Source organism: Clytia hemisphaerica, unplaced genomic scaffold (genome assembly GCF_902728285.1).
Source record: "Clytia hemisphaerica strain Z4C2 unplaced genomic scaffold, Clytia hemisphaerica genome assembly, whole genome shotgun sequence".
Lineage (NCBI taxonomy): Eukaryota > Metazoa > Cnidaria > Hydrozoa > Leptothecata > Clytiidae > Clytia > Clytia hemisphaerica.
The window spans coordinates 673,865-790,223 of NW_027104175.1; the positions used below are offsets into that span (position 1 = coordinate 673,865).

At 35.5% G+C, this 116,359-nt stretch overlaps 7 protein-coding genes and 1 long non-coding RNA gene across 15 annotated transcripts; 7 read left to right on the plus strand and 1 right to left on the minus strand.

The window, feature by feature from the left end:
• Window positions 1-12,418: 12,418 nt before the first annotated feature.
• On the minus strand, window positions 12,419-15,573 carry LOC136814375 (uncharacterized). Of its 2 annotated transcripts, XR_010847628.1 has the most exons (4): window positions 15,088-15,573; window positions 13,775-13,956; window positions 13,406-13,506; window positions 12,419-13,079 (listed from the first exon to the last, which is right to left on the minus strand). It is a non-coding gene; the product is annotated as an uncharacterized lncRNA (long non-coding RNA). The 2 variants fall into 2 exon arrangements; XR_010847629.1 differs by lacking the exon at window positions 15,088-15,573 and having other exon boundaries at window positions 13,775-14,424.
• Window positions 15,574-21,255: 5,682 nt separating this feature from the next.
• Window positions 21,256-34,319, plus strand: LOC136814376 (uncharacterized). Of its 2 annotated transcripts, none has more exons than XM_067070908.1 (17): window positions 21,256-21,450; window positions 25,194-25,297; window positions 26,404-26,496; window positions 26,627-26,669; window positions 27,292-27,427; window positions 28,494-28,656; window positions 28,866-28,937; window positions 29,125-29,366; window positions 29,754-29,787; window positions 30,045-30,598; window positions 30,824-30,874; window positions 31,188-31,278; window positions 31,595-31,790; window positions 32,306-32,423; window positions 32,641-32,836; window positions 33,247-33,384; window positions 33,828-34,319. In XM_067070908.1, the coding sequence occupies exons 1-17, from the start codon at window positions 21,402-21,404 to the stop codon at window positions 33,840-33,842; spliced, it is 2,295 nt and encodes a 764-aa protein (XP_066927009.1). In that variant the 5' UTR covers window positions 21,256-21,401; the 3' UTR covers window positions 33,843-34,319. The 2 variants fall into 2 exon arrangements, with proteins under 2 accessions (XP_066927009.1, XP_066927008.1); XM_067070907.1 differs by having other exon boundaries at window positions 21,284-21,450; window positions 33,247-33,377.
• A 4,892-nt stretch (window positions 34,320-39,211) lies between these two features.
• LOC136814378 (uncharacterized) lies at window positions 39,212-48,373 on the plus strand. The gene is made up of 4 exons (XM_067070910.1): window positions 39,212-39,353; window positions 39,463-39,539; window positions 45,103-45,322; window positions 45,501-48,373. The coding sequence occupies exons 2-4, from the start codon at window positions 39,537-39,539 to the stop codon at window positions 47,981-47,983; spliced, it is 2,706 nt and encodes a 901-aa protein (XP_066927011.1). The 5' UTR covers window positions 39,212-39,353; window positions 39,463-39,536; the 3' UTR covers window positions 47,984-48,373.
• A 377-nt stretch (window positions 48,374-48,750) lies between these two features.
• On the plus strand, window positions 48,751-53,525 carry LOC136814377 (uncharacterized). Its single transcript, XM_067070909.1, has 5 exons — window positions 48,751-48,833; window positions 49,065-49,227; window positions 49,860-49,949; window positions 50,465-50,684; window positions 50,864-53,525. Exons 2-5 carry the CDS (start codon window positions 49,096-49,098, stop codon window positions 53,380-53,382), a joined length of 2,961 nt encoding a protein of 986 aa, XP_066927010.1. The 5' UTR covers window positions 48,751-48,833; window positions 49,065-49,095; the 3' UTR covers window positions 53,383-53,525.
• Window positions 53,526-59,112: 5,587 nt separating this feature from the next.
• Window positions 59,113-63,936, plus strand: LOC136814379 (uncharacterized). Its single transcript, XM_067070911.1, has 3 exons — window positions 59,113-59,657; window positions 60,381-60,570; window positions 61,603-63,936. Exons 1-3 carry the CDS (start codon window positions 59,127-59,129, stop codon window positions 63,384-63,386), a joined length of 2,505 nt encoding a protein of 834 aa, XP_066927012.1. The 5' UTR covers window positions 59,113-59,126; the 3' UTR covers window positions 63,387-63,936.
• Window positions 63,937-70,121: 6,185 nt separating this feature from the next.
• Window positions 70,122-73,180, plus strand: LOC136814311 (uncharacterized). Its single transcript, XM_067070837.1, has 3 exons — window positions 70,122-70,180; window positions 70,643-70,707; window positions 72,119-73,180. Exons 1-3 carry the CDS (start codon window positions 70,125-70,127, stop codon window positions 72,640-72,642), a joined length of 645 nt encoding a protein of 214 aa, XP_066926938.1. The 5' UTR covers window positions 70,122-70,124; the 3' UTR covers window positions 72,643-73,180.
• A 3,487-nt stretch (window positions 73,181-76,667) lies between these two features.
• Window positions 76,668-85,971, plus strand: LOC136814381 (uncharacterized). Of its 5 annotated transcripts, none has more exons than XM_067070912.1 (8): window positions 76,668-76,736; window positions 78,337-78,387; window positions 79,721-79,884; window positions 80,194-80,293; window positions 80,410-81,085; window positions 81,290-81,519; window positions 82,130-82,308; window positions 82,650-85,971. In XM_067070912.1, the coding sequence occupies exons 4-8, from the start codon at window positions 80,264-80,266 to the stop codon at window positions 85,201-85,203; spliced, it is 3,669 nt and encodes a 1,222-aa protein (XP_066927013.1). In that variant the 5' UTR covers window positions 76,668-76,736; window positions 78,337-78,387; window positions 79,721-79,884; window positions 80,194-80,263; the 3' UTR covers window positions 85,204-85,971. The 5 variants fall into 5 exon arrangements, with proteins under 5 accessions (XP_066927013.1, XP_066927014.1, XP_066927015.1 ...); XM_067070913.1 differs by having other exon boundaries at window positions 79,721-79,801; XM_067070914.1 differs by lacking the exon at window positions 79,721-79,884.
• A 353-nt stretch (window positions 85,972-86,324) lies between these two features.
• LOC136814382 (uncharacterized) lies at window positions 86,325-95,498 on the plus strand. Of its 2 annotated transcripts, XM_067070918.1 has the most exons (8): window positions 86,325-86,943; window positions 87,091-87,308; window positions 87,523-87,597; window positions 88,189-88,332; window positions 88,757-89,594; window positions 90,105-90,346; window positions 91,691-91,890; window positions 92,456-95,498. In XM_067070918.1, exons 1-8 carry the CDS (start codon window positions 86,373-86,375, stop codon window positions 95,166-95,168), a joined length of 5,001 nt encoding a protein of 1,666 aa, XP_066927019.1. In that variant the 5' UTR covers window positions 86,325-86,372; the 3' UTR covers window positions 95,169-95,498. The 2 variants fall into 2 exon arrangements, with proteins under 2 accessions (XP_066927019.1, XP_066927020.1); XM_067070919.1 differs by lacking the exon at window positions 86,325-86,943 and having other exon boundaries at window positions 87,204-87,294.
• Window positions 95,499-116,359: the final 20,861 nt, after the last annotated feature.

Consider the following 116,359-nt stretch of genomic DNA (forward strand, 5'->3'; position numbering starts at 1 on the left):
TTTAGTGTGGGCAGTCGAGCGCTAAAGTATCGTACAAAAGCGAATAAAATCTAAATCAATCGAATGTAATCGAACATAATCGAATACAATCGAATGTAATTGAAGCAATCGAACGGCAAATCCTAGGTAATATTCGATTGCGGTTCAATTGCGTTAGACAATCGAATTGCAATTATTCGATTGTGTTCAATTGCGTTCAATTGATTCGGCTTTTGATTCGTTCGATTGACACCGTCTGGTCTAATCTCGACATCCGTCTTCTAATTTCGACACCCTTCTTTAGAGATAGGAATAATATGAAAGTTGGAATTGGTGATTGAAAAAAGATCTATCCTCCCTTACCACTAAGCAAAGAAAAATAATTTCAATCTTTTTTTTATTTTTCAGCTCTAAAAAAGGGTGTCGAATTAAGACGAGGGATGTCAACATTAGACCAAGTTACGGTAATTTTTTTCTTTTCCAGCGGTGGTCGGAAATTCTGATAATTCAATTGCCTTGGAAATTCATACATTTTCTGTCGATATTGTTACTAACATATTTTATCTTTTGTTCTTATAGAGTAGATTAAGAGAGAGGGCTTGGTCCCCAAAATATATATTATACGAAAGCTAAAAGTATATGTGTCAACTTCATCAATGGTAGCAGAATGGCTATGAAGATTAAGACACCAGAGTACAAAAGTGGTTACTATGAGAGATATCGGATTGAACTCGAAGCGTGGCGAGAAATTACCGACCTAGAAGCAGAGAAACAGGGCATAGCTATAGCCCTCACACTCCCAGAAGATGATGAAAGTGGAATTCGAGAGAAAGTTTTTGATGAGCTGTCTATAACTGACTTAAAAGGACAAGATGGTTTGGACAAATTACTGAGATTTATGGATAAAAAGTTAAAGAAGGACGATCTTGCTGACAGCTGGGAGAAATTCAGCACTTTTGAAGAATACGAGAAAAAGGAACAGTCTATTACTGAATACATTTCCAAATTCGATCAGAACTATAACAAAATGTCGAAAAAAGGAATGACCCTCCCTTCAGAAATACTTGCATTCAAGCTGTTGAAACAAGCCAATTTGGGCAATGAAGAGAGACTTCTAGTGTTAACTGGAATGGATTACAAAAACAAGAAAGAACTTTATGAACAAGCGAAACTTTCTTTGAAAAAGTTTAAAGGGGACCAAGTCTCTGAAATTTCCAATGGTGTGAAAGCAGCAAATCTTGAAACTGTTTGCTTAACGGAAGATGAAGTCTTGTATACAAATCACCGACAACAAAACAACAACGGAAGACGTGGCCGTGGCAGTTATCGTGGAGGTGCTCATCGTGGAGGTGCTAATCGAGGTGCTTATCGAGGAGGTGCTCGTTCCAGACCACAACAAAATTGGCAGCAGCAAGAATCTGATTCTACACGTCCTTCCAGAAAGATTAATCCAAAGAACTCTGAAGGGAAACTATTGACATGTGCAAGCTGTGGTTCATATAGACACTTACTTCCTGAATGTCCAGACAGCTGGGAAAATCTTGCTAAAACTAACAAAAACAATTCGCAAGAATTCTGTCTCTATACTGGAGCAGATACATCCAAACCAGATAATGCACTTCTTCGCTCAGAAGCTGCATTTTGTGCCGTGCTTGACTGTGCTTGTTCGAGCACAGTTTGTGGAACATCCTGGTTTCAGAACTATACTCAAATGCTCAATGAAGAGGAGAAGAAGAAAATCAAGCAGTTCACTGGAGGCAGACTGTTCAAGTTTGGCGGTGGTGAAGTTCTTTCCTCAATTGCCTGTTACGAAATCCCTGCGTATCTTGCTGGGAAAGAGATAACAATCGTTACTGACGTTGTCGATTCTGACATCCCTCTTCTGCTGTCCATCAAAGCAATGAAGAAAGCAGGTATCATCCTCGATCTGGTCAACGACTCAGCTGAGATCTTTGGCAAAGTTGTATCCTTAAATCATACATCATCAGGACACTACTGCGTCTCAATTGCCAAAGAATTTGATGTTTCTCAAGTGTTTGCAGTCAAAATTGCAGAACTGGAAGATAGTGACAGATACAAAGTTTTACTGAAGCTGCACAGACAATTTGCGCATCCATCGATGGTGAAGCTGATATCCCTTCTCAAAGATTCCAACAGTTGGTCAGACGAATTTAAACCCCTGCTTCTGGAAATCCACCAAAGATGTGAGCTGTGCAAGATGTATCCTACAACCCCTCCACGACCAGCCGTTGCGTTGCCATTAGCAGCCCAATTCAATGACAAAGTTGCCCTCGACTTAAAGAAGTGGGGAGATAAATGGATTCTCCACATGATAGACATGTGGTCTCGTCTCACAGTGTCAAAGTTCATCTCTCGTAAGAAGCCAACAGAAGTCATCGACAACATCATGCTGCACTGGTGTGGTGCAGGATATGGCATTATGTCAAGTATCGTTACAGACAATGGAGGTGAATTCAATGCTGATGAAATCAGAGAAGTGTCTAGCATCTTGAACATCCAAACAATTACAACAGCTGCAGAGAGTCCATTTCAAAATGGTTTGTGTGAAAGGAATCATGCAATTACTGACATCATGCTTCTCAAGTTGAAAGAACAATGTCCACGAACACCAATTGACGTTCTTCTAGCATGGGCAAACACATCACGAAACAGTTTGCAAATGTGGCATGGATTCAGCAGTTACCAGCTTGTCTTTGGCAAGAATCCCAACGTACCAAATGTTATGACAGACAACATTGCGGCTTTGCAAGGCACAACATCTGAAACCCTTGCTACTCACCTAAATGCTTTACATGCATCAAGAAAAGCATTTATTGAATCTGAATCCAGTGAGCGTATTCGACGTGCTCTCTACAGCAAGATCCGAGTATCTGAGCAGATCTTCAACAATGGCGATCGAGTGTTCTACATGCGTGAAGGTTCAAAGAAATGGCTTGGCCCAGCCAAAGTGGTGTTTCAAGATGGCAAAGTGATATTTATTCGTCACGGAGGAATAATGGTTCGTGTTTCTCCAAATCGTCTCATAAAAGCACCAGAGGATCCAACACTCACACCAATGGAAAACAATGCCAAATCGCGTGGAGAAGAATTTGAGCAGCCAATACAGACACCAATCAATCATAAACCCTTGGTTGAAGTTTTGTCAAAACATGATGGATCCAGATCAAAAACATTCACTGAGGAAGATGTTAGTATCAATAAAAGAACCGCCAGAGGTGATAACGATCCACCAAATCCAGACGAATCAAAAAGACCAGCAACACCAACAACAAGACAGGGACCGTCATTATCTGCGTCTCCAACAGTTAATGATGCAATCTCAGTTCAATCATCATTCCAGAAAGAAGCCACATCATCTCAACAATCGCCTATCATCTCTTCCAAAGCTTCACCTAAAGATTCTACATCCAAACGTTCATCGAGAAATTCATCAATAACAGCTCCATCACCAAAAGATTCAACACGTCAAACTGTGAAATTTAAAGACTCATCCTTAGAAACATCCACATCAAGAACAAAACAGACAGCAAAGAACCAGACGTTTCCAAAGAAGGGTGAAACCATCTCAATCAAGCAATCCTCAGAGTGGCAGTCTGCAAAGGTAATAAGTCGTGCTGGTAAAGCCAATGGGAAGTTCAAAAGCTGGTTCAACCTGGAAAGCTCAGAAGACCAATCTCCGATGGCTATTGATTTAGAAAAATGTGAGTGGAAGCAAATTCCTGATGCTCCTGAAGAAGTCAATATTGTTATCATACCAAAGAATCAACAACAAACACCTGACTGTGAACGAGCAAAGCTGGAGGAGATTGAGAAGCTCAAACAATTCAATACCTTTTCAGTAGTTAAAGACGAAGGTCAATTTCGTATATCAACAACATGGGTGTTATGGGAGAAGAATGGTGGTGTCCGAGCACGTCTTGTTGCAAGAGGCTATGAGGAATCATTCAAAGAAAGGACAGACTCACCCACAGTTTCAAAGAATGTCCTGCGAACATTTCTGGCAATTGCGCCAAACACGAATTGGGATGTCAAGACAACTGATATCAAATCTGCATTTTTGCAAGGAAAAACAATCTCAAGGGAAATACATGTGTCTCCTCCAAAAGAAACTGAGTTGAAAGGAAAACTTTGGAAACTACAGAAGTGTCTCTATGGGTTAAACGACGCAGCCCGACAATTCTACGCAAGTGTTGCAGATGAGTTAACAAAGCAAGGATGTATACAATCAATTTTGGATCCAGCAGTCTTCTACTACAAGTTAAACGATTCTCTCCAAGGATTCATTGTGTGCCATGTTGATGATTTTCTCCATGCTGGAAACAATCGATTTGAGACGGACATTATCAAACCACTTCACCAAAGATTTCATGCTGGAAGATGTGAAGAAGAAACATTCAACTATGTTGGTTTTCACCTGACTCAAACATCAGATGGCATCACTATCTCCCAAAATGATTATGTTCAAAGTTTACCAGATGTTGAAATATCACCAGAACGAATGTCTCAAAAATGTGAAAAGTTAACTCCTGAAGAAACAACAACATTCAGAGCTTTGGTTGGCAAACTTAATTGGGCTGTTCAAGGATCAAGACCAGACTTCGCCTTCCACGTTGTCTATTTCAGTACAAAATTTAATGATGCAACAGTCAACGATCTAATACAACTAAAGAAATGTATCAGAAAACTGAAAGAGAGTTCCTGTGAAGTGATGTTTCCAACCCTTGGTCACCCAGGATCCTGGGGTATCACAGTTTTTTCAGATGCTGCACATGCTAACCTCAATGGTGTGAACAGTACGTCTGGTCATATTGTCTTTCTCACTGGAGAAAACCGACGTTGTGCATCGCTCTCGTGGAGTTGCAACAAGATCAAACGTGTGGTACGTTCTTCCTTGGCAGCAGAAGCATTGAGCTTACAAGAAGGACTCGAGGATGGTTTATATCACCAATCTATGATACAGGAGCTATTTGGCAAAAATTGTGCAACCAACATCAAGGCTTACACCGACAGTAAAAGCCTCATTGAAGCCATAAACTCCACAAAGCTAGTTGATGACAAGAGATTACGTATTGATATTGGTGCCATCAAGGAATCTATTCAAAAGCATGAAGCCGACGTTCGCTGGTGTCCAGGATCAAAACAGCTGGCAAACTGCTTGACGAAAAAAGGTGCCCAATCGAATGACCTTCTCCGTGTTATCCAAACAGGTCGCCTGGATTGAATGATGAGACTTTATACACAAAATGTTGTTATTCTTATTGGTGATGATTTTTTAGTGACAGCGAATGTTCGAATTCTCGCTATTTTCTATTAACATTGTGACATTTTCTTTACAACGAATGTTGAAATTCTCGTTGTCCATTAACATTGTTGATCTTGTTGATCGTGATACAATAAAAGACCTTAACTCATGTTGATTAAACATGTCTCACGTAACAGTTGTTACATCACCATAGACATTGATCATTTTATTACATGGTCATGATTGATTTTGAACATTAAAAAAAAAAAAAGGAAGATCCTTCAATGGTTGGGATCATGCCTTTACTTTTATAGTTTTTGTTAGTTTTTATTTTTCACATTTTTATCCTACTGTTTACATTTCTTTTTATTTTCTAGTATTTTTTATATCAAACATTCAAGAAACTAGTATGAATGTCGATATTGTTACTAACATATTTTATCTTTTGTTCTTATAGAGTAGATTAAGAGAGAGGGCTTGGTCCCCAAAATATATATTATACGAAAGCTAAAAGTATATGTGTCAACTTCATCATTTTCGTCTCTCACCTTGGAAATTTCGAATTTTGGTGAAAACTTTTGCCCTCAGAGGACCCTGCCGATGCACCAGACTTAACGAACACCGGACACGTGAAAATCCGGTGTAAAATGAGAATTTTTTTTACCACCGGACAATTTCTACACCAAACTTAAGGAAGTCGGATGTCCGGTGTTGGAGAAGGATATTTTTTCCAACCGGACAATCAAAACACTAGACATGAAGACTAGTCCGGTGCGTCCGGTGTTTCTTAATTTTTTGTTTCATAAATGTCCGGCGTCCAAAATTCCCTGTATGCAACACCGGACTGACACCTGACTTATCAGTGTAGCTGGAACCTCTATATTCCAGGATTAGAAAAAGCTATACCTGTTATCTTTTTTCTTTAAAGAATCAAGCAACCATCAACATCGATAAATTACACACATTTACTCAGAAACTTTTAAAACTATCTGCCATTATGACTTTCTTGAAGCCGTTTCGAAATGAACCAATCGGGTTATGTATCGGAATTCCTATGGGAGTTCTTTTCCGAAATTTGTAAAATAGCTAAGTCGGCAAAAAAACTTTTCACGGGGGTTTGAGGAACAACAGAACTGCTATCATTTGTTTCTTATTTAACCAGATATTTAAATTCTGGCTCAAAAATACTTAAATAAATAAGTTAATAATATTAAATATACTATTTGTATCTCTCAGAAAATAAACACTTACAGAACGACATCGTTTTTCATTTGGAATACCCCCGTATTTGGACCATTCTATTGTTGGCGCAAAATAGGGCGGAAACTAAGCAGCACCCTCAGTGCAAGATTGCCGCCTCATCTTTATTCGCCCGCGCGAGAATGCGAGCTAATCATTTTTTTCTCGCGCACTCAAGGGGAAAAGGAAAGTGATCGATATTCTTTGAAGGAAAAACGCCAGAAACAAACCCAAAGACCAAATAATGTATTTTGTTGTTGAGAATCGATCCTGTGAAGATGAAAAAATTTCTGCTTTGCGTTTTTTTCGGAATGCTGAAAAACTCTAACTTCGATCTTCCTTTAACAGTTACATCAAAATGCCTCGAAAATGTCAATATGAAAATTGCGTAATCAGAGAACGTATGTCTCGCTCATTATAAAAAGGCCGAGACAAACTTTCAATAATTGGATTGTAACATCGAGTTAAGTCTCTTTTGTTAAGTCACCAGGGGGGTAAATAAAACAGACCTTGATATATTTATCGTTCGTTTCAACTTGACCATTTGTTTAAAACTCAGCCTACTAAATATTTGGGGTAGGTAAAATATGTACAAAGAAATTCATACTTTTTCAACCCGGCCAATCTTTAAAAAAGAAGCGAACAATAAAATGTAATTACCCTTTCCAAATAAACCTCTTCGGTGGCGAGCGTAGTCTACTCTGACGTAATTGTAAAATTTATGTAATGGGAGTTTGACATATAGTAATATAATGTTGTTTGGGGAATTATGAAGTTCTCTGGGATTTCGATTGCATTATTCAGGTTGATTTTTTATGACTTCTAATGGTACTTTTTCTAACGAGTTTGATTACTCTGTTCTCACACTTATGTCTTTTTTTTTCACGTCCTTTTCCGTGATTACTTTTATTTATATTTTTAAAGACAGGTAAGAAGGCATATTGATGTAACTGTTTAAGGTAAAGAGGTTGCGAGATTTGGGTTAGCAAGGCAAAAATTGCTAAAAAGCTGGTAAAATCGTAATCCTCAAAAATCTAAGTTCCAGCCTCACTGCTTATTGCGTCCGGTGTAGCTAAAGTAAAAGATACTTTTTGCCACCAGACAAGTACGGTGCGTCGGCAGGGTCCTGCCCTCGGCTCGGAAATCCTGTGTCGTCTGCCCCTCTCTTACTGGGTGCCGTGGTATATTGGTAGTCGACCTTGGCTTCTGTGCAGGAGGCCAGGGTTGGATTCCCACTCACGGCAGTTCACTTGGCAAGTGAACGTTCCTTCGCCCGGGTCAACCCATGCCATGTGAGGGGAATTGGGTAGCCAGTTCAAGGTGCTGACGGGCGTCTATAGTAGGGTGCGCACTCGTCGGGATTTTTTGCGCGGAACGAGGAAGAATTTACAAAAATGAACTTCGATGCATTAGTACTTACCTTTAAATCATCCAAATCTGTTCATTCTTTTTTTAAATCAATCAGGAATTATCAGGGAAACAAGTAAAAAAAACTGCATCCAGGTATCTATTTTCTTTCCAAAGATATTCATGTTTTTCGACGTCAAGGTGAAAACGCGATTTAGCGCTGACCACGGCACCGGAAAATTCTCGACCCAGATTGAAACAAATGGCTGTCGCTATTGAGCTGGTTCATCTTTTCAATCGCGGTTTTTTTAGTAAACCCAGGGTAAGATTAGGCTACAATCTATCACAAAGTGCTTTTATTTGAAAATATACAGGCCGTCTGGAATTTTGAAAAACAAGAAGAAATTGCGATTTTTTAACAAGATTGCGGATTTTTTCATTTAAGCACCATACACCATCTGAAAGCTGAGGATTTCAGCTTTCTAGTGGTGAAATTTGTTTTTAGCTATCATTTCCAGCTCATTAGCGATAAGCTAAAGTTTAACAGTCATCGGGCCGATTTTCAGACCGCGCCAGCAAAACTCCTCACGCCCCGCCACGCGGAAGGCTAGAATTCACCCGCCATCTTTAATGTTTTTCGGTGCTGTCCAAAGGTCATTTCTTGGTTGCGCGTAGTAGGGAGACGATTCCTTGAAAAGGTGGTTTTTTTGTGGTTTGAAAATGGAATAACTTTGGAACTACTTAACCAATTTTAACAAATGACCCCTCATTTTTCTCACAAAGGTAAGGACTTTCAAATAAAATTAGTTTGGTTTTCAAAATTTGAGGGGAAAATTTTGGCCTGACCACCCTATCTATAGTTGCGAGAATAGGCCTCTAAAGCCTCCTGCAACTCAACCAAATAGAAATAGAAATAGAAATACAGACAAATTCTGGAATGGCCAAGCCAAAGACGCTTCACAAATCGAAGTACTTCTGCTAACTGCAAGGTACTGCAAGTGTAGCGTCAGATTTTCATGTGATATTCTCTACACACAGGACAGGACAACCAGGGTTGCCCGCAGCCGGTGTGAGTGTACTCTTTAGGTTCCAAATAAACGGGGGGGGTTCGAATAAAGGGGGGGGTTGGAAAATTTTTTTAGATTTTAATAAACGGGGGGGACCTAATTGCCGGGGGGGTTGGAAATTGTACTTCTGAAACCCAAAAATAAGGTAAAAATAGGCTAAAATCAGGCTATTTAGAGCAAAATAAGGGGCCTTCTCTTTGACAGCTGAAGATATTCTTAGAGATTAATAAACGGGGGGGTCCTAATAAGGTCCGGGGGGGTTGGAAAATTTTCGAAAAATTAACAGGCACGTTTATTTGGAACCTAAGATAGCCTGGGAATCCAAGCGTTAAACTTTTTTCACAGTCTAGTTTATGATATTTTTTGCTGCTGGTTTAACGCTTGGTGCAGGTAACTCGCCTGCAGGGGCATTTTTCCCTGCAATGCAGGTTCGGCCTGATTGGCCAGCTTTCGGCGTATTACTTAGCAGTACTTTCGCGCGCATTTTGATAATTTCGATGCGCGCGCATAATTTATGGAAAAAGCTGACTTTGCAGAAAAAAGGAAAACAAATGAAAATGAAAACATAGATTCATTTAGAAACAAAATGGCTGTTGACTGGAAGTCTAAATACATGTGGCTGATGTTTTGATGTGGTTTTTAGTAGTTTTGAAAGTCTTTAGAGCCCAAGAAAGAGTTTTTATGGTAAGTTGATTATGTGTGTTTGCCTGGGTTTCCAAAGTTCAGAAACTCTGTCAACAAGGGTTCACACACAGACTGTTTATAACATTCTGTGTCAGACTAATCTACCTGCACCAAGCTCTATAATTTTAGAACTTTGTGAGGTGAGGTATTTTTTGTTTTTTCTAAAATTATGAGCTTGGATTCCCAGGCTAAACCTAAGACTGTAAGAGTAAATTGTAAATCGCCCTTTAATCAAAACAAATATTCTAAGCTGTTCACATTTAAGGGCCACTACTCTCAGACAGGGTTTTGGGTTATAAATCGAACGAAATATAGCATCAGATGGTATGTCAAATGTTAATCCAGTCAACTCATTGATTCTCCAGGCTGCCAGGATTTTTTTCACGATTTGGCAGCCAGATTTTTCACGTGGTTATGATCAAAACAAACTTCTCATCCGTAGATACTTTTCTCCGCTTCTAAAGGAGATTTGTTGATATTGTGAAACGGAGGAGAACAAATCAGAGTAGTCCATTACATGAACGATCGGGCGTACCGCCCTTAATGTTTCCCATTCTCGCCTAGACTAGAGTCTACTTCTGGCTGAACTTTGCTTTTTGATGATTTTTGATGACGCTGAGTCCAGTGAAGTAGACTAGGAGCATTTGACGAGGTCACCATTTTGAAAAAGAATGTTTAAAATCCAAATAACAAAAAAACTACTTGGAGTTGAAAGAAGTAATCAAAAATGAGAAACAAACATCAATAACAGATTTGCAATCCCTTATTTTCAAATAAAAACATTGCTTCGTACTGTTTTTACCTTTCAAAAACAATAAAAATCTGGCGGACTGTTTTACAGTCCGCCTAAGCAAAAGCATATTACCATATACTACCGGGCCACTTAATCGCGCCATCCAGTCTATCAAAAACACTGGGCGAAATAATGTCTTTCAAATCGTCGGAAAGATGTAGGAAGGTCACATTTCCACACCTTTCGACAGAGTTGAAAGTTGGTCTTTCAACAAAAATTGGAAAGATGTGCACCTTACCTTTCAACATCTTTCGACCAGATCATCTTCCCATCTTTCCAAAAAAGTTGAAAGACGGCCTTCTCAAACTTTCAAACAGGCTGGGAAAATGAAATTCCCAACTTCCTAATATGTTGAAATTTCATTTTCTGACATCTTTCGACAGGTTTTAAAGTTGGTCTTTCAACAAGGGTTGGGAAGTTGTGCACCTTACCTTCCAACATCTTTCGACCAGATCGTCTTCCCAACTTTCCAAAAAAGTTGAAAGACCACATTCTCAAACTTTCAAACAGGCTGGGAAAATGAAATTCCCAACTTCCTAATATGTTGAAATTTCATATTCCGAAACTTTCTAAATACTTTGGAAGATGATTGTTGCTTTTTTCGAAATCTTTCATTATCAAGTCAAAAGTAAACGAGAGATCTTTTAAATGTTTATGTGCGGATAAATTTTTTTTGTGTCATTAAAACGAACAATTCATACATTTACAAAGCATAGAAAACAGAATATGAAACAAAATAGTACGGTAGTGATGACTTTTTGCTAAAAAATTAAGTAGTCTAAATAAAATAATTCTGAATAACAAATTACACGTTTTGTATAAGAACAATTTTATTAGAACACGAGGCTGAAATTTGGCCAAAACCTAAAAACAATTAAGAACAATCTGAGCCTCAGCTTTCAGAAATTATTAAAACACTAATTTTAACAGATTTTAACTGATTCTTAAGTAAAGAAACTAAGCCACTAAGAACATCATAAGAACATTTAAGCCTGAAAAATTGCAAAAATTAGAGCAGCCCAGCCTGAGCAAGAATTCACTTGTTCTTATAAAAAATTCGTGTAATTTCTATAATTTAATTTCATTTTCAATAATAAAATAACTAATCTAAATTATAAGTTTTTAGAATCTTAGTCCCTATCAAGGAATAGATTGGCCATAAGGCTTCAAAGGACATTTAAAGGATACATTGAAATTTCTATTCCCGTAAGTGCGAAATCCTCGTTAAATACTTTGGGAATGCTTTCTACAGGAGATCAATTGTACTAAATTATAAACATTTTTATAAGCATACTGCTAACAAGCATATCCAGACTGATCTCTTTGAAAAATCGCCTATAAAGCATATGCTGAGCAAAGTTTCAAATAATTTAATCTCCTAAATCACAAAAAAAACAAGCATAATGTGTAAATTGCACTATTTAAAACACCCTTATACATAAGTATAAAAAATTGCGTGATCCCTTTGCGAGTTTGAGAGAAAGAGCAAACTTTCAATGTTTGGGAAACTGGAATTGATTACTCACATCGTCGTCAAAAAGGTTCAACTTATATACCGGGTGTTTCTAAACTATTTCTAATATTTTTCTCGAATCCGAGTGGTAAGTCAAAATTCCTAGAAAAAAAGTCAAAAAGTTTCTTGAACGGGCGGATGGTGAAACAAAATTATGGGCGATAGGGTTTTAGGGAAGATTTGGGCGCCTGAGGGTATTAGCCCGTATTATAAATATAAAAAGTAATGAAGTAAAAAATATGAAAAATATTTTTTATACTGTATAATAAATTAAAAAATTATGCAATTACTCTAAAAAGATGACAACTATGAATAATGAAAGCTATGCCAAATAAACTCTTTTGTGCTCAATTATAGGGAGGGTAAAAAACCATAAAGTACAAGTCATTATTAAAAACTGATATTAAGATGATTTTCCCAAAATGCCCTACTCTGAATAAACGTCCCACCTACTTAGTAATTCTTTTAAAAAAATTGTGGACTCGACATTTTGACAAAATTAATTTCAGAGGTAAACCAAAAGTCTCTCCATTTTCTCAAATTAACATATTCTGGGCTATTCTTGAATGCTTTTGAAGAATATTTTCAAACCTTAAACACATTATCCAACGAAAAATCTACACAGTAAAAGAAGCATAAATCTGAACCAGACCGAAAATTTTTTAAACTCCACCTTGTTATTCAGACCCCCACTTTTATTAGATTTTGCAATATTTTTTCATCATTTATTTATAATATACTTGGGACCTAGAGTAGTCGAAAATGAAGGTTTTTAAGCACTTTTTCAGAAAAAATTCATAAAATGGGAGGGGGTCTTATAAAATTATATTACGGTGATATTTTCCAAAAATATTGACCCACAATCTCACTCCAGTCCTCAGTTTAGTTTTTCACTTATTAGACATTGTGCTATACAACACGTGATGGTACAGTATGGTAATTCCTTGAAGATTTTACAGATTGACTCTTACAATTAAGCATTAAAGAGTACAAGAATACATTCTATCATTCAGCAACTAATTATTGCAATGAAAATATTACCAAGTTATTATTTTCGAAGTTGAAACGAACTACCACATGAAATGAAGCATATAAATATCTTGATTGCATGACAGCAACATACATTTTTGTTTTGCCGCATCGTTTTTCAAGTGCATTTCAAAATCAGCCAGTAACTGTCCTTAAGTCATGACCCTAATAAAAAATAGAAATTGAATCAATATTGAAATCCAGGCATACAAAACGGTGTATAACTAAAAGAGGTTTGTAAAATTGTTGATAAGTTATTTACAGCTTTCTGTAGACTATAGTAGAAAGACCTATAGTAAGACAAATTATTCAGATTGTTTCTATTTCTAAAGAGTTCTAAAAAAGGTTACAAAAACCTATTTTCAAAAATATTTTTGAACTTAGGTCAAGACTTTGTGTACTGTAACAAAGTTTTAGCTTCTTTTGATGCAAATGGAATTAGTATCATCAATAGTCTTGTATTACTGGATTATATTACAAAAAATACTTACCGTGTTCTATTTTGTTCCTTGTTCAATGGATAAAATTAATCTATTTTCAATGAAATCCCCAAAACTTCAATGGCTCAATGTCGACACACATTCAATGTATCCTATAAACATGAAAGTTTTATGAAAATTTGACACACTGTAAAGCTTGCCACCTCAGAGTTTAAAAAGTAATTTCCCTGTTCTACACATTTTTTATAAGCAATCAGGCTGCTAAGGCTCGAGGCCTCAAATTTGTCAATTTTTTTCCACTATCTCGAAAAGTAACAGTAACCATGGCAAACTATAGCCCATATATTCTCCCTATAGTCATCTTTTTCAGTTCCATAGCAAAAACAAAAACGTCAACATTTTGTTGTCTAAAAGGCCTACCTTCAGCTATGTTATTATTTGATATTCCACGTTGAGTTTAATTTAACATCATTTTTTACTTCAACCAGCTTCAACCATGTTTTGACAAAATCTTCATTAATTCTAACAGGGAAATCAGAATAAGAATTTTCCAAAATAAAATGATCCAACAGCTTGCATTCCAACCAACCAACTTTTATCTCCTGAAAATGGAAAGACAACTAGTTAAAACAAAAGTGACCAGCTTTGGTCCAGGGGGATCAAGCAGTTAGTACAAGACATCATACCAGTTGGTATGAATTTGATTTCCTTACAAAAATCTTAAAATCGGTTTGCGGGTTGTCAGAGAAATTTATTATCTAAAATATTTCTTAAATGTTGTAATCTCCTATTGAAAGATGAAAAAATTCAAAGGTTCTAAAGGGACCAGATATTATTTTATCTGATTATATTCTTTTTATCTGTGTCTGTAACGGTCGAAAACCTACTTTCAAGGGTAGTACTAAGTGTATATGTGTGATGATGTTACCAGCTTCTTACGAAAAGGCATTTAGATGACATGTCTTGTACTAGCTGCTTGACCCCCTATTTGGTTGGTTATCGAGAAGAATTCCTGTAGTAATAGAACAAAAATTGGTATTATAAACGTCCTTGGTGGAAAACTTTTGAAAAGGAGGCTTTCACCTAGGGAGTGGGGTACTGATCTAGACAGCCGACAGGGATGTGCCGTTGGAGTTTGAAAAGTGGACCCTGTCAGATATGAGTTTTCGGCAAAATTGGGACCCTGTCAGAAAAATTAATAAAAGTAGAAGAAAAATTAAAAGATTTTCTGATTTCCACTGCACTGTGAAGATTGTCCAAAATAATCAAAATCTAAATTTTTGGGAACCTGTCATATACCGTGAGATTGGGTAACTTGCATCAGTGGAGGCTAACATGCATAGCCCTCAAATGATTGACCTGGCTGGTTGGTCATTAAAATACAACATTAAATCAAAACAAAAATGGGAACGTAGTTCATTTGTTTTGAAATTTTGCTGATTTAATTGGTCAGCCATCTGATGGCTATGGAGCCTAAAAATGGGACCCTGACACCAGCAGCGACACATACCCAATTTTGCCTAAAAGTGCCTCCCCCTGGGCCTGGCTCTGGGAGGCTAATACCCTGAAGTTTTTCAAAAGTAAACTGCCCATAGCTTTGTTGAAAAAGCTGTGGTGTAGCTATGTGTAGTCATACAGACACATACAACAACACACTTTGATCATACTTTTTGTACACTAAAAGTATGATTGAAGTGTGGTTGATAATTAGAAATATATACAAAGGAGCTCACCTTAGCATCTTTTGATTCCCATTTCATATCTCTAGAATAAAGTTTCCATTTGCACTGCATTTTGGCTTTGCTTTGGTTTGCTGTCTTCCTCATCACACACACACACTGCCTTCCACTCCACACAGCTTCCAGTTTCAAAATTACAAAAAGAAATTTTGCCGGCAATCATAAATCATAACATTCGAAAATAATCTATGTTTTTTTCCGGGGGTTTCCAAAAGTACTTCCAATGATGTGGATATTATATTTACAGTATTTAACCATAAACTGTGTATGTAATACACTTAGAATTATTTCATTTTACAAGAAATTTAGATATTTTAGTATCTTCTTGTGTTTTAAACGTCAAAAATTATGCTTCAAATAGTCTTTTTGATCCCCGGTATTCATCAGTGCGGACTTTGGTTCGTAAACGTTTTGGCGCGTCCTTCTTTCAGCAACATGGAAAAACCAAGAGAAGTTCATCTTTCGAGAAGTTGAAAGACGTCGAAAAACGAGCTTCGAAATTCTTGCTTTTTTTATAAGAAGAACTAGTAAATTTTGGCTCAGGCTGGACTGTTCTTAATGCTTCGAGGTTTTTAGGCTCAAATTTTCTTACGATTAGTTTTTTCCTTAAAAACTATCTATTAAAACCCATTAAAAACAGCAAACTCGTGTTCTTTTAAAATTGTTCCTATAAAAAAGCGTGTATTTAAAAAATATTAAACATTAAACATTAAACGTAAATATGTAAAAGTTCGCCTTTCGAAAAGTTGGAAGACGTCGATATACGAGTTTTAGACATCTTTTTAAAAAATTGAAAGTTCAAATTTCGAAACTTTTGAAATGCAGAGAAGTTCATCTTTCGAAAAGTTGAAAGACGTCGATAAACGACTTTTCGACATCTTTTTGAAAAATTGAAAGTTCATATTTCAAAAATTTTGAAATACAGTTAAGTTCATCTTTCGAAAAGTTGAAAGACGTCGATAAACGACTTTTCGACATTTTTTTGAAAAATTGAAAGTTCATATTTCAAAAATTTTGAAATACAGAGAAGTTCGTCTTTCGAAAAATAGAAAGTTGTTGGAAGATGAATTTTCAACAAAATTCAACAAACTTGTAAGTTCGTCTTTCCAAATCTTGGAAAAATAGAGAAGTTCATCTTCCTAAAAGTCGAAAGACATCGAAAGATGAGCTTCCAATATCTTTCAACAAATTTGAAACTTCATCTTTCGAAAATTTTGGAAATTTGTTGAAAGTTGATCTTCTCAACATCTTTCGAAAATGGAAAGACAAGATTTCGCCCAGTGAAAGCTTTAAGTGGACCCCGGGCTAATTCTCGCCCTGGCTGTCAATCAGATCAAACTGATGGGGCCCGAATGGCCCAAATGGCCTTTGAGGACCATCGAGTTGAGCGTTGACGACGAGCGTTGAACTTTCAATATCCGAAATCACACCCCCATCACACCACAGCAGTTAGATTTCATATCTTTATTTTTCATAGAAAGCCACCTGAGAATCATCAAATAAATAAGTGTCTTCATTGTTTTTCCCGTCCCCGGCCCGCCCACATCCTGGGGTTTCAGATCATCAAGCCCATCGGGAATCTGATTTGAAATCAATGGGCATGGCGTCAGTCCGGGGTTACTTTAGGCAAAATGGGTGCCGGGAATGCACGAGCCATAAGAGTCCCTTTTATTTCAAACACTCTCAAAAGCCTGTAAGGGTTTCCAAAATTACGAAAAAATCAAAAATCAACTTCCTCAAAAGGGTCATAGATTCTTGAAATTTTGAAAATTTTGTCTCTAAAAGTGGCAAAACGTCACAAAAAATCCCTCTATTAAAGTCTAAAGCTAAAGGTCGAATTTCGATTTTCGAACATTGGCTTGAGCCTACCCGTCATCTTGCAAACCTAGGGTGCCAATCTCGTACCCACTTGTTTTATTTTACTATACTAGTAATAGACATGATTGATCCAATCCATCATTCGTGAGCGCTATCAGAATCATCAAAAAATTGAGGCAATTAGGAACTGGATGGGCATAGCACCAATATGACGAATGTCATTAGGCGTCTGCGATTCACTAACACTGGTGCGACAGTCTGAATCGCAGATATACTATCTATATAAGTCTACTTAATATCAGGGGGGTCAGGGTCAGAATTCGCCGGAAATTCGACCGTCGAAATAGTTCCTCGGCCGGCGAAATAATCGTCCGGCCGGCGGAAATGCTATCTGGCCGGCGGAAAATTGGCCGTCGGAAAAGTCATCCAGCTGGCGAAATAGTCGTCCGGCCGCCGAAATAGCTCGACCTCAATTTCCGCGCGGACCGAATAACTTTTCCGATGGCCAATTTTCCGCCGGCCGGATGACTTTTTCGGCGGCCGGATAACTGTTCCGACGGCCGGATGACTATTCCGACGGCTAATTTTCCGCCGGCCGGATAACATTTCCACCGGCTGGATGACTATTCCGCCGACCGAGGAACTATTTCGACGTCTGAATTTTCGGCGAATTCTGACCTGGATACTCCCTGATATTTGTTCTTTATTGTTTTGTCGTTGTCGTTGTGTAACTAGACACGAAATTTAATTATTTTATAGACCAGATTTCGTAACAAAATTTCAATCAGTCCGCCTGCTCGCTCCGCCTGTTCGCTCCGGCGGCCGGATGATCGGTTCGACGGCTGGATGATCGGTTTGACGGCCGGATGATCGGTTCGACGGCCGGATGACCATACCAGTTCGACGGCCGGATGCTCGGTTCGACGGCTGGAAGCTCTATTCGACGACTGGATGATCTATTTCGACGGCCGACTGCTCATTCCGGTTCAACGGCCGGATGCTTATTGCGACGGCCTGATGGTCATCCCGGATGCTTTATCAATTCGACGATTTTGAGCCCGACCCCCCCCCTGATAATTTAATAGTGTACAGCCTGTTTTTCCTCATTTCACCTTTTTGGCGAGAGAGCTAGATAGAAGGAACGAGTTAATAATGGGGTGAGTTGGAAGATAATCAAAACAGACGGACGACTTTTCTCTCAATTAAAATGTGTGTAATAAGTGCTAAAGAAAGCTGCAAAGATACGAAAAGAGGATCGCTATTACGATTAAATTGGTGAGCGATTGCAAGGGCCAAGGTTGGACTGTCACTTGTTTCCCCTTTGAAGTTTGAATCAGAAGTTTTGTTGGTCTTAGAGAAATTGGCCTACTTGGTTTTTTAAACTGTTGAGAACGCAAGTTGGTTCATTTGGACCTTAAAACATACTTTAAGGGCAGAAACTTTCGCGGGCAGAAACTTTCGCGTTTTTCGCGTTTTTGGCATTTTTTCGCGAAAGTTTCTACCAGGTAAGAAATTAAACAAGAAATTTGCGAAAGTCATTTTCGCGAAAAATGAAATTTTCCTAAAAATCGCGAAAGTTTTTTCCAAGTTTTAAAAGTCGAGGTGAGTCAATATTATCGATATTATTGCAGTGACTAGGATTCGGGAATGGGAGGAAGAAGTGCAAATAGTTTATTTTTCATTAATCAGCATATCACTCTTTCGTTTGAAGAAAAGAAATGAGATTTGAAATAGTTTTTTATTCACTTTCCCTAGCCACTCGCGAAAGTTATTGCTACTAAAATTGAACATTCACAAAAAACCGCGAAAATTCCATCCGTAAATTTTATTCAAAAAGTAAAAATCGTGAAGCTTAAATCCGCGAAATTTCGCGACTTTTCGGTCTCGCGAAACTTTCTGCCCGCGAAAGTTTCTGCCCTTAAAGTATTCGAAACATGTTTAAATTAAAGCCACTGCGCCTGTCGCAAGTCGGGGATTCCAGATTGCATTACATTTTTGTTGGGTTTTTGAGTGGTTTTTGGTGTTTGTGTTTATGTGATTGCTGTGTTTGTGTTTCTGCTTGGATTTTCAAACTTTATGTCTATTGGTTTGTTGGTTCTTTTTCGCATAAAATTCTCATTTCTTGACAGAATGTTTGATTGGTTATAGGGAGCACGTATCCATTAGTAGATACAAGTAGCCTAAGGTGCCCCCACCCGCCTCCATAGTCTGTCGGTGGCTAGGGGGTGAAACAGAAGACGCTGTGGACGTTACCGCCTGACGAATCCAACGACGCCAGTGTGGTATCTTGGAGACGGAGTGACTGGTACCTCAGCTCACAAGGTGAGTTTATTGTTTCTCTGAACGTTAAATTCTCACAAAATCAATAAATTAAATCAATGAAAAACCACAAGTGAATTTCTAGACAAAAGTGAACTGAGAGAAGTGAAGTGAACTACATTGTATTACAGGTTGCTGAATGGAGTATATCATCTTGAAACTTGAAACTGTACCCCATTCAGCAGCCCAACGACGAGGAGTCCCCTGCTAGAGGGTGACCGTAAGCGAGCGAGCGCGCTCGAACCTTCCGTGTCGCGGTTTATCTGATATTCCGATGGCGTATTGGCGGCCGCCCACGCTAAAGCTCTAAAGGAGCGGGCCAATATACATATAATTGAAAATTTTCCCGACCTTCAGAGCTTTAGCTAGACGATGCTATCGTCCGTATAATATGTTATTATGATATAACATAGTTTGTATATTATAAAACGTAATATGTTTCGCGGCGGATAGAGTCTGTGTTTACTCCCGTAAAAAATTCCCGTCTCACGTTTGTTCCTCTTAGATGAAACTCGTCTTAGACTATAGCATAGTCTAAGCTTTAGCGTGTCGGAAGAAAATTTCTACATCGGGTGCCAGATAATGTCGCGGTGCCCAAAGGAAGATAGTGAACGGTGTAAATGATCTAGACTAGCAAACTAGTCTGTTAATTAATCATGTCAGAGGGCGGGAACATAAAGATCTGATATTCCAATGGTGTATTGGCGGTCGCCCACGCTAAAGCTCTGAAGGAGCGGGCCAATACACAGATATCTAAGCCCGAAGGGCTAGATAGGCAACTTTAAGCTTTCTCCAGGAAAAAAAAGTGAAGCAAAAATTTGACTTTTTAAATTTCGTGCCGATGGATAGGGTCTAGCATTTTAATTGTTTTCGGAGCGCGAGATCAAAAAACGTAGGCGGAAAACGCTATTTCACATCTCTCAAACCGGTGAAATTGCATATTTTAGTCACGTGACTTTGGTAGGAAATCCTTCCAAACCTAGGCTTCACTTTTCGATAAAAGCCGCAAATCTAGCCCTTCGGGCTTTACAGATATCTGTGGGCCAATATCACCATCGGAGACCTATAGTAGTCATCGTTTGATGTACCGCATCACAGTCGTGTCTAGCTGTCCTTACACTTTTTGCTTGACTATCGGTTGCACCCGACTGAATTTAGCATGAAAATCTCTGCTGCCTGAGAAACCTTACAAAAAAATGAAAAATGGTAACCCAAAGGTTCCAGATGTTAAAATTTTCCCGACCTTCAGAGCTTTAGCGTGTCGGAAGAAAATTTCTACATCGAGTACCAGATAACTACAGACACGTACGGCTATCAAGCCAATACATTCCGACCCAAACCTAGTCTAGTCTAACCCAAACCCAAAGCCTGTCCCAAACCTGTGACCGAGCGACTCCACCCTTAGTGCCCTTAGTTTTAGCTAAAAACAAACAAAGTTAGACCATGAATCCTATTGAGAATAATTTAGCCATGTTTATATTTAACTAAACAAAAGTTTGGTTGAATGCTTTGTTTGTGGTTTCCAATGAAGTAAACAAACAACGGTTTGTTGTTCACTTTTCTTTTTTTCAATTTTCAATTCTTTCTCTTTCTTTTTCTTCTCCATATACACACATCAAACAATGCATTTATTTCCGGATATTCATACTTCACATTTAAAAAGATGTCGAAGATGTCCTCGAACCGAACCAATTTTTTTAGCCGTCTCTAATGGGGGCTCTAATCTGCAAATGAAATTTTCTCAGCCCATTTTGATTTTTGATAAGATAAAGTCTGATTATTTGAATCGAAGATACAAGACTCTTATTCACCCTTTATATATGGGGCACTCTCGGGCACTAGCAATATCCCATTATACACAACTCAATCTGTTTTCAATTTTTTTCGTCCAAATTTTTGTTATGTCTTCTCAGAATTTCCCCAAATATTTTCCGAATCGGGAAAAAAGATCAACTTTCACTACGCGAAAAATTAAGGAGATAAAAAATCCCAGGCTAAATTTTCTGACCCGCGGATTACCTCCCTAGTTTTCCGCCACTTTATGCTACTGCTCAACTTGGTCTAGTCCGTAAACTAGAAAGGGAAGGAGGAGTGGATGTACTGTAAACCATTCATTTGGGTAAACATACCTAAAAACTGGCAACCCTCTCTTGGACTGATTACAAAACAATATGAGGATCACAAGAGATGATGCTTTCAGAATTCTGGGTGTCAATGAAGGTAATTCAGTTAGATATAACTTCCCTGCTGATGACTAGAAATTTCATGTTTTGAATTTGATTTACAATTTATTTGTGATCATTGATCACCTGATTACTGGAACTAAAACCCACAAGACACTTTGGTTTTTTCTTATCCATATTTTCTAATCTTCAAGGTATCCAATACATTCAAGTTATGTGATTTATATAATACCAAAACCTTTTTAGATCCACAAGTCCAGTTACGCGCATATCTTTTTTTTAAATGAAAGTTTGCTTGATAGCTACCGTGAGAGTGGGTAACTTGCATCAGTGGAGGCTAACATGCATAGCCCTCAAATAAATGACCTAGCTGGTCATTAAAATAAACTATATTCGCTCCGCTCACAGCTCTACTCTACCATTTTTGTTTTGATTTAACTTTATGTATTTTACGGTAGTTGTATCTGGTTGTATAATTTTTGTACTAGTAAAACATGATTTGAGATAAAAAGCTCCGATTTTTATTGAAAACATAGACCTTTTTTAAAACAAAGAGGGCGTCCTGTTGAATAATTATGTAGTCCAGCCATAAAAACAATGATAGAGCCATGCATAATTACTGTATCATGCATATTGTAATAATTATGCATGGTTTTATCATTGTTTTTCTGCTGGACTACATAATTATTCAACAGGGTGGCCTCTTTGAAAAAGGTCTATTCAAAATAGCCCAAACATAGCGAGGATCATTTGAAATGTTTGAATCATTCAATGAACATCATTTTGGGAGTTCAAAAGTACCTCTTCCACTGCTGTTCCCCTCAGGCAAAATCGTCGATTCTGTAGAGGTCACGAAATTGCCGAGTACAGACGTCAAAAAAAAAAAATTCAAAATGGCTGCCGAGCGAGCACTGACAAAAACAAAAAATTAGGAGTATTCAATTGCCTACTACAGCAGAATAAGACAGAGAAATGCAGTAAAATAAAAAGTAAACAAACCTTGAACCTTTTGTTTGTCAAAATAAGGAAAATATTCTAGCTGCAGTAATGTTTACATTCAGAAATAAATCCATTTTCCACCAGACCTACAACAAGGTTTCAAACCACGCTGCGGCTTACTGGCAATGAATTCTGACTTAAAAAATGTTGGTCCAGTTCCCTAGAAAGGGTATGATTACACTTCCAAATGACTTTTTTTACAATAACATTTGTCTTCTCACAAATCCAAAATAAAGGTTATAAAACCAACACGGGGTCAACATTCTTTACAACAAACCGTCAGATCAAACTTTATAAAGATCAACCACGTAAATGTCACTTGTTTTCCTGATATCTGATAATATTAAAACCTTTCTGTATATATTTGGTCTTCAAAACCATTTCCCTTTCCCGCAGCAGGCTTTAAAGTTCATGTTGACCCCCGGTTTTATTTGCGCGGTAATCTAGAAAGGCCTTTAGTGCGGTATAAACAAATGATTTCATTGGTTTAAAAAAGTCAAAACATCAAGGTATATCACGTGATCAGAATCATGATCGGACTAAACGGAAGCCGTGGTCATATGTCATATGATATTTTCGCGCGTTTTGATTCGGCAAAGTTTAGTAAACTCGACCACGTATCAATGTTTTGATTTTTCAAGCGGGGATTTCTGTAGAATGATAAAATATGGCTTGGTTGGAATCGACACCATAACAGCAGTGTCATCAGATACGTGTCTGGGAACCATTTGGTGTAAGAGATACGTGTCTGGGAACCATTTGGTGTAAGAAAAACATTTCCTTTCCATTTGTTTGTCTGGAATAGAAAAAAGAATCCTTTCTGATTGGATGAAACCACATTTACCTTCATTTGATTGTATACAGTACTTCGTTTTTATACATCAATATTTTGATTGGACAAAATGAAACAATCGATATCACCGTGATTTGATTGGATAATAGAATATTTAGCGCTTTTAGGAGCGTTTGCGATTGAACAAAATAAAACAATCTAAACATTTTCCAAGGGGTGAATTCTTAGTTTTTCCTCTATTTCTTCATGCTCAGCAATTCAGGGAGTCCTCATATATACACCACAGGTAAACTCATGAAACCCGCCAACTTAATTTTAAATTTGGCCAATCCCAAAGATTGACAAACACTAATTTTTCCCACTTACAGCTTTTCTCTTTGATCTTTTATTGAGGCCCCCCAGCGGCACCCCTAATCACGCCATCACGCAAAAAAAAATTCTCCATCACAAATCACGCTAAAATTTGTCATCACGCAAAAAATAGCCATAAATAGCCCAAATCACGCATCACGCCTCAAATTATTGCCCTATCACGCATCACGCCAAAATCTTGATCACGCCATCACGCCAAAAAAAATCTCTAATCACGCCATCACGCAAGAAAAAAGTCCCAATCACGACATCACGTAAACCGCTGGGGGGGCTCTTTATTGGTTTCTTTTGTTGATTTCTTGCGCCATCGATGACTTGCGCATCATTTCTTGAAATAGAAACACTCGATATTTACTTAACTGTCAAACATTTGCCCTGTATTATCCGGCGCATCAGTAGGTGTCTGGCTTGCCTGGGGCAGCTTCTCAAAAATACCTGTTCAAATTGCTGGGCACGGAACAAGAAAACCTGGGACTGTCCTGAGAATCAACAGGGTTTAAATCCTAAATGCACCTGAGAAAAACTTTTTATTCATTGTTAAATATTGATAACCCTATTCTAACTGTTTTTATTATTTTTATTATCATTATATAGAATTTACAGTTATAGGCACACGGTGAGCCTCTAAACCGGTCTGCTTACAATATCACGATTTGTTCTATGCCTTGTTTAAAGATTTTTTGAAGTATAGCTTAGTACGAGTACTGCCTCTAACCTTCTATATGTAGTGTTTGTAATTTTCCATATTTGTTTTTTCCTTCACTTTTCGGTGCCATTCTTTGATGGTTTCACGTTCAAAAAATCTTCACACTCACTTAGTTTATGAACTGATGCCACGATGCTATTGTTTCTTCATTCTTCAAAATGATTTTTTTAATGGTCACCATATTTTCATTGTGAACATTTCATCTTTTCGTACACCTATTCGTTCTGCAGAGACAATGTTCACTTTTATAACTCTTTGTTTGCTTGTTTTGATCTTCTGTAGTAAAATTGGTGTTCCTGTAACACATTTGACACGTTCCGATCTCCTTGTTTTGTACTGGAGGCAAATCTGTATTTGGTAAGCAGGAAGCTTTGTGAATACATAATGGATGAATCATTGGCATTTCCTACACTGCAATACGTTGTTGTCCCATTATTTCATTTATGAAGCAATTTTCGTCTGTGCAGGGTTCATTTTTTTGTTGAATTTTGTTGCGTTAGCAGGAGCTCAACTTTACATTTTTAATCTGACATTTTTTATCTAATAAGTCTGCGGAGGACAAGACTGTAAAAGTATATCTAGGGGATAAAAATTTTAAAACTTCCAGGGGATAAAAAATGTTTTTAGTATGTCTATCCTCCTACTTAAGGTATGAAGAAGAGTGTTTGCAAGTGTATTTTGCAAATTCTGCCATTTCTAGGGGGCATCTACACATTTTCAAGAATAATTTTTTGCTTTTTTGAATGAAACCATTATGTCTATCAATAACTCCCTCAAATTTTCATTATTCAACCAAAAATAATTCATATTAGTGGGATTAATCACAAAAATTCCCGAAATATTTGGAACTAATCTTAACAGCTCTAAATTATCATTAAATGTCTCAAAAAGTTTTAACAATCTCTTTTAGACTCCAGTCCTGATGAAATACGAAGTTGTTACAAAAAGTTGGCATTGAAATGGCATCCCGATAAACATGGTGACAGTAATGTATCAAAAGATGAAGCCACCTTGGTAATTTTATGATCATGCTCAATTTTTGTCCTCTTTAATAAGATCAGTAATTATGATAACCTTTCAGATGGTTTACTGCTAACTGTGAATTAATTGAAAGTTTAGTAACTTGAGTAAAATTTTCTCTTTTCAAAAACATTTTTATAGTTTTACTGGCTTTTCCTATTTTTAACTTCAGTTAGAGCAAGATTCTGAGAATGTGTGCCAGTTGTCTTCAAATCTTTGGAAACTGTTAGTCAGGATTTTTTCCCTACCTTAAAGACATATGCACCACTCAAATTAACTAAAATGATAGCATACACTCATTTCGTTTTATAAGCATACGGTAAATTTCGGCTGAAGCTCACTACGCTTAAGTAAAGCTCAATTTTGAGTCTCGACTATGCTTAACCCTATGCTTGGTAAAAAAATTATGAAGGGGGGTAAAAAATTTCGCGCATTTTCCCCTATCTTTAATCTTGAGAGAAATAAAGACATTCTATTGTTTTCGAATGTTGTTGTTATTATAAGTTGTGTTATTTATAAGAGATTAAACAAAAATAAAATCACCAATTTTGTTTGTAATTCTCTTCTTCATTCTTCTGTTATTTTCTGAAGTTTTGGAAATTATGATTCTAAAAATTTCTTTGGCTGAGCCTCAAGGTATGCTTAGCATATGCTTAATTTTTCTGGAAATTTGAGCTTCAGTATGCTTATAAACGTTATGCTTATAAAACAAAATGAGTGTATTCATTCTTGAACAGAGGTGCTTTTGAGTCTATCCGTATTCTGAAAATTGGTTAAAATAAGTTGCTAGCAAAGGGAGGAAGAAAATTTTTAAGATTTTTGCCCAGTCCAATACTGCAAAACTAGGTGTTTAGAAAGATGGGTTCAAAGAACTTTGCTAACCCGTTACCCCTCCCCCCTTTTCTAGATGAACCTGCCCCATTTTGAAAACTTCCCATTTTCTTCAAGAAATTCTTTTCCCCCCCTTTCTGAGATTTTTTGAACATCCCTACCCCTTTATAAAGGGGATGCAAACTATGTTTAGCCTGTTGCAATGCTCATGTTGGATGACATTATAATATATATTTTAGTTTATATTTAACTCCAATTTTTCTTTCCAGAAATTTCAAGAGGTTTCAGCAGCATACAAACGTCTGACAACAAATATGAATGATGCGGATGACGAAATTGATGATAATGAGTTCATGAATATCGTGAGTCTGATGTCCATCTCAGCATTTTTTCTTCCATTTTTTATAGTTATACATTTTCATTCAAGTCTGAGGATTGTAAAACAAATGCTAATCTAATTTTTATTTCATTTCATTATTTTATCTTTTCTAGCGTGAAATGATGGAACTATTTGCTCATATATTTTTTCATAATGGTAAGTTTATTGCTTCATTTATCTTACATTTGTACCAGAGCTCAGAGATTAAAATTTTTACTGTAAAAATCATAACCCAACTTGTATTTTGAAGTATTTACTCCTACAACCTTTATAATCAAGTTTGAATTCACAAAACACTAAGGCTGGACTTAAAGAATTGTTGGTTTGCCGTCACCCGACCGACCCTACCTCGAAACCTACCGACCCAAAAAACTTTATTGCCATTTTAAAGAAGATTTTTTTTCCTTCAAAAACTTCAAACAATAAAAAATCGAAACTCTTATCTTGTTTGTCTCAAGCATAAGAATCGTAAATTCCCTGCTAGCACTTCTGTTATTTATTCAAAATTACCTAAATGTAAACAAACTGCTAACCCTTCCATGGACGAAAATTTCATAAATCGCCAAAATAAAAAAAAATTCCGACCGACCGACCCACCTCCAAAATCTAGGGTCGGGTGACGGCAAACCAACAATTTTTTAAGCCCAGCCTAATATATGCAATTGCGTTAGTCAGTTAGTTGGTTCTAGCTCTATTTTTGTGTCTTGTTGCAACAAACTAAATATTACAAAACAAAAGACAGGCTTGGATACTAAACTGAAATCGTTTTTTATTCTAGGTGTTCGTGGTTGTCCACATCATGGTATGGATTGTTGTGATTATGAAGATGATGAATATTTTTACAGTGATGATGAATATTACGACTACACAGATGAAGAAAGTGAAGATGAACTGCTTGATTCCATTGCACAAAGGTAGGTATTGTTTACTTTCATGTATGATAGGTTGAGCCAGATATTAATATTAATTTGTCACAATTACTTATCACTGTTGGTTTGAAAACCAAAGAAAAATTAATTTTTCCGTTCTTTTTTTATTACTGTTAGCTTAAAATTTTTAATGATAATATTTCAGTGCTGCAAATAAGGAAATTTCAGTTGGCCGGTAATTTTTCGAGTGTAACGAGCAGGGTGTCTGGTGGAACCATCTTAGAAAATTTTGTAGTATGTGATGACTTAGATTGGTTAAACACCTATTTTAGTTTGAAAACTGTTCCTCTTTTAATTAGAAGCGCTATATATTAAGTATTTATCTAAGCCTCTAATCTTCAAATTTTAACCGGACAAAATGAAAAACTGAGCCTCAGAATGACTGGGAGAAACTACAAAATGACCGGTAATTACCGGTCACCGGCCGTTATTTGCAGCACTGTATTTATACTTTGAATTTAATGAGTTATTCAGTTGAGCAGTTGAGCTCAAATTTCAAGATTTTGCCTGTTGGAGATTTCAAAATTGTAGACAAATTGTAGACAAGGCCACTCCTAAAATTGATATCAATACCACTTGATAACTGTAAAATACCTGTAAACATTTGAATCGATACCAATTTGGAAATTTCCAGCACAAAGACAAATTTACCTGTACTCCTCCTCAAAAAAACAAAAACAATAGCCTAAAATATCAAAATGCTTTTCACAGTACTTTCAGTAAGATAAAGATTGACATCACTTTAACCAAAATTTCTGAGAATTAATAAAGTTTATATAAACTTTTGAAGAAAATTTCATTAAAAGTCTGACTCAGTGTATGGGGTTTCTTGAATTTTAAAAAGAAAATATTTATCCATCATATCGATTACAAAATAATCAGAATGAAACTCTTGAAACAGACAGGAAATCGAAATTTGAGATACTTGGTTAAAACATTGGTTAAAACAGGTTAAAGATTTTCTGAAGATAAAATAGCATTTTGTTTGTTGGCTTATCATGTTGATTTGGTTTGAATGTTTTATCAGAAAATTGGAATCTTACGCTTACAGGTTACGGAACAAATATGAACAGAGGAAATATAAACCGAAGGACCGGATGCAAACACAACGGCATAATATAACGGAAGAAGAAGCTTTAAGGAATGCAAGAGAGCTTATAGAAGAAGAAGAACAAGAAAAAGAAAGGGAAGAGAAAAAGAAAGCCAAAAGAAAGGTTTGATTTCAGGGTTTATCACATAAAATGCACAACTTTATTCAAAATGTGCGATTTGAAAAACTCTACATCAAAGGATAATGACTGAAAACTTATAGCTCGCATGGCTGGTACACCGTTTTTATTGATTGGTATTAAGTATGGGACTAATATTTTGTTTTTTGTATAAAATAATGGAATGGTATTTACATTTAACCTTTTTTTTTCAGAAAAAGAAGGAAAAGAAGAAGCAAAAAGAAAAAGAAAAGAAAGAAACTGAAATAAATACCACAACTGAAAAGGTAATAAGAAATTAGTCAGAGGGTATTAGATTCACCAATAAAACATTTTCCTAATTTGACGGCTGTGAGTCAAAGTTTTGCACAGAATGGACTTCTTCGTCAAACAAATAAAAAATGGAACAGTGAATGGTTTCAAAGTGTCTGTGTAAATGAAATTTAAAATTCTATCTCATAATTTTTCCAACAGGATGAGGAAATACTAACGAAAAAGCTCAATAAGGAGAATAGCAATCCAAACAATCAGAATAAAAATATATCTGATGAAAAACCGACAGTGGTCAATCAGAAACAACAGCAGCAACAACAAATACCGAAAAATAACAAACAAGATAATAATACTTCTGGCAAGAAAAGCAAAGGAAATGAGAACAGCAACAAGAAGAATCCCAAAAATAAACAAGATTCAGGAAAGAAAGATAACAAAAATAAGTAAGTTCAAGATAAAACCCTTCAAAACTGCTCCTCCATGTCTCACCTACAATTCAAAAAATTAACAAGACCTTTAATGTTCGCTGTCAGACATTTTAATATACTTGTATTAGTTTATACTTGACATATAAGAGATGAAAATTCGTTCAAAAATGTGTTATTTTTGATTTAGTCTGTTGCACATCTTATAGTCATGCATTTCATTGATTCACATTTCCATTTTTCACTTAAATCAGGGGACTTCACATGGACTGAAATGTCAAGAAAAATACCTGCAAATAACATGCTTATATGAAACCAGCGGCTCTAGCTGCTCTTGGCAGCTTGGCTTCCGCTTTTCCTTATGGTCAGAAAATAAACATTGACAATTGATGTTTTCTTTTTTAGAAATAATAAGAATAGTGAAGGTGACCATGATGAGGTAATATTATAATTCACCTCAAATTTCCCATTACAGATTATATCAATATCTCATTAACTTAACAATACAAACCGTCAGTGTGTTCAGGTGTGATGAATGTGATGTGTGGTGATTGAGCGTGTTTTTTATCATCCTTTTTGTCAAATAATGCTTTGCAAATGTAATAATCCTGAATAATCTAATTATCTTCAGTCTAGCTATTGGGCTATTGATTCATTCTTCTAGGTCTCTTTCAAAGTGTTTTCTTCACATTCCAGGACTTGATTGATACCAATAGTGCATTCTTTGCTCGTGCAGCAAGCAAAGCACCGACGGTCAGTAACGAAGTCACCAGTCAACAACACCAAAAAGAAAATACTTCATCATCCTCCAATAATAATAAAAAGAAAAAAGGTGGTGCTAACAGTGGTGGTAGTGGGACAACAAACCACATCCAACAGCCGCAAACGCAACAACCCTTGCATAACAACCATACAACCGAAAATAATAATAGCAAAAAGAAAAAGGTTCCACCACCTTTATCGACCACTTCGACAAGTTCGTCAACTTCAAATACAACTACAAATAACCAAAAGAATACATCAACATCTAAAAATACTACATCTCAAAAATCACATATATCACCGAGAAATAGTGAACCTTCATCGCAAAAATCACCCCCTTTAACCAATGGGGACCATAAACCAGATGATATAATATTACAGAGCCGACAGGTGGCTGTCCAAGGTAACCAGTTGGCACAACAAAATGATTATACTGGAGCAGTTGAGATGTTCACAAAAGCAATATCACTGGACCCAACAGATTTCAGGTATATTTCTCTAAAAAGTGGAATCATTTTATTTGGTAGGTGATTGTGTTCGTAAATGGGCTTTATAAAGTTCAGAACTAATGCGACAATTTGAACCCATTGCAATTTATATAGGTCAAATAATTAGTCTCTTCGAAATGCTCCCTTGACTTTCGTGCTTAAAAAGTTTTCTTATTTTACATTTCTGGTTTTAAAATGGACTTTTTTGACTATCCTTTTTTTTAGATTCTTTGGAAACAGATCATATTGTTTTGATCGACTCGAAAATTATACAAAGTAAGTCTGGAAAAGGCTTTTGAATTCAGCTCTTGGACTACATACACCTTCTAGGAACAAGAAGCTGAGTTCTATCTAAAAACCTGAGAACAAACTCTGAATAAGATGTATAGAAAATTGCTATAAAATACTGATTCTTATTCTATAAAAGAAGAAAGTGAACATATTTAAGAAACTCATTAACTAACTAACTAATTTAAGAAAATTCAAGCTTGGAAAATAGGACTCCTATCAAAAACTATGTACATCAATGTGTTAATCAGACAGTATGAGACCAGAATTTTGACCTTCTGTTAATTATTTCTCCTTACAGAGCATTGGTTGATTCAGATGCCGCAATAAAATTGGCACCTGAATGGCCGAAAGGTTTTTTCCGCAAAGGGAGAGCTTTAACTGGATTAAATGTAAGCATTTACACATTTTTTATGAAGAAGTTTTCACGATTTCTCAGTTTCTACTCTCCCTCTATATATTGAGGATTCCTATTTCCACAAATCACCAAAAATGAATGATTTTCTTAATACTGTTACGTCTTATGTAGGATGTTTTGAGGTTATCTCTTCAGCTGAAGCTAATGCATACTTAGTTATTCCCAAAATGATTTTCTTGAGATTTTATGATTACTTTTGCCAAATTCATTTGTTTATTTTGAATTTATAATATTTTCTGTTGATTAGCCAGGTAGGTCCATAAAAGCATTGCTATTTCTTCTTTTTGTAGCGATTCCAAGAAGCAGAACAAGTCTTTCAACAAGTATTAAAACTGGACCCAGGTTGTGAAGACGCACAATTTGAACTAGCCCGTGTTCGTGTACAAATACTCATCGACATGGGCTTCACTCCAAGTTTGTCTGAACAAGCAGTTCGAACTTATAGTACAGTACAACAAGCTTTAGAAGCTCTGTTAGCTGGAAAAGGTAACTATTTAGCTTTTTGTAGAGATGATATTTAGGCTTTCTGAACTCTGAGGTTATTTTTCGTATATAGTGTGCGTTCAGGGACAATGGCACAGTGATTATTTAGAATAAATGGGACAAAGAACAAAGTACCTTTCGAAGAGACACCACTAATTTTGATAGTTGGCATTCAAACTAAAATTTATTCATCATAATGCCCATACTGAATGCCAACCCTAAAATCAGCTTCACACGACCACTAGATAAGTGATGATTGTGGCCGGGTAGCTCAGTCGGTAGAGCATTCGCCTTACAATCTAAGGTTGTAGGTTTGATCGCAGTTCACCGTCTACTCAGCGAATGAGTAGCTTAGATTGGGTAATTTGATCTAAGCAGTAAGTCACTGGGAGCTGAGATTAGGTATGGTGTTCCACCTCAGCATTCGACCTCCCAGGCCTAGCGCAAATAGAAAAGGGGATAGACACCCATACTCCCATAATAATTTCTCCCTCTTTTCTTTTTTTGCGCATGTGCAGTAAGTGACGAAGAAGGTTCAGATGAAGTATATTTCTCAGAAGATGACGAACCACCTGCATCACCTACATATCATACTGTTCAAAATAATAATAAAAAGTCTAACAATAAACAACCAAAGTAAGTATAATTGAATGACTCTGCAAGTCTTTAGTTTTATATTAACATATTTATATTAAAATTTTCCATAGGCAGTTTTCATTGAAAATCTTTCTTTTTTTATAACACATGATTTTTTAATGACAAAGGCTTACAAACCTAGCATTTCCTTTTAAAGTATGGCATATAACTTGTTCATGTATACAAAATTAGTAATTTCTTTTCTTGTCATTTTTAGAGCTCCAACGCAGCCTAAATGCACAGCATTATGGGTTGGCAACGTGGATCCACAACTGGTGACCGAAAAACAGATGAGTCAGCTCTTTGGTAAATGTGGGAAGGTGTCTTCAGTTCGCATACTACCTCATAAATATTGTGCTTTCGTCAATTATATGGACCCTAAAAGTGCTGTAGCAGCCATGGAAAAATTACAGGTAAATTTTTTTGCGGAAATTTCCAGCCACTGGTATCACTAATGAACTTAGGACCCTGGGCAATTACAAAAGCTATCTTTGATTTGAGTTTTTTTGGAAAGTGGTACCCGCAAAAAGAGACCTGGAAGTGTTAAAACTTTGCCTGACACTAGATCAAAAGTTTCTCGATGCATTTACATTACACCGCTATTGACTAATTCTAGTGGTACCCACTTTCAAAATAACTTCGATCAAAAGATTTTGCTTGGTCGAAATTGAGGAACTGCCATCAGGGTAATACAATGGTCAGCAATGGTTATCATATTTCATAATTTGCCAGTGTTGTTTCGTTAGCTTGCTATATTTTCTTTGACCAACTTGCGTACAATTTCATGTCGTTAGCATGTTTACTATTGTCTTATTCTATTCAGGGTGCTGCTCTTGGCAATCAAAAATTATTATTACGTTTCCCAAATAATCCACCACCTGGCTCGATCGTTCCTGAGCCTTTATCCGTCAATACAAAAACTTCTGCATCGAGTGCTACTCAGCAAGCCAAAACGTTAGTAGTTAGTATTCCATTTTTTATCTATTTTACTTTTTATTTTATTTGATTTTAAATTATTCATTGTATTAGGTAAACAACCATAATCTAGAACGGATTTTAAGTGAAAGCGAATAATACCATTGGGACATTCCATATCCATACAGGGGGTGGACGGACAAACGTTTGTAGGGTGTATCCTGAGAAGGATTTCCAGAGCGTCCAAATGAGTGTTTTTCAGTTTTCCAGGAGGGAAGAAGTTATTTTGAAATTACCAGGGGTAAGACTGATCTTAGTTCGTCCACCGTCACTTTTTTTTTTTTTCTAATATTTTCAAGGATTTTTTTTTGTAAATTTTGCTATTTTCCAGGGGGTATCCATATATTTCCAAGAATTCTTTTTTGACTTGAAAAGGTTCCCCCCGTAATGACATCATAATAAGCAATATTATTTTTGTCCCTATCTCAGGAGCCCATCTATTAGCGAATCGAGTAACGACTCAAGCAAAGCAAGTGGTCCTGTGAATGGAAACGAATGTTATTTCTGGAGAACAACTGGTTGTGTTTTTGAAAATCAATGTCGATACAAACATGTGCGAGGTCATAAGGGAGTTGATCTCTCCAAAGTACAAGCAAAATATGGTACCAAATTGAGTAGCTGAAGAGTCAAGAAATTTGAGATGAGAAGAAAAGACAATCTTGGATGGTTAGACTATATAAATGAAGAAAGACATCAATGATCTTTAGATTGTTGTAATATTTTTTTGGTCAATTCTTGTAGAATAAATTTCTTCTTTTTGCTACTTTGAGAGAGGGGAGAGAGTGACCTTCGTGTTTGTATTATTGTCTTTTCATTTTTGTTGATTTTTATTTCAAAGTGACGATGCAGCGCTGGCTTCTTTTTGATTTGATTCTGATTGTAAATTGCCACTGAAAATGTTATTTGAGATCGAAAAACAAAGCCGTGTTTTGTTCTGTTGCTATTTTCTTTCTTTCCCTAGATAAGAGAGACATTTGATAGATGAAATTTCAGGAATTTTTTGCTTGTCAATAAAATTATCCTGCTTATAATTATTAAAGAGAATAAGACGAATATTTTCGTATGTGACATAAAAGAGAGTAAAAAGAATTATAAAGAAATCGTTGTATTGATAATTGCCATCTTCTTTCTGTGGCCATTAAAAATCGAGATATAATACGATCCCGGGCCTGAGAATATGATGTAGTTTCTAACCCGGGGTGGCTTCTACTTCCCTGGGGGAAGTGAAAGATATAAAGGGTGGGCAAAACAAATATGGTCAGACAAAAATTGTTTCTACTTTGCAGAGCAATGGGTGCCAAAGAAATTATATTTCTCGTTTTTTAGTTGCGCTGGAAACCTCTTCTTCTTCGTGCTCCTATTACCTGCATGTCTAAAATTCAGGCCCGTAGCAACCGGGGGGGGGGGTGGTGTCACAGGGGCATTTCACCCCTTCAAAAAAAATTTTTCCCAAAAGTTGGTTGCTTTGAAAAATCTTGTATTACTGGCTTCATTTTTAACAGAATCCTTAATTAAATCAGATCAAGGACACTTTGTATAGCGAAGATTGGTCAAATTAATACAATGCACTTTTGAGATGATGACGACAAACATGGTTCAAAGGAAATAAATTTGTACTCAGTTCAGCTTTGCTATACAAGTATCCTTGATTAGATGCGTTTTCCAGCAATCTAGACACCTTAAAAATTTGGAAATTTTTTTCCTCGGGCCACCATGGCTGGCCCTCTGTGTATATATTTCTTACTTTGCCCCCGCAATATGAAAATGCTTCCTATCCTATGGGCCTGTAAAAATACGACCCATCCATACCCTAATCACCATTGCCTTCTTGCGGCAACCATTAGCATGCATTACCTTAAACTAAAGCGCACGCGTGGAATACGTGAAGCAGGTACGGACCTGCTGTTAGAGGTTCCGCCCAAAACTCAATCTCGTCCCCATGACGATTTGCTTTTTATATAGGATGTAGCAACGATATGTAGAAACGACCATCAAAATTATAAAGGCCCTGGGTGGTACGAGGTTGCCTAAAACTATTTCTTTTGACGTCGGTAGGGTCCAGGGGCCAGGCCTCAAGTTAAAAATGGTATCCTTCGTTGCGAACTAGAAAATTTACACACATCTGCATCAAAATGAAATACCACAACCACTGAATAGGCAACAGTAGGTAGATATATATGCACAGTGTCCTCCCCTCCCCGTTTCCATTGGGGGAACTTTTTGAAAAACTAGAAAAGAGGGGGGAAATACTTTTTAAAATTTTTAAATATGTCCAAAAAAAGCAGATTGTGAAAAAAATCTTATGTTCAATCTTGTCTGATGAAATATTTGTTCAATAAAAAAGAGGCTTTGTAATTTACACTTGAAAGTTTTTTCTTTACAGGGACTCAAGTCAAAGTGACTCTAAGGCTTTTTTAAGAGGGGGAACTAACCCTACAGGACACACTGGTGGGGGACGTACGAGGGTTGCCAACACCGAAATACCGACAGATTTTTCTTAAATCACCGTAATACCGACAAAATTTTCCTAAAACACCGACACCGACGTCTTTTAGAGCAAGCTTAAGATTTTTATTCTTAGTACGAATGCTCAATATCACGAGCATAGTAGTGCACTAGTTCAATTTTTCTTGCAGAAAACTATCGCCGATTCAAGGGTTTCAAATCTTTAAAGCTCAGTTTTTCAACGACTAGTGGATAAACAAATCCAGAATTTTTAGGGAACACTTTGAAGGGTTTAAAGTGCTATTTTTGCTTTAGTGCTTACTTTAGTGCTTACTTTAGTTGACTTTGAAGAAAAACATTTAAAAAGTTTTTATTAAAAGATCTTTGCAAAAAACGAGGGAACAAAAGAGATATCTGAATGTATAAAGTAATGGAGGACAAGGCGCAACCATGGTTTGCGCAAACGGAGAAAATTTTCTTATTTTTGTCCTCTTGTTTAGCTAAAAGAGATATTTTTGAACGTTATTAGAAGTAAATCTACCTTAGCCGAAAGCACCGTTAGAAAAGGGTGCTGCAAAAGAGCTCTTGTTCAGTAGCGACCTGGCTTAATTTTCTCGATGGTGCAAACTATGAAATAGGCGCCCCTGGTATTTTTTGTCCTTATTTGCGCCCTCCATCATTAAGTGACATAAACTGTAAAAGCAGTGAATGGTTGAAAGTAGCGCCCGGAATCTTTGAGTTAAGAAACTTGGAATTTTTATTTATACGAAGATGGTGGTAATGATAACTTGATATTTATTTCCTTGTAATTTGAAATGTAAAAATCTTCTGGACAAGGAGGCGCAACCATGGTTTGCGCCGACAGAAAACTTTTCAACTTTCAACTTTCAATCTGTCTAAAAACGCCCCATATTATACCGATTTAGCACCAAAAATAAAGCCCTCAAATAAAATACATTGCTGTTATACTTGAAATTGAAATTTTGTACCTAAGGCGATTTTGTAAGGCGATTTGTTCTATTTGAATTTAACACAGGTTAAATCGCGGTTTAACCTTTATTTGATAAGCGCCACATACAGTTTGAATGGCTGGGTGGCCGCCCTCCGCCAACTGAGTCTACTTTGCTAATAGCCACGTGATGTCATGTTCATAATGGCCATCGCATCGCCCTGTTCAAGTCGACGCTCTAACTGAAAGCTGACAGGATGAAATATTTTTACCTCCCTCCCTCCCTGCAGTTATGGTTGTAGGCGATCCTCACTTATTTATACTAATATTGTATTTATCGGGACAAATTTTCCCCAAAACTTACTATTCGAGGATTAGCCATAAAATTATGCCAAACTTATATCTACTGACTCACACTTACTTCTAAGCCGTCCGACTACTTGATTGGTTTCTACCCCTAATCTAGGCCATAGGCAAATGGAAAGTTAAATACAACATTTTTGTTTTCTAAAATTTTCTCAAAAAAAATTACCTGATAATCTTTAAGCTTTTGCGCCGCTGGTCTTAATAAAGATCAATAGCTAAAAAGAGGCAGGAATAAGGGGCACGGAAACAAGAAACGGGTTCTTTGAAATTTTGGCGCCGCAGGCAAAAATCTTTGGTGTGAGAAAGGTCAAACCAGCTTAGAGCCACATTGACGCTTTTTAGCGAGGTCTGAATTGCTGTTTTAAAAAATGCTGACATTTTATACATACAGCACTTTTTTAAACCAATCATCAAAACAAAAGAACGCGCGCAACGTCATTTCATTGTTCAATTAAACAATAGAATGTCCTCTTTCTAAAATTACATTTTAACAACCCGAAAGTTTGCAATGTTTTGACTTTTGAGAGATGAATAAGAATTGAAATAAAGTGTCTGTGTTTTTAATGCAGTAGCGTGAATAATGTTATGCTTTTGCAGAATAAGCAAAGAGCCTCATGTATGTATAGAGTGGCTTTAAAAGAGCTCCTAAAAAGGAGAAAGTTAGTCAGCATAAGACCACAAAAACCACAGCAAGCATCAACAAGTTTCGATCTTTTTGGTAATCCAGGGTCGGATACAGGAGGTAGGCTATCTTATTCATGGAGAGTAATTAGTTTCCATATAAGGTAATACGATAATAAAGTGCACTCTCCTCCATTGGTTATAGCCTCCCTCTGTATCCGAACCTGGTAATCTCTCATTTGGTGATTTATTCACGGCATGACATTATAACGGAGAACCCCTCCCGATCCCAAGAAATGGGTTTTCTAATCATTCACGGGTCGAAACCCCTGAAGCCTTAGCATGTTTCTCATTACATTGTCTTTAAAACGCTTTAACCAGACAGGGTCGCAAACCGATTGAAACAAAGCCACGCGGGTAAAAGAAGGCACAAGCATGGTTTGCGCCGACAGAAAAATATTTCAGGAAATTTCATTTGGCTAAAAACGCTCTCTTTTTCACAAAACTAGTCATTTTACTACGCCATCCAGATAAATAATTCGTTTGATTTAGGCTTAAACTATACTGGTATTGAAAGCCTGCAAAGAGAGCTCTGCAAGGGGAGGACCACAGGAAGTATTTTATATTGAAAGGCAAATGAGATATGATTCGAGGGCCGACCATGGTTTGGCCTGAGGAGGCAAAATTTGAAATTTAAGGTGCCAGAAATTCTGACAAACGCATCTAAATCATAGGTTAATGGATTATTCCGTAAAATGAAAGAATTTAACGATTGTTGATTTTTGATGAGTGCTGCATTCGAGACCTCGAGAAATTCTGCAAACTTGGCTTTCTTTACCTGTTACCCACTATTATGATTTTTTTCATAAAGTGCACATTTCCCGTAAAGAAGTGGTTAAGAAACACCATTATGCACACAATTTTAAAAAGAGGATGAGACAGGGTAGCTACCAAAAATAGCTATTTTATAGCTACAATTCTACTCATCATAGCTACAATTCTACTCGTCATAGCTACAATTCTTGTATAGATAAGATATTCAATAGCTGAAATGCAGATTCAAAAACTTTATGAGATCGTTTGAAATATGCAGATTCACCGCCAGTATTTCTCGAATCACCGAAATACCGACCCAAAAAATCAATTTTACCGTCACCGCAAGGCATGTCCAACACCGAAATACCGACACTTTTTACTTAAAACACCGAAACACCGACGCAAAAAAGGGTCAATACCGACACACCGACAAACCCGTACGCCCCCCCCCCACACTGGGTTGTTTTATTGTTCCAATTCTATTTTCATTCCTTAAATTACAAACTATTTTAGCTTTTCCTTTTGAGTTTATTACAGTCCAAATTTATTAAATTTGAGCAAAAAGAATACTGTCACTGTCAACAGAATAAACAAAGACATTTTTCTCATCCTACAGACGATCAAAGATCATGTTTGAAGTAGAGATGGATGGTCATGAAAATGTGGAAATCGAAAGTGAAAGTGACTGGGATAGCGAGGGTGAAAATCTGCTGAAAGTAATTGGACAGATCGAAAAAAAAACTTGCCCCGCTGCATAAGTTAAAATATAATAAAAAAGGTGTTAAAGTGATTTGACAGCATTGATAAAAGATAACAAAAGACTTATCTTTTGCTTTGTTACGACATACAGATTTTTTTCCATTTTAGATGGGATTTGGGACTTGTTCTTCAACCAAGATAATGAAACCATAGATATTATAAAGAAATCCATTCACTCTTCTATGGTAATGCTTTTGTTTTAATCTTTTTCAACTTTTTGGACGTACCCCGGTGGGGGGAGGGCCTATAAATTACCTGGTTTGTGTTCGGCGTTTGTCCGTCGTTCGTCCGTTCCAATTTTACTCAGCTGAATAATAGGGCTTTTGATTTTTATCAAAGGTGCAATGTGGGGCCAATGTGACGGGCCCAATTTTGAAAAAAAATTTGGGCAAATTGGGCCAAAAACGGCTAAAGTCGGTTTTTGACTTTGTGAAAAACTGATTTTTTCATGAAAGTAGGTACCAACATGGTAAAATGGCTCAAGTATTTTTGCATAAAATTGTTGGCTCAAAAACGCATGTTCTCTATAAGAATCACGATTATAAGCATAAATCAATGTTCTCAGTCAAATTCTCAATTTTTTAGGAGATAGATGTTTTTTTTTGCTTAGAGGGCTTACTTTTGAAGAATATGTGTGTTTAAACGAATTTGGTTGCTTGGGGGGTTTATAAACCTGGCCAATTTGATATTTTTTTATAGAGCCTTATCAATAACTTCTAGGTATTAGCTGTTTCTCGAGATTGGCTCTTTCATTTTTTATGATTTCTTGCACAAAGATGCATAACTATAAACCCTCGAATGTGACGGAGCCCGATTTTCAAAAAAAAATGTTTTTGGGCAAATTTGGGCCAAAAAACAGCTAAAAAACGGGTTTTTTTGGGCTTTGTGAAAATTTGGATCATTAATTTTCTGATTTTTTGCTGATGTATGGACCATCATAGGTAAAGAAGATCTGTTAAAGTTAAGACGCCTACCGCCCACGCGCCTTACGCGCCTTACGCGCCCACGCCTTACGCGCCACGCCCTACGTGCCCACGCGCCTGAATTTCAACGCGCTTTTAAGTTTTGACGCACCTTCTTAGAGGATTTTTCATATGCGATTGCGAGTTAAGTTACGAGTTTGCAGTAGAACCACAGTTACGAGTTTTCACGAGTTACGAGTTACCAGTTGCATTTTAACAAAATAAAATCGCGAGTTTCGAGTTACAAGATGCATTTTAACACACAAAATTCGCGAGTTGCAAATTGAAAGTGCGAGTTGCAAATTAAAAGTGTGAGTTGCAAATCTAAAAGTGCGAGTTGCAAATTAAAAGTGCGAGTTGCAAATTAAAAAAAAGTCTGAGCCTGTTATCTTAAATAATAATATGACAAAAAAAGCTTAAAACCCAAAGCAAAGCATGGATAACCCAGCCAAACTGTTTACTTTTTGTGACTAAAGTTGTGTAACCACTCAAATCACACATCTTTTCGCTCATTTTTGTATGAACAGAGCATTAAATAACTTTAGGCGCGTGCCTCTTCCAAGAGAAACATTTTTTAATGTTGCTTTTAATAACGTGGACATTACCTTTCATTTTCTTGACAAAGTGACTCTTTTTGATGAAATTATTGACAAGCTACTTAAGGCCCTTAAAGCTTGGTCCTCACTTATAGAAAAAATCGCGTCTAATCACTAGACGCCCGCGTCTAACATTAGACGCGCGCGTCGAGTCCTTAGGCGCATGCGTCTAGAAATTATGTCTTTGTTGTCCTCACTACCATGAACTTTTTTGAATTAAAGGATTCAAATATGGGAAATGTGAATAAATGAAGTTATGAGTTTGAGCTTCTCTTCAGAAAGAAGATGGATAGCAGTGATGATGAGAGCTACTTTGATAATTGTGAAGATTTGCTCCTTCTACTTTTATTACGAAAAAGACAAAATAGGAGAAAAACGCGTCGCAGGTGGTTTTGGGTACGAGATATTTTTCAAGAAAGACCAATCCATGGAACGTTTAATACTCTTGTTTTAAACATTGCTAAAAGACAGTGAAATGTTTCTTCGGTATCAAAGAATGACTCCATCTTGCTTTGAGCATCTTCTCTCACTAATTCAACATCGTATCAGCAAGAAAACCACTCAATGCGTCAGCCAATATAAGTTAGAGAACGTCTCTTTGTAACATTAAAGTTTCTGGCCACTGGAGAAAGCCAACAATCCCTGTCAGAGACATCATACCAGATGTCTCTGAAAAAACTTTCCCCTGTTTGATTCAAAATTGCGAAAAAGTGAAAAAATATATTAGCTTGATTTTTTCGAAATCGTTTAGAGGAAGGTTTAACTAAAATTTTGGAATATCAAAATTGCTTCATTAGATCAAAAGTTATGACAAAAAGAGTTAAAAAATATTTTTCAAAAAGAGCGAAAAAATACGAAAAAGATATGAAAAGATTACCAGAATTTACAACTTTGTGGACATTTAATTCTGTTTACATTGCGGTGCCTTTGAACGTTAGACGCGCGGAACAAAATTTTTTGTTCCACGCGTCTAACAAATTTTGTCAAAGTCCAGGCGTCTAACACTAAACGCCCGCGTCTAACACTAGACGCCCGCGTCTAACGAGTGTACTCACTAGAGGTTCCAAACACTTAGTCGCGCGCGTCTAATGTTAGACGCAGGCGCTTAGTGATTAGACGCGATTTTTTCAACAAGTGAGGACCAAGCTTAAGTGTGATACCTGCAAGCTTTATTAAACCAAATATTTTAATTGTACCGAATGAGATGCCTTTGATATAAATAGATAAATATTTTCAAAAAGCAAACACTGGGAAAGGCAGTTTTAGAGATACAGTTCTAATTAAATATTCCATTGTCCTTATTTTGATAAAATCACTTATTTTAATGAAATAATGATCTGATGGTCATATATAGAGCTTCTTTAAACAACTCAAGCAAAGGTTTTGTCACTTATAAATTTGATGCTGATAAAACAAAAGGATAGAAATTGACACCCTATTCAAGCTTCAATAGCTTTCAAATGGGCTGTTCTACAATCATGGTCAAAATTTATTGAGAATTTAGCTTGTTTTCTCGTTTTTCGAATTTGGAGTTCGGGCGAGAAAGTCGATTTTGGGCCATTTCAATTTTGGATCTTCAGATCCTAGGTCCTAAAACTCTACCCTTCCAACCAAATTTAGAGCACTTCCAAGTCGTTTGTGGTTTTGAAAATTTGCGGGATTTTCTCTTTTTTCTAAAATATTACGACAATGATTGTACACGTTTTGCACGTGATCTTATAATTACTGTTGGTGAAACAACCCCTCAGAGCCACCATTCTCAGCCTGTTACCTTGTTACCCCCTGTTACCCTGTGTTACTCTTTTTAGTAACAACACCTCTTACCCCCGCCCGCACGGGAGCACTTTTCTCTACAGTACTTTATACTCTTGCAATGTAAATACATACTTTTTGTACATTTTTTTCTTCTCCACCAAACGAATGTTTGCTCTTTTTTATGTATAATAGTGAGCAGCAATAATCATTTTCTTTTATCAATAGAAATGTTTTTCACCCTTACTGACTTTTCGATTTGCAACTCGCACTTTTAATTTGCAACTCGCACTTTTAATTTGCAACTCGCACTTTTAATTTGCAACTTGCATTTTTAATTTGCAACTCGCACTTTTAATTTGCAACTCGCACTTTCAATTTGCAACTTGCGAATTTTGTGTGTTAAAATGCAACTCGTAACTCGCAACTCGCGATTATATTTTGTTAAAATGCAACTCGTAACTCGTAACTCGTAAAAAGTAACTCGTAACTCGTGGTTCTAAATGCAACTCGTAACTCGTAACTCGCAACTCGCAGATGAAAAAATCCTCTAAGAAGGTGCGTCGAAATTTCAGGCGCGTAGGACGCGTAGGGCGCGTTGGCACGTAAGGCGCGTTGGCACGTAAGGCGCGTGGGCGCGTAAGGCGCGTGGGCGCGTAAGGCGCGTGGGCGCGTAAGGCGCGTGGGCGCGTGGGCGCGTGGGCGCGTCAATAAATAGGGGCGCGTGGGCGCGTAAGGCGCGTCATTTAACAGACTCGTAAAAGATGGTTAAAAGAAGATTTTTGCAAAAAAAAATTTGTTGGCTCAAAAAATGCATGTATATGTGTAAGAATTACTATTAATAAGCATACATCAATGTTCTTAGTCAAATTACTCAATTTTTTGATGAGATAAATGTTTTTTTTGCTCACAAAGTCTTGAATATGAAAGAATATTTCAAGAGCATGAAATTTTTGTTTCAAAACGTTTTTTTTATAAGAAACAAACGACTAATTTTAATAGATCGTCACTATTTGTGTTCTGAATCATTGTTTAACGGTCATGCTCACGTAGATATCAATTATATATGTGTTAAATGCATAACCAGGTAGGTCAATAAAAGTATCACTTGTTATTTAATAGTCCAAACTGAAATAAAAACACAATCATAGTAACTCTCAGATACCGGGTGCGCCACAAAAAAGTTTCTCTCTTCAAAGTTAATTTTCTCGAAGTCTGAAAATTTTAAAAGAACCATTCCTTTTTCATTGGAAAGAAGAATGATGAAGTTAAATTTTGATAGGTCATTTATTGAATTTGGTTTATTAGACCAAAAGTTATGCTCGATTGAATAAAAAAGTTACTTTCGGAAAGTGCTCGAAAACGTTGAAAATCAACCTATCAAATTTTTATTTTAAAATTTGGCAGTTGTGATAGCCTTTGTACGAATAAGAGCATTTCTTAGCAATTATACGCATAAATTTTGAAACTTAAGCCTAAAAAGGGTTTATAATCTTTATGAAAATCATTTTCATTAGTTTTTACCGAGTTTATCGCTAGATTTTTGGTTCTAGACTGGATAAAGTCAATGTAAGGCTGGATTTATCTCGCAACCCATATTTCATGCATTTTGATTAATTTTGCCAGAATTTTTGGCATTTTCTGAAGAATTTTCTACCTTAAGTTGAAATTCTACTTTTCTTTGTAAAACAAAAGGTCACTTTAACAGCTAATTATAATTTTTAATGACTAAAACAACAATACTGATGTATCATGTGATCGTGCTTCTGTTTAATTTGATAGGCTGATTTTCAACGTTTTCGAGCACTTTTTTAAAGTAACTTTTTTATTCAATCGAGCATAACTTTTGATCTAATAAACCAAATTTAATAAATGACCCATCAAAATCTAAGTTAATCTTTCTTCTTTACGATGAAAAAGGATTCGTTCTTTCAAAAACTTTAGATCTCGGGATTGAAAGTTCACTCTAAAGAGAGAAACTTTTTTGTGGCGCACCCGGTATAAAGGTTTTATTTTTACATAAGTGTTCCTATTTCATATCAGACACACGTTTCATATCAGGACAGTATCTGCCTTTCTGACCAATCTTGCTCCACAACTGTGTCAATTCAATATCAAAAAGCTTGTAAAATAAAATTGATGAGTAAGCAAACAATATCAATCTTATCTTAACAAAACCTTTAAGCTAAAGCTAAAGTGATAAGATTTTAATTCACAATGTGATTTTTAAATAAGTCTGAGAAAACCAATTGGATGGATTCGAGTAATTCGACCCTCCCCACCAAAATTTTTGGGTATTTTTCCTTTTTTGTTGAAAAAAATGCCAATTCTAAGGTGCCCCAAAAAAATCGGCCACTGGGGGGGGGTCAATACACTACTGATTGAGCCTCTGCTTCGTTTATATAAAAATTTTAATGGTTTTTTATTTTTTTTGGTAGATCCATCAATCAGGAATCCAATACTTTGGATATCTATTGGAAGATGATGATTCCAGAATTGAAAAAGGGATTGAATCATTGAAAGGCTTAGATCAATTCATTGTAAGAAGTATTGAAAAAACTAACAAAGAATTACCAGAAGCTGTACAATTTTCATTCCACTTGGCAGAATTGACAAGAACTGTCACTGATGAAACACGAACAAATTCTCGTGGAGAAAGTATGTCTTTTGTCTTTCTTGGTTTTTCATTTCTTTATAACCTCTAAGATCCTCATTTTTGAGAAAGTTTTTCCAGCTTGTAGACTTACACTCTTTGTTTTATTTATCTATTTTTTTACAGAGTTTCTTTGTCTTCCAAAAAAATAGTCTTGCTTTAAAGAAATTACTTTTTTTACAGAGATCAAAGGCACCAGAACAATCAACAAAGTAACAAATGCAAACAACCTAGATGGCTCGATGAAATATTTGGAAAGTTTTCCCATCAATATCAAAGAAAGTTTGCTGGGGAGAAATGAAACAATTGACTGGGGTACACCAAATGAATCACTTATGAAAAAAGTTTATTCAAGATTTATTGTTATAGCCATTGCCAAAAAACACTATTTTGAGACACTTTGCTCATCTTACTCGCCATTACCCTGTATTCAATTTCTCATGGAAGAGCAACAAACTTCACATCCTGATTTCAAAAAGCATTTAAGATTATTTCTGAGAGAATATCCAGCAAATTTGTATGTGGGACACCAATCAGATACTATTATTGTTATTGCAAATTTGTTGAAAGAGGCTCAAATGCCTGATTTGACCTTACTTTATTTAAAGCAGCTCATAATATCGAAAGCTAAGCATAAAGAGGAACTCGTTTATCAGATCTGTGATGACACTGAAGAACCAATAGCAGAATTATTCAAATCTGTGTCTTGGGAAGACATCAAAGCGACAGTAGAGAAAGTTGTGGGAAAATGTCATTGGAAACAGCATATTAAATGGTTGGATATCGCTTCCAAAAGTGGAATAAATGAAATCGCTGATATAGTCATTTGTATTGCGTTATATAATCTCGAAAATTCTGACGATATTCCAAAGCGAGGTTTATGGGTCAAAATCTTCGTGCAAATATTCAATAATGATCGTCTATTTGAAAGTTGGTTCGACTCTCTTTTAAAATGTGAAGATATTACAAAAGATATGGAACTAACTGGGAAACTGTGTGAATTTATCCCGTCTAGACACCATTCGCTCCCCTTTCTAATGAAATGTTTTGTTGAGAATGTATATGAACAAGGATATTTGGGTCTCACCGATAAAGATACCAAAGATTTTTGCAATACTGTTTTGATCCTTGTTAATAACTATGATCGATCCAAGCAGGAATTAACCGATTTGTGTGATTGTCTACTGGTTAATGATAACCATGAAGTTGTTGCAAAAATATTGGTCAATTTATGCAAGAGATCAAGCAAAATATCTGATGCAGAAGCTTTTGAGATGATGTTTGATAAATATTTGAACGATGTGGATCCTAATGATATGTTTTATAACGAAATCGAACATTGTGCTGAAATATTTTTAAGCACAAAGTTTTCAAATGATATTGAATGGACAAAAAGGTTTCTTGAAATCTGTAAAGGAGTCAACGATTTAGATTTCCTTTGTTACAGTATTCAAGCAACAATAGATCTTCTATCATTCAACAAAAAATCTGAAATATTTTTACAGGTTTTTGTAATGATTTTTGAGGATTTCCTTAACAAATTAAGTACGATAGACAACGACTACTTAAATGGGTTAATTTTTAGCCTATTTAGAGCCGAGGGAGAGGTGTTATCGAATTTGTTGAAAGATTTGTTATCGAATGAAATAGTCATGGAAGCACATGAAGTTATGGAAGTAACATTGTCAGATCTTTGTTTAGAAGATAACCGCTATAAATTGAGAAAACTGAAAGCCAACAAGAATTTTCAAACCCTCTTTTTGAATTACGTGAAATTGCTACCCGACGACATGGACATGGATAAATGCGAAAATGCAGTGGTGTTCTTGGTCAAAAATGATAACTGGAAACATTCTATCGAGCTTTTGAATTTATTTCTTGATTTAGAGATGATCAAAAATAACTTTCGAAATTGTTATCAATGTTTGTCTCATATGAAACCACAAAACACTCAGAACTACAAATTACTGTTGAAGACTGTTATTCATTCTTTGAAAATCTTTATTGAAGGAAGATGTGATGTGAACAAAGAAATCTTTGATCCAACCTACCACAACATTCTTAAAGTTGTCCGTATTATCTTTAAGAATGGATGCTTTTCAGATTTGATTCCAAGTGTTATCGCTGTCCTTAAGTATGGAATGGATCATATTATGTACAAAGAAAAAAGTATTTTACAAATGCTGCTGCACAATTTGAAAAGTGAATTTGGAAGTAAAGACTTCTATGCAGACATGATGCTAATACGTGCTCTTAATTTGATTGAATTACATAATAAAGTTGGTCCTCCAAAATTTACATGGAGACAATCAGGATCGATTCCTAGGCATAGTAGAGTTGTTCTATTTCTCCGGAAAGATGATGAAGAAATATATGTTTACAATCGATTCGAGAACATTAGGGAAGCCAGAGAATGGATTGGCAGGCATGCAGGTGTAAAGCTATCTGATGGATACAGTTTCACAGCAGTTGCTCGAACACATGCTGGAAATGTAGAAGTTATCATTCAAAAAGGTCGTGAAATCTATCAGATGAAAAAGAAAGAGTATTTTGAGAAACAGAAAGAAATTGAAAGATTAAAAAGGAAGTTGAAACGATTTCCGACTAAATTTTCGAAATTATCAGACTTCAAGAGACCTCTGGTATCATCTGCAAATGAGACATAAAGTTTCTACAAAAACACACATAATTCAACCAAAGAAATTCGAGCACTAGTTCTAACTTTGTAGAGCTCAATTTGAATTCAGTTTCGGAAACTCAGGCGAAACAGTGGTTTTTCATTGAATCTTTTTACCCTTTAAATGTTTTCGTTTTCTAGTAGAGGTTTTTCTTAGGTTGAAAAATATAGCCTTTAATATTAGGGTGTTTCGAAGACTTTTTTTGTTACACAACCACGGGGAGTGACATTTTAACCCTACTGTGTTCATAGGAAATCGTTGTCAAGAAAAAGTGCTTTGGGAAATTGACTAGAAAACTTTTGTAATGTAAATTCTTATTCTTTATTAATTTGAGAGAACTGATTTCGAATCGAGACTAATTTTTAGGAAGATGAAAAACCGTGATAATGAATTATTTCTACAGAATATAATAATATAAGATATCAATTTCGTACCCTCGCACCCTCCGCACCACAGAAAGTTTCCATGAAAATTAGCTTCCTTGAGTTGATGTACTTTTAAATTTCCTAGTATTGTTTTTTGTTTTCATTTTAACCTGATTCTGATTGAGAAGAAATTTTTAAGATATTGTATACTTTTGTTGTTACAACTCCCAAAGAAATTGAGATAAAAACTTCACTCGATTTTAATTCTAGCTCAAATTCTTGTGACTAAGAAGAATGCCGTACGCTCTGTAGCTACGTAAAATCTTTTTCAGACATTAGGTATTCCTTTTAAAAGTTAGACATAAAATCATTGACCAATTTCTTGTTCATTATATCTTAGAGTAAAAGCACAACTAAAAACATGGATATTGATAATTAATATTGCTGTGAAAGGCGAAGGTGAAAGGTTGTGTGTAAGTTGATTTCATTTAATTTAATCTTTATTGTATATTTATTTTTATTCTTCCACTGCATCTCTTTAGGAAAATATTGTATTTAAAAAAACCCAATTTCAAGTTTTTATTTTTTTGTCAGATTCGAAATCAGTGATCTATTAGATTACACGATAACCTCTAATCAAAAGATAAAAGATTGTTAACAGAATCGAAAAAGCAAACTAATAAGACATTTTTCTCATCCTACAGACAATCAAAGATCATCTTGTTTGAAGTAGAGATGGATGGTCGTGAAAATGTTGAAATCGAAATCGAAAGTGAAAGTGACTGGGATAGTTATGAAGATGAAAATCCTTCTGAAAGTGAATTGGACAGTGACGTGGAAATCAAAAACTCATTTGCCACCTCTGCAGTAAGTTAAGATATGATAAAAAAGGAACTCAACTTAATGTACCATTTATTTTGGTTTAACCCCATTCATACTTGGCTTGTTTTATGGGCGGCTCACAACTGGGGGGGGGGGTATTATCCTGTACCACCCCTTAACTTTTGATCTAGCTAGTCTTTTTGAATGTTGAATTTGACACATGAGATCCTTGTCATATTAGGTAACTTTTGACAAAAAAGTCTTTTGATGACGTCACTCGTCATAAGGCTTTAGAAAAATATTCAAAGTTTCAAAGGCTAATTTCATCCTATGTATTTAATAAATTACGGTTTAAACGATATATTTGACATAAAAAATCCATGTACTGAAAATGTGTCAATTTTAATGACACTTTTACTGACAGAGATATCATTATGTTTGCTCAAAGGGGTAAAAAATGTGTCAAAAATTATTTTATTTTGAAGCTAAATGAAAATTAGGAATTTTACCGAAGATTTCGAAACGTCCTAAGCCCTATTATTTTAGAAGCTGTTAACATTAGTTTCCCCACCGAATAGGGGAATTGGGTTAAACTGATGCATTAGAAATGCAATCATTCAACAGAAGATAAGCAGTATACATTTACTTGTCAACCAGCATGAATCTTCTATTTCTAGATGGATAGATTGGGGAACTTGCTATCTTCAATTACAGAGAATAATGAAAATGAACAAATCACAAAAGAAATCCATTCAGCCCTATCAATGGTAATTGTTTTTTTATTTTTAACGCTTCAATGATTTAAATTTCTTGTCTTCAACTCTTTACACCCTAAAGTTAATTTAAGCAAAGGTTTTACTGTAACTACTTTTAAGTTTTTCAACCACCAGCCTTTATGTAGAAATTGTATTCCAGCCACCCCTAGAAATAATTTCAATGTTGCTGGCCGTCTTTCTGAAAATAAAGTCTAATGAAATGAAAGATAAAGAAAAAAGAAATTGAATTGTTTTCTATTTTTTAAAGGTTTTTTCTGTACACCCTTTGGAGTCTCGTATTAGCATTCTCGTCTCAAATTATAGTTTTTAGAGACTATAGAAGAGTTAAGCCGGTCTAGTTGCTTAACAAGAATGACTGTATCATTAAGGGTCTCAATTGAGTCAGTTCTATTCCTGCCTGAAACCTTACAAAATGTCGTTTGAAAAATGGTTTGAATTCATACACATTAAGGTCTTTTTGTAATCTTTAATTAGAATTTTTAATGGTTTTTACTCTTTTTTGGTAGGTCCATCAATCAGGAATCCAATACTTTGGATATCTATTGGAAAATGATAATTCCAGAATTGAGAAAGGGATTGAATCATTGAAAGGCGTAGATCAATTTATTGTAAGAAGTATGGAAAAAGGTAGCAAAGAATTACCAGAAGCTGTACAATTTTCATTTCACTTGGCAGAATTGACAAGAACTGTCACTAATGAAACACGAACAAACTCTCATGGAGAAAGTATGTCTTTTGTCTTTCCTGGTTTTTCATTTCTTTATAACCTCTAAGATCCTCATTTTTGAGAAAGTTTTTCCGGCTTGTAGACTTACACTATTTTGTTTTATTTATCTATTTTTTTACAGAGTTTCTTTGTCTTCCAAAAAATTATTTTTGCTTTAAAGAAATAACTTTTTTTACAGAGATCAAAGGCACCAGAACAATCAACAAAGTAACAAATGCAAACAACCTAGACGGCTCGATGAAATATTTGGAAAGTTTTCCCATCAATATCAAAGAAAGTTTGCTGGGGAGAAGTGAAACAATTGACTGGGGTACACCAAATGAATCACTTATGAAAAAAGTTTATTCAAGATTTATTGTTATAGCCATTGCCAAAAAACACTATTTTGAGACACTTTGTTCATCTTACTCGCCATTACCCTGTATTCAATTTCTCATGGAAGAGCAACAAACTTCACATCCTGATTTCAAAAAGCATTTAAGATTATTTTTGAGAGAATATCCAGCAAATTTGTATGTGGAACACCAATCAGATACTATCGTTGTTATTTCAAATTTGTTGAAAGAGGCTCAAATGCCTGATTTGACCTTACTTTATTTAAAGCAGGTCATAATATCGAAAGTTAAGCACGAAGAGAAACTCGTTTATCAGATCTGTGATGGCATTGAAGAACCAATAGCAGAATTATTCAAATCTGTGTCTTGGGAAGACGTCAAAGAGACAGTAGAAAAAGTTGTGGAAAAATGTTATTGGAAACAGCATGTTAAATGGTTAGATATCGCTTCCAAAAGTGGAATAAATGAAATCGCTGATATAGTCATTTGTATTGCGTTCGATAAACTTGAAAAGTATGATGATCTTCCGGAGCCAGATTTGTGGTTTAGAATTTTCGAGCAAGTATTTAAAGGCGGTTGTTTATTTGATAGTTGGTTTGACTCTCTTTTGACATGTGAAAATATTTTAACAAGTATGGAACTAACGGGAAAACTTTGTGAACATTTTGCTGTAATTGGTGATCCATTTCTGTCGTTCTTAATGAGATGTTTTTCTAATAGTATTCAGTTTCAAGAATACATGGACCTCACTGAACAAAAAATGGAAGAATTTACAAACATTTCGATGATTTTTATTGTCAATTATGACAGATCCAAAAAAGAACTCACCGAACTTTGCGATACTCTGATTGATACGGGAAACTTCTCCACGCTAGGAAGTTTGCTTATAAATATATGCAAGAGAAAATTGTCTAATACAGCAGCTTTTGACATGATGTTTGAAAAATACTTCGATGAAGTATCAATAATGGATCCTAACCGTGATTTTGCTTATGATGAAATTGACCATTGCTCTGAAATTTTGCTACGTTCGAAGTATTCAAAGGATGTCAGAGTTACCAAAATATTTCTCGATCTCTGTAAAAGATTCAATGATCCAGATGATCTATGCTTCAGTATTAGAAGAACTATAGATGTTTTATTAGTCACTGAAGAATCTGAAATCTTTTTAAATGTTTTGACAGAGCTTTTCGAATATTTCCTTGGCATTTTGGAAAACTTGACCGAAGAGCACTTGTTAAAAGATTTAATCACTTCTTTATTTGGAGGAGAAGGAGATGTTTTATCAAACTTGCTAGATGATTTGCTCTCAAAAGAATTTGTCAGCCCATCATTCAATCTTTTGGAAGTTTATTCAGATACCTTGTCAGAGCTTTGCTTGGAAGATAACCGCCAAAAATTGAAAAAGCTGAAAGCCAATAAGAACTTTCAGAAACTCTTTTTGAATTACTGCAAACTTCTTCCTGCTGGAGAAAATCAGAATTTTGATTTCGATAAATATAGTAATGTAATTGTGTTTTTGGTCGAGAATAACGACTGGGAACATTCCACACAACTTTTGCATTTATTCCTTGATTTAAATGTTCTTATGAACTTTAAAAATTGTTATCAAGTCTTGTCTCACATGAAGCCGCGAAATACTGAGAATTACAAGATGTTTCTAAAGAAGTTCATTGACGCTTTGAAAATATTTCTTGAAATGGAAAATATCTGGTTGAAAGAAATCTTTCAACAGACTTACCAAGAAATTCGGAAGTTTGTTCGTATTGTCTTCAAAAATGAATGCTTTTCAGATCTGATTCCAAATATTATTGATGCTCTTGAGCCAGGCGTCGAGGTCAAGTATGTCCCGTACAAAGAGAAAAACATTTTGCAAATGTTACTACACGATTTGAAAAACGAATTTGAAAGTAAAGGATTTTATGCTGACATGATGTTGATACTAGTACTAAATTTCATTAAATCACAAGAGAAAGATGGTTTGCCGAAGCTCTCATGGAAACAACAGTTCGCAACGATTCAGGGACATGACAGAGTTACTCAATTTCTCAGAAGTAATGAAGCAACATACATTTACGATCATTTTGAGAACATTGATGAAGCCGTAGAATGGATTAAGAGATATGCAGGAATTAAACTCTCTCAGTATTACAGTTTCACGGCTGTTGCCAGAAAGCATCTCGGAAATGTTGAAGTTATTATCCAGAAAGGTCGTGAAATTTACCAAATGGAGAAAGATACATATTTTGAGAAAGTTAAAGAATTTGAGAGATTGAAAAAGAAATTGAAAAAATTTCCAACTCAATTTTCAAAAATGTCAAACTTCAAGTTACCTCTGCGAACATCTGGAAACAATGCGTAAACATTTTTAATTATTTGTCTTCAATGTTCATTTCATTTTATGTATAGGTGCGTTTTCGAGAATTTTTATCATTTTTCTCCATTTCCATCGATTCATATAGCTTGAAAATATCGCAAGAATTTTTAAACGAATATTGACCTAAACACAGTTGTTCCTTCTTAGAAGTTATTAAAAGCTGACATATACTCGAAGAAGTTCAATATTTATCACGTTTTCGAATCTTATTAATAAATTTTCGAGGCGAAAATCACGAAAGTTTCTTTTTACGAAAGTGTACGCCTAAAGTGATAGTTCTGTAGAATTTCATCTTTTCTTACGGATCAGAATCTTCCTACCATAATATTAAAGTGTCTCTTGAACTACAGTGGAGCAAAATTTATACAAATCAAAGTTCTCATATTTCTGAATTTTTGTGACCCCATTACTCAATTTCTTTCTCAATAACCCATTTTATTGATACCAATCTCGGGTAAGTTATGGCATTTCTCAAAAGTTAAGTAAAAATAACCATATTATGACGTCACAAGCAGTTTTTTTGTTTTTTCGCGAAAATGTTTGAAAAAACAATCAACTCGTATCCCAGGTTAGAAATTACCTACCCTCGGGTACCTAATAGCCGTCCCCCTCCCCGCTAATTAATTTTACGAAAATCTTCTACCCAGGACATTCTTATTCTAACCCCCCTCCGCTTATTAATTTTTGAGAAAATGTTTTTGGAAGCTTCCTCTTTTGTCCTAATTCTGCTCTATTAGTCTCCTTTTCAAAAATTTTCCACCTAGGACATTTTTATTCCAACCCCCCCCCCCCCCCGCTTATTCCAACCTCCCCCCGGCTATTAGGTACCCGAGAGTAAATCATAGTAAGATTCGTGTTCACTCGTTTGTTTGGTCATTTTCTATCTAAAAATCATGGTAAATTTAAGACATGCCCTAACTTACCCGAGCAGATTACCAATTATTCATTGTTCCAGTTTCAATCTTGTTTCAGACATGCTAAACTTCGGGGAGATAATGAGTTCGAGGATTTTACTTTATATAAAAGTCGTGTCACTTTTTTCCGGGTATACTGCATTGTTGAACATGTTCCGTATATATCTTATTTTAGAGAAAAATATGAAAGTTGAATTTGATAACAATTTATCTACTGGCGACGGGTGACGAAATTTTGTGAAGACTTAGCCGTAAGTTTTGTTTTATTTTTATAAGTCATTGAATTCATTTGTACATTTACAAATGGCCAAGGCAGAACTACCTTAAGTGTATTATGGAGTATTCCATGTAAGGTAAGTGACCTACCGTTAGGTGTGGCCATATTGAGTTTAAAGCCCCGGAGGAGCTAGAAGAGGAATTTTCAACTTTTTCAGGCAAGAAAAAATGAACCCCAAGATTTGCGCTGTATTTAGAATGACGGATTGAACCTAGCCCTTTCTTTGTTTTTGCGCGAAACATTTTTCAAAATCTGGCGATAGGTTTTACTTTCAATCTGGCGATTATGTAAAAAAAAGAACCGTGCGTTTTAGATGGGAAATAAGTCGTTTCATTTCCAAGAGTTTCGGATCTAGTCCCCTTCAGTGCTTTGAAATCAAGAGATGTCGCTATGCGTTTTTTCAGGTTTCTTAAAGTGAATTGTGAGTGTCGTACGTAGAAAGCGAAAGTAAGCTAGTAAGAATAAAGAAGATTTTGGACAGACTTTGGGAAGATTTTACCATTTTTTACTAAAATAGATAAAAGTTTTTAAGAAATTCACTACGAATTATTAGTTACTTTTTGGGTGTAAAATTCATACTCTCGAAACTTTTTTGCGTTTCGCGAGGAAATTAGCTTTTGCAAATTAGCGAAAGCTACAATGTTCTTCGTGTGCACAGACTTTTTAAAATGATTTCAAACGAGTGGTGAGAAAAATTTTGGGATAATGAGGATAGCGAGGATACTGAGGGTAGCGAGGATAGTGAGGGTAGTGAGGATAGTGAAGACAATGAGGGTAATGAGGATAGTGGGTACAATAAGGATAGCGAGGATAGTAAAGATACAATCATGGTCGAAATCAATTGAGAATTTAAAGCTTATTTAATCGGATATTTCAATTTGGTTCGGGTTTATAGACTTCCAGGCCTTATTGGACCATGTCTTAAGTCTCATGTTAAAACTCAGAGTTAAAACTCTACCCTTCCAACCTGAAATGAAAATAGCGAGGATACTGAGGGTAATGAAGCTAACTGTAAATGTAAACATGTGGTAACCATGATACAATTCGACCGCGTGGTGCCGTGATGCGATTCGCCATTTTTGAGGGGGGTCCATAATGGGGTCCATAAAAATTTTCGCTGAATCAGCAAAAACGGCAAATCCTGTCTTTTTTTTGCAAAATGTAGGATATAAATAACTTTAAAGCTTAATATTTTCAGTTAAGCTGTTTTTCTAAAATTTTCACAGCATATTACACACATGAATCATAGTCACTATAAAAAACCCAGGTCTGGCAATGTATTGTTTTAGCTTTTTGTTCAATTTTCTTTTGTTGCAAATAAAAGACAAGTTGTGAGTTGCATACTTTTTGATCACGTTACCAAAATCTCCTCTTGGGATTGGTCTATTTTCTAATCACATGATCAAAAAGTTTGCAAAATAAATCGATTTCTTTTAACAAAAAAAAAGAGACAAAAGCCTTCTAGACCAGTGTTTATTCAAGGAACTTGGTTTATTATGACTACGCATGAATGGAACCATTTTCGAAAGAAATTGGTTTTCAGAAACTTAATTTAGAAGTCGTTAACCCTTTAATTACCGCGGTCATTTTTTTCTAATTTTTTTAAAGAAAATCGCTTGTTCAAACCATGGAGGTATAAAGAAAGACAGGAGAAGTATGCTATTGTAACCAAGCTCGCCCTACGATTAAAAAAGTTACGATGTATGCATGCTCATAATCTCATATATCGTGCATTTTTAATGAGCTCTTTTATCCATAGGTTAAATCTTATTGGCTCATTTAAGCTTTAGAAATTAGATGAGACGAGATTCATTGTTTCTGACATCAGTGTAAGAAAATATTTGGACTAAAAAAAGGCCTGTAAACCTGGCAATCCTTCATCAAATGATAAGATTTTTCGATCAATGTTTTCTTTCAGGTGAACTCTATTGCTTGATACTTTCCTCCAAAATTCTCCAGCGACTTTATGTCTACAAATTGAGTCTGAAATCGTGTGTGCTTATAAAGAACTTTTCATTTTCTGGCTTGAGAAAATATCTTTTCAAAACAAAATTGAACGGATAGCGAAATGGAACATAAATTTGTTTCGTGGACGAAGTTTTATCTAATTTTCGTATATTAAAAGGCTAGAATCTTCAATACTGATTATTAGAATGTTCAGAGCAAACTTGAGTTCTACTAAAAAGTCTTATTTCATCGGGCGAGCTTAGAATTTCTTTTGATACATTTTATAAAAGAAATCAAAAGACTTTAACGACCAATTACCGACACATTCAACTCCTGTTTTCTTTATACCTCTATGTTCAAACCAAAGTATAAGAAAGCCGCGACTGGAATATGTACTGCATTGTCTTTTCAGTTAATTGATGTTCCATCTATGTCTCCGAGATTTATAAGAACATCAAGATGCTCGGTTTATTATTGGTAGATAGTTTTTGGAATTTTTCTCTTATTTTCCTTCACAAAAAGTTTTTTTATTGCTAGATATCTTTGAATCTGTACCCAATAGAACACTTAAACTAATTTTGGACATATTTTATATATATTTTAATAATAGTTTTTCGCCAAAATTCAGATTATAAGAACTATATTCAAGAATAAGAACTTTTCTGTCAGTTTGAATGATAGATTTTGAAGGTGCTGGCTTGAAATTTTCACAGTATTATCTTGATGTACGTTTTCAATGATTTCTAAAAAGATTTCACTGAAATATTGTGAAGGCATTAGGCACGTTATAAATTTTTGATTTCTTTTAGCCCAGCCATCTTGTGCTTGTTTAAATTTCTTATTGTTGATCTTTCCTTTACAATGATTTTGTGATGCAAGTGTGTTATCAAAGGCATATCATTAATGTCTAAAATGCACTGAGAAGTAAGTATTCATGACAAACCAATAAAATTTACCTTTAAAGATGCTACATTACCGATTTCTTGGTCAACAAATAGTCATCAAATACGACAGAGATAGAACAACAGAAATTCAGATATTATCATTCCAGCCGCGGCTTTCTTATACTATGTTCAAACTTTAAAGGCTTATATCTCCGGATCTAGAAGGAGTTAGAAGCCTGTTCATAGCTCGTTGGATAGCTTAGAGTCTCCTCTTCCTTTTAAGCGCCTACGCTGCGCGGACCTGCCTGAATGATTGAAAGGTAAAACTTCAAATTAATTCGCTAGAGGACAGAACCAAGTAAAACAGGGCCAATTTTGGAGGTTCTTGAATCGCTCGTTGACAAGAGATGTCGAAAAACGGTCAAAATCTTAAAAAAGTGGATTTTTGTCAAATTTTTGCATATTTTTTGTCTGTTTGGCTCAAAATATCGCTGGAAAGACTCACTTTTGATTTTTTTGCTTGACCATGAAACCCAATCCAATTCCTACGAGTTAGACCATGACGATTTCTAACTCAAACTGGGCATTATTTAGCCCATGTCTAGTATACCCGTCATTGGTACTTAAATATTTTATAAAAATCATAAATTTTACGTCCTTTGGGTCGTAAATTTAAGGGAAAACAAAATTATGTTTATAGTTTCATCACCTTTTACCACTGGGCTTAATAATTTGATTTTAACTACACCTACGTTTTGGGGGTCCCAAACCTGCGTTTTAACAACCAGGGGTATACTGTAAAAATTTCATCAAACAAATTTATGCCCAAAACCCTCTAAGTCAAATTTCCAAACTATGGTCGAAATTTCGTATTCATATCTTATCTTATTTAAAGATCTCGAGAGATCACTAAGATTACAAACCTACTTTTTGGGGGCCATTAGAAAAAAGCTACCTATCTTTAAGCGATTGAAAAATATTGTTGAAATTGAAAATTTTGAAAAAGAACTTTCGGAAAATAAAGTAGAGATGTTAAAGTTTTGCATGCAGCAAAGTTTTTGTAAAGCCTTTTTTCCTCTAGATTCGAGAGAAATTTAGATTTGATCGACGTTTTGGGGATCACATACTGTAGATCTGAAAGACAAAATAACATACAAAGACACTTCATAAAGAGAACAATTTATCAAAAGGTTTGTCTTAACAAGCCTAATAAATCTTTTAATTAAATAGCTTACGTCAAGTTTTGTCAGTTAGTATGATTGGTTCGTATCCAATAACTATAGGCGTGCTAATTGCTAACATAGTAGATGTTTTTTATCAATTTATCTTTCTCAGAAAACTTGAGTGCTTTCTCGAAAAGGAAGGGGTAATTTTTTGTTTATTATTAGTTGTCAGTTACTAGTGTACATGATTTTTTTGTTTGTGTTTTTATATTTGGATATAGGAAAATGAGTGTTTTTAGAACACAAGAATTTAGTAGCTGAAACTCTAGGATCACAGAATTTAGGATATGTGCACATTAAACGTTGCAGGCCTTCTTCATCACAAAATTTGTCTCGAATCTGAATTAAAATTATAACAAATAGATAGGAAAAAGATATAGAAAGGTGCACATCACATTGCTTCTACCGTTCTATCTTCTATCGTTCTATTTCCAACCAATGAGTTTGAATTAGAGATTCCTTTCAGATAATTTTTATAGAAACAATGACAGAAACAACTTATGATTCAATGTTGCAATTTGAAATAGACGGAGAACATCCTCCTCCACTAGAAGAACTTTTAATGGATAAATATGATGAGTATAGAAGATGTTTACTGTCGACGGAGTTGGACGATCAACAGCTCCAAAAAATGGTCCAATTCATCTTGAAGACGCGCTCTTACCAAGCTTGTTTCTTCCAAGATGAGAACACTGATAGCCTCGATCTGATTAAAACGAAAGCTCCCATCAGTTATTTGATGTTCCCCATAGCAACAAAAGCTATCAAGACAGGGAGCCGTTCAGAACAAGTCTACTTACAAGACTCTGATGTTGATTACATTTATGAGATTGGCCCTCTGCTGGTGGAAGAAGTTAGCCTGCTGAATAAAATAATAAATTTGCGAAAGCATAGCCTATGGTACAAAGAAACAAAGCATGCTGGGTTTTACACCGTCATAGATGACGAGGGTGGACATATAGCAGCAGTTGCAATGCAAGCTAAAATTGATTCTTCAGCAAAGTCAATCAAGTTGGTAAGTAAGCCGTATTAAACCTTAACCCTTTAAGTGCCATGGTCATTTTTTTCTAAGTTTTTTAAAGAAAATCGCTAGTTCAAACTTTAAAGGCTTATATCTCCGGATCTAGAAGGAGTTAGTTTATAGTCCGTTGGATAGCTGAGAGTCTCATCTTTCTTTTAGGCGCGGCGGCTGAGGGGGAGGGGTAGGTAAGGGAAGCAGACTGTGGACCTACCTGAATGATAGAAAGGTGGTAAAACTTTAAATCACTGGAGGACAGAATCAAGTAAATCAGGGCCAAATTTGGAGGTTCTTGGATCACTCGTTGACCAAAAATGGTCAAAAAACGGTCAAAATCTTACAAAAGTGGATTTTTGTCAAATGTTTGCATTTTTTTGACTTTTTACCTTAAAATCTCGCTGAAAAGACTCACTTTCGATTTTTTTTTATGCTTCAACATAAAGCCCAATCTAATTCCTACGAGTTAGACCAAAAATAACGATTTCTAACTCAAACTGGGCACTACATTACCTATTTCTGATATATACGACATTGGCACTTAAAGGGTTAATGATATCCTAAAATACAAGCCATCTAAATACATTTGAGTTTTTGTTTGATTTTTTGGAAGGTTAACCAACATATCTGAGTGTTAGTTAGTCTGAAATTTGGTACGTGGCAAATCATACGCAATTTTCACCCTATTAAAATAGTTTTTGAGTTTTATTTTTTCTTCGTTAGCTTTCAGAACGTAAGGAAGTTTCAGCAGTTTTAACCACCAATCAAAACGCTGAAGATGATAAGGATGACGATTCACTTGGTGAAGATAGGGTCATTGCATTACCTTTGAAACAATGGCCTCCACCTAATTGGAAGTCATTTAGCAAAAGAAAGCCTATTTATTTGCAAAGGATCATGGATAAGTTAGAAGGTAAGTAGTTCAATCCTCTCTGATTTCACTGTTCGGTTTTGGAAAAACTACTAGAAAATGTTTTTAGATCTAATCATGAAGGTAATAAAGATAGATGGAGAGTAAATACCGCTTTTGTTCTATTCTGATTTATCATCGGAAGCAAACAGCTGTTTGGTTGCTTTGGGAATAAGACGATTAATTTCTGGTATACTCGTGGGGATATTTAAGATGAATGAAAAGACATTACATTTTTAACAAGTATATTGAAATATAATAGCCTTGTCATGAAAAATTGAAAAAAACTTCACATAATAAGCACAATACTCTAAACTTCTAGGGGAAGCTGCCCATAAAGCCATCGATAGATTTAAAAAAGAATTACGTGTTACGATTAGGAACCTTGAATTGATCATTTTGTCAGAGTATGAAAACCGCTGCCCACTTAGACGTGAAGATTTTAAGATAAGAAACTTTCAATGATAATGTGATGCGACTCTCAATGTTCACAAAATGCCACCCTAAAAATATATCCTTATGAAATTAATATATTCTTTTATCCTTAAATCAGTTGAAACTATTTCGAATCGCATTTTAAGTAAGATTTCTCGCAAAATTAAGTTTTTCAAAATCAACGGACCAGCCTCTTTCTGTTCTTATAAACTTATAAATTGATGTGTTTTGCTTCCAATGATGGTACATCAAAGAAAAGCCGCTTTGAATAGATTTATAAAAGATTTCAACGGCCATTTAGGTCATTACCGAGACGTTTTCTCTCCATCTGAATCTTTATTACCTTCATGATCTAATGGGCTCTTCCAGAAGAAATTTGAAAATATCCTATATATCCTCCACCCTCCATGCACAAAAACTTTCTGGAAGAGCCCAATAGAAGAATAGTTTTGTTAAGATGTTAAGAATATGCGTTGAAATTGTTGAATATACTTGGCTATCGCCAATACCTATCCATTGGAATACAATAGGATTCTTCAACATCTCATCATTGGATATTTTAATGATTAATCTTTTTTATATTCTTTGTTTTCATCATAGAGGCTACCATCTATCTGGTTCCCAAAGCACATCCTGACAGTGCTGACCCGTGGATAGAATGGAGATTATCATTTTCAATGGTGGAAAAAGAAATCATGCTTAACTTGCCCCACTTGTACCGGAAGGTCTATCTCATCTGCAAGGAGATGGCAAATGATTTGAAAGTCAAGAATGTGTATTATTCATACGCTTTGAAAACTACTTTCATGTGGCAATGCGAGGCGTGGTCCAAAACAGGCCTTGTATACACATTAGACCACATCTTAGATATGGTACAGAACGTCTTTCAGCGTCTTTACAAAGCTCATGAAACGAAAGACCTCCAAAATTACTTTGTTCCCGATATGAACTTATTTGAACTGATCTCAGATTCGAAGAAGGAGTCTGTAGCTTCGAAAAGGAAGGGTTATTGGCACCAAGCGGGCGACGACGGAGATGATAGCACCTTACAGAATGATGTATTAGTGAAAGCAGACAAACATCTATTGAACTTACTGAAGACATACACAGAGAAGGAATCCCTCATTAAGAAAATCATACAAAAAAACCAAGTACCTTTCTTTCCCATTGTTTACCAACAAGTTGTAACATCAACTAATAATGACCATAGTATTCAACGTGGTGTGGTCATGTGGGACCATCAACCAGAATATCGTATCCCTAAGAAATATCACCCATCACATTACAACCTGTACAATCTTTCTGTTGACATCTCGCACGAAGACCCTGACATGTTAAACCATGAATGGAATGAGCGCATCCTGACAGAGTTATACATCACTTTTCTTCTTCTGCTTTCCATAACAAGTTTGCAGCCTCGCACAGGATGTAAAGAGCATTTGATGTATGTCTTATACAATATAAGCATCTTTTGGAGAGAGAATCGTCTAAGCCAACAAAACACAGGAGCAGGATCAACTATTTTTCAGGGAACTGAAGAAGATGCTTTCGTCAAAATTCTTGAATATTACAAGTCCTTGGCCTTCTATTTCTTTGGTGAAAAAGATTGGCTATTACAAACACCTGATGCTTTAGGTTACACAGATCCTCTTTCTGATTTTTTCCATCATAAGCAGGATCCTTACATGTGCTTCTTGAATCAGGAACTTCCTAAATCCTTCAATTCAGATATGACACCTGAAAAGCTTGAAAAATGTTGGCTCACTGGAAGCTTGGACGAGGAGATGTTTCAGATGACGTCATCAAAAGAAAAATTGCAATATGTTGAGAAATTCGATAAGAACCTCAAAAAGAAACGCCTTCTTAAAAGCAAAATCCTTTCCTTTGGAAATGCTGAAGGATGCAGAAACGTGCATGAAAAAGTTTCGAAAAATCCTTTCTACCAGCAGGATGCAGACTTTCAACCATTGGTGAATCAATTGAACATCAACTGGCAACGAAATCTTCGTCAACGGCTTTTGAAGGAGAAAGAAATTCAGGAGAAAGATGATAGCAATGAAGAACCTCTCTTCAATGTAAGCCAAAAATATCCGCATAGTTTCCTCATGAAATGTCTTTTACCACAAATGTGTGAGATGTATAACTATGGATTCACCAGCAATAAATTCGATTTTCCTACACCAGCTAAATATCTCTCTTTCGTTATGCAATTTCACACGAATGCGATGGAGCATGATTTACAAACTCGTCAGGCAGCTAAAGAAGAGTCCAAACGTCTACAAAAATGGGGTTATTGCGTTCCCGAGGATGACGACGTAGTGTTACGTACTTACGATAAACGTTTGCATAACACCTTTCTACTTTCGTGTGAGTCAGTAATTTGAACTACAGATATTGAAGAAGTTACTTTAAGGACAGTTTCACGACTGGATACATTTTAAGAACTTGTTACCATACATAGTGGGCTTTTGGTGTTTTGGGTCGAAAATTTCTTGGTGGGATTTGGAAATTATCAGGTTTCAGGTGGAAGAAACAAGTTGAGGTGGGGATTAATTTTTTTAGGTGGGATTTTTGGTGTTTTGGTAAAAGTTTATGTTAGTTTTTATTTCCAATTTAATCATATTTTTTTCTAAATTATATATTCATTCTATTAATAGTTCTTTTACCATACTTAGCTTTTTTTATTATACTGTAAGAGTTTTTGTTTCGTTCCTCGAATTAGTATAATTTTTCGTGGGGATAGCATTCTTAGCTGGGATCTGGGAGTCTCGATTGAGGGTGGGAATTTTAGGTTTAGGTGGGACCTGAATTTTTAGGTGGGACAAATAATTGTATTAAGGCGAAACCAATTTAATTTGTTGTTCTACGGGCAGATCGTTAGCAAAATATGAGTCGGGCGGTCGGTAAAATAAAAATAAGATTTGCATTAATCAAGGAAGGGCTTTAAGTAATATTTTCAAATAAACTTGGTCGAAAATTGTAATAAAATCTTTCGTGCATAGAATTCATGATTATAGATTCTTTTCAACTTTTTTTAACTGTAAATCTCTTTAATGACTTTTATTAGAAATTTGTGGCATAGGAAATCCAAATTTTTATATTTTTTCGTTTGCAGTAAATGATGGGTCGGTCGCCATTGTTTAGGTACCAAAAACTGAGCCTGCACATGCTTATAAACTTTATGCTTATAAAAGAAAAAACATGTATACATTTTCTGTAAGGCAAACTATTCCTGAATCTGAAAATTCAAAAATTGCATTGAAAAAATTGATGAAGAAGAAAATGAAGACATTTGCAAAGACAAGTATTTAAACTATGAGGAGCTTATTTTCGGCGAAAAAAAAGAGATTTTTTTGCACTAGACGGTGTACTTTTAACCAAACTCCAAACTAACAATAGATTTTCGGAAAATTTTTGCTTCTTTGTTTCAAATTCATGAAAAGTGGCTTTTTACCAATTTTTCACCTCAATTTTTCGTACAAAAATAGTCATCATAACTTTTGAAACATTAATTTAGAAAGTTTTTCCGAAAAATGTTTAGATAGTTCAAGCAGACAATTTGAAAAAAATTCAAAACAAAAAGGTTAATTACCCATTAAAACTTAGCGCTTTTTGTAAAAAAAGGTGATATAACATTTTATTATTATTATATTAACGTCTTTTTAAGGTTCATAACGTCATTTTTGTAATTAAATTGCTAATTATACTCTTGATAGAATAAATTCAGAAACAACTTATAAAGACAATTTTTTGTTAAAAGTGTCAAGGAACTCAAAACAAAAGTTTTATCTTCAAATCTCAGAACCGATCTTTTGACTTGGTCAGAGCCCTTAAATTAAAGGTTTTGTTTTTAAATAAGAGTGATATTATTTGCTTACTCATTAATTTTAATTCAAAACTTTTTTTTATTGAATTTATACGGATGTGGAGCAAGATTGGTCAGAAAGAGGAAAAGAAAGACATTTTATGCTTTTATTACACAATATAACAATAGGGAGACACTGATATGAAACGGAAACACTTATGTGAAAACAAAACCTTTAACCTTTGTCTGTCCGCCGTCCGTCCGTCCGTCTGTTAACCAGCTTTTCTCGAGATTGGCTACTTTAATCGTAGAAATTTTAGCGAGACTAATTTTAGCGTATATTAGCGAGTCAGGAAAATCCTGTTTTTTTAGGATTTATTTTACGATTTACGATTTCAAAGAAATTCGCGTGGATAGATTTTAGCGAATACTCGTATTACATTAGTAACTTAATTCGTTTTCTAGTATTTCTTTACACTGAAACGCTTCCTATTGATGAAAATGTATCCAGGCCAGAACCAGAAATTTCGCGCGGATAGATTTTAGCGATCTGTCACTTCGGCGTGTTTATTCAGCGAGATTTATTTTAGCGAAAATAGGGAAAACTCGCTAAAAAAACGCTAGAATTAGTCTCGCTAAAATTTCTACGATTAAAGTAGTTTTTTTTATTTTTGGCACAAAGGTGCAAAATAGTGATGCCCAGAATGTGACGGAGCCCGATTTTCGAAAAAAAAATAATTCCGGCTGAAAATCCCGGAAATATGCCTGAAAAACCGTGGCATATTCTCGAGATTTCATCATTACTTTTTTCCGACTTTTTGCACAAAGATGCGTATTTTATTTGAGAAAAAATTTTTTCTGTCGTTTGTTTCGTTGAATAATGTCATTTTCTATGTTTCCTCATCAGTTATTTATAGTTTTGATATAATTTCTCTACCTTCTATCCCATAGATATCATCAACAAATGTGAGAGATTCTACATTGGTATTAGAAGATTAGAATATATATAAGGTACTCGCATTTTCCCCGACTTTGTTTACTTTCTCTGTGGAAACCAAACTGAACCCAATGGGGTAGTCTACCGTGAGTATCACCAGCTGGAAATAAAGAGCCGTTCCCAACCTCGTCCCCGTGTATCCCATGCTTTATTTACGGTACTGATTGACGCCAGAGAATACCCTGGTGTTGGCTGATGCGAGTTCCCCCTCTCAGAGGGGGAACTTCTCAAAACAATACGTCATAAAAAAATCTGACGTTACAAAGTTACACTGCAATGCAATGGTTTCAAACCCAGGAACGAATGAAATCTGACGTTTTGTTTTTGAATTACGTAATCTTACGCGTTCGAACACCAGCCAATGCCAGGGTATTATCTAGCGCTGTCAGTAAGCATCAAAAAGCTGATAATGCGCAGGGAACGAGGTTGAGCCGTTCCTATAAATTTGTATAGAGGCCCGGAATTCCCGAGTTATTTTTTCCGAGTTAAAAAAACCGAGTTAAAAAAAACCCGAGTTATCCCGAGTTATGACGTCATTTTTGGAATTTAGTGACGTCATTTTTCATTTCATAACTCGGTTTATTTTGCTTCCTTTAACTTTCCGAGTTATTTTCCATTTTTTAACTCGGGAATTTTTGCTTCCTTTAACTTTCCGAGTTATTTTCCATTTTTTAACTCGGGAATTTTTGCTTCCTCTAACATTCCGAGTTATTTTCCATTTTTTAACTCGGGACTTTTTGCTTCCTTTAACTTTCCGAGTTATTTTTCATTTTTTAACTCGGGAATTTTTTTTCCTTTAGCTTTCCGAGTTATTTTTGAATTTTTAACTCGGGAATTTTTGCTTCCTGTAGCTTTCTGAGTTATTTTCCATTTTTTTTGGCTTGTAAAAACAGCCAATAGTTCCAATAAGGGTCACAAAATCCCGAAATAATCAGTTTTTTCCTCAATTTTTGCGGCACATACCCGTCAGCTCGCAACCCTAGTATCCCCGGGGCTTCTATAAAGCCGAAAGCCAAAGGGTCTTACACGATCCCTCCATTGTTTTTCAATAACACAGGGATGTGCCAAGCCAAGGGCGACTTTTCTGCTTCTAAAAATTGTCTCACGAAAATTTAGTGTTCATTCATTCGCTTACGTTACGTTTATTCTTTGTACGTGTGACAACGAGTGACAAAAAACTCGACTAGCAGTTTCCTTGTTACTTAAATAAAATTTTCCAGTATCTTTCACTTCACATTGCACAGAATGGGGTTTGATGTTCGAATTATTTTTATAAAAAAAAGACGGGGGTAAACACTCGAATAACAATATACCTTCAGGTCAACATTTAAAGACTTTCCACTTTGAAAAAGCAGCGTATTTGACCCCCGGAATGTTTTTTACCCGCAAGTCTAATTAGAGCCTTATGACACAAAAAGATTCGATTCATAATTCGAATGTTTTGCAAAGGTCACATGCGTGCGGGAAACTTTCGAATGTTTTTCTGTAAGTTGATTTGGTGAGTGTGTGCACTCTGGACAGTTTTATTTATTTATTTTTTAACATCTCTCATAAAAATCTACGAATAAATGATTGATTCAAGAATCGTTGGTGATTAATTCAAATTTTTTACAGCAAAGGGGGAAGGACCCAGTGAATTTTTCTGAGAATCTTGTCATGTCACTTACAGTATTCTTTAATGAAATAGGGAGGAAATATGAATTTTGAAATAGCTTTATCTCATCACTTACCTGCTGTATTTTTTGAGATTTTATTTATTTTTTTTTTTTACTCTCTGATTGAGTGAGATTTCTTTTCTTTTCTCTAAACTTTAACTAGAAAAATTTACAAAATCAACCTGATGAAACAACCTTATGCTGTAATATTTTTGAAGGGCTTACACTTTGTTTATCACAGGTTTTAACTTCAGTTCTTGCTTTTCAATTATTCACTTGTTTGTTGATTATTCATTTTATTAAGCAAGTTAAGGTTTTTCTAGTTGGTAATGGATGGTTATGTCTTTGATTTAGGTTGGTATGGGATCAATAGATTAAAACTGGTGTTTTTTTTTATGAAGAAAAAATAACTCGGAAAGCTAAAGGAAGCAATTATTCCCGAGTTAAAAATTCAAAAATAACTCGGAAAGCTAAAGGAAGCAAAAATTCTCGAGTTAAAAAATGAAAAATAACTCGGAAAGTTAAAGGAAGCAAAAATTCCCGAGTTAAAAAATGGAAAATAACTCGGAAAGTTAAAGGAAGCAAAAATTCCCGAGTTAAAAAATGGAAAATAACTCGGAAAGTTAAAGGAAGCAAAAATTCCCGAGTTAAAAAATGGAAAATAACTCGGAAAGTTAAAAGAAGCAAAATAAACCGAGTTATGAAATGAAAAATGACGTCACTAAATTCCAAAAATGACGTCATAACTCGGGATAACTCAGGTTTTTTTTAACTCGGTTTTTTTAACTCGGAAAAAATAACTCGGGAATTCCGGGCCTCATTTGTATATCTCCTCCTGGCAAATGTGAACGGCTATTTTAAGGAAAAGGTCGACACTTTTTTTTGAGAGCTGTTCCCGTGCAATTTGTTCCATTTTCCTGGCATATTTTTCTTTTCCAGCTGGAAATTTGGAGCCGTTCCGGACAACCCGATTATGTTCATTTTATAGAAATTTTCTCCTGGCTGGCAAAAAGGAACGGCTTTTTCGTGTTTTGCCTCGGTGGCTGCTTCTGTAATATCAATGTTTATATAAAAGATTATTACAAGGAGACTGCCGACCAGCAAGAACATGTTACCCAATAAATTAAAAACTTAATCATAAAGAGAAGGGAGAAGAAAAAGTAACAGTTTGTTAAAGCCTATCAAAAGGAAGAACTTTTGGCGGGAATTTAATTTGGGGGGATGTCGAAAAAGTTTTCTCAGAGGAGTTTGATTTTGGGTAAATCTGCCAAAATTTCTATTTGCCAAAATTCCTATTAGGGACTTGAAAATTGATTATGTAAATTTACATTTATATTTTATTTATCATGCTTACTTTAAAGTGCTCTCAAGGTCCTGTAGTTTGAAAGTCGAAAAATCATTGTAAGGGGAGAGCTTTTTGAGCGCAATAAAGAGTAGGCTATTCTTTTTTGATCTGTTTGCTTTCTCCTTTTTTGTAAAATTCGGAGCACCTACAATTTTCAACTTTAGTTGAGCTAGAAACTGAGAATGTCTGTTTCCTCGGGTGAATATTTGGGGTTTTTTTTTACTTCAAAAATGGTCCGAATTGGCTGAAATTCTGAACTTCTTCTTAGAGAAAAGTTATCTAATATTAGAAATTTTCTGATGATGTTTACAGTTTGGCCTACGAGTAATTTAAAAGATACTGAAGTTGAACCAGTGCGGTTACCACGTTTGACAGTGAAAAAATATACCTTAAACTATTTTTCTAAGCTTTTCGATTTTTGTACAGCTAACATATTCATCTTATATTTATATTATTTATATTTTTTACCACTTGTATCATAGATTATTCTTTATTTTTCGTTATACCCTTAAGAGGAAGACTGTGAAAGTCTTCTTAATGAATTAAGTTTTAAAAGGTTCGAATAATGGAAGACCCAAATGTAAAGCATATACAGCAGACTCTCCCTAATTCGAGCTATTTTTTTTGTGTTTCTGTCAAGGAAAACCCATTGTAAAATACTTTCTATAATTCGAATGACTCTGTAATTCAAACAAATTAGATTACGTGTTCGGATTAGCGAGAGTCAACTTTGTATGTTTCATTCATTTCTGACAAGATAGTTTTAAAACTTTCTTGTTTCTAAACAGACTTTTTAGCGAATTTGAATTTTTTTTTGATTTGTTTATTCAATTCAATATTTCTTTAATGTTGATTTTATTAAGAAATCTACATAATAATGGTTTTGCCGCCGTTTCAATCAAAGAATCTGTACCAGTAAAAACAGGTTATTTCATGATTAAAATGAATCATGGGTAATCATGACTGATTGTGGCGCTTCGTTGGTAAAACACAAACCCTCCAAAATTGTTGACCAACCAAGAAAGTCGTTATCATAGAGCAGTGGTCCTGATTACCCATGATTCTTTTCGACCGTGAAATGGCCTATTGGAGGGCGTTTAACACCCATTGGTCGTTTTACGTGGACTAATATAAACTTTTCTTTAGTGAAAAACAAACAATAAAAAAATTTACGGTGATCGATTTGCGAAGGACTTGTACCAGTAGCCGTAGGCCGTAAAATTTTACGGTTGCAATAAAATTTCACTTTTTTAGTGAAAAAAAGCAATATAAGAAGTAAACAGCTGAATATCAACAACAATCTCATGATTGTTTGGGATAATGGGAGGACGAAATAGTACTGAAAAGAATTCAACTGATCCGGGTGAAGAATGGAGGTAAACATTTAGTTATTCGAAACATAACCTTTTATTCTATTGATGGATTATCCGACTAATTAATTTTAAACTGAAACTTAAACTTCAATAAACAGAAACAGCAACTTTCATGATGTTCAATTGTACTTTAATTGGATCAATTTTCGGGAGATTTATTTTTGCGTTTCCGCAAATTTTTGTCTTTTTTACGGAAACAAAAACTTTTGAAATCGCTTAAGATCACTGTCTCACGAAGTTCAATCCATACGAAATTTTTAAGATCAGATTTTCGGTTCCTTTAAATATCCTTATAAATTTTCTATTTGTGACAAAAATAAGCGTTTCAAGGACCGTTTTCGACTGATATTTTTTTAATTCGCGAAATTAAATCCACGCGGAATTTTTAAAAACAAAATTCGCAATTTTGGCTCGAGAAATCACAATCTAATTAAAGTATTAATATATTATATTTTGATATTTTAGGAAGAAAAGGCGTAAAGAAAAATTTTACTGTTTCATTTTCAAAGAGCAAGAGTGGTGGTTCTCAGGTATTCTTACTTTTTTATTCATTTGTTACAGAACAACTTTTCGTCAGTTTAAGACCTCTTTTTCGTAATTATGGGGCGCGTTCACACTGGAAAGTTTACCTAATTAAATCTATCAAAGTTAAACAAAGACATTTATGATGGATGAATACACTGGTTTATTACAGTTCTTTGTAGGTTCACGAGATCTATTATAACACGGTAATTGATTTTGCTTAAGGCTTCTCATTGGTTGATTTTTTATTGAGAGTTTCGATTTCACCTGTGATTGGTTGATATTGGTATCCATACATCACTTGAAATCCGCAAACATATTTGTTCTAATGGTTTTACTTATTGACTGCATTCATCTTACACATCAACAACACCGTTTGCACTATTTCTAATTTTTTCCTCAGTTCATTCGTTTTTGAGATCGTAAAATTTTTTGTTCACTGCACGCATTCTTTGTTTATGCTTCCTTAATAAAATCTTTTGTTTTAAGGGAAGCCTCTACCCTACCCTTAAGACAATAGAGCTTACGATTCTTAATTAAGGAAGATCGATTAAAAATTACAATACTACGCGTTCGACTCTTTGTTAAATGCACGTTCTGTATTGTAGTCAACAAAAGATTCTCCTAACTACATTTTTATTAAGGAAGGTCTGTAGTGTGAACACGACCATGGAAAACTTGCGACTTTACATCTTATTTTTAACAATCTTATTATTTTCTGTAGATTTTGGGCCAACAACCTGAAATATTTTTTAGAGTTTTTTAATTCATGATATGCACCACTGGAGAATCTTCTAATAACTTTTAAAATTTTCCTAACAATAGAAAAAGTGACGTATTTGGTGGAACAAAAAGTTGCATAATTTCGTAAAGTCATTGCCCAGTGGTGCATATCATGAATAACACATACCGTATTACTTCGAATAAACGCCCGACGTTTATTCAATTTTTTTGCAAGTATACCCTTTGTTTTAGTTCTTTATCAGGATTTTAGTGCAAAATTTCGTTGGTTCAACAATTAAAATTGCATCGAAAACTGCTCTGGTTACAATAAATGACTAAAATCTTCCTTTTCAAACCCAATCAACGCTGGTATTGATGTATTAAAGTCACAAGCTTTGCCCCTCCCCCAGAGGGGGCGTTTAAAAGAAGGGGAACGTTTATTCTAAGTAATACGGTATATATACGGTGTTTACTTGTTGTTTTTTTAATCGTTTGTTCCTATAATAAGCAGCGAAGATATTAGACTTTCAACCGAAAAGCTCATGGAATACTGTGCTACTTTTAAAGGCTTAGAAATTTGATATGCTTTATTAAAGCTTAATCCTGCTAAGGATTATTCCCTTTTTTTCTCATCTCTTTATACCTCAATTTTCGTGCCATAATATGACTATGGAATGAACTCCTTTTATTTTCTAGATGTCTTCGGCCTTCTTCGCGAGAAAAGATACGCAGAATTTGAAGAAATTGTCAAACACGAAAAAGAAGTTATCAATAATCTGACATATGAAAATAAATATGAACCGACTATGCTAATACATGCAATCGAATATACAAAAGAAAATCCCCATTATTATCCCGAAGGTTATGATCATTCCATTGTTGAGTATCTTTCCAACCATGAGCATTGTGATATAAATATACCAGATAGTGTTAGTCAGACACCATTCTATTTTGCTACCGTAAGTGGAAATCTACCTGCTGTCAAAAGTTTACTAGCAAGAGATCGTAGTGTTTTAAACAAAACAACTTTTATGAGAAGTCCTCTACATCTTGCAGTTAGGCATAAAGAACTTGTTGAATTTTTTTTACAACAACCTGATCTTGATGTTGACATTCGAGATTATCATAGAAAAACTCCAGACCAGATTGAAGGTATTGATAAAGATATTAAGAAAATGATTCAAGACTACAGGAAGAAATCTAAAGAAAACAAACAATAAGAGACTTGTCAAAGAGTCCAAATATTTTTTTATTTTTTCGCAAATTATTTTTTGTACCTAGCTTATAAATTGATTTATAAATTGTATCATAATTCTTTGTATTTTATAGTTAATTTATCATACATCTGTCTACTTCATACTATTATTTCCATTGTACTGTCAGTTTTTCGTATAGTGAAATCACGACTTGTGATTGTCGTTGCATCCAAATTAACTGCTTGGATTTAACACAGGTTAAATCGCGGTTTAATCTTTATTTGATAAGCGCTACATCATTCTAATGGCTGGGTGGTCGCCCTCTGCCAACTGAGTCTACTTTGCTCATAGCCACGTGATGTCATGTTCATGGTAATGGCTATGAAAGCTGTAACTGGAAGCTGAGAAGATAAAATATTTTTGCCTCCCACCCTGTAGTTATGGTTGTAAGCGATCCTCAATTATTTATACTAATATTGTATTTATCGGGACAAATTTTCCCCGAAACTTATTATTCGAGGATTAGCCATAAATTTACGCCAAATCTACCGACTCACACTTATTTCTCCGCCGTTTTAGTCTACTTGATTGTTTTCTAACCCTAATCTAAGTCATAGGCAATTGGAAAGTTAAACTAAGAGTTTTTTTAAGCAACGAAATTTATTTCTGGAATGAAAATAATCCTTCTAGTCGAGTTCAGTTCAGTTTTAGGGTGGTAAATGCTGCACACTTTTTTCTTCTTTCCATTGTACTCAATTGTATTTTCTTGTAAATCTCAATTGTAAACTCTTACAAAATCTTAAGACACCCTTACATAAAATTGTAAACTTTTGCAACTAAAGTCTTTCCAAGATTTTTTACCAGGGCTTTACAAGTCGCTTCGATGGCCAAAATATACAGAACAAATTTAGAGCATTTAAAGACTTTGTGGGCTTTAAAACGTCAAATCCTATACGAAATCCCACAAACGTACTCACAAAATGGTTTAAAGAAAATTCTTGAAAAAAAAATAAGAACAGCCGAAAGCTTCACGATGTTTGAATGTTCTCATAAAAAACATATATAATTAGACGGTGTAGAAATTTAAAGAAAGCTTTTTAAAGAAATCTACGTAAAAGCTTCTCTCCTTTATCATGGCGGAACTGTGTTTGGTCGTTTGATAGCGCTGTTAACGTCCCTTCATCTCTTCTCGCTTCGTCGATGCTTGGAATAATGATCAATTGTGTCATGGGTGGACCGTCTGTCTTGTTCAACATGCTTCCAGTGATGCATGGACTCACAGTTTCTATACGACCAAGTCACCACATTGACCTCGTCAAATCCTCCGACTCGAAAGTAATCTATATAATCTGCGGCGGAAACTGAATTAACCAAAGTAGTTTCAAAAAGTTTGAAACCGAGCCGGAAAGATCTTGGCTAACTGTCGATATCATGTTTCATTTATTTGATTTCGTTCCCGGCATTAAGAGCATCGGAACAACTGGCTGACGGAAACAAGTGAATTGACTTTTAACGCATGATATGATTGAATTATTCACGGCGAAATGGAAAGACATTACGAACTGGAAAAAGCATCTCTGGGTGACAACACCAGTATTTGTGGTTCTTCGCTTAACAGATGTTGCAGTCCGACCTAATCCCATCGAACGTCAGAAAGTTGCACGAAGCGGTGTTAAGTGGTAAATGCTTTCATACATCATACCCAATCTTGTGCGCGTTTGTCGGAAACCATTATCTAACCTTTTATACCAAAATTTCATACCTCTAATCGTTCTCTATGTCAAGAAAGCATTATGATAAGGCGAAAATAAAAAAATGTAGTGTCCCGGAATGCGGGCGAAGGAAAAGAGTTCTCATGTGGCCGGCCAGAATTTTTTTTTTTTGCTTTTTTGATAACTTAAGATCATTGAAAAAGAACTTGATTATTACAAGCGGAAATATCTAACCAAATGGCTTTGATATATATTTTATGGACTTATGTTTTTTCATCATTAACACAGAATGCAACTCTATCCAATGATAAATAGAGACCAGGTCTTACTTGCAATTAATATGATCATTTGATACTCAATTCGTAAATTACTCAATTAGTAATTTCCGACTTTGACTTTTCGCTCGGTTTACTAGAATCATGGACGAAATATAATGAGTGTAATAAATATTGTATTTTAACGTTTTTTCAGAATTTAAAGTTTGTTGTTTTTGGATTTCTGTAGTTAATCATTTGTAATATTTTATTATTTATACCATTGGATTATTACCTAAAACCTAGTATTGAAAAGTACTCGGTCCCCGAAAAATATATGATAGATACGATAATCATAACATAAAAAGGATTTTTCGTGATTTTCGATTTTTCAGCCCCCGTTAAAATAGCACACTTGCTAAGCCAACCTCGTTCCCTGCGTATTATCAGCTTTTTTTATGCTTACTTGATAGCGCTAGATTCTCTGGCGTTCATGAGCAACGTAAAATAAAGCCTAGAATGCACGGGGACGAGGTTGTTGCTAGGCCTGTAACACCATATGAAGGGACAGTCACAAGATATTTACGACAATACATATTTGAGGCTTCAAAACAACGGGGAGGGGATACTTAGGCAAATGGAAGGTTCGGTAGGTATGTGCTGCCCTTCTTAAGGGCTCTGACCATAGTCCAAAAATTGATTTTGGTATTTGAACATAAAAGTTATATTTCAGGTTCCTTAACACTTTTAACAAAGAATTGCCTTTATAAATTGCTTTTTAATCGAATCCCTTAAGAGTAATTAAGAATTTAATTGCAAAAATGACGTTATGTATGAACTTTAAAAAGATGTTAATAATATGTTGCATCACGCTCTTTTACAAAAAGTGCTTAGTTTTAATGGGCAATTAACTTTTTTGTTTCAAAATTTCTTTACCCTGTCCGCAAAGAATTGAAGTATTTTAAATTTTGCGGAAAATTTTTCTAAAAAGATGTGTCATAAGTTTTGACTGTTTTTTTAAGCAAAATCCAGATGAAAAATTGATGAAAAACCACTATTTTGAAGATTTCGACGAGGGGTAAATCACTTCGAAAAAAGCGTACGAAATGATTTTTGATTTTTGATTTTTTTGTGATTTTTTGATTTTTTGCGTGATTTTTTTGTGATTTTTCTAAGAAGTGTACGAGATTTTTTCGAGTAATTTACCCCTCGGATTTCGAGACAAAGAAGCATTTACAAAAATTTTCCGCAAAAATTTTTATTGTTCGTTAAAAGATACACCATCTACTGCGAAAATTTTTTCAAAATGTTTTTTCTTTGTCGAAACTAAGCTCTTCAAAGTTGAAATACTCTTCCTCGCAAAAGTCTTCATTTTCTTCTTCATCAAATTTTTTCAATGCAATTTTTGAATTTTCAGATTCAGGAATAGTTTGTCTAACAGAAAATGTATAACATGCCATAGTTTTGTTGGTTACATCAGTCAGAAAACACATTTTAAACACGTCAATTATGAAAAATTCACTATGGTCAGAGCCCTTAAGGGTACCTTTTTTAGTAGACTTCCAAAGTCCTGCTAAGGGTCGGAAATATTAGAAAATCAAAATTCAGCCTCACTAGGGTCGGAAAAATAGGAAAATTTCAACTTTTCAACCCCTGAAAGATCGAAATTTGGTCAAAATTGGTCCCGTTAAGGGTCGTAAAATTCCCAAAGTTTTCCTTTGTTTTCTCCTTTTTAGTTCCCGGTATGGTAAGGGTCTAAAGTTCGAAAGTCGGGCGGCATCCCCCCGTCAGCTCGCAATCCTAGTAACCCCCCCTTCGGGCAAAACAAAAATTTTGTTAAGCCATTACGAGGCTCACTGAGGCTCACAAAATTGATAAGGGGTGGCTGCTGCCGTCAAGGCCGGCGTCAAGGTCAATTGGCGCCCGGTTTTCAAATTTCGCGCCACAAATAATAGCCGAGAGCTTGACTTTCTTATAACTTCTCTTGGCGTTTTTTTTGACTTTTATGTACAGGAAGAATAAAGTTCAATCCTTCTGTAACTTAGTAAGGACGAGTGAGTACAATAAAATGTGTACATAGCTAGTTAGACTAAGAGCCAAACAAAACTCAGGTGCCACAATGAAGAACTTGAAGCAAGAAACTTATGCATGTGTATGGATTACCAGAACCTTTTCTTCTTTTTCAATAGTTGTTTGGAAGAACGTGACACGTGACGATCTTTTGAATACTAATTACTCAAGCAAATTTATTTTAAATGTTCTCTTAGTCTTATATACAAATGACAGTCAGGCACATCCTGGCAAATAGACCTTTTTTTAAAGAGGCAGCCATGTTGAATAATTATGTACTCCAGCATAAAAACAATGATACAGCCATGCATAATTTTTAAAATATGCATGATACAGTAATTATGCATGGCTGTATCATTGTTTTTATGCTGTAGTACATAATTATTCAACATGGCTGTCTCTTTAAAAAAAGGTCTATGAACGGGGGGGTGAGCATTTGCATGGGGTATTCGTCACCCAGTGTAAATGAGATAGGGCGTCTCAGGCTAAAAGCATGAAAATGAATAAAAATGAACTTCAAACTGAAAAGGGAAAAAAGGAAGAAAACTGGGAACTTTATTTTTTCATTAAAAGTTTCTTCAATCTTCGAAGACAAAATACACCGTTTAGGAGTGTCAACTGCGCACGCGTCAATCCAATTTTCCATTGTTTTGATTTTAGCGATCACGGAAAATTCACTCTCCTCCGCAAAAAAACGGTAGGTAAACATCTGGTTCTCATAAGGAAACATAGCAGAAAAACGGTAGGTAAAGAACTCCTTTTAATCATAACTTCTTTTCCTCTTGATGAATTTTTGTGAAATTTTCAGGAGAGACTTATAAGATTATCATTGATATCATGTTCAAATATCTAAATCATTCTCTTTACAGGAGAGAAAAAAATTCACAATGTTTACATTCCTCTAACCTTTTAAAGTGCGCATTTTTACCTACCATTTTTACCGGGCCTCTGCAATGGAGTACCGTGAAATAGCGAGACTCTTAAACGGTGTATTGACCCATGGAAAAAAAATTTCATCTATGCAGTTCTTTGAAATGAAGCAAAATATTTCCAACCCGGTTCAATTAAACTGGGTATTCGGCGCTATTACGTCACTTTCGTTTTCGACCCCGTTCATTTGCCAATGGTCGCAAGTGAAAAATACCCCGTTCATTTGCCAGGATGTGCCTGACTGAATGACGACCCTGCCTATGCCCCGGACAGTCAGGGGCAAATGTCTGGGGTCTGAAAAAAATAACTTTTTCCCCGGACCTATGTCCGGGGCTCCAATTTTTGCGCCATAAATTTACCCCGGACGTATATCGCCGAGCACACTTTAAACCCCGGACATTTTTCAATGAATTAGAAAAAAGCCCGCGCGGTCAGCGATTCTATAAAAAGCGACCGCACTGGCTGTCTGGGGCGTCCGGGGTAGTCTCTCAAAAACAAATAATACGGACCCCGAGCACACATCAAAAAAACCCCGGACTGTCCGGGGCATAGGCAGGGTCGTACTGAATGATGTGTTCTGATTTCTATTCTAGATCTAGGAACTAGCTAGGAAACCTTTATCGCACTATTTTTGTCTCCCTAAATTTATCACTACTTTGCTTTGGCCCATTCCAGAAAATTTTCGTTACCCTGGCCCCGCCAACGTACATTTTAAAATTTTTTCTAGCCTCAGAAATAAATTTTTTTTCCAGTGGTGGTTGGAAATTCGGATGAACTTCATCATGAACGAAGATCCATGCCATGTATGTATACTTTTTTTGCAAAATGTGTCGGAAATTCCACTCTTTTTCACCGTTTTTAATTCAATTGCCTTGGAAATTTATACATTTATTTTCTTCTCTCGCCTTGGAAATTTTGAATTTTGGCGTATGTCCATGGAACGAACGAAGAAGTCCAAATTAGTAGCAATACGATGTCGAGCGTTTAACGTCACTTCCGCTGCATTCCATCGTTTATTTGTTAATCCCATATCGGGCAATTGGCAGTTAGGCACAGGGCTAGGAGGGTTAAGGCAGGCGTTCGGTCATTTTGAATGAAAACAAAAATATTTAAGTAAAAGAGGGTCGTAACATGGGACTGTTGATATTCTGGCCTGTTTTTTCACTTCTGTTAAATCTCTTTGACAACAAATTTGTTTTGATAACTCCACCAAGTTTATCAATCATACTTTCTGTCATAACATGTCACGATAACTTGATAACTGATAGTTTGCCCTTTTTAACTTTTTTGTTTTCATTCAAAATCACCGGATGCCGATTGGAGAATTAGAGAACGCCCACTGCCTAACAGCCTAACCGCCTATTGCTCAATGATTAACAAATCACAAGTGTGTAACTTGCGGTGCAAGTGACGTCAAACACTCCATTGTTTTGTCACTATACACTAATTTAAAAGCATACTCGGTGCGAAAGAGAAATCAAATGAATGACTTTGGAGGTTTGGTGAAATGGTGGCCGAATTGCCGTCCCATATTTTGTCAGGTAGTCCAAAGTTAGAGCAGTTGACAGCACAGGGGTTTGTGCAAAAAAACTAAACATCAAATGTTTTCCAAATCCCCCATTTTGATTCAATTAATAAAAAATGAAACTTTTCCATGGCTAATAGGAAAGATAAAAAAGGTGAGTCTAGCCTAGCCTAATTGCCAGTTGTCAGGGGGTGGTTGAGAACATTAAGAGCTTATTTATAGCCGCTTCACAAACCTTTCCAAGCTGACTTGTTAGGCTCATTCCAATATATCGAGAGTTGATTTTCCTTCAAGTTTTCAATGATCTTAGAGCCAATCAATGATCAATCGATCAATAATTGATTATCCTAGGTTATTAAGTTTCTCTTGAAATCAATCAATCAATATCCAATCTGCCTTTACAAAGAATTGACAATGCAGAGTATTTGGAGTCCAAAATTAACATCAGTTAGTCTTTCAGTTAGTCAATTTCAAGTTTCAGTTTTCCATTTGATTCTTGGAAATCTGTTTTTTGTTTTTAAACCTTTTTCTAAGGATAGCTTGGGAATGAAGTCTTGTATAATCTACAAAATTTATGCTATCTGTTTTCAAAAGCAATCTTTTTTTTTCAGAAGAAATAAATAAAAACTAAAATCAATTGATTATGGCTAAGCTGCAATATAACATGATCATCATTATGCAAGGTGGCATTGGTAATACCAGTCTGCAAGCAATTTACAGTAACCAGTTGTAAAACAGTAGATGATTGGCAAAAGTTACTAAAAAGGCTGGTGTGGTAATTACACAACCATTTCAAAAGTTTCTCAATGTCATTTTTTTCTAGCACATTGGTCAGTAAAACAAGCAGCTAGGTTTATTAATGCCATACCAATATTTGTCTAATTTCCAGGTACTTAAAATTACTTGGAAGTCATATATTTGTTTAGTTCTTAAATAATTAATAAATGTGTCTACAATGAAAATATTTTCATTGTTTTACTGGGGCTGTAGATTGTTCAATAGGTGCCTGCCTGCCTGCCTGTCTATTATGATTATTGATGTTAAATTTGACTTTACTTTGGTTATCCTTTCATTCCATTTCAAGATTGATGATTTTAAACCATTGAAGAATCCAAAGCGAACCCTCTCAAGCATTGAAAAAAAACTTGGAAAGTATGGATAACAAGCATTCCAAGCATAATAGTGTAAGGTTTTAACTAAGTTATCTTTCTGTAATATTTTTAAATTTTGGGAGAGTATGTATGGCAGGAGGTAATTTACTGATTTTTCACCTTGAATACATTTTTCTTTTTCCTTTTAGAATGGCATCCTTTTATCTGAATCATCAAATCAATCATGCAATGAAACTTTATATGAAAAAGATATAACTTTACAAGATGATTCAGAACAAACTGATTCTTGCAATGAAGATTCAAGTTTATCTAGTGACGAAAAAAATAATCTAGGTCATGATATACCAAGTCATTTATCCAGTCCAGATAACACATCCAATAAATTCAATTATATAATGACAATGGAAGAGGTAAATGAGCTTCGTGAATATGTCATTAGTTTAAGGCAAACCGGTGATGATATTGTTAGTTTAAAAATTGAAGATATTGAAAATGAAAGAATTTCCAAATTCAAAGGTAACAAGAATCCTCAAAACCAAGGTATCTACCTTTTTCACCAATCTGAAATGCAACAATATCTCCTCAATAAGTATGGATCTGTTCTGTTTATCAAAGAAATTAAACAAAGACGAGCAGCAGAATCAAATAAATTAAACAATTTTTCATTGTTTTTGATTTGTGTACGGACAAATTTAGATTGTCAAGTTGTTAGCTTGATACTCACAAACCAATTATATGGATTTAGCAAGGCTTTGAAGCAAGGCTTGTTAGAACTGCAACTCAATAATGGACTTTGGCAACCAAAATATCTGATGATTGATCCTTTACAACATGTTATTGATGCTGTGCAGGAGGTATTTCCAGGTTTGTTTCTCACACAGGCTCTCTTCTTTTACCCATTATATACAAATATTAGACAGTACTTAACTATATATTGTGTAAAAGCCACAGACATAATGGCTAAAAATAAAGTTAACAGATTCTTCAAAAAGAGGTGTTAAAAGAGGACAGTAGCAAATGTCTTCTTCTATAGTGTGTGAATAATTAATTTATTTTTTTTAAATTCAGGCGTAGCCTTCTTCTTCAATCAGAGTGGATGTTTACAGGAGACTGAAGAGTATTTGTCGTTAAATCTGATTGAGAATTCTGAAGAAGACACAAAAAAGCTTTTCCTGGATTTAAACCAAATGCTTGAACGCACGACAAAGAGTGCTGCATTCCTTGACCTAGTAAGATTGAAGAAAAAGAAGGCAACCAATCTGGAAGAAAACTTAAAATGGTTTTCAACACATCCAAAGGTTAGCTCTATTATGTACAAGGGTACTTATTACGAATGTGAATTATGTAAAAATTAAAAATCACCAGGGCGGGATAAAAAACATTTTATATTAACAAAACCGAAAAAAAATGCTTTTTAGTTAATTTTCACCACAAGACTATCACTTAGTTAAGTCCTAAGGCAACTACTTTTTTTTCTGGTTTAAGGAATCACTGATGCTTTTTTTACTAAAATTAAAAAAAATAAATATTTTTCATTGTTTTTCAAACCCTGTCTGATCTGCCATAAATGGCAAATTTTAAAGAAAACTTCAGTTTATAAGAGCAGGAAATCAAGGAAACGTGTTAGTGGAGCTCTTTTTTTCTCAATTTGCTTACCTGGTTGTCACTTTAACACAAATACTCTACTGAAAAACATTTTTCGATTTATTGGTATGTAATTTGTAGGTTTACTCAAACCACCTTTCATATTATTTTTTAAACACTAAATTAAAAAAAAAATTATTTTATTTATTTCCATCCTTTCCATCCAAAAACCAGAAAATGAAAAAAGAAATACTTGCCTAAAGAAATAATATTTAAATTACATTTTGAAGAAAAATAAGGTGTTGTCCTTATTGATTTTTATAGAAGTGGCTTCAAAGTTGTTTTCCAGATGATCTATCTTGTCTTCTACAATATGATTGGTTGAGAGAAGTTGTAAACTTGTACAGAAGTGTTTTGATGAAGTTAGGTGCGAGTAGTTATTATGGCATTGTTCCAGTGGTCAAACAACTTACACAAGAACTTCCTAAGTATTCCTACCAAAGGTAAAATTTATTCCCTTTTAAGCTCGCCCCATTCTTGTTCATCTTTTAAAAGTCTTCTTTGCTTTTCAGTGCAGAAAGTTATCATATTAGAATTTCAAATGTTAAGGGCAAAGGCAAATAAAGCGCTATTCATGATATGCACCACTGCGATGACTTCACCAAATTATGCAACTTTTCTGTTTTTGTTCCACCCAATACGTCACTTTTTCAATTGTTTAATATTGACGTACTGGGTGGAAAATTTTAAACGTTTTCAGAAGACTCTCCAGTGGTGCATTGAAATTACTATTCAAAGTTAACTAGACTGTTCGTTTTGATTATAACAACCCTGATTAATTTAGATATGCAACCAGGAATCAGAGACATTTCAAGAACAATCAACTTGTGTTAAAGTACCATCCATCACTTGAGAAGGATTTGGGTTTGCCCCTTTTTATGATTGACCATGTTAAACAAATTGTTGACGAAATCATCATTGAGGATCAGGTGACAATTGTTGAGTGTTATGCCCCTCGTAAATTTGAAGTAACCAATCAATCAAATGATAATGCAGTGCACTTGGTTAATCTTGGTACCCAAACCACTTTTCCATCATGCACTTGTCTGCAGTGGAAAAATAAACCTTTACCTTGTCAACACATGTTTAAAGTTTTTGCTGGTAGCCTGTTGGGTTACAAGTTATTTAAACCATACTATAGATTGAATTCATATTTCCAGATCGATTATTCTTGTGTAAAAATGGGGATGTTGTCAACTAAGAGTCATTATGATAACATTTTCAAAACCAAAGATGAGCTTACATCTAAGGGTTTGCCTGAATGTTCGAAGAAGGATCTTATGAGATATGGATCGTTGTATTTTGATGTTGATTTTTTCAAGTACTTTTCATATGAACTGGACCAATTGCAAGCGCCATGTGTAAAAGTAGGATCTGGTCTATCTAAAGTCTCCAGAAGTAGCCAAACTGTGGAAAAATATTTTAGACATTCAAATGTAACTAACTCCAAAGAAAGTATACCGAGAGGGTCTGACGGAAGATTTATGAAAAGCAAACACAAGAATCAAAATCTCTCAAAAGAATGTATCAAGGGGAGTTCCAAGTCTACTGACAAAAAACCGAAGACAAATCCGACAAAAACTGCAGTAGATGATGAAAATTGTACACAAACAAAATCACTTAGAAATGAAAGAAACAATCAACCATTATCACGTACTTCTAGACAATGCAAATCTTTTTATAAAAGTCGAGAGCAAAAGCAGCGAGCAGATCAAATGGTTAAAGCTCAAAGACTCAAAGAGTACAAAGAGTCAATGAAAAAACTTGCACTAAGCAGTGGTTTTTCATGCTATCAGAATTCCAATACTTCAAGTAATGAAATCAGTGATATCTCTGCAAATGAAAAACTAAATGAAAAATTTCCACAATCAATTATGAAGTCTACATTGCTGTTGAATTCCAAAAATACACAAGCTTCAATTACAAGACCCTCGGCATGTACAAAGCTAACAATTTCGCACTGTGCTCCTTCTACAGGAAAACAATGTTCAGTTACTGTTCAAAGCATATCGACTCAAATTAAACCAGCCCAAATTCAACAAGCTACATCTGAAAATGCAACAACAAAGCAATCACTACCAATTAGTAATAAAACAATACCAACTAAAGTTACAGTCTCACCGACCACAGTGCCAGATTCTATTCAATCGACAGTGTTGAAAATGTTTGTCCACACAGATCAATCACTTCCGATCATACTTCAACCAGCAATAACAAACAATGTCACCCTAACGCAGAAATCAGTGTCAAAAGCAACTAGTAGTACGATAACACTACCTAAACCCACAGTTCTAAACAAGATTCAACCAGGAACATCAAATATGATTGCCCGACAAAAACAGCCAGTACCAATTAATACTCAACCAAAAGTGAGCAAATTCGTCGCACCCAGCCAATCATTATCTTTAACAACCAAACCCAATGCAGTGCTTCCAAAACAATCATTACCAATCATTCAACCATCAACATCAAATAAGATTGTTTCTCCAAAGCAGCCAGCGATTGTTAAGCCATCCAAAACAGCCAAAACAATCATTGTCCTACCAGAATCATTACTTCCAGGGTTTGCATCTAAGGCAAAAGGAATTCTTCCAATACTGACATCTCCCACTTCAAAAGCAGCGCCTGTTCATACAAAACCAAATGAAAAGAATGTCCAGAGCTTGCTTAAGCTCTTAGCTGACAAGGATACCCCTAAACATGTCTCAAAGAATGCCCCTCATTCGCTTAAAGCTGTTAACGACAGTTTCAATGTTGCTGTGAATAAGTTTCACAGTACAATCCCGCCCAAAAAACTCCTCAATACAAATGGAAATCATTACCAAGATGCTGGATCTGTAACATCAAATAATGATCAAATTAAAGTTTTTCAAAACCAAGCCAAACAAGTTATCAATAAACCCAAATTGAACCCAGAGCAGTTTTTGGTACTACCGAGAAAGACAAACCCTAAAACTACAAACTCAATAAATGATAACACTTTAGATCAACTTTCCAGCGAAGAAATTACCAGAAGATCACAGCCACTAAACCCTGCAATGACATTAGATTCAAATCAAATTGGTATTTCAGCACCACTACAGTCGAAGAGGAAATTGTTGCAACCTGATTCTAGTAATCCTACCAACAATTGTGCTGGAAATATAATTGGCATGGCAACAAGTGAGATTTCAACATTACAACCTGTTACAAAGCATCGTCGGAAATCAGAAAACCCAATACGTAGAAAAACGGATAACACGTCAGGACCACTGTCATTGGACTCTCCTGGCTTGAGGGTTATGAATGCACAGGCGATAGATGCGTTTATAGATTCGTTCGAGATTAAGAAGAGGTAACATCTGTTATGAGAATGGGGTGGTATCAGACTCGCCTCATTTGCAATTAAACACTTTGAATGGTAACCATGGTAACATTGAAGAGGTTTTAGATATTGAAATCAAAATCGAACCATCAGATCTTTTGATGGATCAATTTTAGTTTTTTGAAACTTTTGGACTAGTTTTTTAAAGGTTTCTGAATTTAATTTTGCAACTTATTTGTCTGAAATTGCTGCCGTCGAGGCAAAAGGTCTAATCTCAGTTTGCTTTCCAAACTTAAATTCTAAGATTTGTCCTTTCTTTTAGTGGAGAAGGATCTTATCTACAAGAAAAAGGGCCAGCCTCACAATTTTAAGTTAGAAAAGTAAAAAAATAAATTCGATTTTTCCCAGATATTTGAGATTGGACTTTTTGCCTCGATGATAGCGAAATCTGCCCGGATTATATTTATAATTTTCATTCTGCTATCTTTAAATCTAAGCTCCTTTGGGTAGATTTCTTCCAAATTCACAGAAATTTGTTGCTAAACTCTTCGATTCATATCTGAAAAGTTATCTGTGTTGATTGGTTCTACCATTGTTGATTAAAACTAAGGTTACCCCTTGGACATGAACTTATTTTTAGACTATCAAACTATGTATTTCAAAGCTCAAAAAAGAAGAATTACATCTGTTGTGTTATATTAAAATTTTGTATAATATTTTGAGTACATTTTCTGACATATACATACATTTGTCTCATTTTTCTGAAGTGGCAGCCAAAGAAATCATTGTGATTTTGCAAAAATGATTCGGTAGAAACCCCTTATTTACTTTAAGCGTGCAAACTTTTACGATCATAAACCTAAAATCACGAATGAAGACAAAAGGATGAAAAATGGTTTTGTGGGACAAGTACTTCTTGAAATGGATTGAAACTTTTGTTTGTATTTTGCTTATGAGGCTTTAAAATGCTAAAAAGTATCATAAACATTTAATTTTGAGTTAGAAGTGTTGCAAATTTTCTATTTTGTCAAAAACTTTTCGCGAACCTAAATGGCCCTTGAAAAATTTTCAAAGGCATATAATTTCGCGAAAGTTTTCTACAGTGAAAAACTTTGACTTACGTCTTAAAATTTTATTTATTTTATTATTTTTAGATAATGAAAAAAGAGAGAGAAAAAAATAAACAAGAAAACAATCTTTATAATGATTGATGACACCAGGAATGAAATAGACAAGGAATATGATTTGACATCAAATAAGCATAATGAAGAGTACAATATTGCTGGTACTGCAGAATCTCCAACTAAAGGTGTCATGGATGGTGTGTTTGAATCATATGGTAACTCGCCCATCAAACCTTCACTTGAAAATGAAACTAACATGGATGTCATAAAGAGTATTGAAGAAGATTCAAGTACAAACGACTTTGAAAATGAAATTGATTTTCAAATGGCTGATACCAATGAAAAGGTCATTGAAAACCTTCTAAACGATTTGGTTGATATAATTGTTGAAGCTGAGAATCCAAGGATTAGAAAACAAACAAGTCTGGACAAAGCTCGGAATAACAACATATGTACAACATACCAAAACCCGACTTTGAATAAAGCTCCAAGATTGTTTATACTTGATGTAAATAAAAATAAGGAGGAGAAAGAAGATATCTGTGAAGTTGCAATTGCTGATTCTCTTCAAGAAATGTACAGAATGATCGAAGAATATAATTTGGAAACTGGTCAACGGTATATTCCTTCTCGGAAACGTTTCAGAAAAGGTATTATTCTTATTTTTAGCAGCCTATAAACATGAAATTATAGCGATTAAAATGAGCACATAGCAGGCCTCACAACCAACAACTTTCTGTCTTTTTTGATTTTTGGAATGAGAATCAAATAAAGTATTTTTTTATTCGTTTTTTTAGATTCACCGATAGACTTTTCAGAGCAATTACCCCTCCACTGGTATAACAAGTTTCCTGCGGGAGTTGCCACAAGTGATCAGATATCTTCACGCATAACCTTCACTGGCCAACTATCCTCATGGAGAAATGACTTTGAACTGAACAGGATGCCTTACTTTCATTTTGGACAGTGTCGTTTTATTTGTGAATTTGGAAACAAACAATGTAAAAGAATAAATGTAAACTTTTTCTTCTGTTTCATTCAAAATAGTTCTTCACAGACCAAAATAGTTTTTTATTAAAGTCCGTTGTTGTTCTTATTGCTTTTTCAAAATTTTCAAATTTATTTACTCATTAATCGAAAATGAGCTTGTGAACTTTTGGCTCATTTTATTTGTTCTTTATACTTCTATATTTTTATCATTCAATTTAAAGCATTTTTTTATATTTCAGCAACCTAAAGGACCCTTTTGCAATGCTTACGTCTACGTATCAAAATTTATGTTTTTCCCTGAATTCAAAGGAAAGGTTAGTTTGGTGTACACGTTTTTTTTTTTTAAGAAACTAGTTTTACCAAGCAGCCTCAATGTTTCTTAAGAAATCGGCCTTTTGAGCCTTAAATGTTTCTTACATGTTTCTAAACTTTTTGACATAATCAGCCTCATGGAAGGCTGGATTGGAAGGTTCTTAAGAAAAACCGAATTAAAAAATGCTATTTTCTCATTCTCAGCCTCAGCATGTTTCTTAGATGTTTCTTAGTTTTTAGGCATTCTGAGCCTCATGTTTCTTAAAAGTGTGTTTCTTAAAAAAAAAAAAACGTGTAGTGTTCCACTTTTTCTAGGTTATGATGATTGCCAATTCAAGCCTGAGAAAAATTCATGGTATTTTGGGGTCTTCACAATAATTTACAGTTCAAGATTTACTAAAGTGCGCAAGTTTGAATTGAAATTGTGAGAAAGCTTTTGAGCAGAGGAAACAGTTTAAAAGTTTCTCAACAAAAAATTAACCAGTGATCCGTGTGATCAATAATGATCTCAAAATCCCAATTTAGAATCTATTCACAACTCTTATCATTTCCCGAACATTGAAGTGTTCATTCGTTCATTCATTTTGTTTTAGCAAGACAAGCTGTTTCCAGACCGTTACTTTCAAAAGAGGCTAGAGAAAGGTGATGAAAAGCTGAACAAGCGGACGGTATACGTGATGTCTTTCCCAAAACTATCAAGGCATCTGAACCACATTCATCATCCCGAAGATGAAAGGGTAAAGCTATAATATTCTAGTTCAATTGGTGATGTGCACCACTGCAATATCTTCTGACATTACATCACGGACTCAATAGCTGATTGGTTGCAAGTGACGTAAAATCAGTCAAAACGTCACTTTCAACCAATCAGCTGTTGGGTCCGCCGAAGACATTGCAATGGTGCATATCATGAAGAGTGTTTTTTTTAATGTTTTCTTTTACCATTGAGTACTAAAGATGGTTTATGAAAAAGTTGTTATACCAAGAATCTTCTTGCTTGTACAGAGGAAAACCTGAGGAAACTTTACTACGTTTTGATACTAAAATTAGCAACCTTTTTACCCTTTTTCAGATTTTTTTTGCAGAAAATGTTTTCATTTCAATTATTTTTGAACATGCTTAGTGAATACGTTGAAATGAATTCCTACTCTTACACTCTAGCACAGTGCCACTATTGACCATCGTATCACTATGAAAATGCAGGATTTCAGTTTGAGAGGTATGACGTCAGAAGAAATTAGACATGGCGTTGACCGTTACGTCAAAGACGAAATTTTTCATAACAAGGAACGTCCGGATCCGTCGGATAAACGATATTATCCTCAATACTACGACGTAGGTGGTACCCGTCGAAGAGTTTTCAGTCTTTGTACCATTTCCTTACCAAACATCGAGAAATTGGAAAGTCGTTTCAAAGAATTAAGAGAGAAGCAAGGGGCTGAAGTTTACTTTAAAATTGACGAGCCACCTATGGAGGAACGATTTCGAAATCGTGTTCAAGATATATGGGCCTGGGAGAATCGCAAAAATAAACCAAAACCTGATGAGGGTGTAGACGTAGAAGAGTTAACTCAACGAATTATAGAACAAGATTTATTGGAAATACGGAAATTTAATGATGCGAAACCATGGCGACAACGAGCTCCTAGACCTTTATGGAACACACCCATTCAAAAAGTCTTTTTCTTTCACCAAACTCGTCATCAACAATTACTACTCAATCGTTATGGTTCCATGGTCCATTTTTATGAAATCAAACCACCTGAAAATCTGATCACCTATCGCGCTCTCATGGTTTCATTATTCTTAATTTGTGTACGAACGAACGTCGATTATCAAGTTGTTGGTACGATACTTTGCAATAAATACAACGATCATATGAAAGTCTTGACAGAAGCATTGACTGAGTTCAAAGAGATAAATAGTTCTTGGAAACCCAAATATTTGGTGATTGACCCTACTGAAGCAATGGTTTCAGTTGTCAGAGAGCTGTTTCCAGGTATTATTTTTTCAATATCATCTTTCGCTAAAATTCGATTTTTGATCGGCAGACAAAATCTTCTCTTTTATTCTTGATCAGAGCACGGATGATAAAACAGGGACTGTGTATAACTTTGATTGTTCCTTCTCAGACTTTGAAATGCTTGAAATGCTAATTAAAAACAACACTCCGACGAAGGGACCACAAAATCACAAATAGAAAATATGCAAACAGTCAAAGGGTCTTGATTTCGGCCACCTGTCGATACCTTTTAAACCTTCGTACCCAGTGTAAAGAGGCCTTGAAAAGAAGTATTGTATTGACATATGAACAATCACTCAAAAATGAGACAAGATCATGGCGTTGTAAATCTTAGAACGCCATGGACAAGACAGAAAATCAGCTGTCTAGATTAAGGCTAAAGGGTCCCTGAATCCCTGATTTTTTTTGCTGAATTCTCCTTTATGACCTTCTTGGTTTCTATAATCGTCATTCGTTTTTCAATTCGGAGATTATTTCAACCTTTAGGTGTCGAGTATGTTTTCAATGGTGAATCTTGTGTCCGACAATGGAAAGATTCTTTGAAGCCCCATCTATTGAATGGCATCATCAACGAGGACACGAAAAAGTTGCAAGCAGATTTGAGGGTGATGCAACAAAGTTCTTCAATGGACGAATTTACTGACCGGATAGAAGATTTATCGGAATCAGAAATGTGGAATAATGAATCATTGCTGGAATTTCGACGATTTTGGTTCGCTCATACTGAGGTACCTTTGATCACCCATTTTCCATGCAAGTCCGCCTATCGATTCATAATATTGAGATTAAAGCATATTAAAGCATCAGATAATTCGTGACGGGAATAGGGGTCCCTGCAGCCTCCATTGATAATGCTGCATTTTTCTACAAGCTAACTGGGACCTAGTCTGTACACAGACCCGATATCTACGGCGAATTTCAAAATTCGTCGCCGTAGAGGGTGTGTTGGCATTGTCTTTTCTGATTTGAGATTTTTCAAATCGACCGCTGCGATGGAATGCAGAAAAACGGTACAGAGTAACGCGGACCGGGAAGCAAGACAGTCATAAATATAAGCTTTACTTCTGTGTTGCCCTTTGTTAATATCCAGCGATGATTTGCTTAAAAATAGTCTTGAGTTTGTTACTAAGGGTATCCAGGCCGACTTTGTAAGATGAAGCAATTTATGTAGGGTTCGTATGTGTGGCTAGAATCAGTGGCGTTGTGGGAAAATATTTCTGGAGGGGCCAAAGTCAATTTGTTTTAAATGGCGCCACTCAATTTTCTAAACTCTTACTAATTCGTTTGCCTAGGCATAATGAGGAAAGAAATATTTAGTGGATAAGAGTAGACATATCTTTGATGAATGGAAAAGGGAAAAACAGCCCCCACCATGGTTGGGGCCGACTAGAAAATTTTTGAAAATCGACTGCCTAGATACTCTAAATCACCAAATAAAAATAGACAAATTTGGCACTAGGTAGAGTGAAAAAAAAACTTAAAGAAATAATGTGCAATGCGAGCGAAGCGAGCGAAAAAATTGATGTTTTATGATTTCAATATTGTTGTCAGCAAATTGGTATTGGGGCGCAGTTAGATTTTCATTTAATAATGCTATATTGTACATAAAAGAAATTGTAAGTTAGCTAGATTGCAAAGAATTTACCAATTAACTTTATTGCGAGCGAAGCGAGTAATTCAAAATTATCTCAGTAAGATTGGTCCCGGGGCGCAATTAAAGGCGCATAAAGTATGATTTTTAAGATTGGGGCGTTTAAACAATCTCTTTTGGCGCTCCTTGCTCTTCGGTGCCCCTTCAAAGAAGCTCCGCTGGGGGGCCGTGGCCTCCCCTGTCCCAACGCCACTGGCTAGAATAGTTTGTGAAACCTTCAGTTAAATATAGTTGACTTGCGAAATCGAAAAGGGAATCTTATTTGTTCAAATTACAGAGAGATTCCAATTATAAAGGTTTTAATAAGGGTTTCCCCTTAAAGGGGACTAAAGAATAAGTTCGAATTATGGAAAGATTCAAATAATAAGAAGTTCAAATAAACAAGAGTCTACCGTCATGTATTTTTATTCCATTTTTTTAGAAATGGGTAAAATGTTGTTTCCCTCAAAATTTAAATTGCCTTCTTGAAGACGATTGGCTGAGAAAGATCACTCGGAATTATCAAGATCTAGTTTTGATGTCTTCTTACAGAAATGTTGCTCCGTTGGAGGGGTTTGAAGGTGGAATGGAACGTTTGTTATGTTATTTGACTGGTGATTCGGAAAAAGAGATTTACAAAAGGTCTGACAAATTTTATGTCTTAAAATTTTAGTTTTAGTCAAAACTCGCTTTTGGTTTTCTCAGAAAGGCCTACAACCACATAAGCTTAGATACACTACAATTAATATTTTGTGAATTTTGATATGATTTCCATCTCAATTATGAAATAAACTTGTAGGCTTGTATATTTATTGGCAAAACATCTACACTGGAAGCGGAGGCTTGAAGTCCTTTTCTTCTTTTCTGATTGGGCTTTTTCAGAAAAAAAACGTATACCCCCTGTTGAGGAGGTCCATTTCCGTTCCAAGGGGGTAAGGTTTGATATGTGGCGGAATTCCATAGGGAGATACAAAGATCTGTCAAAAATAGCTGGAATTCCATGAGGGAAGCTTTTTAAATCCTACTAAAATTCAGAATTCCAGAGGGGTTTAAGCCTGAAATTGCCTGGAATTCCAGGGGGTTGCAGCATTTCCAGCCACGAAATGATGGACCTCCTCAACAGGGGGTATACTGTTTTTTTCTGGAATTTTACTTCCAACGTTTTTTATAATCATTTCATGTTTCTCACAACTGCTTTTTTTTTCAGTTACGTTCAAAAGAATCAAAGGCTGTTCACTGCCGGGCACTGTGTTCTCAAAAACAGCAAATCTTTAGTACATAACTACAAGCTACCAATCTTCTTAATGTCACATTGTCATCCAATACTGAGTGCACCTCAACAAGTAGAAACACACATCCAGAAAGTTTCCATTCAAGAGTATACAGTCTTCGAGCTCAAAGATAAAATCCTCGATCGTTTTCATGTATCCCTTGGTGACCAATCGATTTTCCCATCATGCACTTGCACTGAATGGATCAACAATCCTTTACTCTGTCGACACATGTTTCAAGTTTTCAAGATGTATACACTCGATTTTGAATCGATAAGTCCGTTGTATAAATCGAGTCCTTTTTTCACGGTCGATTATCTCTGTATCGATCAACAAGTGAGAAGCATCTCTACAGAGACCACGCAATCCTCGAAAGGAACACAATCTGAAGAACGGCAAATCGTCAAATATCTACCGCAACCCATATTCAAAACAATGAAAAATGTTAACGATCATAGTATGTCCATAATGGAAGGTTTAAATTATTACATTGATAAACTTGCCAACGACTTCATGCACGAAACATTTCGTAAAGCTTTTAAAGACGAATTGCAAAGCTTAGAAAAGAAGTATTTGAAAAAAGCCAAACGAGGTTCCTCCAGAACGGTTTGTTTACTTCCAGCCGTTCCGGTGAATGGTACACTAGCTTCGCCAAAAAAGCAAGCTCAACAAACTCTAGTTGTGTCACTAAATCAGGCTGCTTCGAATCAACACGAGACTACTAAATCAACCGATCAGGCTCCTTTGATTCAACACGTGCCTGCTTCGATTGACCACGTAACTGTCAAATCAACCAATCAAAACCCTTATGTTCAACACGTGACTGCTAAATCAACCAATCAGGCTCTACCGATTCAACACGTGACTGTTTCGAGTGACCACGTAACTGTTAAGTCAACCAATCATGCTCCTTCGATTCAACACATGACTGCTAAATCGACCAATCATGCTCCTTTAATTAAACACGTGACTGCTCAACTAACCAATCAGACTTCATCGATTGAACAAGTGACTTCTAAATCAACCAATCAGGCTCTACCGATTCAAAACTTGGCTGCTACAACAGTAAAGCAGTACCCTTCGATCCGGCCCGTGATAATATCAACCAATCGAGATACCTCTAAGGAAGCTACTAAAAAACCTCAATGTTCCTCCATACGCTCTTCAACTCTCACACGTACCGCAGACAAAATAGCCAGTAAAAGAAAAGAAGTCACTTATTCTATAGCAAAACCAACAACTGAAAAGCCCTCCTCAACATCAGTAGATTCTCCTGAATTCATGAGCATCGACCTTCCCAAATTACCGACGTATGTTCTACACCCATCCTCTGATGAAATGGCCCCGACTGCGAAACCTGCCAAGCAGATGGCTGTGTCTGTTGAATCCTCCAATCAGATATTTCCTTCAAAAATTTCATCCAATCAGATCGCTTCGTCCATGGATACATCCAATCAGAACACTTCTTCCTCGAAAGCAAACAATCCGATTACTCCAATCACGCCCACCAAGTCTGTTTCTTCTGTGAGACCGTCCAATAAGATGAAAGCAGTTACTTCAAACGGCCCGCATCGGCCGATCGATATTTCAGCCATATCAGCTATTCCCGGTGTTCCGATAAAAGCACCGATATATCTTATACCGGTCACGTCTGCTTCGGTGCCACAAAATAATACTGCCACATCTTTTAATAAAAAGCTTCAAAACATTGTCGAATGCTTTAACGAGAAAATCAAAAACAAGACAATCTTGCCTAGTAATGGGTCTACCAATATAGATGACGCGACTTTGAAGAATAATACCGATAACGGAGAGCTCCAAAAGCTCTCAAAAACACCCTCTGTATCATTAGAAAACAATGTTGTAAAAGAACATACTAAGCCAACCAACCCAGGGCCAACTTATCCAACGCCAGGTGTCAAGTTACAGCAGTCAAAAGACACTATATATCGTCTTTTACGAAAACAATACGGAGATGCTATCGATTTACGAGAATTAAACGAATGCCACTACGACTCGAAAACAATCGAAAAAATTACAAAAAATCTTCTTGAACGTGACAAAATCGCAAACCCAAAAACCCCCGAAACTGCATCTCAACATCAAACAACTCCTGTCCTACCCTCGAATTATACCATCGATGTATCAGGCCGTAAACCAAACAAAGCTCCAATCCCTTACCGTACTACAACTTCTAAGATAACTTCGCCCCCTGCTTTTCCTTCTCCTCCCTCAAGATTGAGAAGGTTGGCTCCTAAGCCATCAAGATATATTCAAATGGAAGCTGCAAACATAAAGAAAACACCAAGAAACACACCCAGAACGAGGTCCAATCTAAATTCGCAGATTTCGGTTTTCCGAAAGAAAACCTCCTTGGACAAGAGGAAGAATGGTGATGAAACGAACCACCCATTGATTCCTCATAATGAAATTAAAACTGAAAATTTCTTTGATATTGAACGGAGGGACAACCCTTCTCCAAGAAAACAACACGATTTAAGTTTACATTCTATTCAGAAAGAAGCCTTGGAAAAGATTTCAAGTTTGAAACGGTCTTTGGACGAAAGTTTACAGAATGAAATTGTATCGTTGGGAAACGGTAACGCAAAGCCAAATAAAATTATGAAAAGTAATACGGAAACTTCGTGAATATTCTATTTGTGATTGATAGATAATAATAGAATAATTACTTGAATTGTTCTTGAAAGTTCTTCCATTACTCACAGTTTGCTTATACTCGCTAGTCGCTTGCTATTTTAAGCTTTTTGTTAAAAATCTTGTACTTAGCAAATTTTGACCCCCCGTCTTGATAAAATGCTGGGGAAAGCTAGTAAAAACACACAAGTATTCATTAATTTAGCATTCTTGAGTTGACATTTTTAGCTGTAAATATTTTAACGTTATACATATCCATATTATGATTATGTTTATGTTTATAGTAGAGCTTATTTATTATTGAAGATAAAATATGACAATTGATTCTTATTTCCTTCCAGCGGGTGTCCCATAACGGAGGTTCATGTCAAAAAAAATTACGCAGAAAAAGTATAAAAGCAAGTCCGTCAAAATGTATCAAGATATTCTGAGCAAATGATGAATATTGTTACAACGAAATATAGCTGGCCGCCTGGGCTTACGCTTTAAGCTTACAGCGCGGTACTGGAGCCTTAGTTAAGCTTATCTTGGCTTGATGAATTTTTTCGGACTTGCTTTTATTCTAAATTGTCAGTTAATAATAAATTTCAAAAGTTAAACCAACATTTTACTAAAGGATCTCGATTGCTTTGATTGGATTCTTTAAATTGATTTCTGATTATGTGTTATGTATACCCTTGCTGACTTGCATACAAACCTGAGAAAAAACAGAATCTCCCTCGTCATTTGATGTGACACTGGGGAAAATTCCGGATTTTCGGGTAATACTGTTAGGGAAAAAATGTGACACAAAGCTGACAACTAGACGTTGAAGTTGAAGCTGACAACTTGAGCTGACGTATTAATCATCGTTAGGATGAATTCAAGAGAATAGCACACAACTATGCAAACGTCATAATTATTACTTTCAAAATTTGACCGAAATTCAATCCCACAATCCTTTTTATCTTGATTCGTAATGCGTTAGTTAGTTATTAAAGTTATTACTTTTGTATTGTCAATAAGTGTAATTGACTTGTAAAAGCAATTAATGCAAAGGATGATGGGATTAAAACTCGCGCAAACATTAATTTTGATGTCTATTTTTAGAATCGCTGCGGTATGCTATTGATTCTGTATATACATATTTCTTTTGTTTTTTCTCCCTTCAGATAAAAAATGATTCAAAAAAAATTAAACATAATCACACCTCTTTAATTGGAGGCTGGCTACTGTAAAAATATCACACGAACTTATGACCGGTCACTTGATATCAAATCCATCTACGAAGGGTATGAAGTTGTTCATGGAAATTTTCAGCAAAGAAACAAAACGAAGAAAGGTAGGCTCAGATTGTTTTTGGTTTGGGTTTGTCTTTAAGCTTTAGCCAAATCCCAGACTCGTGTTTTTATAAAATTTTAGTCTGAAGGTTGGCGTGCATACACCATGAAACTCGGAGTTTGAAATTAGAACTTTAGCCAACTATCGTAATGATAAGAAAATGCCAACATATGTATTAAACACTATTACAAGCCTCATTAGGGTACTAATTATTTGTATGGATATAAAGAGCTTCATTTACTTTGTTTCTGCACACTCATTTAAATGTCTTGTTGGTATATTTCGCACAGATTCTAAAGAAATATTTTGTCACACTTCATTCGAATTTAAAGATGGGATGAATTTTCACTGATTGCTGATCAATGCATCATGGTTTTGGAGATGGGAGAAAAGAATGACATTTTACCACATGATAAAAACGATGTACAAGATAATACAAGCTGCGTTATAGATCCGCAAGCACCAAACTTAGACAATAATGTTAAGCTTGAATTTGATATTGTGAGACACCGAGTCTTTCCACAAGCACACAACTTGGATAAAGATGTTCAGCTTGAATTTGATACAATGACACTACATATTGACCCGCAAGTCAAAACCTTGGTCGATAGCCTCGTTTCGGAGGTGATCGAGGCCGAGAATGAGGTTGAAAAGGAGGAAAAAAAGACGAAAAGAAAACGTAAAGTTTTCATCACAAACATTTTTCAAGACGAAGATCCTGCAGAAATAGCGATTGCTTACTCTTTTGAAGAAATGAATCGAGTTTTTGAAGAATACAAGACGCGGACTGGCATTGATTTTTCAACTGTTGGAAAAGCTTTGCATTCAGGTTAGATCTTTATTTTATCTCATTTCACTTCAGACTTAGGTTTTCATGGTTTTCCTGATAGTCAAAAAACTTTTATTTAACAAAAATCAATACTATTGGATAGAACATGAAATTCTGAGGGAAAAGTACTACGTCCATAGGTTCCCTTATTTGATAAAAATCTGACTCCCCTTGAAAATCGAATTAGAGAACGTATTATCAGTTCGAAAACTATGGGCGTCAAATTTTTAAGTTAAATCAAAATGGCCCCCAACTATTCGGAAATATCTAAAGATAGAAACTGTTACGAGGATATTAGCACTTTTACAGAGGGAAAGCTCAATATAGTATTTGACAATTATTTTAGTCGTTTAAGGTGTGTTTTTTTTTCAGGCCGCCCAAAGATTGATATTTCGAAACCTTTGAAAATCAGATGGTACCAAAATGAAAAGAAATTCGCTTGCCACACCCCTTCATGGCGTGGTGATTCAGAGATCAATGGTGTACCATATCTTTATTGTGGCAAATCTTCTTCTTCCTGCGAATTCGGTAAAAATCCAAAAAAGACAAAGTCGGATGGCTCCAAAAAGGTTTGACATGCTTTGTATCTCCTTTCTTTTTACAATTTGGAATGTAAAATTTTTTCTAGATTTTCGACATTCTTGCTACACACTTTATATATTAGAGTCAGATTGAGCATTGAGTAGTTAGCTAAGATTACTCAATTAGTACGAAAAAGGCGTGCTCATTTTTTATCTCTTAGATACGTAAAAAGTTGGGTTGTCCAGCATTACTTAACGTCCGTAAAATCACAATGTTTCCTCAATTCAAGGTTAGTGTTTTAATTTTGAATCGATAAATATATTAAAAGAATGGTTGAAATTACGAGTCGTGTTAGGCTCGCGAAATTATAAATTTCATTTTAGTTTCAGAAATCATCGAAACTTTCGAAAATGTAAGAAAATTGTTTAAGCACTATCAATTCTGACCACTTTACATTATCAAAGCTGTTCCAAAGTTTTCATCGTCAAATCATCCACGTGCCCATCTATAACTAAAATCATCGACATGGAATTTACAAATTTCGTATTAGTTCCTAGGCCTGATTTTATGTAATCTCCAAGCAGATTCTGATACTCTGCGCATGGTACGTATTCTCTCTAAATGTGAGGGTTCCGTAAGAGAATCTGTCCAGGTTCGCACACCGCTTTGATCTTTTTCGTCCAGATTTGGGAAGAATGTTAAATGAGCTTTTGAGCGTGTTGATTGGTTGAATAAAAACAATCGCACCGAAATCAAACCTCAATCATATACGTCAACATTAGAACCCAGTCGCTTTTGCTTTCGTTTGCAAGAAACAACGCGGTTTTGATTGTTTTGGCTAAAAAACTAGAGAACCTTAGAGCAGAGCCTGGTATGTGCAGGATGGATGATCAGTTATGAGATTAGATTCTATGTAACTTATATTTCGCGAGTTTCCTAAAATTTGCGAAATTTGATATTCGCGAAAATTGATATTCGCGAAAATTTTTAAATAAGCACTGATTCGTTCAAAACTGCGCTCATTAACATACTATCCAATCAGATAAGTTTTTGTTGATATTTTTCGTGCCGTTTACACGAAGTCAACACAGAAAGCTGATTCGAAACCCATGCTTTATAAAATTTTAACGAAATCCGTTCTTTTAGAATAATTTGTTGAATCTATAATCTTTGTTTCTTCAATTTTCAGTTGGACGATATTGATCAATTCGATTCAAAAACGTTATCAAGTTTAACTGATGTATTGAGGGAAAGTTTGCTTGCAGAAGATAAAGAACTTCGACGGAAAGTTGTTTACGTTTTGTCCTTCCCGAAAGATTCAACTCATCGATTCCATAATCCTAGCGAACAGGTATGTGTCACGTGTCACAGGAAGAAGCATGCCCGAAATAATTACCCCCCCCAGTACTATTTCCCGGAAATAAAAACTCCCAATACATATTTTTTTAAGGCTCAAAACTGAAAGAGTTTTAAAATCGTGTGCCTCTATTATATATTATGTACGAGCAAACAAAATTCCCAAAAATCTAAAACAATTTTAAAAAAAGAGGCTGGCGTGGATTGGAACTTTTATAAACCATGTATATTTTACATCTATAAAGAAATGCTAAACAAATTAAATCACCGAAGATAATATTACAAAATTAATTTTTAATGTTTTGCATTTTTTAAATTGTTTCAATAGGGAAGAGTCAGAAAATCCGTAAAATCAATCTAACGGGTACCAATATACAAAATACACGATGGTAAACCATTTAACCTATCATGTCATAAACAAGTCTCTCAAAGTTTGAACTTACATCCCAAATTGAGAAATTAGTTTGTTTTTTTATTTGCGGTTCATTGCGATAGATTTAACTCATCATTAATGGGCGAAATCAGAATTCCGAATAAATTTTATTGTTGGAATAAAATATATAATTTGAGCTATGATGTCTTTTTGTCATTTCAATTACACAAAATGGAGTACATTTTTTCGATAAGCATACTGATCAATAATGGACTTTTTGTGTCTTCTTCCCATATCACGAAATCGCCATCTTTGGTCGTCATTGGAGACACGGTTATGTTGTCATCGATTATGATTCTGATTGTGTTGTTGAATGTGAACGGTGGCTGGTTGAAGTCAGGTTCTATTTCTTTAAAAAAGAAGATAAAATGAACCTGATTATCTCCTCCTATATCTTTCACGTGGTTTGTTATACCCGTGGCATCTTTATGAAGTTCTGAAAGAGTGAACACTCTTCCCGTAAATTCGTAGGGCAACGTGTAGTATGAATTGCCATTCAAGGCATTCGATCGTGTCGTACTTGTATGTATTGTTTTATTAACAAAAAAGTCATTTAAGAAGTCGATCGCATATCGAACTTCTGGAAATAACTCCATTTGAAACGGTTTATAAACTTGCCATATGAATGCATTCGTGCTGTTTAATATCTTGCATTTATTTTTTATACCTCCAGTATATCTCTCTCGCCAATCGCGCTGAGGGTTATTTACGAGATCGATTAATATGCGATGTAGGTGAGGATTGAAAAGTGTGTTGTAGAGATCTGCATGAATGACATTCTGATTGTCCAGCCATTTCTTACCCTCGTGGCAAAGTGAAGAACTTGTCAGGCATATGATAATAATGTTGTTTTTCTGTTTTATTGCTTTCAGTTTTGTTACAAAGTTAGATGCCCTTTTGACACTTCTCTTGTATGAATTTATGACATATTGGACAGATACAAATAATAGTGTTTGTTCGACTTGATCGTTACTGTGAGGTATATCTGACAAAAGATTCACAATTTCTTTATCATCTGTGCTTGTTGTAGCAATCCACTCTGTATCGAGAAATGGAACGTAGTTTTCTTCTGTCTGGTGAATACAAAGGTTTTGAATGGGTGAATAAATCCATACATCAAAACAACCCATATCAAACAAAGACTTGATGAAGTATCTCAGCTGCGTTGATGGCTTTTCAATAAAACCCTCAATTACGTGATCTGACCAGTCACTGTCAATATGAGGGATGATGGTGATATTTTTTCTTTCATTACATAACAATGATCCACTAGTTGGTTTTAGAATTTTAAAAATTGACATTACAATAATGAGATATGTAAAGTTGACCATGATTGCTTGAATGTGGATTGTTATGTTGACCTTCTCAATATCCATTCGTTATGAAAATGAGAAAAAGTGCACAAGTCAAGACATTTATAAACATATAAAACTCAGAGTTACGTATTGATTTGTTTGAAGTAAAACTTTTATCCGATTTTTCATTCCAGATTGTAAAATCAGATTGATATTTTTTTATGGAATTATGATTTGGCATTATTAGAAAAGCCTCTTAAAAACTAAACACATAAAAAATAAAAGCACTTTATCATACAAATGTTACGTAATCGTTTTTGTTTGTTAAAGGTGATTCGATTTTCAGGCTGTTATTGGTCGCCTCACGCAAGTGAAAGGAGAACTTTAAATTAGGTGTTTCTCCTCAAGACAAAAAAATTGAAAGTTTGGTCGCCCGATTCGGAATTTAATGTTCAAGGAATCGGGAAATTATTTCCCGCGTAAATTCTTGCATAAGCCATTTTATCTCCGTTATATTACGCCACGCAAACTTATCAGACAGTATTTGGGGTGTATAGATTCTAATTAGCTCGGTAGTAATTAGCGCACTTGTTTCATGAAATCTAAATAACGGAGATAATTAAAAGCCTCGTTATCGAAAGTTATCGAAAGTTTCTACTGCAAGTGCAAGCAGCAGATGATTCTTGATGTAGATTTTAAATCTACAACTACAATAATGTTTCATCAAAATTCAAATTTATAGTCCTTCATTATTCCATTCAAACTACCACACTCGTGATGTTGTTAAAAAACAAACCTCCTTTCACTAGAATCACTTTTGAGGTTAAAGATTTGGAAGAGAAGATGGATGTAGTTTGTTCAATTACTCGAAATCTATGATAACAGTTGATAGTATGTCCCAACCAAGATCACTCGCTGCATATGGCAACCTAACCAATGTATTAATCGCCAGATCAAGTTATACCATGAATTCCTTTACAATTAGCAGATTTGAAGCAAAAGTAACATTTATCACCTAAAGCAAGAATTGATTGATAATTCACCGTTCCAAGACGAGTAATTTTATGTAACCATTGCGAGTATTGACTTAAAATCTCTTGAATAAACATACAACTGTCGGCTGTTTTGCAGCCAGTTTATTTCTTTTATTTCAAGCTCACTTTTTGGGCCATTTCAAGATATTGTCCAGTTGTCAACTGCAATTATTTGAGTCTATACCCGGCTGAACAACTGTCTCTATATAGGTCCCTACTGGCATCTGGTCAAAAATGAGAGTGACGTTACGTATCCTTTCTCTGGAATGGCCCTTTTGATTATGGTTGTTGTTTCCCTTGCATCCATTGAAACATGGAGTTATCAAGATAGTTGCTGGAGCTTTAATTACACAACGTGACATTGTGTACCTACATTGGGCTCTTCCAGAAAAAATTTGTACATGAGGGGGTGGAGGATATATTGCCCGGGGGTAGCAAAAAATCATCAAAATTTGCCTTGTCCGGGGTGTAAATTTGCTCTGTCCAGGGGTAATTGTGGGGTAAATTGCTCTGTCCAGGGGTAATTTTGGGTCCGGGGGGGGGCAAAAGTCACCTGGGGTAAATCACTAAAAAATTGTTATATCCTCCACCCCCCCCCCCATGTAAGATTTTTTTCTGGAAGAGCCCATTAAAATTTTGGCGAGATTTAATTCGGCGCATTGCCGAAAACGTTTTTTCAGAGGGAATTTAATTTGGCGATTAACTTGAAAAATTAAACTTTATAGCGGGAATTTAATTTGGTGGATTGGGCCAAAATCACCCAAATTTAACTTTTACTGCCATCCTCCGCCAAATTTAGATTATTGTTTTCTTCCCCCAAATGTTATCTATTTTAAGGCAAATAAATTCCCGCTAAATTTTTCAAGCCAGCAGCCATATTAAATCCGCTCCAAAATTTTTACTTTTGTTAAGATTACTTCGACTTTTGTTAGATTTACTATATTAATTTATTGAAACTTTCTTGCAGCAATTTTTTATTGTACAAACAAGAAACACTCATTGATATAAGTTAAACATGATATGATTAAGTGATCGTCTTCAAACTCGAACCCTATAACTTGAATGTGTCCTTAACTCAAACAGTTTTTTTATCCCTTTAAAACAAATTTAGGCTATTTTCACCAATATCCCTAATGTTAGTTTTAAAAATTGATATCTTTCTGAAAACCTTTAAGATTGTAGGAATGACAAAAGGAATATTATATAACATATTTGGTATTTGTTTCTGAAGAATATTTTTGGACCTACCTTGGAGGTCCTATAAATTAACCGGTGTCCGTCCGTCCGTTCGTTTGTTCGTTCGTCCGTCCGTCTGTTACCAGCTTTTCTCGAGATTGGCTCATTAGTTTTTTCTGATTTTTGGCACAATGATGCAAAATGGTAATGCCCAAAATGTGACGGAGCCCGATTTTCGAAAAAAAATCATTTCCGGCCGAAAATGCCGGAAATATGCCGGAAAAACCGGTCTTTTGGCATTTTCTCGAGATTTCATCATTAGTTTTTTCAGATTTTTTGCACAAAGATGCGTATTAGCAATGCCCAAAACATGGCAGAGTCCGATTTTTGAGAAAAATTCTTTTCCTGCCGAAACTGCCGGAAATATGCCGGAAATCGCCGTTTTTACAGATTTTTATCGGACTTTTTCCTTCTAATTGGTTGTTTTTTCACACAAAAACATTGTTAATAGCAATGTCCACGATCAAGCATGGTTCAATTGTCGAGAAAACTGATTTTTGAAGCCGGAACTTTCTAAAAATTGCCGGAACAGCCGATTTTCGCCGGGAAAAAAAAAAAAGAAAAAAAAAAAAAAACGGTATTTCTTGAATTTCTCGAGCTGTACTTTATATTTTTTTATGAAATTTTGCACACTGATGTAAAATGACAATACCTAAAAAGTGATGGAGCCCGATTTTCGAAAAACATTTTTTTCCGGCCGAAAATGCCGGAAATATACCGGAAAAACTGTTTTTTTGGCATTTTCTCGAGATTTTATCATTAGTTTTTTCTGATTTTTTGCTCAAAGATGCGTAATAATATTGTTCAAAACATGGCCGAGTTTGATTTTTGAGGAAATTTTTTTTCCGGCCGAAAATGCCGTAAATATGCCGGTAATCGCCGTTTTTCTGGATGTATTGTTCAAAACATGGCCGAGTTTTGAGGAAATTTTTTTTCCGGCCGAAAATGCCGTAAATATGCCGGTAATCGCCGTTTTTCTGGATTTTCATTAGACTTTTTCCTTACAATTGGTTGTTTTTTCATTCAAAAACATTATTAATAGCAATGCCCACCATCAAGCATGTTTCAATTTTTAATAAAATTGATTTTTGAAGCCGGAGCTATTTAAAAATCGCCGGAACAACCTATTTTTGCCGGAAAGACAGTATTTCTTGAATTTCATGAGCTGTAACTTTATATTTTTTTTTGAAATTTTGCACACTGATGCAAAATGACAATATCTAAAATGTGACGGAGCCCGATTTTAGAAATGCCGGAAAAACCGGTTTTTTTACATTTTCTCGAATTTTCATCAAAAGTTTTTTCTGATCTTTTGCAGAAAGATGTGTATTCCCAATGCTCAAAACATGGCTGAGTTTGAGGTTTTTTTTTTGGTTGAAAATGCCGGAAATCGCCGTTTTTGCTGATTTTCATTAGATTTTTTCCTTGTATTTCTATGTTTTTCACACAAAAACATTATTGATAACAATGCTCACCACCAAGCATGATTCAATTGTCAATAAAACTGATTTTTGTGACCAGAACTTTCAATTTTTTTCCCCCTACAACCCTTCCCTCTCCCCCTATCAACAATCAATGATGAATTTATTGCGTTATGCATTTTCGCTAAACGCTATATTTTTTGACTGATTTTTTTCTCCTCGAATTGCTATCCAACTATCATCATCAGGTAGGTCCATTCAGCATCTAGCTTGTTCAGGCTGATTCCAATCTCATTTTATCTTTTCTAACATTAACTTAAAGTCAATTTCAGCAATTTTGACATTGACACGAATCAAAAGCACGTTGCTTTTTATTGATTTTACACATTCGCAAATCACATGTTACAATGTTAAGCTTTTCGTCTTTTACTTTTTTCAAACTTTTAAGCTCTTTAAGCTACTGTATTCAGGCGACCTTCCAGCGCAGCTGGTTTATTTTTACTACAGTCTGATTGATTTTGTAAAAATGTAGCTTAAAAATCTGGCTATGACTCTTTTCTGCTATACTGTTGAAGAGAGAAAGCCAGATTGCATCTAAAAACCCCTTCTCATAATACCGAGTTTATGTATTGTGTTTTTCTGCGACGGAGGTGGTAAGGTTCTAATTTGTCTAATGGTAAATCAGCACTTTTACCGTCCTCGATTTTGCGGGTCAAAACTGCGGGCTATTCCAAATCGGTTCAGTGCAAATACATGAGCTCGCTAATGTTATGAAGTGTCACAGATATAAATTTTTTGTTGAAAAAAATGTTCATCTTTTCATCTCTGAAACATTCTTTGACTTTTGACATGATCTAGAGAATTTTCTAAAGTCGTTAAGAGTAAAATAATTGCTTTCTCGTGACAAACAAAATACGAGCACAGAAAACTGTGCCAGGTCTCTCCTGGCGACCAAACCCATTGCTTAAAGGCCATAGTCATTATAAAAATCAGAAAGATTGGATTCAGGAAACTAGTTTTCGTCGAAAGGTTTCCTGGCTAGTTAAAAATGCAGTAAGATTTCAACTACCCACTATCACGAATCTCGAGTAACTAACTTTATTTTCTTTAATTGGCTCCAACTTTTAATGCAAGAAATAGAGATATTCGAGATTTGAGATAGAGGGTAATTGAGATGGATAGTTTTTTCAAAATCAATTAAAACTGTTTAAAAAAATGACAATCTAAAAAAACTACTCAACCTTCAATATTACTTTCTTTGTGGACTTTTTTCATCGAAAGCCGGTTTTACAGGAGAAAACTCCCCAGCAAATATTTCCTAGTAAACAGATACTCTTGGAAATACCAATTACATGCGTTTGCGCTCCGTGGAAGATGCTAGAGATCCTAAGAGCTAACCCCTTAATTTCAGGAAAGGGTGTTACATGATCAGTAAACCTTTATTGAGATTAGTCTAAGATATGTACCGTTCGAGAAAAAAATTTACCCTGAAATTTCTTTTTTTTTCTAGGCCACATCGAACAATCTAGACAAGCAAATAATCTTAAAAATACAAGATATGGTGCTACAAGACTTCACTACCACTCAAATCAATCAACAGTTTATTGTTGGTGAACTTTTTTACGGTCAAACACTTCCAGAGAAGACTGATAAGCGTTATTATCCGGGAGCTCATCAAGTGGGGAACAACAGAAAAATCATACATCTTTTTTACACAATGACAAAAGATGATATCGCGAATTTGAATGGTCAGTTTACGGTAATGAGAGAGAACGGAGATAAAGTCATTTTCGAGATCGACACACCTCCTGATAGAAGCAAAATAACAAGTTATGTTAGAATGAAAGATAGGGTGGCCGCTGGCAATGTGAACAAGGAACTAGAACATTTCTCTAACAAACAAGAACAGGGAACCACCATTTCAGCAGAACTAAAACACACGTCAAATACTTCAGGAAGAAATGAACAGGTTCATAAGAGAGATGGTCAGTGTCCTAAAGTCGTCCAATGTGTAAACAGTGAAGTACAGAAGACTGAGCTCAACATTTTAAACACTTCCGAAGCAAAGGAGGAAAAATTTGATAGAGCTAACACTTGCACACCAGAGTCTTTGCAATCTGAGGACAGTGAATTGCCAGACGCTCAGATGAGCATTTCAAACGATTCTGATGCAAAAGAATTTGCAACTTCTACTTTAACATCTTCTCAAAAAGTCAGAAATAGGCCTACACCATGTAATGACAACAATAAACAGAGTGATCTCAACACCTCCAAGGAAATATTTGTTGGACTTGATGAGAAGAATTCTGCAAGAATCACTAACAGGAATAGTGCAGGAATGGTTGAAAGCACTACTCAAGGTCACGGAAATGAAAAGAAAGAAAGAAATGTTATCACAAGCCAGTCAAGTTTTCAACAAGGCGAGATTCAGACTCACAAAGATTCAACAGCCAACAAACCGAAAAAAGACAGTCTTCGTATCCAAAAGTTTTATTTATTTCATCAAACGGTAAAACAACAGTACCTTTTGAATAGATATGGAGAAATCGTGTTCATCCTTGAAATCAAACCAAAGCAATGTGGATTTAGAGCCATTGCTGTTTCCTTGTTTATAATTTGTGTACAAACGAACGTTGACTATCAAGTTGTTGGTACGATACTTTGCAATAAATACAACGACCATGTGAAAGTATTGACAGAAGCATTGACTGAGTTCAAAGAGATAAATAGTTCTTGGAAACCCAAATATCTAATAATTCACCCATCTGAAACAATGGTATCAGTTGTTCACCATCTATTTGCAGGTAACATTGTATACATCTATATTATAAGGCCCAAAGAGCGGTGACCTTTGACCGGTTTCTCGCTCTACAAACTTGATCCTTGATGTTCTTTACATGTCAGCAGGTCATCTCCCTCCCTCGCTTTCTTTCCTTGCTATATTTTTAGAAGTAGTGGCCAGCTGAATATAAGGACGTTGATAATGAGAAATCACTTTTCTTGGGGAGTTTCAAGATAACCTTATGGGATCTATCTGTAATATGTTATTCCTTTGAAATGGTGATCTAAGTATATTGTTTTCTATTGTCTACACCCTTTGATAATAGGTGTGGAATATTACTTCAACAAAGACTCCTGTCTGCAGGAATGGGAAGAATACTTGACAAACCAAAAGAACGGCCTCAAAGAACATTCTACAAAACTTCTACGGGATTTGGAGACTTTACAATCCTCATCATCAATGGATGAATTCAAACAGAATGCCAATCAATTGTCCAGATGTCCAATATGGAAGTCTGAAAGCACTTCAACATTTCGCCAAAACTGGTTTGCTGGTTCAAAGGTAACATGACTGTATAATCACGAAACAAAGTACAAGTTGTCGAATCAAAAATGTTTAATAATACTTTAATGCGCTTTTATCCATTGTTCTGTTCCCCTTAATAAGTCCCCCCCCCACCTCGACTATGCATTATACTGCTTGATATAATTGAAAAACTGTTAACCGTCTGACCATTAATGATGCTACAATCCCCCAACAAATATCTTGAGACAGAAGAACTCTAAATAGTTTTGCAAGATAAAAATCCGTCCCCCGGACCCCACTGTCAGTGTTGAGTCCGGAAATGGCCGAGAACTCAACGCTGACAGTGGGGGGAAAGGGGGACCATGTGAAGTGTCTCAGATATAAATTGGGGGATTGTAGAATAATATGAAAATTATTTTCTCATAATTTCGCGACTGTAGTGCAAAAGGTAGAGCTTTTGTTTAGGTATGTTTACGGTTCAAAAATGTTACTTGATACATCTCTGCTTAATGCTCGGAAATTAAAGAGAAGGATCAAGGGTAAGTTGCGCGATCAAGGGGAAAGAATGGCGCCCTACCCTACCTTTGGGTTGACAGCTAACTTACTTATATATCAGAATTCACATATCATGAATTATCATTTTTCTTTTCAAGAGATGGGTTGCATGTCGTTTGCCAAGAAACTTGCTGGTCCTTCTCAAAGACGAATGGTTGAAATCTATCATTGGATGTTACGAGGGTGCTGTCATTTTATCTACTTCTAGAAGTTCCAAGGAGGGAGGCATAGTTCATTTGATCGAAAGATTAACAGTGACCTTAGTTAAAGATAGATTCGAAAGGTATTGTCAGGCCTTTAAAAGTATTACAAGTACTTTATAATCCCACCTTTACTTATAATAGTCTAGCAAGTTTTTCGTCCAATGTGAGATTCTATACTTTCATTTTCATGTTCGTAGAATTTGAAGTGTATATTATTTTGCATTACGTAGACCTATACAGTAATTTGCTCGAGATTGACAGATAATAACTAGAATATTTTTAATTGATATTTAAAAGTGTTTCTTTAGAATTGATTCAAGAACAATATTCTGTCGAAATGCTAAAGATTAGTACTTCTAATAAGTTTAGAATGTAGATTGTACAGGGCTGTCCTTCAGATAATATATTCTTTTAACTTTCTTGTCTTTTTCTTTTAGCTACATATTGAAAAACAAGACGTACCTAACGAACAACGTTCTCGTGGCGAAACAAAACCCTTCACTGATGACTGATTTGGGTATCCCTCTTAACATGACGTCACACTGTGCACACATAATGAACCCGATGAATGAAATTCAACCACAGAAGATCAAACAAATCAATCACAACCAGTTCGAAGTTACCACCCGAAAGACACACACCAATACTACACATATTGTCACAGTGGCTGGTAATCAAGCTGCGTTCCCATCATGCTCTTGCGCAGAATGGAAAAACAATGCAATTCTCTGCCAACATATGTTTATGGTTATACAATCATTCAAGTTTCAATTTGATTGGCTGAGCCCACTGTACCGAGAAAGCCCATTTTTCCAAATCGACCAAATCAGCATTAATTCAGATCTCATTGCTGATAGCACGTCGATGGGTTTACAAGAGATGTTATCAGAACCTGTTCAAGAGCCAACAACACTCGTGTCCACTGTATTGGATCCAGCGAATAATGTTAAATCATCTTCTGGTCATTCCTCCAAAACCAAATCTGAAGGAGAAAAATCTGGCTTCCAAATGAAGATTGCTGTACAGTCAAGTGTGGATAGAGTCACTGCCAGGACGATTAATTTGGTATCATTGAAAGACGGGAATGCAACTCCTGTCGTAGATGAAATAAATTGTCTTGAAAAAGCACACACTGTCTTAGTGAACAAAGATGAGCACTCCAATCTTAACGAAAAAAACGATCTTGAAAAAGAAGATTCGGGTTTTGATGATACCATACCAACAATACCAATGATGATTGAACCACAGCGAAGCAGCAGACAAGACGTGCTAGAGCAATCTAAAGGTGTCAGCATAGGTGCAGATTCAGTCAAAACCAATAGTCAACACGTTGCCAACATCAAGGAAAATCTACTAAAATATTCGCTGAACACAATTAACTTTGCTCCTAGTAATGTCAACGAAAATTCTCGACTACACAAAGACTTGGCAAAAGCTGATTCTAAAACAAAGGGCGCTCAAATCATTGAAGAACTTACACCAGCAGTTACCAAAGGTACTTTCACCTTACCGCCAAGAAGATCTATTTTCAAAAAGAATCTACAAATGAACTCCTGTGATATTATTGTTTTCAAACGCTTCATCGTTTGTATGGAAGAATTGTGTTATTTCGATGAAAACTTTATCGCTCAAGTGAAAGAGGAATTTCAACGTGAAATCCAACGAACAGACTCAGAAAGTGTCATTTTACAGTCCCAGAATGATTACAATACTGTCAAAGCGTCCCTGGCAACCGAGTTTCGAAACAATGATGTAACTATGGCAACAGACAATAACGAAGTAATGCCGATCATCATTGAGTGTAAATCCTTGGCCAATCAGAATGGAGTAAATAACGTGACCTTAGCAGATGACATAACTTTAAATTTCACAGGAACAGAAACCAGCTCATTGAACAACGCTAAAAAGGAAGACCCTCGATCGGTGTTGGGAAATTTTGCGAAGCTCAGTCAATCTGTCTTTCCTGATTCAAGCAGGCAACAGTCAGATAGGACCAACCGCAAGCAGAACTCTATTGAATTCCGCTGTAACATCAAATCTGATCAACCATTATCACCGCTCTATCAAAATAAAAACCTGACAATCAATTTCCCTCCCAATACACGACCAAGCAAGAATAACTTTTCAACTAATGTGGCGCTCACGAAGCCGATAGATTCGCTCGAATCTATACAGAAGCAATCTATCAAGTCAGCCAGTACTGCAAATTTACTTTCAAAGAACGAAACTTCTCAATTGTGTGATAACCTTACTCGAGCATCTGTTGTGGCATCGAAAACTGCAATAAATATCGAAAAGACTTCAGCAACAACGCACACCATGAAATCACCGATCATTGAATCCAACGATAATGAATCCTGTCGTATCGTCATCCCTACAAAGAAGCGGTCATTCAAATTCCGGAAACTCAACAAACAACAAAAGACAACAAGTCCTTTGGCATCTAAAGAACACCAAGGAAATCCTCAAGACGAAACCAAGCAGGGAAATATTTCACCAATATCGATATCCGACGCTTCCTATACCAATAAGAGAAAGTATACATCCGAAAAAGTGCTCAATACATCTAGCGTTAGAAAAAAGAGTCGTGTTGATGCGTTACCGATACCAGACAATCTACCTACTGAACCAGATAACGGAGATCAAGTTAAAGTTACAAAGAAGCGTGAATATACCTTCCAAAAACCTAAAGAAATTGGCATCAATACAAAGACAGAAGAATCTTATCAAGTATCATCGGCAAACGATCCTAATCGAGGATCATCGATTACCGTCACGAGCATACCACCCAACGAACTTTCGACATCCACCAATATATCAGCGCCAAAGTCCCCTGGTACGATACTCACCAACCCTAAAGACAAAGCCAAACACAAAATCACATCTTCTACATCCATACTGAAACAAAACCACCACACAGACGTTACCGTATCTTCATCAAACAAAGTATCAAGTAAATATTCCATCAAATCATCTTCAGTGCTTGCCTCAACACTCTCAACCAGATCAGTTGAAAAGGATATTGCTATTTCGTCCAAATCTGCCATCGTCAACCATACCAAGGCTATTTTAACGAAACCATTGTCTACATCACCGATGTTTGTTTCCGCCAGTAACAACATTCCTATTCTACCGAAGCAAACAGTCAAAGAGTTTTCAACGAAATCTGTTTTTGCCAATGGTAACACTCCTCCTATCTTGCCAAAGTCTTTATCTGCCAGTACTACCAAAGAAAAATCTAAAGCGTCGAACACTGTTACACCCAAGCGTGTAATCGCTAGTAAAACCAAAGAGAACTATTCACCATTATCATCTATTGTTGTTAATAGCAACAATTATACCTTATCAAAGCCTGTCATCACCAGTATCTCTAAAGATGGTTCTATTGCGTCCAAACTCTTAACCACCAAAAGAAACACGTCTTTCTCACCGGAAGCTGTTTTCAAAGGAATCATTACTGATACCAACAAGGAACCACCTATCGTATTTCAAAATGCTTCAAATACACCTACAGTCTACATGTCGAAACAAACAATTGATGAATTGAAGACTTGGCAATCGAATACATCAGCAGCTCCATATATGCAAGGACAACTACTTCCTTTAATCAGCCTTGGCTCGACCAAAGTCTCTCTCCAAAATGATGTTCGAGGCCAGCAATCGATATCAGTCACTCAACATCAGTTACCTTTTCCGAAGAAAACTTTATTTCCACAGCCGACCGAAGTTACCGCAGCTTCATCAATCAGCCCAAAGCAAGCTGTTTTAATAAAACCAAAAGCAAAGAGAACAAACACCTCTACACTGCCTCAGCCTCAGTCGTCAGAAATTCAAAAAAGAAGGAACTCGAAGGAGCTGTCTTTTCCCATTACCATAGACTCAAAGAAGCCGTCATCAAACCAGTCGCCATCAAACCAGTCGCCAACCAAATCCAATGAAAAGAAATGTTCCAAACAGCATCAATCACATTCAAAAATGCCTGCAACAAGTCGAAATAAAAACGAAGCTCAAAAGATGGGCGGCCCAAATTCAAGCTCTCAAATCAACCAGAACCTAAAGACACCAATTATACAATCAACACCAGATCTGAACCAACCAAACATGACGCTGAAGACGAATCATGTAATGTTTCAGGACCCGAAGAGACCAAATACAATCCAATGGCTGGGAAACCAGAACCGAAAATTACCATTACCTATTCTACCAACAGATTATCTCCAATATTACAAACTAGCCAATCAAACGGCTTTACAAACTTTGTTGGAACTTAAGAGGAAATCTTTAGCTGAGATTAACGCTAATGTTCAAAATCCGTACGCACTGAAGAAACCGCTATCAAACCTTCAACCGTCAAATAAACAGGTGAAAAGTTCTAGTAAAATCGATAAACGACCCGTCATATCACCACTCGTACAAAATTTTTTAGACAATCGGTCAGCCTCGTTCCGAGAATTAGCAGCTCGGATATACGACGAAGATATGTCAAATATCCAAATCTCTCAAGTGAAATCGCTAGAACGATCTTCGACAGTAAAACGGAAAGGGAATGAAAACATAACGAGTGATTCGATTCAAACAAGTGTTATCGTAAATCCACCCGAAAGAAATATCAGATCGAATCAAGGTGTTATTGAAGGTTCGACAACTGATACTTCAGACGAAATCAATGCAGATTGCGAGAAAAGTGCATCTAGGAACATTCAATTAAAACAACTAGATTCCCTCGAAAAATCGACAGCAAAACTGCAAATATCAATTAATGAATCGATGGAAACGAGTAAGAGCTCGATGAAAAATCCTTCGGCCAACACACCACAAGAAACCGATCCTTCAAGCAAAAACACCTCCCCGTTCGATTCATTGAATAATTCGCTGATTGAAAATACTTTTGAAGAATCGAATCGAAAAATCAAAGAAAAATTGTTACAACTGGAAATTAACGATATAAAAGAACGCATCGACTCCATCAAAAGGAAGAATCTCCAGAAAACTATTGAGCCAAAACTGACCGAGAAAAACTCCATTGAAACTCACCATCACCCAACGTCTTCAAAAGGGAAAGAAAATGTCAATCCTAGCATACATAAAAAGCCCACGATAAAGGCCATTAAACATAAAAAGAAGAAATGGCTAGATGTAGATGCGTTTGGAAAACTACGAAAACGAAGAAAACCAAAGCCAAAAGAACCGTCCAAAGAAAATGAAAATGCTATTGATAGTTTAGATTGTAAACCAGATATGTCTGTTCTTTCACGCGCAATCTCCGCATCGATTACCATTCCATCAAAAGACAAACTAATTTTGACTGAAGAATCGAATTTTCAGAGTCAAGCTTCCAATGATTCTCGTAAAGACTCGCTCTCGAGATTTTTACCGAAAAACAATGAACAATTCCCATCTTCGACAAGAAAACTTACCGACCAACTTCTCAGCCAGCCAAAACAAAAGCGGAAGTCGGCAACGAACATCTTTGACTTACTTAACGAGGTGAACAGAGATGAAGTCATCCAAACTACACAAAAACGTCACCGGTATAACGATCCAATTAAACTGTTGAAACTCCAAAGCGATGAACAACCTGAGAAACAGAATGACACGCCAAACCCATGTCCAGTTTTCGTACAACCTCAATCATTGTCTGATTCAATCCCGATCCAGTCTATCTATGAAGGATTGATTCCAGAAGCCGAGATTAAGACGGAGCCTATAGACCATGATCATACGCATGAAAGAAATCTAGAACAAGCCAACTTCATGAAAACTTTGGATACATACCTGAAAAACATGAAAACTTCAGACTCCTTTTTGGAGCAAAATTTGGAAGAAGTAAAAAGTGGAAGTCCAGATGTCCAAAATCAATCAGAAACGTTTCAATTCGGAGCGAATATAGACAACCAAGACTTCCTTGAATCTGAGGCCAACGAGACATGGAGTACTTCAAGTGAAATGAGTTTGACAATTGATGAACAAAATCGCTCACCTTCTTTCTCTTATTCTTTTAATACCGAATCAAAAAGCGATAATGGAGAAACACCCGATTTCCCGTATCTCTCTAATATTAAACTCTACGATAAGGATACCGAAGACGCACCGACTTTTTCTTATCTCCCTAATAATGAACCGGATGAGACGTCGAACAGTGCCGCCAGTGACACAACTTTGAGTATCGAGGGGCGGCATATGATGACGGGATTCGATCGAGATTTTGATATTAAAGATGAGCCAATCGATGTGGTTGCCCTATGATATTTATGTTGGATTGGTAATTTAATGCATGATGATTGAGTATTTGATGTATTTGTGAAAACTGGTCAAAATGCGAAATTTAGCCAAAAACTTTCTTTCCAAATTATAGATATTTAAAGGAAATTTTTAAATTGTTGCTTGATTTTTTTCAGTGCTATAGTATTATGTCAACTGTGCGGAATTTCGTTCACCAAAAATGATATTAGAACTTTTCTACCAGAAGATATTGGCTAAATATTCATTTTTCCTCATCATCCCTTTTGATGTATTTTTATTAGTGAATTTTAAATTTTTATAGTATATTATCCTCTTCGATGATTAAGTAAGGGTTGTATTTTCACCTTCATCAAAAGTAGAAAATTCTTTTCAAACTGAAGTATAGCCATGAATATATCTTTCTGATGAAAATTGAAAATAGTTTAAGATAAATTTTGATTAAAAAAAATTGATTGTAAGTCCCTTTTTAACTAATCGTGCGAACAATATTTTTATGAAAGACTGAACATTTTGAAAAAAGGAATACCAGATTGGTTCTTATAAAGAAGTGCAAATTCTGCTTAGGAGTTATATATGGTTTATTTTATAGGCGTTTTAAATGAATTAGGACTTTCCATAGCATCTATAGAATTCATAGCATTTTAAAGTTTTTTTGGTTGCAAGTTATACAACTAGTTCTTTAGTTTTGAAGGAGAAACCTAATAATTCTTTTAACCTTTTAGTTTGAAGAAAGGACTTCTTAGTGTAGCTAAATAATACAGTTAAAGCTTTCAGAAATGAGATAAATGTTATGAAAAGCGAAGAACTTTGACAGATCCAGCTGTGGCTACCTTTGTTAAAAATTAAGGCAATTTTGTGAGACAAATTCTTCAATTACATATGTCCTTGTCCACTCTTGCATGTAGTCATTATTTTAGAACTAGTTTAATATTATATTTTTGTTCGAATTTCGGTATATATTTTCTTAATTATTCATTTAAAATTTGAATTAAAATGTTGCTTTTAATTATGTTCATCCTTAAGATTTTTTCAATTTGTGTATAGCTTTTTTATATTTATATGATATACCTTGAAGGATTCTAAAACTGTAGTATTGGGGTTCCTGGTAGAAGAAGTGACATCTTTTTGTTTAGAAATTTAGCAAAGCTTAGCCATTCGAATCCTAGGCTGCACGCATTCTGATACGTTTTGATAAAGGCGCATCCCTTATCGTGTATAAAATTCTCGTCCTAAAGTTACCCCCGTCTTTGTGTTTTTGAGTTTTAGAAATTTGACTAGCTTGATTAGTAAGTTTTATATGAGAGATCTTTAAATTTCATTAAAATTGAATTGAAAGTTTGAGTGGCTACAATCATTGGATTTCTGAACCTTTTTATGAAAGCTGAAACAGGTTACCCCAAATTTGGGTAATTTGGGACGGAAATTTTATGC

What these genes read in the sequence shown, in the direction of transcription:
- LOC136814376 (XM_067070907.1), top strand. Translation starts at nt 21,402, where the DNA reads ATGAGGATCACAAGAGATGATGCTTTCAGAATTCTGGGTGTCAATGAA. An exon ending in AATTCTGGGTGTCAATGAAG is followed by an intron (nt 21,451 to 25,193) that starts GTAATTCAGTTA and finishes AATCTCTTTTAG; the next exon opens with ACTCCAGTCCTGATGAAATA. An exon ending in CAGCCATGGAAAAATTACAG is followed by an intron (nt 32,837 to 33,246) that starts GTAAATTTTTTT and finishes TATTCTATTCAG; the next exon opens with GGTGCTGCTCTTGGCAATCA.
- LOC136814378 (XM_067070910.1), top strand. An exon ending in AACAAATTCTCGTGGAGAAA is followed by an intron (nt 45,323 to 45,500) that starts GTATGTCTTTTG and finishes CTTTTTTTACAG; the next exon opens with AGATCAAAGGCACCAGAACA.
- LOC136814377 (XM_067070909.1), top strand. Translation starts at nt 49,096, where the DNA reads ATGGATGGTCGTGAAAATGTTGAAATCGAAATCGAAAGTGAAAGTGAC. An exon ending in ACTCATTTGCCACCTCTGCA is followed by an intron (nt 49,228 to 49,859) that starts GTAAGTTAAGAT and finishes TTCTATTTCTAG; the next exon opens with ATGGATAGATTGGGGAACTT. An exon ending in TCCATTCAGCCCTATCAATG is followed by an intron (nt 49,950 to 50,464) that starts GTAATTGTTTTT and finishes CTTTTTTGGTAG; the next exon opens with GTCCATCAATCAGGAATCCA.
- LOC136814379 (XM_067070911.1), top strand. Translation starts at nt 59,127, where the DNA reads ATGACAGAAACAACTTATGATTCAATGTTGCAATTTGAAATAGACGGA. An exon ending in CAGCAAAGTCAATCAAGTTG is followed by an intron (nt 59,658 to 60,380) that starts GTAAGTAAGCCG and finishes TTTCTTCGTTAG; the next exon opens with CTTTCAGAACGTAAGGAAGT. An exon ending in GATCATGGATAAGTTAGAAG is followed by an intron (nt 60,571 to 61,602) that starts GTAAGTAGTTCA and finishes TTTTCATCATAG; the next exon opens with AGGCTACCATCTATCTGGTT.
- LOC136814311 (XM_067070837.1), top strand. Translation starts at nt 70,125, where the DNA reads ATGGGAGGACGAAATAGTACTGAAAAGAATTCAACTGATCCGGGTGAA. An exon ending in GATCCGGGTGAAGAATGGAG is followed by an intron (nt 70,181 to 70,642) that starts GTAAACATTTAG and finishes TTGATATTTTAG; the next exon opens with GAAGAAAAGGCGTAAAGAAA. An exon ending in GCAAGAGTGGTGGTTCTCAG is followed by an intron (nt 70,708 to 72,118) that starts GTATTCTTACTT and finishes TTTATTTTCTAG; the next exon opens with ATGTCTTCGGCCTTCTTCGC.
- LOC136814381 (XM_067070912.1), top strand. Translation starts at nt 80,264, where the DNA reads ATGGATAACAAGCATTCCAAGCATAATAGT. An exon ending in AGCATTCCAAGCATAATAGT is followed by an intron (nt 80,294 to 80,409) that starts GTAAGGTTTTAA and finishes TTTTCCTTTTAG; the next exon opens with AATGGCATCCTTTTATCTGA. An exon ending in CCTAAGTATTCCTACCAAAG is followed by an intron (nt 82,309 to 82,649) that starts GTAAAATTTATT and finishes TGATTAATTTAG; the next exon opens with ATATGCAACCAGGAATCAGA.
- LOC136814382 (XM_067070918.1), top strand. Translation starts at nt 86,373, where the DNA reads ATGATTGATGACACCAGGAATGAAATAGACAAGGAATATGATTTGACA. An exon ending in AACAATGTAAAAGAATAAAT is followed by an intron (nt 87,309 to 87,522) that starts GTAAACTTTTTC and finishes TTTATATTTCAG; the next exon opens with CAACCTAAAGGACCCTTTTG. An exon ending in ATCATCCCGAAGATGAAAGG is followed by an intron (nt 88,333 to 88,756) that starts GTAAAGCTATAA and finishes CTTACACTCTAG; the next exon opens with CACAGTGCCACTATTGACCA.